This window comes from Numenius arquata, chromosome 9 (assembly GCF_964106895.1).
Source record: "Numenius arquata chromosome 9, bNumArq3.hap1.1, whole genome shotgun sequence".
Classification (NCBI taxonomy): Eukaryota; Metazoa; Chordata; class Aves; order Charadriiformes; family Scolopacidae; genus Numenius; species Numenius arquata.
In genome coordinates this window covers 39,822,273-39,944,168 of record NC_133584.1, presented here as the reverse complement: position 1 = coordinate 39,944,168, position 121,896 = coordinate 39,822,273, and the positions used below count along the sequence as shown (strand labels likewise).

General features: G+C 40.2%; 1 protein-coding gene across 1 annotated transcript; it reads left to right on the top strand.

Moving 5' to 3' along the window:
• Positions 1 to 645: 645 nt before the first annotated feature.
• ARHGEF10 (Rho guanine nucleotide exchange factor 10) lies at positions 646 to 103,178 on the top strand. Its single transcript, XM_074153000.1, has 28 exons — positions 646 to 721; positions 18,692 to 18,862; positions 19,993 to 20,283; positions 21,515 to 21,581; positions 22,770 to 22,849; positions 23,983 to 24,039; positions 26,200 to 26,363; positions 29,547 to 29,663; positions 30,869 to 30,983; positions 32,949 to 33,061; positions 36,853 to 36,930; positions 37,167 to 37,346; positions 38,612 to 38,728; positions 40,733 to 40,825; positions 42,310 to 42,480; positions 43,192 to 43,337; positions 46,304 to 46,479; positions 61,485 to 61,600; positions 63,216 to 63,343; positions 63,826 to 63,926; positions 65,120 to 65,241; positions 68,666 to 68,752; positions 70,106 to 70,329; positions 71,478 to 71,635; positions 83,531 to 83,673; positions 90,249 to 90,423; positions 97,146 to 97,268; positions 99,218 to 103,178. The coding sequence occupies exons 1-28, from the start codon at positions 685 to 687 to the stop codon at positions 99,730 to 99,732; spliced, it is 4,065 nt and encodes a 1,354-aa protein (XP_074009101.1). The 5' UTR covers positions 646 to 684; the 3' UTR covers positions 99,733 to 103,178.
• Positions 103,179 to 121,896: the final 18,718 nt, after the last annotated feature.

Sequence of the window (121,896 nt, the reverse complement as noted above, 5' to 3'; positions counted from 1 at the left end):
CAGGACCAAAGTAAGGGAATACTTTCTAGGTTTATTCTTTCCCTTAAAACATGAGACCAATGACATTTGGGAAAAGAGGAAAGAGATGGTGCTCAGGAGACTGCTTCCTGGTACTTCACTATACTCAGGAGAGGTGGAAGCAAAGGGCCTCAAGCAGAGTTTTTAAGGTTGTCAAAGAAAAGAAAAGAAGAAACTGTATATAAAGTGTATAGTTATAACTTGGATTTCTGATTGCCAAATGGAGAAAAGCACCATCAAGACTGATGCGCTTCCTAGAATTTTTATCCCCCTCCCCTTCATGAAGATTTTGAAACAGAATGTATACTGCAAACAGGCATTGAAATAACATGTTTTAATAATCAGCTTATGATTGTCACAGTGGGAGCTGCAGAGTACCAAATAGTTTGAAAACTTCATCTTTCTTCAGCTGCCTTATTGAGATCATTACAAAAATTGGCTCCAATACTGAGGGCTGTGTACATAAAAGTTTGGACTAGATGTGTTTTGAAGCAAGAAGCCAGGCACATCTCTTCTCTTCCACAATCGTATTAGCTAATAGGTATGACCTTGGCCAAATTGAAAAGGAGTGTCTCACTATTTGGAAATTATGTTCATCTGCAAAACATGTTCCCTTCGTTTTTTCAGGGTTTTCCAGTCTGCTAAAGGCGCGGTGGATACACTAGGATGGACACAGAGGAATTCCCTCCCCCACCACCAGAAGGTATTTGAAATAATTTGGGTTTTAAGCCAATTTTGTTGTAACAATTTGATTATATTTCCAAAAGTGTTTTTACCTCCCCAACACTCCCTTTCCCCATATCACCTTATGACTTGGTCCCAGTGGTATTTTGCTGAAACATGATCTCCTGCCATCTACCCTGTCTTGTTCTTGGACCTTGCTTGCTGGCGTTACGAGAGCATGATAGGAAGAAACCTGGGGAGCAACTGATCCTTACAGTCCAAAACTGCAAATATGCATTTTCTAAGGCAACATTATGTGGGCTGTATCATCACACCTTTGTCATGTGCTTTGGCAGCCTCAAGTGTTCATGCACATGGTGCCCTGTAGAGAAAAGAACAAGTGAAGCCTGTGGCACAGGCAGGATGTTTGGACAAGTGCCTCAAATGTCTGGACAGATTTGGAGTCTGAATTGAGAGGACAGAGAGGGGAGTGAGTTGTTTTCTGTTAGGGCATGTGCTGCTTCCACCAAGCATACTTAATCTGGGCAGTGTCAGCTGAGGGCTGTGGCTGAAGGACCACCTTCTGATGCTGCAGTTCTCTAGCCAGCATGCATTCCCATGGGAAGCAGAGGTTCATGCACAGCTGAACCTCTGTGTGGTCAGAGCACAGAGATTTATGGAAGAGTGTGATATATGCTGGGCTATGGAGCTGGTTCTGTAAAGTTAGCTCTCAGTGCCCCTTGCCTGCTGTATCCTGCTAGCTCTATGGCCACTTTTATAGCCCAGGTTTCAGAGGGCATAAAAGTAGGACGTAGAAAGGCACTGTGTCACTGCCTTCTGCATTTATGTTCTCCATAGGAGAATATGGCTATTTTTTTTCCCTATTTTCCTGTTTGATTTCCTGTAAAAGCACCTTTTTGTAGTGTTTGGTATTACGTATTTTAAGTCTTAAAGGATTTGGCTTTTGGTAGTTAGATGCTGGGAGATTTCTTAGAAGAGCGTTACGCTTGTTCTGATCATCCTGAAGTACAAGTTTATGGAGACACGGGTTATGGAGACCTATGGTTGAACCCAGTGCAGCTGTTCTTATTTTGGTAAAGTCACTAGTGTAGTTTGTATAGATACTGACTTTCTTTCCCATAAATGTTTGATCTTTCCCTCATATAGAGCATTATTACTTACAGATTTGCACTCTGTTATATACATTGATATATGTATATATTAATATGTATATTATTAATATTTATGGCCTCAAGGTGTGCCAGGGGAGGTTCAGATTGGATATTAGGAACAATTTTTACATCAAAAGGGTTATTAAGCATTGGAATGGGCTGCCCAGGGAAGGGGTTGAGGCACCATCCCTGGAGGTATTTAAAAGCCGGGTTGACGTAGTGCTTAGTGACATGGTTTAGTGATGGTTTTTTATCAGAGTTAAGTTGATGGTTGGACTAGATGATCTTAAAGGTCCTTCCAACCTAGACAATCCTATGATTCTACATTATTGCTTATAGGACATCTTACTTACCGTTCACACAGAATTTATAACTATATAAAGCCATTTAAGTATGAAAGAGGATTTATCTTAGTTTTGTTCAGCCATTTAGGAATTTGCAAATTGTCATCCTGGATCAAAACTACTTTCTCTCTAATTTAGACACTGCCACAGATAGATGTCTGTTACTAGATACTACCTAGGAAACTGGGAATGTGAAAGAAGCAGAAAGTTGTGAAATCAGCTTTTAATGGGTTAGATTTCTGGCCAGCCTTGTTGACAGTTTTATTTATGCTCCGAGATATCACTGAGGTTATTGTTGGCAAAAATGCTTTTCCTGTCTTTGTCCTAATCCATGTCCTAATCCTGAATTTAGCTCTGTTTTGTTTAGTGACAGTTACTGTGAAACTGTCTCTATCGGATAATGCATTTCCAAAGCAATGCCATGCTGCAGGGCAAGAGTCATCCCTAAGGAATTAGTATTTCCACTTGAGCAGGGCTGCCGTTGTTCAAAGACAGCTAATAATTGCGGCAACAGCTCCAACTTTGTGCAGTGTATCAGTGTGTGGGATACTCTGACAGAAATTCAGGGTGATGGAGTTCAGTACGGTTCCAGAATTCAGGTTCTTTTTTTGCAAAGCTCTTTGTGATATGTAGAACTGTGTATTGTGTCCTTATTTTCAGACGTGTCCCTCTTTAATAGGCTGGGATTAGACTTATTTAACATAAATTGAGATTCTGCTCTCCATGATCTTGCATCAGTGGATGCTTTGCACGTCACCTCAAAAAGCTTTGTCTGAAACTATTGGAACTTGTATTTTATTTTATTTTTTACTTTACCATTGCTAACTCTCTTGAAAAAGCTTATTAACAAAAGGAATATCAGTGAAGACAAATTTTGATAATTACACTAAAATACACTTCAGTTCACTTCCTAGATAATTCTGATGAGCCGTTTTGCAGGTCTTCTACCTATTTGTTGTCCTAACAAATATAGCTGTAGTATTGAAAGTCGCATGGCTTCCTTTGCATTTACAGGTGTATACCTTGCACTATAAATCTCAATTTTAATCTCGTCAAGTAGGTTTTCTACAGTTTTGACAAGTAACTTCCACGAATTTATTTGTATCAATCCTGAACCGTCATCTTTATCATGGGGATGTTGTGAGAATGTGTATGGAAGCTATGCAATTAAATTAATCTTAAATAGTGTCTTTCCATTAGCAGTAACTGTCTGTATCTCTGATGTTGAATCTGAAGTGAAGGTACAGTTAAGGTCAATAGTAGAGCTTTTTCTGCCACTTCTTGATAGCAAAAAACTCCACGCGATAAAAGAATAGAAGATAACATATTTTGGCTTTATTTCATTTATTATGCTTATGCAACATATCTGCTCGTAGCTGTTTGGACATTCCATTCATGCATTGTTAATTAGGCAGTGACAAGTTTGTGCTAGTTAATTCCCTTACCCCAGAGCAAATTCAGGTACTGAGGAACTTGAGAAAAATTAATGTCCGTATGCTCCGTCCTTCAGACTGCTTTAGGAAGAGATTTTTCTTCTAGCTGTGATTAAAAATTCCCTAAAGTTTTTTTCTCTATACATTTTCAATGAATTTGTGTTTTAGCAGTTAGGGAGCATTTGAAGAGGGGTGGATGCATATGTTTCCTTGGCTAAGAGCATAATCCCAAAAACTGCTTCTGAAATTGATTCTTGAAATGATAGTACTAGCTCATGTTCCCTTCTTTAGTGTGTCTGCGCACATGAATTTATATGCAGAGTGCTGCTATTTAAGCTTTTATACATAAAAAATTTCTGTTTTGTGGAATAAAATAGAGGATGATTCTTGTTCTCTCTATCAAAAAAAAAAAATTGCCATTTTCATTTAGCTTTTTAAAAAAACTAATTTTATCATGACTGTAAGTTATGTTTTTAATTGGTTGCTGTAATGGAGTGTCTGTAACCGAGCACATTTAGACAAGAGAAGGCTATGCCGTGGACTGCAGACTGTGCAGCAAGGAATTAAAAGGGTGGTAATTCTGAGTATCAGGAATCACATCGTGCTTCTCCTGTAGAGGAGTCATCTTCACATTGTCCAGTTAGGATGGGATGTTTAACGCTAGGATCATGTCTACAGGTGGTGGCCTGTGCTTGTGCTATTACTACTTTATTGGAAGATATGATTTCCGGCTGTTTTTTTATTTCTTTAATTGAAAAATTTCTTATGATCTTGCAAAATGGAAATCCATTTCTTTAAGTGAAGACTTAAGAGGTGTTTATCGGAGCCTGTTTCAAAAGGAAAACCAACTTTGTTTGCTCAGCAGGACGGATACCTGACAAACAGCTTCTTGCCCAAGGGAAGCTGGGGGGTGTGGGGTGTGTGTGTGCTCTCTGTGTCAAACAGGCCTCCGGTTTTGCATTTTCATCTCTGACTGTGTCTGTCTCTCACTATTTCTGTGAGAGAGTACAGTGTGCTAGTACATGGCACTACGCCTCATACGACTTCTCTGTGAAAACTATCAGAAAACATTGGGTGTATTTCCTCATACTGACTGTACTTGCAAACAACTCATCCCAGTTGTCCTATGCTGAATTGCCATTTACAACAATAGTCGGACCTAAAATAAGCTTTAAGCTCCGTTTTATAAGTGAGTCTACCAAGGTAGGTTAACGTATAGTGATGAGATTTGGAGTATGGCTGCGTTGCAATACAGTTCTTGAATTGTAAATAGACAATATATATTTTGTTTCCTGTTTACAGAAAATTAACATTATTTATATTAAAATTTTAAAGTGAAATACTGACATTTCAGTGTTTGTACAAGGACATAGTGAGAATGAATTTGATAGCATAGTCTTCGTATTGCTTCCAAATGCTCTCTCTACCTGAGAGAGAATCACTTGTAACTCTTCCTCATTCGGGAAGCATGAGGTGCCCTTGAAGACCAGGTGTAGTGGAGAGCTGGGTGCTCACTCACCTATACCACTGTCCCCGGCACCGTGGGTAAAACTAGGTGAGAAACCTTATTCTGCTGAAGTTTGGGATCAAAGATGTTCTTCAGTGGGATGAATTTTGTTTGTTTTTTTTTTTAAACTGAAAACAGACTAAGGATATCTCCTAGACACCAATTGTAAAAGCATTTTATACACCTTTTTATACAAGTCATCAACTCTCAAGGGCTGTCAGTGGGATATTTCCTTGTTCCTGATACAGAGAGACATAGATAAAGGAGGCCAAGGACTTAAATCTGGATATCCTGTATATGATCGAGTGCTGTGATTGTGTCCTTCCATGGTTCTTTTTTTTTTTTTTTTTTTTGTCGTTTGCCTGCTGGTGCCGGAACACTAAAATAGCTGTAGTTCCTCTGTCCTTGAGAAGGAAGTCTGGCTTGAGTCTGTGGGTAAGAGTGAAGTAAGAACATTTTACTCTCATAAAAGTTCCCATTGGGAATGACTTTACATGTTCTAACAAAAAAAAACTTAGAAATTTTTTTTAACCCTAGTAGGGAGCTACTGGATGGCTGCTGTCTTTCACTGCAGGGATGACTGTTTCTCTAAGGGAGGTGCTTTTTTTTTTTGTGTGCTATATCTATTTCTTTCAGATTATTTAGTTACCTTTTGTGCTGTTTAGTGAATGTTTTCATAGCTTATTTAGGTTTTAACTGTTTTAACAAGCTAATTTTGTGACTGACACAAGAGGCAGTTAAATTTGGGCTTTTATAATATTGACAAGAAAAACACTTGTATGTTTTGTGGTTTAGTCTATGGAAGTGAAGAACACTGGAGGGGCATAAGCTTGTATTTCAGACTAAAGTAAAATAAAAAGATGTTGCTTACTGTGATTGGGGGATTGGAACAAGAACACTGCTTAAATTAAACTGCGGCTATAAAGGGAGTTGGTCTTGGTCTAAACGGCATTGTTTGTTAGATATCTATTTTCAGCATACAGACAGTTACAAATGATGGTAAAAGGGGAGCCAGGATTTCAGAAGAATGAGAACAGAATATGAATTGTAGTTATGAATGGTCCCTTGTTTTTGAAGCTGGCAGTAGCTTGCTGCTGACATCCCATCTGTAACAGAACAATTTATTTATTTCTAAAGATCACATTTCTCTCAGTACATAAAGCAAAATGCATTGTTTGAGGTAAGGATCAATTATTTTGTGTGACAATCCAGACAAGCTGTCTAACAAAGGGTAACAAGAGGATTCCCACTGCAAAAATGCAGCTACGGTGTCACATGTCGCTCCTAATTTTGTGGCTTTTTCTTCTAGTCAAGTGTCTTTGAGTATTGGGAAAAACAAGAAATAGAAAGAAAATAAATAGATTAATTAAAAACTTGCTTCTGTTTTTAGCATGTACAAAAAACCCACAGTTTACGTAGGTTTAACTATATCTTGTTTTGAAGTAATCCAGTAAAATATTTGCTAGATGTTTATAAAGTGTTAAGTGATCAAATGTGATTCACTGTCACAGATTTCTGAGAGGTTGACCTCATCCTTTTGATATTATTTAATGTTTGCTCTCTGAATAATAAGTCGTAGTTGTTTTTTCTATTCCCTCAGCTGTTTTGTGAGGTGACTTTACTGCTGGACTGGGCTTGCTAGCTGTGTGCAGGGACAAGGCCCAGGCATGTTAATTGAGAAGAGCGATTGATGATGAGATAAAGGGCTTCCAGGGGATGGCAGCAAAATTTCATCTTCTGTTGGGGGTAACTAGTATTGTTTGCCTAAAAGACAAACAAATTATAAAGGAATTTGTACTGATTTTTGGGTATTCCTGCATTAGATATTTGTGTAAGCTAAGTTCTGAAGCTTTAATTTCAAACAGCTAACATATAAGGAGAGGTGTGAATTATTATTTTTTTGTTGCTGCTTTTGCCTTTTTAGGACTTGTATCTAGCATTAACTGGCCAGGATAAATTGCTGCCAAATAACTTAGGGATTTTTTGGTTTTGAGGTTCTTCTTAATTCCATTTCACTGATCCCAGTAAATATTCACTAACCATGCCTAAAGCCTCTGTAATGATTCTACTCTAGAGTTTATGGAGAGATTAATTTTGTTTATACGTTGTTATAATTCTTTTATCTTACGCAAGAGCACAGGTTAAAACTTGTTTGCATTACGATAAATAAAGTGCCTGAATTATTGAATGAAACATTTATTAGGTGCTGCTTGCTTTTACTGTGGAGAGGAACTGAAACTATGCCTAGCAATCTGAGGAAGAGATACACGATAAACATTTTTTTGGGAAAAATCCTCCAATCCTCTATTTAGATTTTCTTTTTTCTTCCTCATTGAATTAATCTTTCCAGGAAATGTGACCTTGTCATAGTTTCATTAAAATGAAAACTGAAGATGATTTGGTCTGTCAAAGAAGGGTTGTTGCAGGAATAGATCTCATTGTTAAATAGTCTGTTGTTGAGCCAAATAACTTTGGTTAGGTAAAAACATTTTTCCTGAAAAATCTTCTGTTATGCCAATAACAAGTTTCTCCAGGGACTGGAAGAAGGACGTGTGTGCTCCAGTGCCACGGGGATGCCCACAGTAGTGGGAGAATTCCCAGTCTCTCTATTTCCCAGTTCTGCACGCTGCAGGGAGAGAGAAAGGGAAATCCGGGTGCCAATGCAAAAAGTTGCCCTGGAGGCAGTGAAATGGTTCAGTGTAACATGTCCAGGGAATCTTAGCAGTCTTTCGTATTGCAAAGGAATACAGGAAAATATTGTATTTTCTTGTATCAGAAAGGAATACAGGAATACAGTAAATTTAACTTTGACTGGGATTGCTCTTTCCCACTCGTGTATCTGATGGTGACCTTTTCATGTTTGCAGATGAAGAGCACTTGCCAGCTAAATGCTTAAGAAGACTCTTCCTGTTGGAAGTCATTCCTTCCTGACTTCCCATGTGGACTGACTGAAGCTCTGAGTCCGATTATGGTGGTTGTCTTCGGCCAGTGTTGGGGCCAAGGCAGGGCTTCCTTTCCCTTCCGTGGCTCACAAAAGGAGGCAATGAGAAGGACTCTGAGGCTGGTGGAATGAAAAGTACCAAGGAAACAACATTGTAGTCCAGCTCAAGCCAGTGTCCACTGAGGTGGTAGGATTTCTGGTAGAAGGTATGGTAGAAGAGTATTGTAAAACAGGATTTTGGAGAGTTCAGTTTGTGAGTCTTGATGTAAGAATTACTGTTTTTGTGAGTGTGCTTGAATTCCTCAGGTATACTTTTTTAAGCTATAACAGGACCGTGGTGTGTTAGGGCAAAGAAGAGCAAGATGCGTTAAAACAATAATTAAAATAAATCCTAAGAAAGGGGATGCTATAAAACTCTGTCCCTGTTAGCTGCTGGGATAATGGATTTGTCAAACTTTGCATATATCAAACCTTATTTACAGATCAATCTATCTGTGTAGATGTTCTCTAGGCTGCACAAAGGGCTAAAAACAGAAATGAGTAGGTGAGAAGCCAACTGAAATCCAAAATATTTTCAGTATCATCCTGGATTTGCAGGACATAACCATTCTGTTCTAGTGAATACATTTTTCTGTAGTAAAAGAATCAGTAAATTGCTGTAAAAGTTTATTTCTAGATTATTTTCTTGTTCAGAATACATTGAGGAGAAAGTGCAAATAGTTAAATCTAAGTTATTTTTAAGCATGTGAACAGGTGGCATGTCCTGCTCTGGGAGTGTTAGATGAAATTACTGGTGGGGGAAAAAGGAACCTGTGGCAATGTATCCAAAAAGACAAATTGATCCCTGAACCCATGTGTGTCTTTTGAGCCCTGTCTGAGCTGTTACCATGGAAGAAAGCTGGGCATATGAACGCCTCTGATGCAAGTCAGGTGCTTTTTAGGTGTTCAAAGTGCTGCTTTTGGGAATGCCAGTAAGTGACTCAGTTTTGACATTGCTAGATAATGACCAATGGCTCAGAACTTAGGCGTTCTGTCACCTAAGTCATCTGAAGGTTTGATCTTGAAGTATCCAAAATGTATTATTCTTTATGAATTTTTTTTTGTGATATGGATCTGTAGGAGCAAGTCCAGAGGAGGGCTGTGAAGATGATCAGGGGGCTGAAGCACCTCTCCTGTGAAGACAGGCTGAGAGGGTTGTGTTCAGCCTGGAGAAGGCTTTGGGGAGACCTTATTGTGGCCTTCCAGTACTTGAAGGGGGCCTACAGGAGAGATGGGGAGGGACTCTTTATCAGGGAGTGCAGCAATAGGAAGAGGGTAACGGTTTTAAACTGAAAGAGGGGAGATTTAGATTAGGTATCAGGAAGAAATTCTTTACTCTGAGGGTGGTGAGACAGCAAAACAGGTTGCCCAGAGAAGTTGTGGCTGCCCCAACCCTGGAGGTGTTCAAGGCCAGGTTGGATGGGGCTTTGAGCAACCTGCTCTAGTGGGAGGTGTCCCTGCCCATGGCAGGGGGGTTGGAACTTGATGGAAGGGTCCCTTCTAACCTAAACCATTCTATGATTCATATCCAAAATGTGTCAGCCTGGTGGAAAGATACTGCTAGACATGATCCAAGACCTGAGGTACTTGAAGCTTTTGTTTTAGGTGGATTTCAGCTCTTTTTGGTAAGATATACAGTTGATCTACTCGAATTGTATGTTTTCTTTCTGTAGAAGTGGGTTCTTCTGGTCCACCACTTTTAGGCCCCCGCGGTCTATTTCTGCTTCACGGGACTCCCAATTACTCTTAAAGTCCTTTCGGTCCAAGGTATTATCAGATGATACAGCGGTTTCATGTTGCTAATTAGAATTTAACAGACTGTATTAGAGAAATGCATGTTCCTCAAACAGTTAAACAGTAATTGCTTCAACATAAAAAGTAATTATTTGGAAAACTAGGTATTAATAGATGGTATCTGCTAGGAAAAAAAATGTGAAGACATAAAGCACATGCCAGACTGCTCACACTAGTGGAAATTTTCTTTAAAATGGTTATTTTCTCACAGATGTACTAACTACATGGTCAAAACTACATTTCCTAGAAAATTTTCCTTTTTTTTCTTTTTTCCTCACATGAGACCTGTATCCTATGATTAGCCAACATGTTCCATCCTTGCACTGCCAGAGCTGGATACTTCATTTTCCTAATGACTTTGTAGTCCTTCTGCTGTTTGATTTATTAAAGCTCTCTGGTTTTCCCATTCCCTGCATTGACTGTCCATTTGGCAGCATGCTATAGGTGAGTTCAACAGTTGGCATGCACAGTAGTTGAGCCTGAGCTCGGCTCTGCAGCCATCGTCAGAGCCTGTCTCTACCAACAGATGCGTCAGGCAGCAAGGCAGCTTTTGGTTTTCACTGCTGTACCTGGTGGCATTTATACTAATTCAGACTGTAAACCTTGGTCCTTGGTACTATTAAGTGTTAACTGTATTGGTAATCATAGAATCATTAGGTTGGAAGGGAGCTCTCAGATCATCGAGACCAACCATCAAATTAACATTGCGAAAACCACCACTACACCATGTCCCTCAGCACCATGTCTACCCGTCTTAAATACCTCCAGGGATGGCAATTCCTCCACTTCCCCTCGGCAGGCTGTTCCAGTGTTTGATAACCCTTTCTGTGTAGAAATTTTTCCTAATACCCAATCTGAACCTCCCCTGGCGCAATTTGAGGCAGTTTCCTTTTGTCCTATCACCTGTGACTTGGCAGAAGAGACCGACCCCCACCTCTCTACACCCTCCTTTCAGGTAGTTGTAGAGAGCGATAAAGTCTCCCCTCAGCCTCCTTTTCTCCAGGCTGAACAACCCCAGCTCCCTCAGCCACTCCTCATTAGGCTTCTTCTCTAGACCCCTCACCGGCTCTGTTGCCCTTCTCTGGACCCGCTCCAGCACCTCAGTCTCCCTCCTGTAGTGAGGGAGGACACGGTGTTTGAGGTGCAACCTCACCCGTGCTCATTACCCACTCATTACAGGGGGATGTACTGTTCCTTTAATACTGATGGAAAGCTAATACCCTTTATTATGGATAGATGTTTTTCAGCGTAGATATGGATCTATCATGTAGTTATGCATTTTCCAAATACTTTCCTTACAGCATCTCCTTTTAAGGACTCCACTTGCTGCACATCAGCAGCATTTCTTAGTGAAAATTTAATGACAGAATCTACTAATATGGTGCTGAGGTGGAAAAGACCTGCTGGGGACCAGACTTGGTCTACATTTCTGGCCACGGCAGGCAATACCAGTGTCACCAGTGTGCTGAGTATGAAGGCGGTTGAAGTAAATGGTCACAAAATTGCTGATTTTATGTAGCAGCGTTTCTGATTATAGCGTAACCAGCACTGAAAAGCATCTTGTGGACTTACAAGGGATACAGGTCTGTTGGTGTTGCTGCTGCTACTCTCTGGCCAGTCTAATTCATGTCTAATGTTTTTATTTAGACCTTTGATTTTTTTTTTTTTTTTCTTTTGGGATTCTTTTAATTTTTAGCTAACTTTAAGCTTAAATTTTTTAGCATTGTGAGTAGTTTGTATGGTTCAATGGTTTTGGTGTTTGTAAATCTTTCCTAATATCCACAGATCTGGACTGTATTTCAAGAAATAAAATTCTTTGCTGTTAGGCATGCAGTTGTTAGCAGTCTGTCTCTGAAACTTGAGTCTCTAAGCAGGCAGATTCATCAGTCTTTCGACGTCAATTTTGAGTTTGTTTTTTATCCAGAAGAATAATACCTGTTGTGCATGCTTGACAACATAATTAGTATGTAACGAGTGTATCTATTAAAACTTAAAGAAGCATTTTTACTCATTTCTTTGTTGTTTATTTGCAGGGAGAGCCTGTTAATTCATGTGGTTTTGCTTTTATTTCCATCACTGGAAACACTTTTTGCCTGAATGTGCACTGTTTAGTTTTGTTGGTTGTTTCTTCTTTTGTAACTGTTTTCCGCAGAGACTTGTGAGGCTGATGTTGTGGTTGTGCTTGGATGCGTGCAGGAGCCGTGGGTAATTAGCAGCATGCCCATACCGCAGGGACCTGGGTTCCCTGCCTCGCCAGCTTAGCACAACTGCCAGCGAAAGGGGAATGAAAATCCGTGGCTCTGACCTGCTTCCCATGGGAAAGAGTGCTCACCCGTGCGTTTTTGCATACACGGTTTTGCTTTAGGCTTTTTTTCTTTCCCCCAGGAAAATAGACATTTTCCACCTGCGTGACCGTATGAGGGGCGGATTTACGGATGCCAGTGGCGTGCTGACAAATGTCACCCTGTGACTTGGAAGCGTCAGTGAAGGGCAGCATTTGCAGGAGCGCTTGCTCCTCAAAGTCAGCCTTCCCCTTACGGGGTCCCTCCTGCCCTGCCTGGTCACTATGCACATCTCGCCCCTCTCCCTGCGTGACTGACAGTAGAGGAATCATTTGGGGAAGGCAGGAGAGAGATGCGTAAGCTGGGTACCAGAGAGAAGGAGTATTTAACTTCAATTTTCTCGCCTGATAGCGAAGAAGTGGTGGTCACAAATGGGAGATCTGAGTAGGTAGAAAATACCGTGTTTCTGTCTAGCTGTGGGAATGCAGCCTCAGTGCTAAAAAGCTGGGAGAAACTAGAGGCTATCCAGTGATGACCAAGTCTCTTAAAACCTTTTTGCAAGTTCCCACTGAATATGAATCAACTGTCATTTTCCGAAGGTTTACAAGTTGGACAGCTTGTTGGCCAACAACTTGGGGAATTTTGCAGGCACAAGTGTTTTCTAGCATAAGGTTCACCTTCCTGACAAACGCCAAGTGTCTTCTACAAAATTCCACCTGAAGTAAAAAGCAAACGGATCAAGAGCCTGTTCGTCGTGGAGCACAGTCAGTGTGGTATGTTTAGGCCCAAATGGTTAGTTTTACAAAACTAATGATAGCTTTAAAAATTCGCTAATTTCCTGGTATCTGCGCACTTCCATTTCATATTTCTATCTAGTGCTTTGTACACTTACATAAGGAGATGGGCAAATTTTAACTCTTCAGAAATAAGACTCTGAAAAGGCAAGTGTATCTCAGCTGAGAAATCTTTGGAGTGTATCAAAGTTAAATAATAAGTACTTAAATTGCTATGCCCGGCTGTTTGCTTTGATTTGTAACCTTTGTAAGTTATCAAATTTTATAATACCTTAAAAATATTCTGAGATAGTAAACTACTTTAATAATTTTAGTGGAAAGTTTTGCATATTTCAAGATACTCAAGAATTTGTAGAAAGTTGAAGCATTTGGGGAGTTCAGTTTGAAGGAAGAGGGGTCTATGCAGTCCCGAGTGTCTTGTTGCAATCCAAAATACATGAGTATAAAAGATAAATGTTTTAAAACTGCACATTGAAATAAGAACAAGCAGCTCCTGCAAGTCTGCTTTAGGTTCAATTAATTTTTTTTTTTAATTAAATAATAATTAGATATATTCCATCTGAAGCGTTGTACACTTATTACTGGTCAGTGTAAGGTAGTGATATGGTAAAAGTGGCTAAAAATGTTTATTGTTTAGAGGAAAAAAAAAGAAAACTTGGCAATCAGTGAATGTACAAGAGAGATTACACTCTAGGGCTTCATCCCTCTCCCTCCCCTCCGCCCCAAAAAACCAATGTGTTGAAAGAAAATTGACTGTAAGAGGGAGAGAAGAAAAATAGTTTTCCTTTCTGAAAAAGTGCATATTTGCCACGTCCTGCAGTCTTTGGAAAATTTTTTATCATGGAGTCTTTAAAATAGATAAGTTTCCTCTTTTTATTCCATATTTTCCTGCTAACTTTTAATTAAAAAAAAAAAAAAGCCTACAACTGATTGCAAGGATGACATTCCAAATTATACAGAAGCCTTCAATTTCTAAATATATTTTTCAAACCTTAAAACATAACATAAAATATACATATTTGTTGATGGCACCGTGCTTGTTTATATCCAGGGCTTTCAGGTTTGTTGTTACTGTGCTCCAGACTGTTGAAGTCTTCCTGCTCGGGGTTCTGTTTCTTTCTTCCTTTGTTGTGGTTTTCCATGGAAGAAACTCAGTTGACTTCCTCAGGATCATCTCTGATTTACACAATTGCAAGGGAGGACAGAGTTTTGGTGTGCTTTTTTTTTTTCTGTGTGTTTGCATTGTATTCAAAGTGCATTTGATAGTAAGCGCAGAGCTATTTTGTCTTACTTCTGTATCTCTAAAATGAACTGTTGAAGGAAACTATTCATGAAGCTTCACTAGCTTAATCTCAGCTTTAAAATTAACGTCACTCTCAAACTTGTAACTCTTTAGCTGTATTACAATGAACTGTAAATAGTTTAAAGAAAATGAATGGGAAAGCAGATGGTGCCAAGAATGCTTTGCAATTGGCAGAGCAACCAAAAATTGTTTAAATTTGTTTATGCCCCAGCAGGTCTTTGTAAACACAGCCTAAGTTAGCTTGTTTTTGAAGTAAGCTTAAGAAAAAGTCATTTCACTGAATAACATGCCACAAAAAAAAAGTTGTGCTAACAATTACGAGAGTATGTATTCTTTTTTCTAATCCTAAATTTGCACTTTCACACTTAATTTAAGTGTAGTTTTTTCATTATATCAGATTTATTCTTTTTCATGCTTTAAAACTCCAAGTAGAAAATTTTAGAAATGCAAGAATTTCCCTGATGCATTTGCAAAGCAAATGCTGCAGAATGGTATTGGCAGGACATGAAAAAGTTTAATCAGTTACTGTATTCTCATTGCTCTGGTTGGCACGTGTAAAATTAAGGATGCGAGTAGTGGTGAAAGGGCAAATTGGATTTTTAGTAATTAATTAAATTATTCGAAGTAATTCCAGGCAGACTCTGTAACGCTAAGCAGTCTGTGATGATTACTTTGGGGGGAGAGGGGAAGAAAAAAGTAGTTGTCCTCTATGAGATTTTGGGGGCAGGGAGTGCCTTTGGAAATAGTCCCCTCAACACCACAGTTTTTCTCTGCAAGCACAATTGCCTGGAGATGCACTTTTTTTGTTTGATCCGTTTGATTTATAATTAAAGTGCTGAAAGAACTGGTTTTTGGTTTTTTTTTTCACAAGCATGAAATTTTGCAAGATCTGTGGTTGTTTTTTTGTAGTCGGATTCAGCCCAAGTGTGACTATGATGTGTGTCTTCCTGATTTATTGTAGCACTTCCCAAGTGCTTTCATGTGCATTTCGTGTTTTGGCATAAGACAAACAACTGCCGAAAAAGTACATATTTTCAGAACTGTAGTTATTCAAGATGTCTTTTCTGGTGTGACATAATCTAAAGTTATGTACAGTGCTGAGCAGCTCTTCAGTTCAAGCAAAAATCCCCTCACCTTCTCTTTGTTTTTGTTATTAAAGTACTTTTTTTCCATCAAATGAAATAGTATGCCCTTGAGATTAAAAGCTTAATGGAGAATATTTTTATTAAGTATGAGACTGAAGGGGACAGTAAATTTAAAGGGTTAAAGTTTATCTTTATACCTACAGGGTTAAACAAATGCAGAAGTGGTGCAAAGCTGAAATACAGTTATAAAAATTTCTGAAGTTTTTTCTACGATCTGTCCTTTTGAAAGGACGTGTAATCTGAGAAAGGAATTTCTTTTTTTTTTTTTTGCATCTGTTTTGTAATTTTAACCCCCTGTGCCATCAGTGATGTGATTTAGGGCATCTTTCCAGGGTGTAGTGCCCAATTAATAGGGTTCTGTGCCTTCTTTATTTGTGATGCAAAGTAAATGTTTCTGAGTAAACAAAATGGGGCAGCATTAACAGCCATAACAGAAAAAAAAAATTAGGTGGCACTTTCCATTTTATTTTTTTTTTTAATTCAGTTGAGAAAATCAATTCCTGTGTTAGGATTTTTTCCCACAATCAAAATAAGAGTTGGTTGCTTTTTTAGGGGGAATGGGGAGGCCTGTTCAAGGGGAATTGTGCATCAGTTGAACAGGTTTTGCTCCTGGGTCCTGAGTCATTCCTTTTGCTTTTAGTATCTCAAATTACCATTTTTTTTTTTTTTTTTTTTTTTGCCAGTGGCAGGTCTTGTCTGTCTCTGACAAATGGCACTGCGCTGGACTTGAGAGCCTGGGGAACTGCATCAGTGTAAAAGTGCTGGAGTAGAGAGTTATCAGGCATCTGATACCTGAGTTAACCTTTATATGTCCTAAGGAAGTATTTGGATCCAGAAGCTCCATAACCTAGCAGCCACAAAAAAACTCAGAGGTGCCTGCTGCTCCTGTGACACTTCCCTGCGTGGTTTGGAAATTTCGTAAGCATACACGATTTTTCTTTTGCCCATGTCTAGAGCTGACCCCCAGTGAGCAGGTGGGTTCACGGCTCTTGGCTCCAGCAATGCCCCCGTTTCCTGACTGGCCTAATCCTGCAGAAATGCTCAACTCCTTCCAGTAACCTCATCTTCCTCCTCCTCCCACCATGCAAAGTGCAGACAGAGCTGGTTTATGTACTTGAAGTGGTTGCAGCTGTGGTTCACTTGTATAGTGCAGCAAGAGGAGTGGTGGGCAGCAGTGCATGTACGTGAAAAGTTGTGGTTTTGTGGCTGTTACCTGCTTGTGAGTGCCATCTGCTTGCTCACCTGCCTTGCCTGCGTGACTAACCATTTCCCACGCTGGTAATCACAAAAAACAGTTGCCTTAGTATTTCACGGGTTTGGGTTTTCCAAATTTGAAGTACGCAGGCATACTGAAAACATAAGAAACTGAAAAATAAAACAGCCATCCCCACCCCCCTTTTCTTTCTTTTCCCATTACTGTCAAGCAGCACAGTCTAGTCAGATGGATGCTGAATCAGGAAGAATGCTGTGATTGTCTTGAATCACTTGAAAGAGCTCTGCAGGATTTTTTGCACTGTTCAGAGAAAAAAATATTACTAATGGTCAAAAGCAAAAATGAGAAACCTTAATCCAAAGGATGACTGTGTACAGAAGGATTTTTAAAAACCGTCAAAATTAAATTAAATGTCCTGCTGTCTCAGCGAGAAACCACGACAATAAATGCAGGATAACCCCTTTTTTTGTTCCTTACTATTTTTGCAATTAGTTCACTTTTTCTCCTACAGAGAGGCTGCATGAAAGATCTTGTTATTTGTGGCTGTGATAAAATATGCTGGCTCAGCCTGCCTGAAGAAACAGAAGCCTTGGCAGGAATGCTGATTACCATGACAATCTAAGCAGTCTAGAGCTGTGGTTTGTGTGGGTTTTATCATAAAGATACAAAAAGTGCCCTGGATGGTAGAAAAGCTGATAATACCATCATGACTCAGGAGATCTGATCGTCCTTGCAAGACTTTGTTTTTCATATTATGTTACCTGAAGAGGGGCAGGGGGAACCCTATCAACTTCATGCATATTTTTATAAACATACTGGTGTATTTACGTATTTATCTATTTTAATATTTATTTTTAAGCTATAGTTATGTGGTTTCTTTTATAACACGTTAAATATGTTGATGAACACCTGTATGAAAGTCAGGTATCCATCATAAGTTTGAGGAAGAGCTTGGGAGGAAGGTCAGCTGGGACAGAAAATTTCCACAAATTACATTTCTGCCTCCAGGGGACCTCTGGTAAGAGTTTCTCCTCCAGAAGGTGGAGAACCGCTAAAACAGGTCTAGGGAGGCGGGGAATGAAGCCCTTCTGTTTCAGAGAGCTGCAGTGAAGGCTTCTGGAAGCAGGGAGGAGGCTGGTGGGTTTGGGCATCCCTCCCTGCAGCTGCTCTGGCTATGCCTCCTCTGCGGTGTCTCCGACAGAAGCTTTGGATGCTGCGGGCAGCCTTCTCGCAATGCGAGCGCACAGCAAAACCAGTGGTAGATAAGGCAGTGAAGGGTTTAAATCTTTCTGGGCTCTTGAGACTCCTGCGGGTAGGAACAATAGCACGAAGGGAAACTGCCCGGCACTTCTTCCTGCTCCCCTTCCCCAACCCCACGGACAGTGCCAAATCTGTGCTGCAGGGTCTTTGCAGGCAGAGACAAAAAGAAAAACCTACGCTCCCACTTCCTATCTGTGTTATGGTGCAATTATTTCAGCCATGACTTCTTCAAAGGTAAGAACTGAACCTCCACCAAAGTGTACCTTGTGTGTGGTACTAGCGTGTTGCATAAGGTCGTTGGTTTAAAACTATCTCAGATTGGAGTAGGAAAACCAATCTACTGGACTCATAAGTGTGAAGAACGTTACTGTCACTGGCATTTTGATACTGTTAAGAAAGAATAGACTTGGAAGTTTGAGTTAGGAAAAATGACTTGAAGTTATAAAGTCCCAAAGTCCCTGTGCAAATAAATTAATCTGTGACCTTTTCTTGTTTAAAGAATCAGATATTTAAGAGTTTTCCTAAAACTGTTTTGGTTCATTATAACAAAAGCAAGGGTATTTGCATTATCACTTCTTAATTGCTTTCCAAGTAATTTCATTGTTTGCACTGAAGGATTTATTGAAAACTGCATGACATATCAACATGTCAAGGAGCCTCTGTTCCAGTAACATAAGAATCTAAGGGTTCGTTGTATAAGCTTCGTTTGTAAAGTGGAACACTTGCTGGTCCCATGAAATCATTATTAAGAGCAAATAACCAAAACCGTGTTTTTCTGCCCAGTTTTAGAGCATGAACCAAAAGCCACGGGTACGAACAATGAAGAGGAGGACGAGGGAGAACAGTTTGACTTTGACAGTGGAGATGAAATACCAGAAGCAGACAGGCAAGCCGTTGTGCCGCCTCCTCCCGATCCTGGAAACAACATGGAGCACCAAGAGGCTAATGCTGCAGGTGAGTCAGCCTGTTGGGCTGTGCCTCCACTAGGCTAAATTGTCCAGACTGATTATATGATGCCTTTTCTTGACAATGCAATAAAAATACTTGTAAAAAGAGGTTTCTGTGGAAATACTGTACACATTTTGAATATTCCTGCTAGTTACATTCATGGGAGATTTGACAGGGCAAATGACCGTCACATGTAATTCCTGTGAGGTTTCTCATCCAATTGTGGCATCCAGACCAATGGACTGGTCTCAGTCACAGTGCCACGCTACAGGAAAGCTTTATGCCCTTTCAGCTCTAATGGCATGTGGGTGACTCAAGATAAGCTGTTTTCACAGCTAAGCTTGCTGGCTGCTGATCTTAAGATGACTTGCATAAAAATAAATGGAGTCTGAATGTAGGAATTTTGTTCGTAAACGGAAGTCTTACTTTATTGAACATTAAAATGTTTGTTACAACACACGCAGATGTTACCAATGCCGATGTGTTGTCTGGAAATAGCTATATTCTGCTCAAAAATACAACAGCTGATTTTGCTGACTTTGATCCAGTTTCCTTTTGTAAGTGGAGTCATTGTGCTCGTGGCAATTAGATAGGTATCTCTGAAACAGAAAATAATTTATTTTCAAAGAGGAGAACTTTGAAACTTATTTTCTTTCTGCTTTTCTTAACAGAGCTTTTTCAGGACTGTTTTTTGAGGAGTGTCCCTCCAGCGAACTCTTTCTCTCCTCATGGCTATTCCTAAAATGTTTCTTGTATTTGTGTTCATAAGATCCAAATTCATCTAGAATCCAGATTTTAACCTTCTGAGTTTAAGGCTGTTTTGAGCCGTGTGCTTATGACAAGCAAAAGAGGACCTTGGCTACTTGTCAGAAATCCTCCTATTCAGGATTTAGAATCCAGTTACTGTTGTTCCATAGGCATCCTTGTAACCCAGCTTGTTTTGGTGCTGTTGGATTCCTTGTCTGTAAAATGGGAGGACAGCACTACTGTGTGGGAATTTTGTGAGTCATAGATTGTAAGTAACTTGTATAGTAAGGATTGTATCAGTATTTAGGATATTTTCAAAGACCAGTATTAAGCAGCTTGAACAGATATGACAAATAAAACTTTGTTGTTGTTTAATTTTTCAACTAAAGGGGCTGATAATTTAGAAAACAGCGATAAGCTACAAACATCAGAACCTGCTGTGAAAGGCACTCCAGCCAAAGTAAACCCCTACTCAGTCATCAATATTTCACCAATCCAAGACAAGGATCCATCCTCATCACCAGAACCAAGTCCTCAAGATGAATGTGCAAGCCCAAACTTGTCTGGTGGATATTCTGTTCCTGTCCCCTGTGGCTATGCTGTGCCATCTAATTTACCTTTGATACTTCCAGCATACTCCAGTCCTGTCATAATACGCAGTGTTTCTGTAGATGAAGAAGGTACTGTATTTATGCATCTTACTTTATTTGAAGGGGAATCCTTGTTTAATTTCAGGTACCTGTGCTGTTTTGTAGATGCTTGTGTAGCACCAGCCTGGGTGTGTGTGGGAGATTTTCTGTCCAAATAAAAAAAGAACTTTGAATAAAAATGTCAGTTTATTAAAAAAAAAATAAAATATTCCCACAGGACTCTGCTTGCCATACTGGGATTGAGATACCTAAGTAAAGATGCATAAGAAAAAACACATGTACACAGTCAGTTCTTTCTCAACCCTTCTGGAAGTTGGTGATGCTTGACCTTTGTTTTGCTGGCCCCGTGTTACAACATATAGTGCGAGGGAGGACTCCTGTCTGATTTTGCCATTAAGAATGATTGATGCCAATTCCCTTTTAATGTCATGAAATAATTTCCAGAGCCATAGTTCAGTGTTCAGGCTAAATGGTTTCTTCTTATACCTTATCATGCTTTATCTAGGTCCTGGCAGAGTTCCTGTCCCTTTTACCTTTTCTATATGCACTTCTGTGTGCTTGTTTATATTCCAATCCTTGTGGATTTGAGTTGCTGTGGCATTTTTTCCTTGATGATTTGATGAATTCTCTTTGTCCTTTAGTACAATTTTAAGACAGAAGAGGAAACATGAAAGGGAAATAACTATGGATTATTACAGAAACAGGAACACTCCCCCATTTTATAACCAGAATTAGTAAATTCTGACAGCTTAATGTCAAGAGAGTGGGAGAAACAGAAAGCTCCCCATATCCTGCCTTTTTTTTTTTTTTTCTTGTATTTTGAATATACTATTCTTTAGCTAGGCAGCAATTCTACTGTAATTCCATGTACAGTGGTACTTTTTGGTTTTGCAGCCTTTGCTGTCTACCGCCATTAGGAATATTGACAAGTAAAAACAAATGTGTTTGTGTGATTGTTACTACCTGTAGAGGAATATATGTTTGAGAGATTAGAATTAAATGCATCGGACATTGTAATTTCCTCTTAATAGCTCTCATGCCAAATTACTGTCTCTGAATTCTTTCATTTGCAAAAATGGATAGACTGAAGAAACTTCTAAATATTTTTAGATGTGTTTAAGATAAAAATATTGTATAGAAGTAGATTATTAATTAACAATGAACCAGTAAAATCAGTTTCTTGTGCTAAAACGTACCATTTGAACCACACTGATGTTTTATTCCAAACATTTTGGTGATTATATTTTTTTTTTCTACTTAGTAGGTACACAGTCAGCAACTGAAGAATGCCATTGTAATTCTGTAAACCCAGAGGAGCCTCAAAATAGGTGATTGCCAGTTCAGCGTGTTTTCTTAGGAGTTAAAGTTTTACAGATCACTAAAGCTTACATTTGATAAATATTTTATTTTTCTTGTGTGATGCTTCCATGTTTGTTCTCATTTTCTTAACTCTGTATCTCTGGTTGTGTAGCAAAATCAGCATTGATTGAGGTCTTGTATATGTAACTGTGCATGACATTTTTGAAGGAGCCAGGTTTAATTCGTATGGAGTCATAGCAATGTCAGCTGCAACAGGCAGCTGGAGATCTTGTAGTATAGCCTACTGCTTTCAGCAGGGCCACTGCCAACATGCCATTAGATCAGCCATGGCTTTGGTGACTGAGCCCTGAAAACCTCCAAGGATGGAGGTGCTGCAGCTTTCCTGGGCAGTCTTCCCTGCTGTACTACACTTCGGTGAATTCTTTTTGTTTTTCCCCTGATGTCCAAACAAAATCTTCCAATGTTGACCATTCCCCCTTGTGTATCATCTGGCACTGAAAAAAACCAGACCCCAAGCCCCCAAAACAAACCCAAACACAAAAAAACCCCCAACCAACCCCAAATCCATCACTTCTGTAGCTCTCTTTCAGATAGTTATAGTTGCTGTTGGATCACCCCATAGAATCCTTTTTCCCCAGACTAAATAAGCTTGATGTCTCCCACCTCTTTCATTGTAGTCCATGTGCTTCAGTCCCCAACTTCAGTTTCTCCATGTCTCTAGAGGTAGCTTGAGTTTCTCCACAGCTCTTTAGAAAGTGGGGTGTTGGGAATCCAAAACTGGACCTGCTGCTGCAGGTTTAGCCTCACCAGCACCAACCAGAGGAGGATAACGGCCTCATCAAGCCCGATGGCTTCTGATGTATCCCAGAAAATCTTTTGTCTTACTTACAGTGAAAGAGGAGCTCTCGCTTTACTGCTTTCTAAGAGAGAGTTTCCTGTGTTCTGGTAGGAGAACTCAAAAGCAAAATACTTCTTGAGATTGGAAGGGAGGTGTTTTCAATTTCTTGACTAAAATTGTCCAACTGTTAAATAGAGTAGATCTCCTAATTACATACTGAAGTAGCTTTTTTGAGTAATCAGCAGTCTCGGGGTAGGAGCTGGAAGGCAGCAAGGTATTTATTGTCTTGTCTTCACAGTTGTTGGAAAACATTGTGGTGCAGCTTTTAATGCTTTTGTTTTGTGGCCTTTTTTTCAAGTGAAGATAATGAGGCCAAGAGAGAAGATGATGCTCTGGCCAAGTGGGTTGCAGATCCTGCAAATACAGCATGGATGGAAAGTAAGTATCAGTGGGCACTGAAGTACAATTGTAGAAGGAGGTTAATTTTAAGTTGTGATCAACAGTATGTGTGTATCTATATGCAATTATATGTTTTACAGGAATGTCCATGTTCACTTTTATTGTATTTTTTCAGATACGTTCCAGAACCAATTTCTACTAGTTAAAACATTCAGCAGTGTAATGAAATTGTGGATTTTAAAATAAAGTTAACATTGACTTTTCCATCGAGTGCTTTTTGGAGTCTATGGAGTTGTTTGTCACTGTCCTAATGAAATTGTTTGCCTCCATCAATACGTCTACAGTAGAAACTTGCTCAAGTTCAGAGTCTGCCCTGTGGATGTATATGAAATTGTTCTTCTCATGCAGTAATTGGCAAATAAGTTCTTGGAGAAGGTGGAAGGGAAAGAATTGCCACTGTTTCTTAGTGTGTGCCCTTGGCTGGCAGCTGCATTTTAAGTCAGAACAGGGGCTGTGTGGTTTGAGGATAGGTTAATCCTGGCTATTCTCAGCTGTTCCCACTGGGCTGGAAGTTCATCTTGCACGTCACTTGAAGTGGCTGAAGAATTTGCATCCTTGTTCTGCCTCTTAATGTACTACAATGAAGGTTACTTAGTTGTGGTTCTCTTTAAAAAACATCTATTACAGCTTCTCTACAGCTATTTAGTAAGGTGATGAACAGCCCTCGACAAGCACAGAAGATGTTATAGTGCTGTAAAAAGGAGGGAGAAATGTTTGCAATTGAAGTGGTTTTCTGTTTTCAGGCTACCAAAGGTCATCACAAACAATGCACATAAAACTGTGTGAAATTTCATGAATACCTGATGCTGTTTTCATGCATTATTTGAATGATGGTCAGATGTACCAGCAAAATGCTCGTGGAGAATGAGTCATATCTCCATTGTATTCATATATGCCAATATAACCAAAATTCTTTAGAATACAATAGAATATTGTCAGTTGGAAGGGACCTACAATGATCATCTGGTCCAACTGCCTGACCAGTTCAGGGCTGACTAAAAGCTAAAGCATGTTACTAATTATTGTCCAAATGCCTCTTAAACACTATTTATTGGTCCCATTCAAATTTTAGGGGCTTTCTAATTTGTTGGTTTTTTCTGTTTTGCTTTTAGACCCGGATGAAGTAATTTACGATGATGTGCCAAGAGAAAATTCAGACTCTGAACCAGGTTTGAGGTCTTTGTAATACAGACCACGTTGAAAGCAATGTAATATGGAATTATGTTCATGTATACTGAATAGATACATTCATTAAGTACCTAAAATATACATAAATGGAATTAACACTGTGCCAATAATTGGTAGGTCTTACCAAGTTCAGAATTCAACTAACTCTTGAAAGACATTATCTCAGTAGATCTCCTACACCACTCTTCTCAGAAGAATAATTCTGTTTTATTCTATAGATAGTGCCCCAAATGCTTGAGTATGCTGTATATTAGAGCCTTGAATGTTGTAGCTATAGTAACCTAAACAAGGCAAGGTAGGTAGGAAAAGGGTGTTTTAAATAGCTTAGTAATGTACGATAATGCGTTATTGTCACAGTTATACAGAAAACTGTTCGATTCTTGGAAGTCCCCCTTCAACATAAAAATACCCAATAGATGGAAGAGGAGATTCAGAGCAGCTGCTTACCATCTTGAGTGTGACTCTACAGGCATGTTTTATTTCAGCTTTGGAGTGGTCCAGCTCCTTATGGTGTGTGCATGTCTGGAAGGGACAGACAGATCTTAAAGTCATTGCTGGAGCCAAGATTTTATGTTTACTGAGAACAGTGGAGCTAGGGCTCAAGAAGTTTTCAAGGCCAGGTTGGATGGAGCTTTGAGCAAGCTACTCCAGTGGGAGGTGTCCCTGCCCATGGTAGGGGGGGTGGAACTAGACAATCTTTAAGGTCCCTTCCAACTCTAACCATTCTGTGATTCTAAGCAGCTTATTTCAAGGGGCTCTCTCTCATTTGTTTTGCAGTTTTTGCAAGACTGTGCTTAAAGCTTGGTTGCTACTAATTGATTTTTTGCCTGAGTGGATTGGCCTATTAGGAACTTGGCATCTGCTTGTCGTGGCTTTCAGAGGGTGTAGGTGTTTGATACTGAAGTTGTTAATGATTTAAGAAAACACTTAAGCTTTCTTGTGTGAAAACCAAATTTATCTTAAAAGCTGTAACATTTTCATTTCTTGTCCTTAGTGGTGTTCAGGCAAGGTGCTTTACAAATTATTACTGAAATTTATTTATTATTTGAAAGTATGATGTTACGTTTGTGACTTGAGTGCTTTTATTACTGGAAGCTCCCTTGGTGGCTTGTGCTGCTCTGGGCAGGGACATCTTTGCGTTGTTGCTGCTTAGTCGGGAAACACATACGCCAAGGCCAGGAGGCTGAGCAGGGGAGGGATATGGGACATGGAGGAAAACTCTGCTGAGCATCTCGGTCAGAATTGACCCAGAAGACTTCATTTAAAAGTTTGGCTTTCTGTTTGTCGCCAAAGAAAGTTTTAAATGCTGTATTATAACCTCTGACAACAGAGATCCCTTGCAGAAGTGTCCACAGTTCTGTACTTGTAATGACAAATGATGCTGCATGTAGAGTGCATACCTGTTTCCTGATAGGTAATTGGCACTAAAAATTTTCCATTGTGTTTTGAGTCAGTTTGTCGTACTGGGCATTTGTGCCAACAAAAAGATCCATGTTTTTAACAGGTGGTACTTTGCTCAGCCTTTGCAGTATATCTTTCTATATCTTGAAAAGGTTAATACTTCAAGGTCTTAGACTAGATTCTGGGCAAGGTAACAGGTAACCTGCAGATTTGGGAAACTGCTAGTGACTGGTGGAGTTGCAAATATGACGAGTTATAAAATATCATAACGTAACATGTTTCTTGATCTGATCTTTTGTGCTTGGAGTAGCATTTTCGTTTGAGTCTTGCAGTGTTTTAACATTTGTCATTGAGCTAATGATGCAGATATTTCTAGAGACAAATGACAAGCTTGCAAATGGAAGGATGCTTCTCAGTGCAGGCGTGTGTTCACAGCTACAGTTTGAACTTCCTTTGAATTTTTTCTAAAATATGTTGTGGGATTTGAACGTAACAGTGTAGTTTGAGTAGGGCATGTTTGTAAAAGGATCATGGTGTGTACCCATAACACTGTCCTCTTTTAGTACTCTGTTTCAACAAAGACAACCCACTTTGGCTGTTTGAATATTGAATTTAATCTACATTTTTAAATGTGCATACAAAAGTGTAGTTCTTTATAGTACATCCTAAACAATTTTTTTGATGTTTAAACAAACAGAAAATTCAGTGTAGCTTTTTTTATTTTGGTTTAATTCTTGCAGAGGAAATGATTTATGATGATGTTGAAAATGGTGATGATGGTGGAAACAGCTCGCTGGAATATGGGTGGAGTTCAAGTGAGTTTGAAAGCTATGAAGAACAGAGTGATTCTGAATGTAAAAATGGAATTCCCAGCTCCTTTTTGCGAGGCAACCACAAGAGACATGTATGTATCCTGCAGTGCTGCTCAGTCATTGAGGTTATCCTGATTTCCAACACTTGCCAACACGCACCTGTATTTCCCTTCTCCAGTTTCAAATGCCAAGAGCATCTTTTTAAAGGGACATGAATCAGTGTGGGAGTGACAGTCCACAACAAAATGTAACAGGGAAAAGAAAAAATGAAAATATTAAACAGGAACTCCTTAAAAAAAAAGAAAAAACTCAAATTGGATAAAAGTGAAATTAAAAATGAGATTATTTTTGCTCGTGGGAAGTTCCTCATCTTTTTTTCTTTTGTAGCTGCTGGATTAGTGTAAGTGGTTAATGAGTGTGGAAAGTGATGTGAAGAATAAATGGGGGTAAGCCTGACAAGGTGCTCAAAAGTCTCAAAACTGTTCACCAATGTTCCCTACCTTTGTGTTTTAGATCTATATCCCTTTGGTTGTTTGAAGGTGACTGAGCTTAAAAAAAAACCAAACCACCCTGAAAGTAAAAGGCTTTTGTGATCAAAGAGAACTCTGTACCATTTATTGAGGAGAGAAGAGAGGTGGCGTGATTAAAACGATCCATCTGTGACACATCTCTGCTCTAGTATCTTTGGCTACATCCATGCTGCGGGATGCAGGATGCTGATGGCATGGGTGCCTGCTCTTGCTGCATCTTTCTGATTGCACGTGGGGAGGAATCCTGTGCTCTCAGAGCTGCTTCAGCTCCTCTCCTTCTGCCCTCTTGTCCTTTCTGTGAGAGCGAAGTCTCTTGCCTGGGACCTGGGCAGCTTCCTGCTGCAAGTTCCCTGCTCTGAGCTCTTGGAGGACGGGAGTGCAGGGCACGGTGGGGACAGGCAGGGCTGGGCTCAGTGTCTGGAGTCACTGCAACATCCTCTGGGCTCCCCAGTGTCTGCTGGCCGGGGATAGACACCCACGAGCCCCTTCACAGCTGTGTACTGTTAGCTGCTGGAGGGTGTAGGGGTTGTAGGGGTAGCAGCCAGGGTGTTCTTCCATGGGACCCTTATTTTCTTATCTTGATGAAATAAAAGCAGCACTGTCTGTGTTCCCCTCCATTACATGTTATCTGCTCTCCCCGCACCTCCATCCTTGCTGCCTGCCCTTTGGAAATCAGGGAGGGAGCAATTAACTGCAAGACTTGAGCCCACCGAAATCAGCACTTTGCAAGCTGGGTGCTCATCCTCTAGTTTTGTTTTGGTTTTGTCCTGAGTTGAACAAGTTTAGGCTATTGTAGCTGTTTCTTTCTGGGGAGGTTTTTTTTTTTTAACTAGACTGAAGAAAACTGAGTTTGTTGTTGTTTTTTTTATTATTATTATTTTATTTTAAATACCTTTGGAAGAGACTAGGAAATGACTTTGCATGTGCATGTGTAAGTCTTAACACGGCTGCTGGTTTGTTCTTTTTTAAGTGTTTTCCAGTTATCTGTAGCTTCAGTTTCGGTCATAGTCATAGCAATATATTTACACGTGCACAAAGCAAGGTTTAAAGCCATTTTTTAAACACTGATAAGTATACTTTGATCTGTCACAGGAAACTGGTGGTGGTGGGTTGAGAGCGATGGTGGCAGGATCAGGCACAGAGTGTCTGAGCAAGAGACGGAGGAGTAGTGGGAGGAGAAGCATGCTCTGGGGTGCTGCCCTGCTGCTGGCATTTCCAGGCCTGCAACAAAAGCTTTCAGGGATTTCCTTGCGAGGACAGGGATGAAGAGCCTAGGAACACGTTAGTTGGTGGATGGAGAAGTCAGAGGGGCTGCTGCACCTGGATGGGTTACTGGGAGGTAAGGAAGTCAGGAAATGAGAGAAGGGATTTGGTGGAGAATGAGAAAAGACAGAAACTTTAGAATTGCTGAAATTAAAGAAAAAAGAAAACACAAACCCAAAACAAAAAAACCCAACCCAATCCTCCCTGTGCCAGCACTTCAATGCAGGCAAAAACCGCTCTACTTTATACCTTTTCTCTGAATCCATTCCTTGCACTAACTCTCACTTCTCCTCAGGTCTTATGGTGGATGTTACAGTATTTTCCCAGCACATCTCCTTCTATAGCCTTTCAGAGCCTATGAGGGACTTGCCTTGCTTATTATATTTAGTGTCCCTTGAAAAGTGTGGGAAGGTTGGAAGTGGGATTTTTAATTTTAAGTGCTGGTATGACTTCCCTCAAAGTCACTTTTTTGTTATGACTCCAGATGATTATTTATTTGAAGGTGGGAAAGTTTTTGTGCTATTAAATATTTCTAGTCTGTGAACCACATACTGTTCTTAATTTTACTGCTGTAACGCCAGAATCGTCACTTTTGGAAGTAATTGCACCCTGACCTAGCCTAGTGGAGCTAAATGCTGACCTCTTTGTTTTCAACTCAGTAGGCCTTTTCTTTCCTGGTGCTTTCATCTCTTGCCAAATATCTGTGTTAACATCAAGGTGAGGGTTTTTCCATTGGACTTCTATTATAGGGTTCATCAAATATTTTCTTTTTTTTTTTTTTTTTTCTAGTAACATTTTAACCTTTTTATCTGGCTTTGTCAAAATGTTTAGCAAGTGTTAATTGGTATTCCAGAGCGTTTCTCTGCGATAGTTTCCTTACCTTGCAAATGGATAAATTCACGTATGAGATGGTTACACCCATCGTCATACAATGAAGCCATGATAGACGAATGTGGAAATTACAAGACACTGCATCCTCCCCTGTTAGTGTCTCCTTACCTGGCTCCCTGGCACTGTTGATCTCCATCTTCTCAGGTGCCAGCAAGCTCCGCAGGTTCTTCAGCCTTTGAGAATTCTTCTGATTCACTGTTTTGAAGGATAGTTAGAAATATTACTCCCTGGGGTTTGTGCTCCAACAAATTGTGCTTGTGGTTAAAGCTGCTGCGTTAATTCCATATGGTTTATAAAAGATGTACACTATGTAGTCACCACACAGTTCGCTTAGCCCAAGTGACTTTCCCCTGCTCTTAACGTAGTTGCCGGCGTAGCAGAAAGGCGCCTGGCTGAGCTTCTGAAAGTTCAGCGATGCAGGGGAGTGACGGTCCGTTCACCAGGTTGGAGCTTCCCTAAATGATAATTTCCCCTCAGCTGTTTATGTATCGGTAGGCAGATGGGGCAACTTGCATGATATACGTGAGTACTTTAGCATAAAGTTTGCACTACAGGCTTTTTGAAAAGATTGTGTCTTTTTATACACTGTAGCTTTCTCATGACCTAACGCGTTTAAAGGAGCATTATGAAAAAAAGATGAAAGATTTGATGGCAAACACTGTGGGAGCAGTAGAGATTCAGCAACTAAAGCAAAAACATGACCTGAAGGTAGTGTAGTGAATTTTTGTAACTAGCTTACGTTTAAATGATTGCTTTTCCAACACAGACAACGTTGTCTTTTCTTAACAGTAACTTGAAAAAGCAGACAATGATTTGTATGAAATTAATTCTAAATGTGCTGGATTGTTATTATGCAGTTTGTCTTAAAAGTGCTTTGTCAAGGACCTTTTCTCGTGTTTATTTTGAATGGTATCAGTTTCAGAAGATGAGATAGGGCATTGTCCTTCCCTGCTGACTGGTGCCCTTATCCCGGAGTGTAAGCCAGGCGGGCAGCCCCCGGCGCCTCCCCAGGGCCAGCCTGACCCTGGCTCTCCAGCCACGCCGGATCAAACCGGGGGAGTCAGAATCCCCCCTGCTCTGAATGGAGCCAGTGTGAAAAGGCTGGGTTTCTGCTAAAAGCTTCGGCTCAAACCGAGAAATTGCCCAATTTGCAGCAAGACAGCTTTGTTTGTGTTCTGATGTCGCTGATGATGTCAGCACAGCTTTGGCAGTAGTGGGGATTTTTTGCCATGGTGGCATTTCGGGAAAGCAAAAGTACAAAGCAGGTTTTTTAATAAACATTTCCTAGCAAAGCAACACTGCTTTTTTTAATTAAATTTCTTTCTGCTGTAGTAGTAGCGTACTCTAAAATTATGCAGTTCTTAATTAAATCAACTTATTTCTTCAATTAATTAAATTATTAATTGTAACATTTTTTGCAAAACAGTTTATTTAAGAGTGTAGTTAATATGGAATTGAGTCTAGGGGATTATCTTTAGGTGAGAAATACTTTGGCAGAGTTGGTGGGACTTTGGGAGATGGACAAGAACCCTGGCCATTAATGAGCTGTTTGTAGTATTTATTTGTTATATAATGTAAAGCTGAGCATTTGAGACTATTTTGAGGTCAGATGTTTGATGCAGAAGTGTTCTTAAGCGTTCCTGCTATTTTAGGCTTGCATACAATATGGCCATGAAGTAAGTCCCTTTCTTCAGGTTTGATTTTTATTAAGAAAAAGCACAGGTGCTCAGATCTGAGCTTTGATGGATCTGTGTACTTACTATATATTCCTTTGACTTTGGGCTATATTTATAGCCTAAACTACTTGACAGTGTTCTTTTTAAAGATATTTTGATCAAAAGTATTCTGCATGGTATGCTCAAATGTGTTCCTATTATTCACTGAACATGTAGACTGCATTTTTTATCTTACAGATGCAAAAACTTATGAGAGCTGCTAGAGAAGGTACCAAAGATGGACTCGAAAAGACAAAAGCAGCGGTGAAAAAGGGTCGTTCTTTCATTAGAACAAAATCTTTCATTTCTCAAGGTACGTGCCAAGTATAGTATGTTTGTTACTCTCTCTAGTCATTTCTGAGAAGGGAAATGAGTGGCCTAGCAGGTTTTTGTACTGGGAGCTGAGTTACCCCATGCATGAAATCAGCTTTAGATCAATGAATTGTGGTATAACATTAAGTTCAGATGACAGTATGGTCTATACCTCTTGAATAGTTTTAAGTTTGGAGCAAGAACCTGAGTCATCTGAGAAACCTGAGGATCACAGAGAAGGGTCCACTTAAAAACAACAACAAAAAATCCCACCAAACAGTGTCATAGATGCTATCTAGGTATTGGCATAAAAGAGTATGGAAATTACGTTAAGGTACTAAGTCTGTCCGGTTCCCTCCATCAGGTAACTCCTGAAGGTCAGGAAAGTCTGTCGTTATGACGTGGTTTTCAGTGGAGTGATTGTCAACTATTTTAAAGTTGTTTGTGTCCAAGGGATAATGAACGCTTTCCATGCTTAAGAGTGGAAGTGGAATCACAGAATGGTCTGGGTTGAAAGGGAAGTAGGGGAAGAAGGGGAAGATAACTGCTTTATCGCAGTTTGGTGATGAAAGTTTTTTGATGAAAGCTGACCTTGAATTGGGAAAACAGAAAATTGTCTGAAATCAAAAAGCTAAAAGTATTTGTATTCTTTCTCTAGTTAAGAGCAAACATCAGCTCTCTGTCACGAGGACATGCAGCAACAGCAGCAGCAGTTAATTTTTAAGTTAATTTTTTCAAGGGGCAGGGGGTAGTAATTGAATACAAACATTTCTTCTTCAGAATAAGTCTGAGAGGTAGTATGTCTTTCTGCTCAAGTGTCTGTCCAACAGATTGAATGGTTGTAACTTCTGAGGTTATAAAACTACAATTTTAGGAAGCTGAAACCACAAGACTGTAGCAAGACATTTTTAGTAAGCGAGCTAACGAAAAGCTGCATCCTGTCTGTAAGGACCAGGACACATCTTGCATCCCTGACATGGCCTCTGTGTCTGAACTTACAGACAGAAAACAGAAAATTTCTATTTGCACAGACTTTAGTGAACAAAAATGCATCCTCAACTTCCTGCTGTTGCATGGGAGAAAATCACCTGCTTCAGCAGGGCTGTGTTACCCTGGGCCTGGTGTTGCTCCTTACATTTCTAGAGGTTAGGTAGCAGGCACAGGATATCTGTGGAGGGTTTAATCCCTTAGCCCCTTACCAAATCAGCAGGGAGCTAGTGACAAATTTGACAAACTCATTAATTCCTCCCAGCCAACAGATCTGCTTCCCTTACTTTCCGTTTTGTTCTAAGACACAGTTTCTCATACTGTTCTTTTTTTATCTCTCCTTTGCTCGTGTCTGCTTGTTTGGCTGGCAATGTACTGCCACCTATCACTGCAATTTGGTGGTGCTTTTTGCATAAAATTAGTAGGTAGGGAGCAGTGCAGAATCCCTTATTCTTATTTCTGATGAAGGCCAACATTTTGGTACATTTGGCTACTTCTTTTAGTTCAGTTATGGAAGGGCGTATGGAATTTTTAAAGCTGGATCATATTATGGGTGTGTTTAATTTCTTCCCAAAGGTCATTTATTTCAAAAGTGCCAGCCTTGGAGCTGCAGGGATTTAACCCTAGTTGTCTGGGTCTGGACAGCCCAGTTCTTCTGGCTGTGAAGAGGCAGTAGAGGTCAAGCAAAAGGTGCATAGGCTGTCTTCTGCTGTGTGCATTTTAGGATTTTGAGATAACTTTGAAAGATGTTCTGTATTAGAGCGCCTGTCAGTGGTGGTATTTATGTGATTTCTCAGGTGATACAGAAGTGCTGAGAAATTTCTTTTGTTTGGTAAGTGAAAATGAGACGGCTGTGTAATTGTTGTGCTTGGATGATAGGATCTTTGCTTGTTTTTTGGCTTTTGTGTAGGTTTTTTTTTCCCTTCATTCAATCTACATGTTGTAAAAGTTGACATTTTGGTTATTCAATTATTTGTAGATCATAGATCATCATGCCTGGAAGAAGAGGAGCTAAATTTATTTATTGATGTGGACTGTATGCATACAGAAGCAATTATGACTCCTATGCCTGAAGGATTATCACAGCAGCAGGTAGTAGGCTTTTGGAAATACGGTCTTCTGCCTCTTCCCCCCCCTCCCCCCGGCCCCTCTTCTGCTCTACATCAATGGCTCCCGGGTGCCTTGGTCTTCAAACTTATTGGTCTTTAACATAAATTAAGTGGGCATCAAGTTCAGAATTGAATAAGTATTTTTTTGAAAATTGGTATGTGTGCATATAGTTGTATAGTCCTGAATTCAGCCGGAGATGCAAAATGCTTTTGCATTGTAAAATTATCTATAATAATTATATTGCTTCACTACCTGAACACTTAAACTAAATGTGATGGGTTTGAGTGAAAAAGAAGAGTTTAATCATTTTTATTGATTTAGAAGACATTGCTCAGGTGCTTCAGTATTTCTATTGTAACTGTAGAGAATATCCTATATGCTTTCTGAATCTTAAGGTTTCTCCTGATTAAAAAAAAAAAAACTTGTTCCCAATAAAGTCATGTCTACAGAAGAGTATATTTTGCTGTTCTCCACCTCAAACTCTACAGTTGCTGTGGAAACCACTTCAAAAAACACTGAAATCAGCTTCAGTTAGGAATTTTGGCTGAAAATAAATCCTGTGGGTTCATGTTACTGTGTTGTTATGACCACGACACAAGTAATAACTATATGAGAGTTTTTAGCTTCTTGTGTTGTCAAGTCATGAGTTGGTCGGTACCTTCAGAAAATGAGCAAAAAACTAAATTAAGGGGCAATTGAGAAGAGTGGTGTGCATTTTTTGGTGTACTTGATGAGGTTTCTTTTTCTAATGCGTTTAGCACAGTGAAGCACTAATTTTTTAACAATGTAGTTGCCAAACTGTGTTACATTATTGTAAGATTTCATTATAATGTAAGATCTGAGCATCAGTCCTAATGCTGTCATTTCCTGTTTGAGAGTTTCACTGGGGTTTTGCTTTGTAGGTAATTAAAAATAAACATACCCTCTTTTGGAAAAATTTGCTCTTTGGAGCAAACTGGTAGTTGTTGTGTAGGTCATGATGTACGTTGCCTGTTTGCCCAGGAGGAGCTGCCCAAGCAGGCAGGAATGGACTTAGGAAAGCTAAAGCTCAGCTGGAGCTAGGGAGGTGTGAAAGGCAGCAATGAAAGGTTTCCCATGTATACATTGGCAGCAAAAGGAAGGCTAAGAAAAATATGGGTCTGCTGCTTGATGGGGCAGAGACCTAGTGACAAAGGGCACTGAAAAGACCAAGGTACTCAGTGCCACCTTTGCCTCAGCTTTTACTGGTAAGGAATGTTCTCAAGAGACCTCCGAAGCCTAAAGGCAGGTCCTGCTGGAGTGAAGCATTGCCTGCAGTTAGGGGGTGCTGAGGCCAGTAGGACATAGAGGTGTCCATGAGACCAGATGGGATGTATTTAAGGGTGCTGAGAGTAAGGCATTTCTCTGTCATCTAAGATCAGTGATCAGAAGACTGAGAAAAAGTAAATGTCACACTTTCAGCCTCAAGAAGAGCAAGAAGGAGGATCCAGACTAGCCTCAAGTCAGTGCCTGCAAAGGTGGTGCAAATGCTCCTGGGAGCTATTTCTCGGTTCAAAAGGACAGGAGTGCGATTGGGAACAGTCAGCATAGATGGACCAGAGTCCATTTGTGCCTGACCAGCTGGAGTCCCTTTGAGATGACTGACTTGTGGACAGAGGAGAGCAGAGGATGTCATTTACCTCTGCTTTAGCAAGGCTTTCAGCAGTCTCCTGAAGTAGCTGTATAGATGAGATACAGTTTGTACAGGTGGACTAGAAGGTGGGTGGAAAACAGGTGAGTATACCATGTTCAGAAGGTTGTAACCCACGGTACAAAGTCCAGCGGGTGGTCAGTGTTAGTGGTGTCCCTCAGGAGCGGATAAAGGGTCTGTATTGTTTAATGCCTTTATTAATGATCCTGATACCAGCTGTGGTGCACATTTGGAGGGGATACCAAATTGGAGGGGTGCAGCAGGCTGTGCGTGGGAGGATGTGGCTGCTGGTCTGTGTGGCTTCGGTGTGCCGAGGCTGATGGAAAAACTCGAGCCACTCAACAGAGGCCAACAGAAGTCCTGGCCGTGGGACGGGGTAGCCCTGTGCCATGGCTGGCAGATGGCCCGGCAGCCCTGGGCATCCCAGCTGGAGAGGGTGAAGGCTGGAAGCCCCTTCCAACCTGGACTGCTCTCCCAAGGAGCTGACTTTATGAATGTGCTTGTTTTAAACAGCAGGTGGCACGATAGCTTTTGTTTAAAAGCTGGTGCCTGTTCAAATGCCCTGTCCTGTGTTGCGTCTCAGTCGTGATGGCTTTTGCTTTGTTTTAATACCAGGACCTGGATTCTTACCAGAAGTTGTTTATGTTTGTATACTACTGTTAGTAGCAAAAATGTGAATATAAATGTGAGACTTGCATGGAAGCCTCTTGTAAGTTGTGCGTATCTATTGCAATAACCTGTAAGCACTATAAAGTATCTATGTATTACAGAGCCTGAACAAAACATTTTCTACCGATGTTTACTCATTTGAGAAGAACGAACTGTGACTAAAAGTAGAGTTAGTATCCTTTACCAGAGCAGCTGATACCTTATAGCAAATAAGACTCTGCTAAATCCATTCTAAACACAAATTGGACACAACTAATTTTACTGTTGGTATCTTTAAGCAAGGCCTCGGATAATTCTGAAGTCTTCCTTTGAAATGCTAGTACTTGAAAGAAAATCCTTGCATAACCTGCACTTAACTTAATAATGCAAAATACAAGCCTGGAGAATTAAAGGTGCCCGTGGCAGAGAAGGAAGGAGGCTGCGGGGATCTGGAGCAGAGAGAAGCAAGTCTGAGATTTGAGTTTCATGGTCATTTAGGCTAGCTTAAAATAGAATAAAAAGCAGTTTTGCCTTCCCTTGTAGTTGTGGGAAGTGGTTTGAGCCTGCCCTTGTGCTGTCTTCTCCCTCAGACTCCTGCTTTTGAAAGCCCTGGGATGAGCTGGATTAGGAAATAGATTGGGGTGAAAACAAATTCTTAAAGCTAGCAAGAAATCTAATCGATAACAGTAAGAAGTTTACATTTTAAACCAAGGTCAGTTCCCCAGTCCTTCCTGTCATGTCACCTGCATGGGCATACAATGTGTGTTTGCAATGAATTGCAGAAGCAGGAGGTGGAGAAGGAAGGGTGATAAATAGCCTGTAATTTGTAAACATGAAACATGGTAGTGTTTCCTGAAGCTCTTGCAACTCTATCAATGGGTAGGAATATAGATGAGATGGGGTTTTCACTTACACATGGCAATGCCCAAAAAAGAATGCTGACTTAGATACTTCCTCAGTAGTACAGTTTATATAGCCTTACCTTAGAAAGGCAGTTAATGTTTGCTTGTTTGTCCTTCAGGTTACTCCTAAGAAATTTCTAAAACATATTAAAAAAAAAAAAAAGAAAATTCATATTGAAGGTTAATTTTTGAAAACTGGTTACGTGGTTTGTTGCAGCAATACACCAAAGTAGCCAACGTCATCTTAAATCTGTTGTTATTTATGTTAATGCCTAAATTTATACACCTAAAATTAAAAGTCATGTTTCAGAAGTAAAACTTGGAATTGCAACAGTCAGCAAAGATTATAAATTTAGATATAATAACTGTTGTGTTCTTTAAATAATTTTAGAGTGATAGTAAACATAATTACTTTTGAAGGTGTTATTTTATTGCAGTTCCACTATTGAAATTGTGTTGTTTTATTAATGTGAGAGTTTTTTCATCAGAATTCCCAACTATAATGAGCATGTTACCTGATTAGAGCTTCAGACAGAACTTTGTTTCTTCAACAGGTTGTGAGAAGGTATATTTTGGGCTCTGTAGTTGACAGTGAGAAGAATTACGTGGATGCTCTCAAAAGAATCCTGGAGGTACCTTAATATATTTTGTGTTTTATAGTTTGGAAGTTTGAAAAGTAATCAAATCCTTAAAGAATCTGTAGTATGACTCACATAGATTTTGCTACAGATACTTCATGCCAAATGTTCATAGACATTTCATGTGTGTATACTTTTACATAAGTCAGGGGTTTTTTTCTGCTCGTGGAAGACCCTTCTTTTTGTTGTTGTTTAAATCTATTTATGGTTTGTTTTTTTTTTCTCCACAGCAATATGAGAAGCCCCTTTCAGATATGGAACCAAAATTACTGAGTGAAAGAAAACTCAAAATGGTCTTTTATCGAATTAAGGAAATTCTTCAGTGCCATTCGATGTTTCAGATTGCGCTGGCGAGTCGTGTTTCTGAGTGGGACTCTGTTGAAATGATCGGTGATGTCTTTGTTGCTTCAGTAAGCAAATGCGTCTGAACAGATAATCTGTTTTTCTTTTAGGCTTGTTATTCCATCCCCATATCTTTCTGTCTAACTTGGCCACTTCATTCCCATACTCTCCAGTGCCTGTGGCAACTGTCAGATTATATATGTGCCGTCCTGGTATGGAAACTGGCACCAACACGTCTCCAGCTTGGTTGGCAGATGTGAAAGGATTGTGGGCAAAATTTTCAGGCTTTGATCAAGCTTTCAGACATTTAAGTAAACAGTTTCTTTTTCTGAGAGGATAGAAATTCGTGAACCCACCAAAATTAAGCTGAGATTGAGGTTCAGCATGCCTTAAAAAGCGGGTAGTCATATGTAGTATGTTTGGTGGGAGTAGAAAAAACACAGCGAGTGATGTCCTGAATTCCTGGGTTTTGGCTGAGCCTAGGACACAGGTAAAGAGTATTTGTGAAACAGTATCCCACCCTTAATGGAAGTCCATCCGGCAAAGGACTGACCTAGTCACTGCTTTAAATTAGGAAAAACACAAGTAGCTTTGGTTGATAGAAAGATATTGTTCCCACCACGAGTGTGTGGATGGAAAAGGCTGCCTACCTGCTTGTTTGAGTGCTTTGTTTTGTTGCCACCCAGTTGCTGGAAATTGCCACCTTTTCATGCCTGCTCTAAAAGATCTGTGATCTGTGTCTCTGGTTGCTTTGACCCCATTCCAGTCAAAATGAAATGGTTACTAAAGATTTGCTGTTTAAAGCAAACCTGTCTTGTTTTGGCTGAAGCAAGTTAGGCGGTGTTAATGAGACCAGCTCTGCAGAAGAGAGAGAGAAAATTAGGCCGGCAGCAATCTTGCCTCTCACATGGCTGTTTGCAGGCCACACAATCTGTCTGCTTTCTTGGTAAAACCTTACCAGCTGAAGATGGTGCATGAAGGTCCTGGACTTTGCTGGTTCACCAAATCTGGAAGACAGTGAGATGATCAGGGGATCTCAGTGGGTGCCCTTCGATCGCTCACAGTCTTCAGGCTCTGCACTGGTGTTGTAGCCCAGGTGAAGCTATTTCTGTAAATTTACAGTTTGTAATTCACGGCTGTTACATCTTTAGGTTTCCAGCCTGTCTTCTACAGAAAGATTATTTTGGGCACTACCAGTGTTTCTGTAGAACCAGCACTAGGCCAAGCAAAGCCCTTAGCTCCAAGCAGGGCAAGTCCTTAACGGTCAGAGGTCTAGATAGCTTTCAGGGATCTTTTATATTTATAGTTAAGGTTTACCCTTTTATCTTTTCAGTTTTCTAAATCTATGGTACTGGATGCGTACAGTGAATATGTAAACAACTTCAGTACAGCAGTAGGGATTCTCAAGAAAACATGTGCCACCAAACCTGCCTTTTTAGACTTCTTAAAGGTAAGTTCATTCAATCTTAAAACAACTGGGCATATGATACAAATAAGACGGTATAAATTGTAAGTTAGGAGGAAATTTGACTGCTGATACTGCTTATTATGTGACTCTTTTTATAGACTTTGGTTTTATGGGTTTGGCACAAAAAATGCCCAGAGAATTCACTTCTACTACTGTATTTTCAAAATAATAACATGATGTTAGATCTAGGATGTATTTTGAAGTGCAGAGCAGTTCTGTTATTGTTCAGATCAGTTTATTGGTGTTTGCATGACTGCTTGGCAAAACATCGGGATTCTTTCACATCAGGTGAGCTTCAAGTAATAGTTCAACATCTGAGACCTCTTCTTATTTGGCTTTTTTTTTTTTACTTTTAACTTCTTTATTGTATTGTGCGGAGTAGTGTAACTAGATTTCTGTTGTGCAACAATTTCCTAGTATTTTGAATATCATGTTTCCAATTTGGGGTTGAAATTGCAAATTTCTGTGCCACGTGCATAGTAACCCTGATGAATGCGATGCTTCTGATGATGTGCATGGGGAGTCTGGTACATGCAGTAGAAATGCTGCGAATCCCTGGGAACGATGCCTTACAGAAGGTGCACAAAATCTGTTGCAAGGCTTTTAGGCTGTTTGTGACACCGCTGAGAGCCTGCTGGAAGCTCTGCTTGTCTCGTTTCCTGAGAGTCCTGGATTGACTTGTGCCTCTCGGAGCTGTCGGGTCTGTTGCAGTGGTCCACTGAACACTGAAATTGGGTGCCCTAGGCCAACTAAATAGTGAATTCACATCTTTAAAATAACTAACAACTTTTCGGAGTGTGGCCAGCGCTACACAGGATGATGTTCTGGAAGCCTAAGGCACCACAAAGATCAGACTCTCTAGCGAGCTACCTCATACCTCTCTCGCTGTTAAAAGCCCATTGTTCCAACAGAGGCATAACTTACACCTCGTGTCGCTGCTTGTCAGTGCCGGCACTGGAGCTGCCCGGAGCTGGGGACTCACAACCGGATTCTGAGGCCAGAAGACATTTCTGTACCTTCTTTTTTTGTTTGCCCATCAGCAAAAAGACCAGAATCTTCACTGCTGCTGTTTGGGGAAAAAAAACATATGTTTGTGGGGTATACTTATCTGCACAAGTATGGAAAAGTTGTTGTGAAGCTGATAGTTGTAGCAATAAGCAGCAATTTAAGCCCAACACTGGTTTAATATTGTTTGGGTTTGCTTTGTTTTTAGTATTGAGTATTTCCTCTACTCTCCTTGTTTTTGCTTAGCTTATTTTGGCCAAACTATTTCTAAATGCTGAAATGTCTTATACAAACAGGGCTTTTCTGCACATGCAAGTGAAATTTGCCTGGTTTTATCTGCCAGTCCCAATAACCAAAATAATGGATTTTTATGGTTTTCTTTCCAAACCTAAATCAGTGTTCTTTTCCTCAGTTTCTTTTAATAAAGAAAATGAAAATGTCTATTTGTTTTCATAGCACTGAGATTATGACGTTTTCCTTAGATTTCCTCTTAAAAAAACGTAGGTAGTTAGAGATTTATAGTCTCTTAGCTCCAAGAAACAAAGCAGCAATAGTAAATTACGGACTATAAATCAACAGATCACTTACATTTTTCAGATTTAAGACCTTGAACAAGTGTGTTGCCTTCGTTGTGCTTGAAGTTAAGCAGGCGTTTCAGTGCACTGCTTACGGAAAAAGCGAGAATGTGCTGTATCGATATATACATAGGTGCTGCATTGCTCATGCGGCTTTAACCCAGCTGTATTTATTTAAGGAGGAGATTTCAGTTCAGTGGCATGCTGCTGTTTTAATAGTGATTTTTTTTTTTTAAGATTTAATGTTTTTAAATGAAATCTTTATAATAAATGGAACCTTTACAGTATCACTGTTACCGTTAATGTAAATGATGTAGAAGAATTTTCAGGAAGTGTTTTCCTTTCATTCTGTAACTGATGAAAATAGGCTGATGGTAGTGACCAGTGTGGCTTTCTTGCATTGCAGCAGTGCCAGGAGTCAAGCCCCGACCGAATTACGCTGTATGGTTTAATGATGAAACCTATCCAGCGCTTTCCACAGTTCATTCTACTATTGCAGGTAAATAATGGTTACCAAAGGGATGATGCTCTTGTTGCATTCTTATGTGGTTTGCTCGTGGGATTGCGTGGCAGCTGTCTTCTGCTGGAGGAGCACGCTTCGGTGGAAGTGACCACTGGGTCATGAGGAAATAACAAAGAAAAAATTTCAGTGCTTCATAACGTGCTGATTTCGTAGCCTGATTGCAGGAACAGGCAGTAAATACACCGCAGGAAAATCTTAGTAAACTAGATTTACTCTAGATTACTTAGTAGGTTAGATTTAGCTTGTAAGTCACTTTCCAGTAAACCTGTTGTTCAAATGTGCTTCTTGCTCATACCAGTTTGTGAGCTAGTAACACTTCACCACTAGGAACTTTGTGGCATTACTTTCCATTTAAGAAAAATACAAGAGGATGTAACTCATGCCTTAGATAGTTTAGAATATGTGTGGGATGTGGAACAAAAGCGCGCTCTCTCCCTCACTGCTTGGCTCACAGGACCTGCTGGAGTGTGTTACAGCTCCCTTCTGACCTGCAGCATCTTGTTTTCCTTCCCGTGGGAACTGGGAATTTGACAGGGAGTCCTTGGGTCTCTACTTAACAGGGAGTCGAGCTGTAGGAAGAGCACAGCTCCACAGCGCAGACCTGCTCCAGACCAATGTATGCTGTTTGTAGTTCCTTCCAGATTGTGGCAGGTCTATACCAGCGAGCGCTACGAGTTAGCTGTGGTTTGCAGGTGCCACAGAGGAGGACAGGCTTTGGGATGCAAGTCCAGGAATTACTGTGGGAGAAGGAGCAGAGATAGTCATAGGGGGAGCATGCGGGTAGCTAGTGGTGGTGAGAGTTTTTGAGTTAGTAGAAGAAGTGGAGTTTATGGTGGCAGGAAGCTGGAGTGAGTGCGTAGGGATTTTTAAGCATTGTGGGAAAGAAGCAAAAATTTCATTCAAATTGTTCCACTGCATGTCTGCAAGAGGGAGAGATTTTTAGAGGCTCTTGCAACCTCCATGAAGTAATGTCTCCAACTTTGGGATGAGCATGCTGTCAGTGTTTTAGTGAGGAATGATAGCAGTAATAAAGATAATAAAATATTATTATTATACTTAATATCAGAAAAGTTTAATTTTAAATCATTTACAGCTGCCTACATATTATACTGTGATACTGATTTTCAAATTGTGCTTAATATTGTGTGCATTTTTTAATTTACCTTTATATTTGCATTTTTTGCACTTATTTTCAAGTTTCTTTGTTGTACTTTCTTCCTGTAAATAAGCAATATGTGACCCCGTTCAGTTATCTTATTTAAGAACTATTAAGGCATTCAGGAAAATAAGCCATGTGCTATCTGAATATTCATTAGGTGTTCATTGGTTTTGCTTTTTAGTAGTACTTGGGTAAAGAGTGTAGCAATAACATTACAGTCTGTAATCTTTTTAACTTGACTTTGAAATTAAATCTGATTTTTTTAAAATATTTTTTTGTTTGTTTTATCACTTCCCCTCAGGATATGTTGAAGAACACTAATAAAGGACATCCCGACAGGTTACCTCTACAGATGGCTCTTACAGAACTTGAAACGCTGGCAGAGAAGTTAAATGAAAGGAAAAGGGATGCAGATCAGCGCTGTGAAATAAAACAAATAGCAAAAGCAATGAACGAACGTTATCTGAACAAGGTTAGGAAGTAAGAACATGTGATGGAAGAGTTAGTACATTATTGGTTTCTGAGCCTTGAGCAATCTTTAGAACAGACACCAAAGAGACGCCTGAGATTTTTTTTGTGAGGTCATTCTAGTGGTAGGTGTGAGATGTGAGCTACCTCCAGGGCTGGATAGGCTCCCTGGATAAACCCGTGTGCTGGATGGAGCGGGCAACCTGCTGAAACAGCAGCAGCAGCAGTGTTAGTGTTCTGTGGCAGTGGGTAGATAAAGGTGTTTCCTCATCCTGTAGTAAAGTCTCATGCACATCTTCTGATAAATTCAAAATTGAATTTTGAATTTATCTTGGAACTGAGAAATTATTCCTGTATGAAGGAAAGAACCAGTTCCTTCATACTGCAGTGCTTCTGACTGTGGAGCAGTTCAAGATACGCTATTGAATGTGTCCAGTATCTTCCTTGTTTTAAAGAACATCCCAGTCTTTTTCATTCGTGTATTCGGATCATTGAATAGAAATGTCTTTAAAGAACTCTAGAAGACATTCAGTAGGAAGGAAGGAACGATCTTCAAACTACAGATCAGTAAAAGGCTTAATTCACTTGGCAAATCCACCTGCAAACACTGGTACTAGGATGGCAAGTGATAGCTGTTGTATTTTCATTTATTCTTTGCACCAGTTTTTAGATGTACCATGTATAACATATAGGGTCGATTGTTTTTAAAATCTAGCTACTCAGCAGTGGAAACAGATACCTCATCCGGACTGATGATATGGTTGAGACGGTTTACAATGACAAAGGAGAAATTATCAAAACCAAAGAAAGACGACTTTTCATGTTAAATGATGTACTGATGTGTGCAACAGTAAATATTCGGTAAGACTTCGTTCATATTTTTTTAAATGATCAGTCAAGCTTCAGCTGAAAAAAATGACAATTACAGAATTATTTTTTTATTGCTGTTTTTACTATAGCTAATGATTTCTAGGAGTATTCATAATAAATGGATAACTAGCTTTTGTACAGTCCTCTAAATTTTCCTGCTGATGTTCTGAAGTTCCAGAGTAAATTTGTAAGGAAATTTTATCAGTTGGAGATTACAGATAGAAATGCTCTGTAGTGTCTAGTTATTGCTGTGTGTTGGTGTTTAGTGGAGTGCAGACACGCTAGGGCAGGATTTTTTCTCTTCTTCCTTAAATTCATATTGTCACACACACACACAAATCTGTAACTTGGCACAGTTTGCAAATTCTAAAAAAACAAAACATGAAGCTTATGCATGTAGCCAGAACAAACCTGGAGCTCACTAAGAAAGTTCCAGCTGGGGAAGGGTTTTCATCTCTGAGACCAAACATTGAAGAATTAAAGGTGAGGTGCTTTGAATAAAGCATTTTTTCGTAGTGCCTTCTGTGTTTTAGTTGGCTGTAATTATTACTGTTACTGTAACTCTGTGTATGCCAAGGTCACATTCACATTCAAATGTTGCTTGTATCATAAATTGCTTTATGTGATGGTACGTTCTGGCAGAGAAAATGTGGACCGTTAAAATCTTCCAAGAACAGCTTTTCTTAAGCACAATGTGAGTCCATATCTTGGTTTATTACCGAAGTGTGAACGCGGTACATATTTTTGTGATCGTGTGAATGCTTGGTCTCATGTTAGTGAGTGAGAAGTGCCATTTAATAACTGCGCTTCAGAAAATGAACAAGCTTATGTCAATAATTGTGTGATTTTTTCCTTTACAAAATTCTTCAGTTCCTTAGTAACACCTGGATATTTTCTCATGGCTGTTAGCAAGAAAATTGCTTTTAACCGCTTATATTTTATCTTCTCCCATACCGTCATTGTCTTGCATGTTCTGTATTGGTCCCTGAAGTGGCAATGTGCAGTCTGCTTTCTTTTTCCATGTGAAAAGTTCATGATTATGCCAATTCTCTGGGTTCCTTATTAAGTCAAGAGTGCTGGTTGTCACAGCACTGTTGTTCCCATGGGCATTGACTGGTTCTGAGCAACCTCCTTTGGGATGGTAATTGGGCATGCATGTGTCATGGGGATTTGCTGTCTCTGAAAAAGTTTAATTATGGTTTTCTTTAGCAGTTAAGGTTTGCTTTCTAACCCATTTATTTATATAGCAGTGGGTTTTAAGAATAGTTGAATGCACTTTCAGTTGTATTCACTAGCAAAAAAAGGGTTTGTGACTTTCTTGAGGTGTTCAGTTGCACATGGGTTCACCTGCAAGCTGTGTGTGGATTTAGGATTCCTCCATGATTTCATGGACCCTCTTAGATTTTTACTGCAGAAGGACCTTGCTCATGCAAAATATGGTTGGCGACTGAAGGAAATGATTGGCCTGATTTCACATCTGACACCTGTATCCAGTCTGGAAGTTTTTGTTCAAAATATATTCAAAGTATGCTGTAGAATGTAGCACTTGCCTGTTTGGCTCGTGCAGGATGAGCTTTATTTCTCTTCATTTTAGCTGCACAGAAGTTAGACATCTTCCCTAAGCTAGGTTTCTATTATAGCAGTGGTTTTCGTGGCACATGCCTGCAGATTTACCCTGGAGCTGTAGACTTCTTCAGAAGCTTTACACATACATGGAGCTGTGCAGTATATATCGGCTCGCTTTTCTTAACCACCTTTTGTTCAACCTGTTCCTGTAAAACAGTCAGATGTCCCAGGAGCCTGGGGACCAATTTTCTGTAGCTGGCAAGAGACTTTTATTTTTACAGAATACATGATCCCTCAGAAGGTCTTCTTCACATGTAGTCTAAATGACCGGCTCAAACCGGAGACCTAACTTTTAAGTAGCAGGAGTTGGACGGGGTGGATGCTATCCCTAGTGACCGAACAGCTGTGTCCTGCCTATTCATGTTTTCTTCTGAACTAGATCAAGAGCTGATAAATATTTACTTAAGCTGTGGCACTTGTTTTTTGTTCATCCTTGCCTCTTCATTGAAACAAAAGTATGACTGTGTTGCAAATAGGTAGCTGGCGAGCTGAACATCAGCATTTAGGTACTGTTCTCAATAAATGCATTTTGCTGATTTCTCCCAAGCATTTAATTTCTCTATTTCGGTCATGCTTTCTGTGAAGTAAATCTTTTTGGTTCACTTTAACCTCTCTTTTTTTCCTTTATAATAAATGTTTCTTATATGTACTTGAATGTGAATAAGGGAATGAAGGAAACAAAGGAAAAGGAGCACTAATGCCATTTCTACTGCAAGTGAGCTTCCTCAGTGTGCTCTTTCCTCTGAAATGCCTGTTGTGATACACGCTTCCTTTAGCAGCAGCTGATGCGGGATTGCTCTTGGAAGCCACAGCAGTTGCAAAGGTTTGCTGTAAAGAATGTCCTGGGCTGTGGGGCTCAGCAGAAGTGTTAGCTCCTCAGCCCCTGGGATGTTACGCTGCCCTTCCTGCTGCTGGTGGTCATTCAAAGGTCCCATCCTCCTTACCTCCCTAAACGTAGAAGTTACTACTTTTCAGCACCGTTTCAAAAGAATTAGGAAAATACGGAGCCAAAGTGTCATCCTAAGTACGTGTATTAGGATGTCAAGACACGTGTTGATCTTAAAAGATGGTCATTTATGTTTTGTTATAGAAATGTAGGGACTGTTGTTGGCAGTCCTATGCTGTTTGTAAACGAGATTATCTGCACCTGCGTAGCTGCTCTTTGCACTCCGGGAAAGGTCAGTCACAGAAGTCAGCCTGATGCATGTGTTTGTTTCAAGTTGTGCACAATACTCAGACTGATAAACAGCAGATTTTAGCAGCTAAAATAATAAAATAGTGTGCCGTGAAACATAGTTGCTTGTCACAGCAATAATTTATGCATCTTCCAGCTCTTCCTATGAAAGCAGTGGCACCGTGACAACTGGCCAGAGGTATTTACTGAAGTGGAGTGTGCCGCTGGGACAAGTGGAAGTCATAGAGTATGGCAGCAGTGAGGGCCAAGGAGAGAACTGCAGGTTTCCACCCCAGCACTCTGCTGAGAACGTCGTCATTAACTCTAAGCCAAGTAAGTGACAGGAATTCTTGACTTTTACAGACTTTTTTTTCTGTTAAAATCCATATTTGAATTTCAATGGGCTACTGAAGACAAAGGAAAGCATTTTGTGTGTGAAGACTTCTGTATCATGAACAGAAGTATAATCTCTTTCTTTGGAAAGTGAGAATCCAGAAAGTGATGGCTAGTCTCCGCCTTGCAACATGAATTACTTGTTTTTTTCCTAGTTTAGAATTTTATGCATGAATGCATAAAGTTTTAAAGCGTGAATGTGTGTGGGCATGCAAAAAGGTTGTTTTGGTCTGGTGTGCCAGCTGTCCCGTGGCAGCTGGTCATGCATATGTTCTTTCTCCCATAGTTAAAGCAAGGAAGTTTTTCTTAATAAAAATGACCAACCACCCCATTGCTGTGGAATAAGAATCTGGACACAACTGGTTAGTGCAGGGTAGAAGTTACTTCTCTCAAGCCCATAGTATCCCATCGTTCAAATGTAGTAACATGTGCTACAGAAAAAAACTTCAATTTTAATTTTAAATAATGTTTTTGAAACAATATGCCAACAGGTAATTTCTTCCTAACCTCTGTCCAAAAATGACCTCAAGCTCTGAAGTTTGCAAGTTCTTTCTGTGCTTGTTAATCCCTCTTACAAGCCTGCCAACTACCCTCAAGAGATGTATGAATTTCAAGAGTTTACTCAGTAGCTAGCCTTTCATATGTAATGACTTACTTTTATATCCTTTGTTTTGCCTAAATATTGTATTTTTAAGTGCATTTAATATATTTAGATTGTGATCCCTGTTAATGGACTATAATTTACATGGGTTTCAGTGCTAGCTCTGGGCATTATTTCACACTACATTTATTTAATATTGCACCCTTGGTCTCATACATTTTCCCACAGCTGTGTTGTAAGGAGGCATAAATGTTACACTTCAGAATGATTTGAGGTACAGCTGCAACATTTGATAAAACCCATACTCTGCAGGATGGTTATTGTCACGTCTTCTTGCTCCTCCCTTTGTAGATAGCCACAGAAGATTTTTATAGGTACTTATGTCTCTATTTCAAGGATGACTTCATTCTTGTAACTCCTTTTTAGCATTAATGGGCTACTTAGACAATGAGATTAAAACTCTTACATTATTTACCAGCTGCTGTATGCATGACCCTGAGAGGACTGTATGTAAGGGAGCATATTACTTAGAACTGGGGGTCCCTCTTGTAGGTGAGTGTGGGAGGAACAGCCCTTTGAATATAGAATCATTGTATAGTTTGGGTTGGAAGGTACCTTAAAAGCTCATCTAGTCCAATCCCCCTGTGATGAGCACAGACACCTTCAACTAGATCAGGTTGCTCAGAGCCCTGTCCAACCTGACCTTGAACGTTTCCAGGGATGAAGCATCTACCACCTCTCTGGGCAACCTGTGCCAGTGTCTCACCATGATCATTGCAAAAAATGTCTTCCTTCTATCTAGTCTAAATCTGCCCTCTTTTAGTTTAAAACCATTGCCCCTTGTGTTGTCGCAACAGGTCCTGCTAAAAAGTTTGTCCCCATCTTTCCTGTAGGCTCCATTAAAGTACTAAAAGGCGCAATAAGGTCTCCCCGGAACCTTCTTTTCTACAGGCTGAACAACCCCAGGTCTCTCAGCCTGTCTTCATAGGAGAGGTGCTCCAGCCCTCTGATCATCTTCACAGCCCCCTCTAGACCCATTCCAACAGTTCCATGTCTCTCCTGTGCTGAGGACTCCAGAGCTGGACACAGTGCTTCAGGTGGGGTCTCACCAGAGCGGAGTGGAGGGGCAGAATCACCTCCCTTGACCTGCTGGCCACGCTTCTTTTGGTGCAGCCTGGGATATGGTTGGCTTTCTGGGCTGTGAGCGCACATTGTCATCTCTTGTCCAGCTTTTCATCCACCAGTACCCCTAAGTCCTTCTCGGCAGGGCTGCTCTCTGAATATTCCTGCTGTAACTTTGTGCAACAGCTTCACAGTGGATTAGACCAAATCTGTGCCTGTCAGCAAGATCAGATGGGGAAGTGGAGCACGAGAGGAGAAAGAAAAACTCTCACCCAAACAGTCCTGTAGAACCTATTTGAAATTCTTGACTTTGAGGTTGCTCAGCTTCATTATGTTTGGTGACAGTATAAAAAAAAAAAAAAAAATTACTTTGTGCATCATTTGTAGTCTCAACTTTCAGGTTAAATGCTACTCCACAGGTAAAAGATGAGCTGAACTATTTGTTCTCTTGGTAAGCTCTGATCATTGTATAAATTCAGTGTTCTCCTTATAAAAGAGATCAAAAGATAAGAATTTAAACAGATATGAAGGATACTTCTTATAGTTATACAAATGAATAAATTTTCCCTCAGCTTTAATGAAACATTTCTATCAAATGATCCAATTAAATTGAATATAACCAATCATGAAAGAGGAAGAGCCATAGCCTTGCTATTTGCATGAACTGCTGTGTCTACACTCCTACTCTGATTGCAGACTTGTCCGAATTGGCCTGTATAGACAAGTTTGAATACACACCTAATTGTGTTAGTTATTCTGTAGAGTTGCCCCCTTAGTTCCAGTCTTCTCGGCTGCTGAAGATTACAGAAGCTCAGAAAGTACAGCCTTCCTGTAGAGGCGAAGGACTGGTAAGACTTTGTGTAATGGCTCACTGTGGTTGTTTATTTGCACCCACCAAGATGTTGCATTTTATAGTTGATGATGTCTCAATCTTTACCATGGTAGTATTGTGTGTTGGTGATACTATTGGATATTTACCACAAATTGCAAAGTTCTACCAGCAAAATATTGTGTTTCTCTGCCTGAAACTGCATGACTTCGTGATTGTCATAAAGTTATGTTTCCCTCTGTTTTCAAGGAACTGCTGTGGTAAAATCCCAGTGGCCTCACAGAATGAGGTTTTAATAACATTTAATGATCAAGAACAATCTGGGATGCTGCAGGCAAAATCCTGCTACCATGACGTAGTACCATGTCTCAGACTTTATATTCAGCTCTTATTTCCAGTTTGTGGGAACTGGAGAGATACAGAATAATGATGATCCTGTGTAAAAGCATTAGGTAGTAGGGGAGTCACCTCTTCCATTTCTGGAGGACTGAAGGAAGTTGGACTGTATCGGCAGCACACCATGTTAAGTACTTGACCCCTATAAGGTTGATATTCTTATGTTACTGCTGTGATTAGCAAGGATTCTCAATGGATTCTGGTTGTGTCCTTGTGAGGATTACTTGTTATTAGTTACATTTCTCTTATCATGGCACTTTTTTCTCCACCAAAGTCCTTTTTATGAGGATGCAACCATCGTAAGCGTATCTCACTATTTATTATTGGCTAAATTCAGTTGGTTCTTTCAGCTTCCTACCATACTGCAGGAAAGGATAGTATAGTTTAAAGATACAAACTTTACTGTGGGTGCTACAGTGAAATTAATAGCTGAATTTTAATTCATCTCATACAGGCAACTGCTGAAAGGTTGGAAGGTTTTATGAGGATGTGTAAATCAAGGGCATGCTTTAGTACTGTTCTAAGGTGGAAAGCAAAGGCTGCCTGAAATTGGTTTTCACTTGGCAAAATCATAAATTTGCAGTTTTCTACCCAGTTCTGTTTTGCTTGCCAGTCTTTTGTCTCTGAATTCTAGAGGAGAACACATTGAGGGGTTGTTAAGTTCATGTCTGTTTTTTTAAGCCTTTTTTCTTTTGGCAGCAGAAACTGTGTGGCCTGAGGGCGTGGAGGGAAAAGCCGGGAAATCTCCTGGATTGTTATTCTGCTGGGCTGCTCCTGTCCTTGATGTGCTTTTGCCTTATTCCTATTTTTTTCCCCTGGCACCAGAAGCAGACTATGAGTTCTTTCAGTTAGGAACATGGAGAAGGACTGAAGTCTCAGCTGTTTCCAGAGTCCTTTATTTGTATGGTTCTAATACTGTTTCTTAATGGAGTGCAATTATAATTTGTGTTTGCTTCCTGTAACGATGTTTAAAGCAGAAAGCATTTCGCATTCTCAGTCTTCAGGAAAAAAATAGCATGTTTATCAGATGGCATTTCTCTGAGCAAATCAGGCAAGGTCATGTTTTATGTATTGGAGTTAGTCTTGCTCGAAAGTCTGTGAGTATGAGTCTCTGGCATCCCAGTGGGACGGTTCCTGTGGAAGCAGTTATCCTAACTCCGTGTACCAAAGAGGCCTGATGTGTAACCTTCTTCTGTGGAAACATTTGCGGAAAGATGCAAGATGAAGTTCTTCCCTAGTAAATCCACACACTGTTTATGGTAGGCTATTGCTGTTTTCTCCTCATTCCCAACTGGTCCATGTGCAGAAGCACGTGTGTTCCCTAGAGACATTGAAGGTCAGGCTGGACGGGGCTCCGAGCAACCTGGTCTAGTTGAATATGTCCCTGCTCATTGCAGGGGGGTTGGACTAGGTGACCTTTAAAGTTCACTTCCAACCCAAACTATTCTGTGATTCTATGGGTGAAACAGCAATAAATATATCTTGGGCATATGTTGTATTAATATGACATATTTTAAATATGCCTTCCAAAAAATATAAAAAGTATAGTCAAAGGCAAATTTGTAACTCTTTATCAAAATGTACTATATTCCCCTCTAGAAGAATCAGAAGTCGACCTTCACTTTCAAGTCATCTATCTATACATAAAATCACTGAAAATACATGTTTCACTGCCCTATAAAGGGAAATATAGGAGCAGAAGTCAAATATACTGCCCAGAGTTTCAGTTTCTCAGACTCCTGGCACATGTTGTTAGGAGTTTGCAGCACTTCACACAAACTGTTGATGGGTCGTGAAATGCGGTTTCTGTGCTGAGGCGGATGCCTGTTTGGTGCCGCAGCGACGGTGACCACCCTGAGTTGTCTGTTCTCTGGTTCCCAAGAGTAAAAAGGGTGAGCTGTAAAAGTTTTTGCAGCTATTTAAGAAGACTAGGCCACAGAGACTCATGAGAAGCAAAGAAAGAGAGCTAAGCATCCTGCCATTCCTGGGTGGTAAACCAGTGCCTGTCAGCGATGTTCTGCTGCTGATCATGTTGATTAGGAGACATGCAGAGCATAGCCTATTACTTAAGGAAAGAACCATTTAATTTGAGCCATATGGCTAAAGGCTGAAAGAGAAAATGAGCAAGACCCATCTGTACTATATATCATGCAGTGATGAACGCAGGAGATAACAGTAAGATGAAAAAAATATGTTAGCACGTTTATGTCTGTGACTGCATTTTAGTGTTGTTTTTGGTTTCACAAGTTACAGTTGATAAATGAGATCAAACCTCAGCACTGCTAACCCATGGCTTCTCTCCTTTCCTGGTCAGACTTCCAGGGATACTTTTATACCCTGTTTCCACTCGCCTATGGTTTTGATCTCAGTGGGTTTTGTGTATTGTTGAATGTAGTAGTGACACGACACTGAAGTGCAGGCACGATTCCTCTCTTCAGAGTTCCCTTCTGCTTGATGCAGTCACTTTGTGTAGGTGTTGCCAGGGAAACAGGTAGGGATGTTTGATGAGCTACAGTGTGCACTTGTGTTTGTTTCTGTCAACGTCTCGCTCAGTGAAAGAACAACACTTCTCAAAAACAGTGATAGTGCTGCTGTGATAGCCATTGTCATTAAAGCTGGTTTTTTTTACTGCTTTGTCTAATGAGAAACATAGAATTGGGTAAGGAAAAAATAATTCAGCTTAATCATCACTTTAAAGCTGGACAATCGTAATACGATATCCAGACTAAACAAGACTAAATAGTCAGTGGCATATCAACTCTAGCATTGGATAAGGTTTTAAAAAGGATGTGGTATAAATTGTTAGTTGACCTAACTTTCATCTCTGTGAAATATGTATAGAGTAATAATGTAAATCTTTTTTTTAAAACTATTGAAAATAGTGCTGTACACTAAAGGAGATGTATTATGTTCATAAATGTAAACTATCATTAATATATGTGAACAAAAGACCAGAGATTTTAAATAAATCTAACTCTAAACAGCCTGTTTAGCTGAGCAAGCCATTAAATAGTACACTCGTTAAGCGGATATATGTTTCTAGCGGGTGGATTAGGCATAGAATAAATTAGGTGCTACATGTTTGTCTCACCCACTTAGGATGAAATTCTTCTCTGCCTTTTGTATTCTTTTTAGTGGTTATAGGGCTTGACAGTCATCTCCTGTAAACCTTTTTCTGTGTTACCAGGGGTCTCGTCCACATCTTGACACAGTGTGTTAAAATGAGTAGAAAACTAGCTATAAGCAAGTGAGTATGAAAGAGGGAGGTAAGCTCGTACAATATGATTTTCACATAAGCTGTTATAGGTAGTCTGGTGGGAACTCCAGTGTAAACCTCTGGCAGCTTTGCCAGTTTGCAATCACCTGCAGATCCCTGCAGTACTTCCGTCGTTTAAATGCCTTCACGCATGTACTTTCACTGCCTGTTTATGTCAGTGTTTATCTTGTGGCATCCAGTTCCTCTCTGGCCCTTTATACCCATGCAGGCGCAGCCCCTCTCCCTTCCAGGTCTGTGCTGCCTTCAGCCTTTTCTTTTGGTACCTCTGAGAGGAAAGGGCCATGGCACTTCTTTTCTTTCACTCTAAAGTCTCTTTGCGTCCATGATTTTCCTTCCTCATGGAACAAAGCCAGGAACTGGAGTTCCTCTGACCCGTACCTGCAGTAAGTACGTAGTCCAGGAGGACACCCGGCTAGCGTGATGCTGAGGAGCTGGGCTGTGGGGTCCACACTTGTCAGTATATTGAGGCTCCCATGTTTCTCCCTCCTGTTCCCTACTGCTTTTGTTGCCTTCCTCATCTCTGGCACAGCACAGCTGCTTCTGTCAGCAGGAAAAATATTTATGGCATTTTATCTCTAAAATTCCCTGCGCGGTCAGGATTAGCTGGAGTTTAATATAATCCTGAAGCCATGCTCTCAATGTGTGAGCTACTTCTCACCCTCTCCAGAGGCTGTGCGTTTCCTTGGTGTTCTTGCATAATTTTACTCGCAAATGGTATGGTATTATGAATTTAATACCTTACTCAGTATTCGCAGTTGCAAGCTGTTGATTTTATCTTCTCATTGCTCAAGCTGTGTGAATAAACAGTTCTGTGGTTGGGCTGTAGTTTTTGTGAAACTTGTTTCTTTGGTGTTCAGATCTGATACCATGAGCATATAGTAAGGCAGGTCTCGGCATTCCTGCAATTACCAGCTGAGAGCAAGGTATTAATAGCTGACAGGGAGGTGAAGCATGTTAAAAATACTTTGTCGGAGTTGAGACTTGGGAGGTTTGTTTCCCAGCTCTGCCCTATGTGTACTGGGTGGTATGTGGTACTTGGTTCTTTACGTTTAGGACTTGAAGAACTCCCCTGTCTTGCAATGAGAATAAATACATTAAAGAGTTTTAGAGGCTCAGATTATCAGATTCAATAATTAAGCTCATAAAGATTACCTTTAGGTGCTTACATGATTAAAGTATGATTAGACTAGATAATGTCATTTCGTGTTTATGATAATGCTCTTCATGTTGCTGGATGATGATGATACATTCTGACAGTATTGGTAATTAGGCTTGTTTACTCCATGTCTCAATTTAATAGTTTGTGTTCTGGTAATCTCAGGGGTTTATTGCTTATCACTTCATATCATGTGTGTGTTTGTGCTGTTTCTGCACTAGGCTACTAGACCTAATTTAGGGTTCTGATTTAAAGCTGCATGTGAGTAGCTGCTGAGCTTTTTATCGGTGGCTGCCAACTAAGCTCTTGTTTTCTGAGATCATTCCTGACTTCCCGTTTGCTTCAATTTCCCAACAGGGCATACTGATGCCACCCTGTAAATATTTGTGTAGTTTGGACTTGAGAGTATGTTATAATCTCAGGTGAGCTGCAGTTGAGCTCTGGTGGCTCGTTTTTCAGGAGCATGCAACTGTGGAGATCATGGCTTGGATTTGGCGTGAAAGAATAAACAGGGGTAATGCAGAAAGTCTGCTTTTCTCTTATGATCTTTAAATTGACCTATGGACTTGTTTAGGTCTTAAACCAGGATTTTGGATTTACAAGAGTACTTTTTTTTTAATTTTACTGATGTTCTAATTGGCTATTAAAATACTCTCGTAAAGGAGGAACAAGAAAACATATCCCACCCACGTGCGTCTCTGAGGTGTCTATGGAAACAGGAGCAGCATGAGTGAGCAAGTGGAAGGACACAAATAGGAGGAGGGTGGTGCTGGGGGGGCTGTCGAGGGCTTTGCTTACATAAGACAATGTGCAGGAAGCTTGTAGTTCAGCATCTAAAAATAAAATCTCATCTGCTTTGTCACTGGCTTTAACACTCGTACAGAATTCCCAGGCAGAAGGGATCAGAGGCGCGGAGGCGCCTCCCTTGTGTGTAGCTGGTGCTTGGGTTTGTCAAGTTCTGTGCAAGAGAAGGTTTCCGTGCAGCAGGGCATCCTCGTCACCCGCCTTCCAGCGAAAACTGCGTGTTCTGGTGCAAAAGCTTTTGTAAAGGGAAACGGAATAACACTTAACAATGGGCTTCAGTATGAATTGCTAAATGAATGACAACGTTCCTGGTATTCCCAAAATTCATAATCTTTTTGCCAGCTCTGTTTGTCAATTGCTGAAATAGGTTGCTTGTATATGAAAATGTCACATAAAGGTCTCTTTCTCTACTTGCACTGAGAAAATTAGTTCCACTAGACCTCCTTAGGGAGAATGTTTTTCCACTGTTCAACAAGATCTCTTCGCCAGAGCAGCTGTAAGGCATTTGTCCTGTGTGTTTTGTGTACCGCTGTATCTGTAGGAGCAGGATCTAGTACTAACAAAATCCCGTTTAAAACAAAACAATTGAACAGTTCTGACTGCACTTCAGTAGTTTTAAATATATTACTGCTACATCATCATAGTTTAACCTAAACATGTTAACGATCTCATGAAATCTGTCCAGTTTATTACAAACTGATGAAGAATTCATCTGGTGTCATGATGCTTTGCTTTCTCAGGTTTAAATGTAGACTTAAATGTTGTGGAAGGGGCCCATTTTTTTTATTATTTGTTCTGAGTACGTAATTCTAGAAAAGTACCAGTTTGTTATGCCATCCTCAGACACGATGACTTTTAAAGTTACCTCCCACATATATAACTTCTCCACCCATCCCAGGTGACTTTTATGCTCAAGATGGGGATTGAATCTTTTCCAGATCTCTTCCCTTCATAACACTTGATGTTTCAGTACGCTGCCTGGATGCGCACAGATGGCTCAGTGGGAGGAAGCAATACAAACGCACTCTGCCTTGAAGACCAGATTGCAAATGGCAAGTCAAATTTGGGATCTACCAGCCTTTCAGAGTAGTCTTCAAATCTGGCATGTTCTTCAAGCGGATCATTAATTTCATGTTACCCCTCAGTAATGTTGGAACTATAGTCAGGAACATCTCCTTTCCCCGTTTTGGTTGCGTTTTTCACGTGTGAGTATTCGTGAGCTGCTGTTTCGTGTAACACCTAGTCTGACTTCAGGGCTTTTTGTCTCTCAGAAGCAAATAATCTTTCTAAGGACCTTGAATTTCCATGATGCATCAGTTCTCACTTCATGTCAATATGGCTTTTTCCAAAGCAATTTATATTGATGTACTGTGGTTTTGAACCGTGTAGGGGAAAGGGTCATTACTATAATGATACTCAAGGTGGATCTTGTCAAGATTAGTTACTTTGGAGTAAAAGAGATACCCAGGAACGTATCTATTAACAGTTTTCGGCTTTAACATGTTACACAGTATAGAGATGTTCGCAAGAATAGTTGCGATATTGAGGGTATGCTGAATGCGGCTTTTATTATATTTGCGTGCCATTTGGATTTATGTGATAATATTACTTGAAAAAATCCTCCTAATTGGGAATAAACAGGAGGTTAGTATGGGAAGGGACCACCTGAGCCATGGTATTTGCTTACCCAGGAATAGATGTGTAAACTATGGGTGACTGCATCTACTCTAGGCATTGCATCACTTTCTTTTTCCTCTACAGTAGCATAAATCTGTGATAAATTAGTAATTCAGAAGTGAGAACCGGAGCACCAGCAAAAGCTACTGAAAAGTGTGTACAAGTGGCAAATCACCACGGTGAATAAATGTGTCCCTGAGTAATTGTTTGAGAGGAAGAATAGGGCGTGATCAGTTCAGGATTACAATATCCAATATGCTTGTGATGCCCACAAGAACTGAAAATTTAGAGGAACCAGATAGAGGGCGATCCCAAGGGAGCGGCTGCTCTGCCAGCTCCCATTAAAGCAGCTGCTGCTGTGCTGGCCGTGCTGGGGAAGAGCTGTGGCTGCCGGCGGTGCTCCCGGCCAAAGCAGCCTGATGCCGGAGCTGGAAATTCTCCCCCGCTGCCCACCCCCAAGTGCTAGGATGCAGACGCTGCCCTTTCCACGTGTATATTCATGCACAACCTGCCAAATCCTGATTTTGCCTGAGCCAAGTTAAACTGACTTTCACCACACCCAGGGAGTTTCCTGCAGGCTTTGAAAGTGGATGGATGTAAACGGGCTAAAATTACCTCTGTTTCAATTGGAAGAGTTATTTCGAACCAAGCAAAAATGGTGAGTTTAAAGCTGTGGTGCTGAGAGTAAGACTGGGAAATGAGCAGGTAAAAGGTGTTTAGTATTACACTCAAATATATCTTGACTAAGGAGCAATTGTTACAAAAAGCAGAATCTTCCCACCCCAATTTTACATAGCAGCAAGGATCGGTTTAAACTTCAACCTCTTTTCCTCCCTCTAAAGCAAGTGGCAATTTTGTGAGGTTTGGGCTTGGGTTTTTTTGGTGGTGTTTTTGTTTGTTTGTTTGTTTGTTTGTTTTTTAACCTTGAGTATATTTCATAATAATGCTGAGCAAGGAATTAGGTATGTTGCATGAATTACTGGTTGTTGGCAATAAACTTGCCTGTTGCAGGGCGGCACGAATTCCTCTGGTAAAATCTTAGCAACAAAGGAGCTGATGAAAAAAAATTTCTGCTAACTTCTTTGTGGCCAAGATTTCACCCTTGATCTGCAGGTGGAATGCAAAAAACGTTGCCTCCAAAGCCACAGATGTGGTTGTTGGTTACAGCATGCTGCCTTCTCTCCTGCCCAGGCACACCTCTAACTCGTGGGATGCGTAGAGCTGGAGAGGACCTTCTCTAAACTCATGGAGGGTTTTTGTCACGTTGGAAAAAGAAGTTGTTTTGCAGCTTGATAGCAAGAGTGGCTTAGAAATGGGAAGGAAATGGCTTTATCATTTGTGAAACATTTCAAAGTACAGAAAGAAACCAAACGTGTCTGTTTTGGAGTGAAGCCAAGAGTTTTTCAGTGCTTTCTATGGAAAAGAGTGAACGCCCACCCCAAAATAGCCAGCAATCAAATGGTCAGGGAACATGTGTGGGCTGAAGCAGCCAGTCTTTGGCTCTGAACTGAGAAACACATCTGATGAACAGACTAGCGCCCCCCCCACACACACACCTCCTTCACCCGGGAAAATCCTCCCTCAGACAGTTCTCAGCCAAATCAGCCAGCAGTCAACGTTTTGTTAACCACTGAGAAGCTAATGCTATTTTAAAAGACATTGTGAGTGGCACTTACAGGACCCAGTTCAGAGGTGAAGTTGCTGTAACTTATAACTCATTATCCAGACGCAAAACCAAGTGGGAAGCTCTCAGAGAATTCTCTTCTGATGAGTCCACCAGTTCTGATCTCTGAAACCCAGTTATTTTATTGTGTTCCAGTTTGTGCCCGCTAAAAACCTTCGTGAAAGAATATTAACTGTGTCTATTGATCTAGTCCTCCACTGACTGTTAAAATTTCTTCTTAATTGGGATGTTTGTCTCTTCTAGAACATCAGAGGATGGAAGCAGGCTCTCTTTAATTATTTATTGATTTGCTTGCTAGCTTCCTTTCCTGTGCCAAGAACGTGGTCTTTAATGAATGAGCCTAAAATGACTTTCATTTGGTTTTTCTGTGTGACAGAATTTCAGATGCCAGATTAGTTTATTTGCTTTGACACTCTTACTGCATCCTTTTTATCTTGACTTATTAAAAGCTTATAAAATATGCATGGTGCAGACATAATAGAGTCAGGTGACAATTACTGAATGAAATTCAAGATTTATGCCTTATTTCCAAGGCCGATACAGATATTTGTAAGAGCATTTGAAGCTCCAGGAAGAGGATTGTAGAGGACAGCTCTTTTCAGGCACGGTACATTTCGTAATGCACAGGGCAAGTCCATCTGTGTAAGAAGTTAAAGCTTTCTCTGTGGCCTCAGTTGAAGACTGTGGCATAAAGTTCTACAGCATCTAAGAGCTGCCTCAATGCTTGCTGTTCTATGTTGCAGCTTAGTGTCCATTCTCCGACCTGCTTTCAATAACAACGTGAAATGTCCGGTAACTCTGTGTTTATGAGGCTGCAAAGAGTGATCCTGGTTTTTAAAACTTAGAATTAATGTAATGTAATATCCATCCTATACAAGGGAATCCTCACAAACTTTCTGCTTTTCACAGCCTGGTAGTTGTAAATTTTCTCTTGGTTCAAACCCACAAGGCTGAATTTCAGATATATTTGTTGCAAGTTTTTCACTGCAGCAGTTTGGTTTGTTTAGTAGTGGAGTTTATAAATGACAGATAACTGAATAGACTTCTGCCAAAAACTCAACTAAACTGCCAATTACTTCTAATCAGTCTAAATTTTGTTTTGCATAACTTACCTTTTTGTTCTAGAAATTTGGGGCAAGAATGATTTCATTCGTGTTCTTTACAGTGCCAAGCACATTATCAATCTAGCTTTTGGCTAGATTTCACCAGACCTCTGTTAACACTGACCCACCCCTTCTTTGCAAGTACCCCCATCAAAATCAACAATTTGCTGTGTCTAGGAACTAGTGATGCTGGTGCTTAACAAATTACAATTCTTGTAGATGTCAGTGAGAAAAAAGGTGTAAGCTAGCAGAAGAGGGATACAAGGAGAGAAGTGTTCACAACTTTCAGATGTTGAGTTTTTTTTAAGGATTTGGATTGAAGAAAGAATGCAGCTTAATGAAAGTATCTAATCTGTAGTTCCAGAAAAGCGTTTTTTTTTTTTTTAAACAAATCTGCAAACGTACTCTACTGACCATAATCTCAAAACTCTTTCTCTTAGGTCTACTTTGCAGTCATTTCTCTTCATTGTGTACAATAAATGTAATGATCTTTTCTTATGGACTGATTTGTTTTTAAGAGTAATAAAGGCTAGATTGTTCTTTTAATTAACATTCAGAACAGGCAGAGAAGGGTGGATGAAAGTTGCATCTATTCTCTGGCTGGGTAAATAGTAGTAAGTGTGGTCATTGCCTATTCAAGGGCGATGCACAGAAATCCTTTCACTGATTCAATTTACCAGAAGATTTAAAGGCAAGAGAATAATGTGAAATTTTATGGGAATGTGTAATATCTCAGGCTTATGTTGCATTTCCTGCAGTGGAGAATTCAGACATAAAATAACCCTTAACATTTTCCTTGAGCCTTGAAATTTTATACGCTTCAATGTTTAAGGCAGACTTCTAGCTTAATATAGTGAATTACATTAAAATAAAAAAAAAGAAAAAAATTATCCAGTGATGGCCTCGATCCATATGATGCCTCAAAACAGGAAAATGTCTTCAGAATATACAGTTATTTTGATACATAAATGAGAATATATTTAAGAAGGATTTAAGAAGGATTGTCTTGTGCGTGTTTATTTTTCACGTTTCTCCTGGACTGTGCTGTTCCGATAGCATTGTGTTTGGTGTGTTGTGGGGCAGACTCGGGGTCGGAGGTGGTGGCGGTGTCTCGGCTGGCAGCTGCGCTGTGGCAGCCGGACCCGGTGGCACGACCTGTGGCCCTGCTCCCCAGCCCCTCTGCGGAGCGGGCAGCTAGCACTGCATTTAGATCACGTTCTTGCCACCGCAGGGCTGGAAATCCACCTGCTCCAGGGGAGTTTTGCTGCCCGCAGACTGGCTTCCAAAGCTGTGGTAAGGGTGAGGGATGCCTACTTCGGATACTGCACTGAGTGAGCTCAATATTCTGCAGGGATTTCCTGGAATGATAATCCATCCCAGTCCCTGTCATTCAGCCAGAGGGAAACATGCTGACTCCGTACGAGTCGGGCTGGGGCTTTTTGGGGAGAGGGAGAGTGTTTTTTCTGCAAGAGCTCCATAGCCATCCTGTCCTAACATTGTGTCTGGGAGTCAGAGTGTATTATCAGGGCTTTGCAAGCTTTGGGCATTTAAACAGAATGCTTATCCTACCAATCAGAATATTTTTCTGAACTAGTGTTACCTTATAAACACGTTTATTTATTGACAGTTAGGCCAAAATATTTCTGCTGCTATTTGTTGCTGATCTCAACGCAGGTCCTTTTTTCACATAACCATGGTTGCAATAAAATATAAAAGTGGTTTGGTGAAATGTTCAGGCTCGTATTAGAGTTAGGATGTAGATATATATAATCCAGAACTGTCTTGTGAAGCTTTGGTACTTGTCACAGTTCTAGGATGTGCTTATTCGAACTACACATAATGGTCTCCATCATACCTGATGAACAAACTTGAATCTTAATTGTAACTATAAAAGGCAATGATAAGGTAAGCTAAAAGGAAATGCTTATGGCAACGCCTGTACATGCAAAGCTAATATGTCGTAACATACTACTGCCTATAATTTGCCAGGATGCATTTCACAATTATCTGTCTGCAGGGACATCAAAAGCACCTGGAGCAGCAAAGTGAAATATCAATGATATATGTCTAAATAAACCACTCTGATTTTCAGAAGTAATGAAGACGCTAGTTGCACATCAGGACATTAGTTGTTCTTACACTCTAGAGATTGCATCACCAATTTTGATAAGCTTAATTTTCATAGTCTTAAGAAATAGCGATATATGTTAATAATATTATCTTTGTCATGCTTTCTCCTTCAACTGAGAATTACATTTTCTTATTATATATAACCTTATGTTTTTATTCATTTTAGACAAGCTCTATATGGGACCAGGTCAACTGTACCATGATCTGCAGAACCTTTTACATGACTTGAATGTAGTTGGTCAAATTAGTCAATTAATAGGCAGCCTTAAAGGAAACTATCAGGTAATAAACAAAGCTGGATTTGTTTTTCGAATATGTTCCTGTTTTAAAGTAGCATAATTGCCTCTCCGTAGGATCTGTGCAAGACATTCTTTAGTTCTCTCTGTAAAGAGTGTAATAATTTTTACCTTGAGTAATTAATTTATTGTTAACTGTTTAGCATTATAAGTGGATTACAGCTGTCTGTAAAAAACAGAGTCTTGTTTTTCTTTATTGTTTTTAAGCGTAGGTGGATACTACACGTGTCTGCATTTGCTCAGTAGCCGATCAGCTTATATGGAAACAATTACAGTTTGATCTTAAGAAATTGGATTCTTGCAGTAAGACAAGGTAGTAGGAGGATGGTTGTTTGGAGGAAGCTCTTGATGCCCATTCGAGCTCATATTTTTGAGATCAGAGTTTTGAGGGATTTTGAAAGTAATTTGCTTTGGCTTTGTTCACATCCCTTTTATTTCACTTATATTCTGGCAAACAGATATAGTACTTTAACACTGAATTTCACAAAGGGTTCTCCACAGTCTTAAGACTTAAAAGGCAAAAAAGCAATTTTTTTTAATATTCCTTATGTATGTCTAGGCACAATTTTTAACTCCTAGCTGCCACCATAGGGATATGTGTGTGTGAATATATATATATATATGAAAACTGAGTTTCTCTTGGGATATCTTGCCTTCAGAGTCAAGGACATTAAGCAAAACATAACGTTTTGTGAAAATATGAACTGTGAAGGAAGTTTATGAAAACAGTACTGTTGGACAATATTTCACACGTATTTGAAGGTGAATTTCAGCTGAATTATTGGGAATGTGTGTAGTACAGATACCGTAAGACATTCACCTGTTAACATATTCAAAACCTTCCTTCCTGTACTGCCAGTCAGAGCCAACTACGTTTTGAAAACTTAAAATTCAGTCAACGTTTCCAGGTAGAGGTTTGTAAGATAATTAGAACAGTTTAGTGGGCAGTGAGGTCAGCTTGTCTATTTTTGAAAAAGACTTCAGTTTTCATGGAATTCTGACTGTGGAAAATGAGTTTACTTTTGTGTATGAATACGCATTATTGTTGTTTCTGTAAGTGTCACTCAGGGGTGCTTTCACCCTCTGTGACCCAACACTCAGCTTGCAGAGAGTTAATTTTTCAGCATCCTGCTTAAACAGATTCCAGCCACACAGACAGCTTTCATGATGGCCCTGGAAACATTTTGGCTCAAAGATTTGAATAAAAACATATGGGCAGTATGATCTGTAGGCATTTTAATGAGATTTTCTTTAATAATGGAATTTGTGGGTTCTACTCATTGAAATGAAGTAAAAGGGTTATGCATACACCTGATGCGAATTTACATTTTGTAATCTGACAGGCACTTGGGAATGTTGTTTGTGTATCATCAAACTGAGCAATGTGAGATTAAATCATCAGAGAAAGTATGTTAGCAAATTTTTTACAGATACTTTTGAAACATGTTTACAAATATGACTAAATTATCCATGATTAAAGTGTGGACTAAATGAGGCCCAGGTGCCAGGAATTGTTTGTTACATGCAGAGATCAACTTAGTTAGTCTGTTGGAAATAGGCCAGTAGGCTGGCATTGAATATTAGCTTTTTTAATTTTTCAGAACTTAAACCAATCTGTAGCCCATGACTGGACCTCAGGTTTACAAAAACTGATTTTGAAAAAAGAAGATGAAATCAGAGCGGCAGATCGCTGTAGAATTCAGCTGCAACTCCCAGGAAAACAGGACAAGTCAGTAGTAATCTTGATTACAAAACTTTCTAAGTGGGCTTATGTATTAGGCATAGATGTACCAGGGAGGATTTGGGATTCTGTAGTTCTTCCCCCTCTTTGGTCTCCGCAGTTAGCCTCTGACTTCTGCTCTTATGCCACAGCTTGCATGTTCCAGGGCAGCACTGTAGCTTTTCTCCCATTCCTCAGCCCTGTGTTCCAGATGCAAGAAGCAAGAGAGGAACCGTGGCAGGGACCGCTAATAGGGAACAGCCACTGTTTTATTCCCTCGCCGAGGAGGGTGTTCTTCTCATACCGTTTCATGTAAAGTGTAGGAAGATGGGCGTATGGCATATCATAGCCTGCATGCTTAAATCGGAGCTGTGTGTTTGTCTAAGTATTAGAAAATAATGAAATTTCATCTTGCTCAACGTTTCTAGCTTTGACTATATCTCATACTCGATGTATTTAGAGTGGCTTTTTGGGTGTTTTTTGTCTTGCAGGTCTGGACGGCCCACTTTCTTTACAGCTGTGTTCAACACATTTACCCCTGCCATCAAACAGTCTTGGATCAACAATTTACAAATGGCTAAACTGGCCCTTGGTAATTCTTAGTTACTTAAATTTCTGATCAAGTTAAGATAGCTCTCAATGTACTGTGTAATTTTATTTTTATTTTTGAGAAAATGATTTTTTTGGTAAAAATCTATCAGCAGATGTTAAAATCACAATACAGCAGATAGCAATGATTGTGTATCACTACAAAGTGATGATGTATAGATAGGCTGGAGGTATCATTATGAAGGAAAATCATTTCTACGGTATTTTAATGAAGTCTGTGGTAATCATTACTAATTGTTATATCTAAATCAACAAGAATGAGATACACTACAGGACAGACAGGTGAGGAAGTTATTCCATTATAAACTTACTTCTTCAGATCTTATGAACCTCTTAAACATTGAACTTCAAGTTCAAATTTCTCAGTTTTAGCTCAGAATGATTTTAGCTAGGAAATATCAGTAAAGCTGTTGAGTTCATTTGTTTAGCTTTCTAAGCATGAAATAAATTCATGGGCATAGTTTTTTGGGGAAGGTTTTTTTAACATAAATCTGTAGTCTTCACTGGAAGGATTATTGCAAACGAACCTGATCTAAGTGGGAGCAATAAGGAATGTGCTGTGGTGTGATACTGTTAGTTTCCTGGGTTTGTGCAGGGGGTGTAGGTTTCTAAAGATATCTGGGATTTTGAATGCCTAAGCTGAGAAACGTTGAGGATATGCACTTGCACTTGCAGATCCTCAAGCAAGTTTCACCAGCACATCCTCAAAATACAGCAGTTTTATGGGTTATCACTGAAGGGAGGCAAAATAACAAAAACAAGACAGAATGGATGTCTCCATCGTTCCAGGAGGAGGATCCATATAATGATAAGGAGAAGTTGGTAGTGATGTCAGTTATACAGGCAGAGAAATGCTATTTGAAAAGCAGATTTCCTGGAGTCTGCAGAGAGGTTTGATGTGTCTTTTCCTCTTTTAATAATCTACTGACAAGATCACTAAGAGAACACCCTTAACATTTTGCTAGTGTAAGAGGTTTCTTTGCATTATCAGTATGTATGTAATCTACTATATTGAATTTTTGCTTATAGTTTTAAATTGTCATTTATGCATATATGGCATAAGAACAGCCTGATCAGTATTAATTAATCCTAGCAGAATTCTCTTCTATTCTTGTAGAGAGGTGTAAGAGACTATTCAGTGAATGTGGGATGTTTGTTTTGTTCTTTCCATTACAGCGGAGGATAACCTGTTAGGTTGGTTCTGTGTAGAAGATGATGGGAATCAAATCAAAAAGGAGAAGCATCCTCTCCTTGTTAGACATGTGCCAGTGATGATGGCCAAGCAGCAGGAGTTTAAGGTGAACAGAATTTAAATTGCTTTTCTTGTGTGATACAACTGCTAAAGAATACCGTATTGTAAATACATCTATTAGTTCTCTTGAGTTACTGTCTTGGTGTAAGACCAGTAGCAATGGAAGGTCCAAGAGGGTCACAGGAAAGCAAAATACTGCAATCTTTGAGGCTCTAAGGCACATAGTGTTTATATAGTATGACGTTCACTTTCAGCGGTAAGCTCATTACTCAGTGAAAACAGAACTGCTGGGAATTTTGAATTGGCCTTGAGGTTTCCAAGTGTTTGTTTGAGGCTCCAAAGAAACCTGCAGCTTACAAAGCGCAGGAATCTGATCTCCATGATAGCTGTCCTGTACTGGTGCAATTATGTTGAGTCCTCCTCAAATTTCTGATTTTCATTTGTGCACAGAGAGCCATATTTTCAAACTGATTTTTAAAATTCAGTTTTAGGGGGTCTTATATAAAATATACTTCTGTTCTAAACAGTGATACAGAAGTTGTCTTAACGGTTCATTTCCTAAAGTAACCTGTCCGTTTGAAGTCATACTGACCACTGGTTTTAATAATGAAAATGAGTACAGCATGTCCTTACCAACAGACAGAAGGGAAGGGTGCTGGATGCGATTTTCTCCTGTGCATCAACAGGGTTTCTTATTGGCCATCAGTCAGCTAGGCGTGGAAATAAAATTGTATACGTATGGCCAGAATCCCAATGTTAAATTAACATCATTGCATGGATACTGCTTAGAGCAGTAAGCCTGCAGACCCTCATTTCTAGGACAGCCTTCACTTCAGGTGTGAGTATAGAGGCCTGGGTGTTGGGGGAAAATAATTGCTCTCTGGAAATGCATTTGAAATGTGTAACAGTGTTGAATCAAGCCATTCCTGTGATACTGGTTTTCAGAGTAGAGCTGTGGTTTACAGCAGCCAAGGTCTACTGAAAGTGTCTGGTCTCACATACAACCATAGTCATTCTTGTCTTATTAAACAGTCAGCTCTTTCTGTATTGGATACTTTTTAAAGTCACCAGTGGTGACTTTAAATAACCAAGCTAATTTAATTTTTTTGCGGAAAATTAAAATATTTGTGTTTCCTTAGAGCCTATGCGTATGTAAGTCCTATAAGTCCATGCCAGGAGCCTTGAAGGTCTGGGCTCAATTTCTGTAATCAGGTTTTACAACAGGATCCGCTTATTTTGAAAGGAAAGAAAAGTCCATTGCCCATACAGTTGGGTGATGATCTTTGCCTTGGTCACCTCAGGAGAATACAGTGTGTGCCAGTATTTGCCTGAGCTCTGGGTTAGGTTTTGCAGCTCCTGAAGAGAACACGGGTATGTCAGGCTGTCACGCCTGATGCTTCTAAATCCTTAGTATTACTGGAAAAGATGATCTAAGTAATATTAGTGGTTTTCTGCAGCCTCAGCTGCAGTTTGGGTATCAGGCCACAGCTCGGGGTGGGAAGAGACCCTTTGCTTGGCTGATCCTGCTTGTTATCCCTCTGCGTGCTGCTTCAGGTGGTGTAGGGAGCCTGTAACGACTCCTTCCATCAGAGCCAGTTTACGCCCCAGGCAAAGGGCTTCTGTCAAGATTGAGAGCTAAACAACTGGGGTTTAACTATGGAAAAACATCATCAGGGTTGACTAAGATGCAAAGAAACACAGAGATGTAACAAGCAGCCCCAGAAGTATCCAGCCTGCAGGCTGTCTTTGCTTTCACTAGTGAAGCATTCAGCTGTTGCAGCCCCTGTAAATCACCACTACAAGTAGATAGCTTCAGCATGTGTTAAGTGAGACGTAAGACTGGCGTGGATAGCTCTTTTTTTCTCATCTATTGGTTTCCATCTTTTATCCTTGTAGAGAATTGCTTTGGTGAGTATAGAAGATGATTTTTATTACTGCTAATCACTTGGTGATGCCTGTTGATGTCAGGGAGATTTGTGAAGTTCTTTGCACTTTTGAAAATTAAGAAAAGTGGGAATTTAGAACTCTAACTTACGCTTGCTCATTTCCTTTTTTTTTTTTTTAAATTTTTCATTGTTGGGAGGTGGTGTTGCCAGGTTATGGTGAAGTTGTCTAAGTTAATACTAACCAAATCATCTCTAATACTAATACTGCAATATAATTGCAATGACATTGATGTGTGAGACAAGAACATTAGCGTGAATTATAGAGAATCTTGTCTAAAAATGTAGTATCGCACCTCATCAGAAACCTTTTTATTCTCTACATGGTTATGAATTGCTTGTATATATTTTAAAGTGTTTACATGAGCTTCAGAGAGCTCTGCCATGGATATTAGGGAAATTAGGGAAAATAGAAGTTCATAACTGCTCATAAAAATACCTGTTTTCAGAGCCTTGGTGCTTGAATGATTGTCAGAGTTGGGATGGACTTAAATATAGATCTTGAGTCTGGTGTAGCTTTCAGATTTTTCTTAAATGACCTGCATGATAAAATCATGAGTATGGTTATTAATTTACTGACAGTAACGTGATGACATGAAGTTGGGAGGGAGTAGGAGTATTATGGGTGATGGCATTAGCATTCAAAATGAGCAAAGCACCTGGAGAAATAATTTGATGGGGGAAAAAAAAGGGCATGACAGTGAGTAGGACAGACACATGGTATGCTCAGGCAGAAATAAAGAGGAGATTGGCAAGTACAGGTTGAGGAAGTGGTTGAGTAGAAAGTCTCTAGAAGTAGTTTTTAATAGACCAGCAAGCTAAGGATTGGTTAAGAATACAATATTGTTACAAAGAGCAAATAATCAATGGGATGTGTACAAAAAGGCTTCTGAAAAGGTTATCATGGTGTAGTGCTGATAAAAGCTCTGCTATAATAGCATGTTCAGGTGAGAAAGTTCTGCAATCTCAAATATGTGGAGCTGGTATATCTGCTGGAGAGATGCTAGTTTGAGAAGTGATAGTAATAAAGAATTTTTTAAAAAGGAATTAAAAAAACCCCACAATTATTTTAAAGATTTTTAAATTTTATTAATTGTGATAATATTAATTTAGACTAATGAAGAGGAGACTCAGGCAGGGTCACAGCATATATCAGCCTTACATGTAAAAGGACACTACAGAAGGAGGTACCCGGTGGCTGAGATGAGAAGTAACAGGCTCACGATTACAGCAAGGATGAGGTGAGGTTGGGTATTCGGAAAAACTCAAAGGCCATGAAGCATCTGGGCAGATCAGGTAGAGAATTTGTAGCCTTTGGCTTCTGGTGTCTGTAAGAGTCGATAAGGAACGTGTCAGGAACAACACACGTGCAGCTGACCCTGCCCACGGGAAGCTGGACGGACTAAACTGACTTCTTGCCTTCTGTGAGTCTTTGATAACCTTAAATGCCTTAGCTAATTACAGACAAAATTAGACAGAAACAGACATATCTCTTTAATGCGGTAACTGCTCTCTTTTTCTTTGAAGATTGAATGTGCTGCTTATAATCCTGAGCCATACCTCCCTGGTGAAACAGAGTCAGATTCCTGCACCGTGGAACATGGTTTTCTTTGGGTAAGTGTGAGCTTTAAAAGCTAAAAAGGGGGTTGTCTCCTATTTCTTTGCATTGTTTTTTGTGACTGTCAGCAACATACGGATTTGAAATACATTTTGTTTGGGTTTTTTTTGTTTGTTTGTTTTAAGATGGATTTCTACAAAGGATAGCTAGTAATTTTGTCCGTGTGATTTCGCTGTTCTCAGTAGCGTGTCACTTAGCTGTGTGTGATTTGTTAGTGTGACACAAAACAAATTCCAAAGCGCTGAGCAAATTCAGAAGTGAGTTATGTGCTAATTTATAATGAGGGCTGCTAAAACCCACGTGAGCTCACACTGTCCTATTGTCTCTTTCCATATTTTAAAAATATTTTAGCTGTAAATAATCTGTTTAAGTCTGTACATAGAAAAAAAAAAAAAAACCAGACTGTTCTGGCATGTTGCTGCGACCTCAAATATTCAGATATTCTAGCAGAAAAAGTGAGATAGCTAACACTTAAAAGAAAAAAGCTAATGATTTCAGAAGCTTGTTACTACAATACTGAAATTTTAAGGGAATCCTTGTGAACTAAATGTAAAATTTAGGAATAACTTTTGTCAGTGCTCTTTTTCAAGGTGCCCCATATAATTTGTTTTAGTCTTTGCTATGAGTAAACAGTCATCACAAGTATACGCCAATAAAATCTTTCTACTGCCACAGAATGTTCTTTTTGTCTCTTTGCTACGCTTTTTTTTGTTACATTTAAACATAGAGTCACTGTATAAAAACACTTATTACTATTTCGACACACTTTTTTTTCCTTTTCCCAGATCCCTAAAGCACACAGATTTGTGGACATATTGATGATGATTAGTTCTGGATCAGGGAAAAGTTTAGGATCCTGTATCAACAAGTTTACAAAAGGGACTATATATTAATAATCCATCTTTCTGTTGGGTCAGAGCATTTATTTGTAGACCTGTTACTGTGCAAAGGAGAGGCCTCGGCTATAGTAACTGTTCTAAAGAGTCTGAAATAACGTTATTTTAATAACCAGTGGTCTAAGCTATTATACGGGTACTTACTGTAATTGTATTACAGTATGTTTATACATACGAGTCAGATGTCACAATAGACCATAATATTCCTCCTTTCAAAAAGAACGGTTTTTGTGAGTATACAAGGGAATTTTGAGTATATGTCTTGTAATCGCTTGTATTTGTGCTGACTTATTTTCTTGTTTATGTCTTATTGCATGAAAACTCATATTCACGTATATAACTTGACACTCGCTTTCCAGTCATTCCTCCTTGTTAATGCTGGTCTTCCTGGAGATACGCGTCAGTCTTGGTCTTTTTTTTTTTTTGTTTGTTTCTTTCCCTTTTCCAATTCAGATTGGCAGTTGTACTAATCAGATGGGCCAGATTGCAATAGTCTCATTTCAAAGCTCCGGCCCCAAGGTTATTGAGTGCTTCAACGTGGAATCGCGGATTCTCTGCATGGTCTACATACCAGAGGAGGAGAAACAGAAAGAGCAAAATAAGGCTCTCGACTCTGCAAATGTTCTTGCAAAAGCTTCCAATGTGCCTACTATTTGCCTTGGCATGGAAGAAGGAAGGTGATTCTTATTTTTAATGTACTCTGTATGATTTATTCATCAGGTTTACTATTCTATAGCAAAACTGTGTGATACTTCCAAGAAAATGTTTTCTTATAAAAAAGTATCCCTGAATACCCAGTGACCTCACCTTACCCTTTCTACCTAAATCAAGGAAAAAACCCACTCTGCATGATATTAAAATATACTATATAGTATTTGAAATTAAAATAATATGTATTTTTGATGAAAGGATTAATTCATCATACATCATGTCTGAAAAATATAAGTATTACTTTTGTAATGTTACAACATAATCTCTAGGCATTGGAAAATTTTCAGAATGATGAAGTGTTAAATGAGGAACCCATTAACCTTCTACACTATGATATTGTGCAGGATTTGTCATGCAAATAGATAATATTCCTGTTTACTATTAACATGAATTATTTTGCTTTGTTTGAACTGATGACCTTACTGAGTCATCACTTGGTTTAGATTGAAGAACAAAGCTACGTTTATGAACTTACAGGTCAGAAAGCAAACAAATCTTGTTATAGCTGGTGAGGCATAAGTATGTCACCACCTGTGATTTTTGAAGGGGTTTCTAACCAGTATAAATGAAGGAGAAAGTATTTTCCTTGTAAAATTTTTGTTTCCAAAAATTCCAACACCTGATTGTCCTGATTATCTTCGCTTGTGAAGTGCCATTAATTACAAATTTAATTATTCAATATTCCTAACATACCCATGGTAATACTCTGTAGGAATGGTGGGAATTTCAAGTGAGTTTTTCTTCTCTTTTCGTAGTTCTCTAGGTAATACTTAATCCTTCTATTTATTTATTTTACTAATAGAAAGTTTTGGATAGACTTATAATAAGGATGTTGAGCAGAATTTTTTATTATGTCTCTGTTGAAAAAATGTTTCTCTAGACAAGGTAATATGAAAAGTGTTGTCATATGTCAATATTAAGTAATTGCAAAATAGCTACATAGACATTTTGAAGGGTCAAGGTACTCCTTTCTGTAATTGTCTTCCTATGAATGGAATGATAAAAATCCCTCCCCCTCCCAATATTTTGTTCGAAGCCTCTTTTGTGCATATTCTAATAAGAACTTAATAAAATATATTTTTACAGGATTATTTTTTCTTGCTTCTTTTCATAGTATTTCTGTTTACAAAAGTTGCCAAGGCTCAAAGAAAATTCGACTTCAACACTTCTTCACTCCTGAAAAATCAACTGTTATGAGCTTAACGTATATGTCTCAATACTTGTTTGCTGGCTTGGTAAATGGAAACATCTCAATCTACACAAAAGCAGAAGGTAATGTAGTGATATGATATGATAACATCCTGAGGAACTTGCATGTCAGTGTATTTTGGCAGAAATAGTTTTCCATTACTACATTTTTCCGAAAATCCTCTGTAAAACTGCTGAACTAATGTTACTACACTTTTCAATACTTGTGAAAAAACTTTTCACACTTTGTTTTCTCTTTTTGAAGGACAGTAGATAATTTGATACTCTTCCCTCTTTTACCATACAATACATATGAAAATTGATTTGTGCCCCTTAGCTTAAAGCCTAAGGTCTTTAGTGCTACAAGAGTCCAGAAGTTTATGTGATAACAGGCAGTATCCTGCGTTTGGCACAGCACAGTGCCAATTCCACACAACTACCTGGTATTGGAGTTTATGAAAGACAAAAATCCCCCACTGGTAGAGATTTCTGTGTATCTCATTTGAAATGACAACTCCATTTTTATTGTGCAGATACGAGGTCTTTCCTATGTATTTCACAATAGGGTTCCTTTTTCCATTAGCATCACAGTTGGTTGTTTTGTATCTAGTGAAGTAATTGGCTAAAATAATTTGAGTAAATGAGAATCCCAGGTAATACTTCCCAACCAGAACAGTCTTCTCCAGAGCTGGTTTGGGTGCTTCTCTGTGTACTTCCAGGACGTCTCACTACCTTCCCTGCAGTATTACATATATATATAGTAAATGTAGTTCAAAATCGGTGAGGCTTTACTCAAAGTTTGAAGCCTGAGTTTTTAAGTGAGATGTTAGCACAGAGACATCTAATCAGCAGAGATCTGGCATACCTTATTAGTGTGAGCTGCATAATGATGGTTATCATACTTCTCTAATGAGACGGGCCCTGTAAGCAGTGCAGTTGCGTTTGTGTGGCACTATACCTCAGCTACTAAATCCTGCCGGCCTCTAACTAAGGAGCCAAGCTCAGTGTCTTGAATCTTGGAACAAATTCTGTGTGCAGTGTTAGATCATACAAAGACTTAGTTTGGGAAAGGTACAGGATGCATTTTTTTTTCCAAGCAACAAAGACTCTGAAAAAAAAGTGATGGGAAAGAGATTTCCTTTCACCAATTGTCATCTTCAGCCCAGTGGGTTTCCTGTTGAGCTGTCCTCTCTGATCTGAAGCCAGACATTGGATTTCAGTTCCCTTTTGAAAGAAGTTGAGTGTTTTTTTTAAAGAGACCACTTCAAAAACATGAGTGGCACCCTTGGCAGTATAGGTAAGAAAGGATGCATGGGTTGCATGTCAGCACAGGGTATTAAGGACAGGGCAGAGCTGTTAACCAAACTGAATTATGTTAAGAGCTGGAGGTTGTGTTGTATTGACCAGCATCACAGTGTCCCCTGTTTGTCTTCCTCTGAAGACACCAGTTCCGTGCAGTTATAGAATCGTAGAATTGTCCAGGTTGGAAGGGACCGTTAAGATCATCTAGTCCAACCATCAACCTAACTCTGATAAAAAAAACTCCATCACTAAACCATGTCTCTAAGCTCTATGTCAACCCATCTTTTAAATACCTCCAGGGATGGTGCCTCAACCCCTTCCCTGGGAAGCCCATTCCAATGCTTAATAACCCTTTCAGTGTAAAAATTATTCCTAATATCCAATCTGAACCTCCCCTGGTGCAACTTGAGGCCACTTCCTCTTGTCCTATCGCCTGTGACTTGGGAGAAGAGACCGACCCCCACCTCTCTACACCCTCCTTTCAGGTAGCTGTAGAGAGCGATAAGGTCTCCCCTCAGCCTCCTTTTCTCCAGGCTGAACAACCCCAGCTCCCTCAGCCTCTCCTCATAAGACTTACTCGTAAGACCCCTCTTAGATATTCATAGAGCCTGTTGCAGTCTCTTTCAGGGCTGCTGAAGCTTTGAGATGGGGAATACGCTTTTTTTTTTTTTACTTTTTTTTTTTCTGACTCATCTTATAGTCCTTTCCCTTACAGTTTGGTCTGTGTGTGTTATTTCAGTTCTCCATCTCTCATGAAAGTTGTGCAAATCAGCTGCTCCCACGTTAGCGTTCGTATTCCTTATAGTTGGCTGCCGTGGTCATGTGAGGCAGTCAGCCCTGGAGGGAGGTTTTTATGAGCACTGACCTATTTTAACAAACAAAGGAATCCCAGTGGTGAAACAGGAGGGAGGGGGAATGCAGCCTCCCAAGAGCTTTGTGCAGTTCATCAGGGTCGCGGTCTGTTCTACAGAGGGGGTTACTTTCCAGCCGTGCACTTCAACTTGGGTTGACATAGACTTTTGGTCTATGGGCATAAAGGAGATTAAGGAAAGATTTAAAAATGAAGATGAAATATGGTCACTGCATTACGAGGCATCTTGATTTGAAACCTGAGAAGGACAAATGCCGAGGGATGCACAGGTGCAGCCTGTTGTGGGACTCCATGAATGAAAAGGGGTATCTTTCTTCTAGTATGAAAATCCACCTTGCCCTCTCTACTAGAGTTGGGATCCTTGTTTCTTCCTCTATGGTCAGAAGTGCAGTGGATCAGTTCCGTCGCTGAAGCTCAATGCCTTTATGCATGTAGCCAAAGAACCATGACTTCTGTTGCTCAGTGTTCAGTGCTTGTCGCGGACGGAGTGATTAACTTCACCAGTTAGAGTGAAGCAGTGAAATATTTATTAAGGTGAAACAGTGACTTAACAAAATCAGTAGTAAGTGTGATAAAACCAGTAGTGAATGCGATAGTGTTTTACGAGATTCGATGCCAAGGTACACTCTATTATTTACTGCATAGAGGACAGGGTCAGACAAGCTGTCAGGGAGACCCTCCCGTTGAGTCACGAGGTTCAGAAAGGACTCCCTTGCTTCTAAACTCCTTCTCAGAGAGGAGTCTGGGGGCGGCTGGATCCAATCCTAGTCTCAGACTTGGTCAACAGTTTATGTCTAAAGGATTATATATGCACAATCAACCCTTTACATTACTTAGCTAAGATTTCAAAGTTTAGCATGCTATTAGTCACTTGCCGAGAATCTGTTGCGGCAAGGAATCTCTCAGCCTCGAGGAGTAGAACCTTAAGCGAGCGTCCTTACGGAAGGTGAGATCCTGGCATGCAGCCGTTGCCATGCAGGAGAGCTCCAAGGGCTCTTGGGCTGTCTGCTATTTATACAGTAAGATAATTGACGTATAGTCATATTCTCATGGCAACAAAATTTCTAGGTCCCCACTCCAGACAGTGTTTTGGCTATGTTGCCAGCCATCCCCCAAAGTCCAGGTGCAAGTTATCGCAAGTGATGTTGTGATGGCCATGATGGCCAAGGCCCCAGCAGGAGCTGGGGCCGGGGGGGGGCGTGGAAACAGGGGAAGCACACCACCACAGTGCCAAAATAGCTCTCATTTCTCATGGTGTTTTCAGATGGCTTAATGCATGTAAATATTCAGCTATTTTAGAAGCAGCAAGTAGTCCCTTCTGATTTTCTTCGCAAGATAACGTTGTCAGATTGACAGCACCCTGTCTTGAAGTAACTTAAAATGGAAACTAAGTGTGTATAGTAAACTGAGGAACACACGCCATGTTAGTGGCAGAGTTGAAGGTGCATAGTTAGACTTTATGGAGGGTAGTCATGTTTTACTGCAGTACTTCTGTATCTGTGTATTTTTGCTTATGATTTAAAAAGTACTTGAGCTTGAATGTATTTGAACATAAATTAAAAGCAAAGTCAATGAGGCGCTGATATCGTAAAGTCTACCCAGTTCTTAAATGTGAGCTAACATGGCGCTCTGTGAAAATGTCACAGAAAGACTAGTATGTAGGTCAGCTAACTTAACAATCCTAAAAATAGGAGCCCTAATAATTATCCTTGATAATCCTTAATTTTACGTGGGTGAGAAGACTAGTTTGGGGAACTGTGAAATAGCTAATAAGTTAAATGCTGTTATATATAGGAATGCTAGTGATGCAGATTGTAAAGTTTTTGACGCCTCGTGTGTTGGGAACTTGTTTACAGTGCTATTCTGCACAGTTATCAGTCTGAAATACTGCGTATTTAGTGTTTGCTTCAGGCCAAATTATTAGGAATATTTCCAGGCAAAACATTTCTAGATGAGGTTAAGGAAAAAGTACATTCTATTGTCTTTGTGTAAAAAACGTAACAAAACCCCTTTGTGATGATTGCAGACGGCCCAGCAGATGTGTTTTCTGAGTGACGTAATAGCAAAAAAGGTCAGCGCGTGTTTGACTTCCATTCACAAAAGCATCTTAGGAAAGGGAAATCACAATCTTTATATAATATAGGTGTATTGTTCCTAATATACTGTAGTCAGCTCCAGCTACTTCCTTTCTTCTTGACACTGATGTACATTTCCTTTCCATAAAGCCCTGTAAAGAGTATGGAGAGAAACAGGAAAAAGAAAATAAAAACTCAGAATGATTGTGGCAAAGACCAGAAGAGTTAATATATTAGTAGTTTCAGAAAGAGTTCGGTTAAGATGGGAGAATAGATGCACAAAAAAGACTCGCTGCTTCGGTTGCAATGCCTGTCTTCTCAGCACGATTGGTATGTGTAGCCTCTCACGCGTGTACGGCACCACAGCCAGCCCTCGCACGCTCACCACAAGAATTAAATTCACAGCCCTTGGCATGCTTGGTGACGCTTCCCCTCTGCTCAGCACTGGTGAGGCCACAGCTGGAGTGCTGGGTCCAGTTCTGAGCTCCCCGGTACAAGAGGGACGTGGTCATGCTGGAGAGAGTCCAGTGAAGGGTCATGGGGATGATAAAGAGACTGGAGCATCTCTCCTGTGAGGAAAGGCTGAGAGAGCTGGGACCATTCTGCCAAGGGAAGAAAAGGCTCAAGGGGGATCTCATCAGTATCTTTGAATACCTTAAGTTGGGGGTGGGGTGGAAAGGGGACAGAGCCAGGCTTTTCTCAGTGGTGCCCAGTGACAGGAGCGGGGCAATGGGCACTAACTGAAACACAGGAGATTCTCTCTGAACATCAAGAAACACTTTTTTACTGTGGGGGTGACTGAGCACTGGCACAGGTTGCCCAGAGAGGCTGTGTGGAGTCTCCTTGGAGATACTCAAAAGCCATGTGGACAAAGTCCTGGGTAGCCAGCACTAGATGACTCTGAGCAGTGGGATTTGACCAGATGACCTCCAACGGTCCTTTCCACCCTCAACCATTCTGTGACCCTGTGAGTGGAGAAATGTCCAAACAAACCACTAACAAATTGAAAAAAAGCATTTCTTAATGTCATCCTACTTCGAGGTGCCGCTGAGCTAGAGAAGGGCCACTTGAGATTCACAGCGCAGAGTATCCTAATGGCTGAGGCTCTAGGCTCTCAGCTGAAGACATCTCTGTCTTATCAAATGATTATTTAATACATAAACTTTTGCTCTGCTGCCTCTCACCCAGTCTTTAACTCTTTTTTTCCAAGGGTGGCTAGCTTTAACAAGAAGAAGGGATGGGGAATGCCGCTGTTGCCACTCTGAATGGCCCTCACCTGGGTGGCTAAAGGGCTTTTCTGGAAGCCCAAAGATGTGAACCTTCTTTTGCCATAGAGAAAACTGAGCCCACACACCCATAAGAGGAAGCTTCTTGCATGTTTTAATGAAAGCTTTGTTTTTTAGTAGATTTTTGTAGAGCCTGTTCCTTTAGGTGTACACTGCTAGGTTCTGACCCGGAGGTTTACAAAAAGAAGGTCAGGTCAGCTTTGAGGATTGCAGTTGAATGTGAAACAAGAACAACAGCTGAGGCAATTCTGGCCCTGCACAGAACAGAAGTTTACATTCTTCACAGAGACTTCACTGGTAAAAACATAGACAGCTCTGAAGTTGGTCAAGAGTTTTGATGATTTACCTGCCCAAAGAGGCCTCATGACACTAATTAGTGATCATTTTCAGAGAATTAATCTCAAGGAAAAGGAGCAAAACTGAAAGAAAGCGTAAGAGAAAGGGGAAAGGTCAGTTCATTTGTAAGATACCTTGATCAATTTGGCAAGACAATAGTCTACTTTGACCAATGCAGGAAAGGAGGAATATGTGAGGTGTAAAGCACTGATGTCAAACTTCAGAGCCTGGGTGGCTCCACGCGCTGCTCCAGTGTGTTTGAAGAGTGTGGTTCTGGCATGTGATCACCACTTGAAGTAGACGTGGTGAGAGATATTGCTGTGAAAAGTAAGGAATGGCATTAAGCTGTTAGGGAGAGGACTAGAGCAGTGATACTGAAAAAGAAATAAGTATTGTTGTCTTGACTACGTTATCACTGTTAGCAGTATCACCTAATATTTCTTACCAAAAGTATGTTGACATTGCTATCAGTCTTATTTACGTGTCTCATGCTGGGACTTCCAGCAGCATCCCTCTCTATAATTTTAGGTAGAGCTCTGTCAGCTATTTAGCATGAAGAATTTGTTGCATATGTAGGAAAATATGACTGTACGCACAGGACATTCCTAGTTACACCTTGTTTAAAAGAGCAGACCTGAGTCTCTCAGCTTATTTCCCAGTGATAAGAAATGTGCTAAATTTTTTAGTCCTGTAGCTACCATCTTACTCCTCGACAGTGCTGGTTTATGTACCATGTGATGGAAAAAATGTTTGTGCTCCACTGCACAGATTAAGCAACAACCGCTGTTCCCAGGGCTGTGCTGGCAGCCCTGTTGAAATCATCAATAGTGCTGCTAAGCAAGAGAGGAAGCTACCAACAAAAAAGCATGTTCAGTTCAGCTCGACTGAAAGCCTAAAGGAAGGGAAAACTACTACACACTTTAAATAAAGACTTTCTGAGGAGATAAATTATATTTTATTAGGTTATCTCATATGAAGGCTTGAGAGCACCAAGAGATTACAATTATTAAAAACCCTAAATATTAATAAATTATTTATAAATTTAATAAACTTATTTTTATAAAATTTTATAAAATAATATTACTTTTCTTCATTGGGTTTTGTGGAAACAAACCACAGAAGGATAAAATAGGCAACATTCTGTCCTATAAAAAGAACATTGTTTTAAAATTTGTCCTTTCTGATTAAATTTGAGTGAATAGAAGGATAGCTGATTTTCTAAAATTCATAAAAATCACAAGACTAATAACAAAATGCACTGATGGGAATAATTTCCTTATACATTAAATTCTTATGAGCTTATTTTACGAGCATAAGGTGCCTTGCTTTGATGCAGCTAAACAGCCTGATAGAAGCATCGCAAGATACTGTTCAACGCTGGGGTATAAACTATGGCATGTAACTGTTGGAGAAATATAACTTACAGAGGGTACTAAAAATAGTGGCATAACGCAGATCTATTAGTGCATAGACACAATAGTGCTTAAAACCTGTGTTCTCATGTTTTAAATGTTCACATAATATGCAAACATCAGAAGTTAGAACACTTTATTTCTCAAAGCCCCTAGATTTGTATTTATATTTCACTCTGTTCTCAGGTTTTGTAGATGCATTTCATTCCTGCAAACAGGTGTATCTGCAATTAGTATAGATGCCTATATTCATTACAGTAATGTTACAGAGACCACCAGAGGATGTCATGTGCTGTTCACTAGGGATCTAGTCTATCTATAATAAGAGTCTGTACCTGCTTTGATGTGCTCAGTTTAAGATCTGAGCCAACTGCAACTTGCAACTACAGTAATTTTTACATGTCGTTAATACGTGCATGGACTTCTCTCACAGAGAGAAGCAGAAGGAAACTCCCTATCTCTTCTCCCACTGTTTCTTTCCTGTTTCCACATATTTCAGGCTTCAATCTTGTATTTGCTCAGGGTGCAGATAACCGATTTTTCCACATATAGACTCGCCTCTGGATATAGGATACATATACTGCATATTGCATCTTATTTGGTATCAATGTACTTACCGCATAGGTAGAAGAAGAATTTATTGTCTGTGGCTCTTCAGCATTTTAGAGACAACAATGACCATAAAATCGTCCTAAAACTAAACCAATGCTTATTTAGAGAGCAGAAACAAGGCATCGATTGAACAGAACTTTTAGACAGGCACTTCTGTGGGCGCTCCTGGAGCAGGTATTCTTCAGCCAGGTCTCCGGGAGCTGCATTATATATATCTCCATGGCTTATTTTTCTTTTGCTCAATTCCTGCTTTTCAGAAAATAGTTTGCTGGGCTCCTTGCACTGCCTTTGTCCTATTGTATGCCTTGAGATTTTGTTGGTGAAAGTTTTATCTCGGCTGCTATTTCTTGCTTCTTTTCTTTTGTCTGAGGATTATATCAATTTATTAAATCAGTAACTAACCAAGGATTTATAACATCAAATGAAGCCGTTCCATATCTTTTGCAAGTGCTGTGCCTAATTTTAAATACATGGATAATGCCAGTTGTTGGACCTGCTTACATAAGTACGTCTTGAATCTGCAGGTGTTTACACAAGTAGAACAGAGATACTACTTCTTTTCACTTAGATTTTGGAAGCAGTGAACTTTGGATCAGACAGGTAACGTGAAATAGCCAGTGTCAAACAGGAAATCTGTGCAGGCGGGTATTGAATAGGATCTGCTGAGATTGGGGGAGAGAGGCAGAGAGAGTATTCTGTTTTCTTAAAAGTGTGATTTTGATAGTCTTGAAACAACTTGTGAACTAGACGGACTTGCTAAGTAATTTTGGCGATGGGTGATAAAAGTCTTGGTCAGCAAAATGAAGCCGTGATCTTGCTTTTAGGCAGCAGCCTGTGGTTAAAGCATTCACAGAAGCATGTTGGATTACTGGGCTTTAATCCCTTGCCTTGCTTGAGAGGATTTGTACCCCTGCTTCCATCTCTCAAGAGATTTCCCTGGCTGCCACAAAATAAGAGGAGAGAGATGCATAGTGCTTAATTTCTCCTCCTGGTGCCATTCCACTTTGTAGAATTAATTAAGCATTCATTGAGGCAGGGACCAGAACACGGCTGACCTGTCGTTTAAATACTGCCCTAATTACCAGACTAGAGAGTCTCCCCCTGCCCTTTTTTTCCCCTCATGTGTCTCAGATGCTGTCTGATCGGGAAGACAGCAGTGTTTGCAGGAAGAAATAAAAGAGCACTACCGAATAGCCTTATCACATGGCTAGGGTGTCTGAGTAGAGCTTTGGATTTTTCCTGGGCCGGTATATCAAGCAGGGTTGCAGTTTCTTTGCATGAAGGACATCAGGTCTCTAGCTCACCTTTTTTATATGTCCAATCCCACTGAACTCTTAAAGCTAACTGGATTGTTAAGGGCTGTTCTAACAGCACCAACAGGAAACGGTTTTGAAATGCATATTTGTTGAATCAAATATTCATAACACTGGTAGTGTTCATAATGTGGTTAGCCATCTGAGGACCTGCAGGGAAGTTGAAGGCATAAAGATCCAGATTTTTAAAAAGAAAAACCGCCTTAGATGCTTGAAATGAAATTTAAGCAAAATTTAAATCTGAGTCCGTAGTTGAGATCCTGAAAATCCCCATTCAACTGTCACTTAAGTATCAGCTATGCTTTTGTCGTGGCTTTGACTGGGTTGACCGATCAGAACGACAGATGGCCCCTCCCTCCCCCTCTAAGGAAAAGAGAGGGGAGGAAGAGATAAAAGAGATTTATGAGTTTAGAAAAAACTAAACTACTTTAATGAAAATATTAATAAATAATAATGAGAAAAGAAAAAAAAGATACAGTATATACAAAACTGTATCAAGCTCCGGGATGATGATCAGGTCACCAGCAGGCACAGGGGAAAGTCCCAGGCTGGACTCGGTGATGGACAGGGGCTGGATTCCAGTTCTGGAGTCAGGAATGCTCAGATTGGGATCAAAGGCAGATGACCAGACAGGGTCCTCCTCTGATGTCGGAGGACCCTGTCCATCGGCCATCGCAGGAAGGGAGCTGACCCTTTGATCCCTCAGCTTTTATACTAAGCATGATGCAGATGGGATGGAATACCCTGTTGGTCAGTTTTGGGTCACCTGTCCTGTCCACTCCTCCCCATAGATGTGACCCGTCTACACTTTTCCGCTTCCGACCCTCCAATGGGGCAAATAACAAATTTACCTGACCTTGGTTGTTATAGCAATCGGTATAAGCAAGGGCCTTTCTGCTCACCATTCCTTGGTATAATCAGGTCTTATCACTGTGAGTGTGAACAGTTTCTGAACAATATGCCATTAATTTCAGAGTTTAGTTAGATAGAAGAGGCCCAGCTAAAAAGGTAAAATTACTGAACAGAAAATTAGTTCTGTTTTACCTCAAACCAGGACAGCTTTATATATAGATCAATGTATAGCTTGAATGTATTTACTAGAAGGAGCTGCTGTTGAATTCAGTGAATGGTTTTGTCTGTGCATTAATGTGTTGTTCAGTGTGAAAATATAGCTAGAGAAGAAAAGATAGCTTCTTCCTCAGCATAGCTGCTCTTTGCCTAAATTCTCAGTCTTGATCCTTCAGAAGAGACAGGAAGAATATCCTAGAATTATGCTGGTTTTATCCCTAAAAAGGAAAGAGGAGGGTTTTACGTATTGGATGCTGTTACGACTCCACAGCCAGCGTAACTTAGGCAGTGGAAGTCGGGATACGCACACGCGCAGCTCTGCTCCCTGAAGGCTTTGCACTGAAGTGCCTGCAGTGGTTAAACATTCACAGGGTACGGGCAGCCTCCACTTAGGAACTTAATTTGAGGGTAATGTGGTTGCTAGCAAATGAAAACTTTTTCCAGAAGTTTCTTTATTACTAATGGTACATATGAGTCATGAAGAACACAGAGTGACTTTGACATCGCTGGGAGAGTTTGCAGCCTAATAACTAGAAACGTTCTTCTCACTTGCAAACTAAAATAATGAAAATTGTTTTGACGGCCTGAAACTAAATGTCAGTTTTACAAAGATGCTTTCGGAAGAGAGCCGCGTCCTGAGAATGACTCAGCGAAGGTTGTATCATGCAGATGGCAGAAGCAATGAGAAGTGCTCCAGAGCTGAGGCTTCTTATTGTTGTTGTTGCTGCTGTTATTGTCAAGGAGGAAAATTCGTACCACTTTACCTAAGCAGATGATAAAAGATGCACTTGTTATTGGGGGAGAAAGAAAAAAAAGTTATACTTAAGTCCTTGCCTAAAGATATGTTTACCTTGGTCTCATCAATCAAAATGTAAGCGGTTACGGAATTGAAACCAGTGTCAGTAAAGTAGACAACTTTTCTGCAGCTTTTGCAGGCAGAATGCTTTAAAGTCAGGAAATGGGGCCTTTTGGACATATTTTATCTCAATGTAAAACCAGGTACTTTAATAGATGCTGATATTATTACTTAAGCATAATGGCTAGAAATGCGATCTTTGAGATTTTATGTTCAATGAGTGCTTAAAATGGAAATAAACTAATATAAAAGTATTAAAATTAGTATTGACATATTTAGTGTGTCAAATTGTATGTATAAAAGACACAGCTACAACTATTTCCAGAAGCCCATGTTGCTAGCTCTTAAGTTTGGAGAGAAAGAATCTGCTAATCCTTGTTTCAAAGAGATGGCAAGTGAGCATGATCAGAGCAGTAAGTGGCGGCATGCAGTTTTTATCGGGAGGTCTCTGAATAATTGATTGTGCCACGTAGACATGCATAATGTAATTTGGATCTGCTAAATGCAGTCCACAGAAAACACTATGGATTATAGTTGGGGGGGGGGGGGGGGGAAGGAAAAGTGACAATATGGCACAAAATTAATTTTTAATTTCTTTTTAAAAAATATTCTTTCCTAAATGAAGCATCACATCTAGTAACAGAAAGCCCATTCCATCGGTGTGCTCTTAGAGAGTCATCTGAGCTCATCAGAATGTACAGTAAAAATCTTGCTGACTGCTTTTCACATGAAGGATGATTCTGCAGAGATTCAAGCAGTAGGATTGAGAGACAGTGTTTTCAAAACTGTTTTAAAACAAAGATTGCCATTTTGTTGTGTATAACCTTTCTTCTTCTTTTTTATTGAAGATGGGACGTGGAACACGGAACCCCAAAAAATAGTTAAACTGGGGGTTCTGCCTGTCAGAAGTCTGCTTGTGATGGAAGACACCATTTGGGCTGCGTGTGGTGGACAAATTTTTATCATCAGCACTGTGACACATTCCATAGAGGTAAACGCTTTTAAAAGCATTGCTCACATATTGTGCTACAGGGTAGAAATGGTGAAATTTTAAACATTAAAATCTGTTTAAGGAGCTTCACAATTCAGGAAGCTTTTCATAAAATTTGGTTTCAGTTCTGTTAAATTCCACTCCCCACAGTTTGAAATTCTGCCGCGATGTTCTGTGCTGATGTCTCACCTACGTGTGCTTCGGTTTCCCCCCAGATTTCCATAAGGTGCTTGGAACTCATAGGGCAAGAGGTGTGCTTAAATATGAAATCTGAGGGAAGGCAGCAAAGAAGTGGGTGCCTATAGGAATTGCCTGTTAATCCTAGAAAAAGGTTTAATTAAGAGACTGTCCCTACATGGTTAGATGTTGGGGAGACCTTATCGCTCTCTACAGCTACCTGAAAGGAGGGTGTAGAGAGGTGGGGGTCAGTTCCTTCCCCCAAGTCACAGGCGATAGGACAAGAGGAAATGGCCTCAAGTTGCACCAGGGGAGGTTCAGATTGGATATTAGGAACAATTTTTACACTGAAAGGGTTATTAAGCATTGGAATGGGCTGCCCAGGGAAGGGGTTGAGTCACCATCCCTGGAGGTATTTAAAAGACAGGTTGACATAGAGCTTAAAGGAATGGTTTAGTGATGGTTTTTTTTTATCAGAGTTAGGTTGATGGTTGGACTAGATGATCTTAACGGTCCCTTCCAACCTGGACAATTCTATGGTTCTATGTTACTTGTACCTTGTGATGATTTCATAATGTATATCTTCAGGGTTTTGCTTCTCATTGGCCTACAAAAATTTGCTTTGCATAAGGACATTTTCCAATCAAATAGTCAGACAAAAGTGAGCTTTTCTGGAAGAAGAGAAGAGTGTTAAGGATTCCAGCTCATATTTGTGACCACATTTTCCAGAAAGCATTAAGCTCTCATTTTTGTCAAAATTGCAGCCTCCACCGAAAGAATGCCTCAGTGGTCGAAAGTTTAGAGTTGATGAAGCGTTAGTAATTAAGCGTCTCCTTCAACCTACAATACAGTTACACTGAGTTGCATGATGTTTACAGCCATGAGGTTCTTTCAAACAGGAGTTGTGATGAGCTCACAGCCTCCTTCTTTGTGTCCTTTGTTGCTGCTTTTTTGTTTCATTGATGATCGTGTTTTCTCTCAACAATCGTCTGTTTGGTACAATTGATTCTGTGAGTCATTGTCATGGGTTTGCAGGGAAATAGCTAACATCCTAATTTCCTCTGCCTTTATCTGTGCTTTCTGGGTGATTTGTTTCATCCAAGTAAATACTTGGATCGTGTATTTTCCTACTTCATTTTTCTTTCAAAAGGCTGGTTTTGTTGATAGTTTGAATGGTATGATGAGGGGAAGATTTTGGAAGAGTGCTTGATAGCGGATAGGTGCTTGAAATGGACTTTTTTTTATAGCTTCATTGTGGGGGCAGGGTAGCTTCTGGGACAGTGGTTAGTGTCCTACAGACTTTGATGATGAATCTGATTCCTGCCAAGAAATGCAGCAACGGTAAGAGATCACAGCCTGATTTTTCCTGTGTGAGGCTGGTTACATAGAGCCATATCTCTGTTAAGAAGTTTGGCAATTCTGGCCTAATTCTATCAGGTGGTACAGCTGGCGTTTGGGCTTTGCTGTGTTGTTTTGGCACAGGAGAACAAAACCAGAGTTGGACAAGCTTTGAGGATTAAAGAATGTATAAACTCTGTCAAAATACAGCATAGCATAATGGATTGAAGTATTGAAAACAGAAGTTCAGAGAAATAAAATAACAAATGTTCTATCAATATCTCTCAGACATGGTAGTTTCATTCTTCAGCTGTTACTACAAGTTTTCCTACAAAAGCATCACAAGAGGTTTCTTTTCATTTCCAGAGTACTTTGCAGGCTAACCCATCCGTTGTATTCAGAGCTCAGATTATTACAGATCCAGTGACTTTTATAGCTACAATTAAGTTACAGGCAACGAATGCTGCAGCAAACAACATATTAAGAAACGGTGCAACTGGAAATAGTGCGTATGGGTTGAATAATATTTTCTTGGCACGGGGAATTTTATTCAGGAGTATGATGATTTTTTGTATGACTGGCTGAGGGTCATCTTTTTTATTCCACATGAATATCCACACCATAGTATGTTATCTTCCTCATAGAATTATGAACAAATTATGATTTTCTTTTGCCACGTTACTGGTCCTAAGATATAAGCAAGTACTGATCTTGTTTTCATCATCTCACGAGACTAAACAGCTCACTAGTGTTTTTGCTATTGCTCAGTTACCTGACTTGGTTTGATAACTTCTTGGGTTTCTGTTTCTCAAAGTGGTCTGCTGTGATATGTATACCATGTCCATTGGCAATATTGTTTCAATATTATATTATACATAAGGCCATTTAGACTTCATCTATAGGGAATATTTCAATAATATCAGTAGCTGACTACATCTGAGCTACCTCTTACTGTGCAGAGCAGAAGCTTTGCTGTATGAAGGGAAACAGCAGCAAGAAAATGTTCGCTCTCCCTCTGTGTCCTCTCTTGTTGAAAGTTAGTAGTAATGATTTGACTCAAGATTTTTTGCATAATATTAATCTTTGCTCTAGCACCAAGAATCCAGGTGGTGCATAGGGCTCAACTCTTATTCTTTCCTCTTTGCTGAACTCCTTTATATCTCCATATACTTCAAATTACAGCTGCTTGTTTGTTCATTGCTTTCTACTATCATGGATACATATTACATGCTTTGTCATATATATTATCTGTAAAGGCACCTGACTTGTTTTTAGAGCCATATTTATGCAAGCCTGTGAGCATATTCAAGATCATTTTGTAAACTTCATCCTTGTGGGGCACTCCCTGCTTCATAGCTACCTCATATTTAACGGTCTGTGCATTTCCTAAGTGCAAAGTACATTATCTTGAAAACAATCTCATTCCATGTCTCCTTGCTTTTCTAAGATTCTTATTTAAGCTTTTCTTTTTTAATAACTATTAGTAAATGAGTAGATTTGGCATCCTATATATTGGGTTGAATGTTATTCATTTTTCTTGCTTTTTTTTCCCTTCTGATGTGGATAAGACTCTCAATTTGCTTGTTTTAATGATATGTTACTGTAATAGAATGTTTTAGGAAATATCTTTTATTGGCACAGTGCCCCAACTTGGCACAGTGCCTCGAGCTCCTTGGCAAGGGGCATGCGAGAAACGCATCGATTGCTGTTATACATTAATTACATACTCTGATACTCGTTCTGTGAAGAATAAATTTATCCTTAGTCTTGACCCTAGATGTGAGTCGCGTTGCTGTTGGGTACAGACCTCAGTCCTGTGGTGGTCTCTGTGCATGTAGGCCCTTAGGCTCTGCAAAGGCAGTCTGTGTTTGTTTAAAAACAACAAAAAATGCCAGAGTATTTAACAGAATAATGTCACCAGCTGAATGGCATTCCATCCTGGTTTGTTTTGTCTTGTTTTTAAAACTTGGCTAACTGTACAGGAGGTACTCTCATTTTAATAATTCAAGTAGAACAAGCTGAAATGTTCAGCTGAATCAAGAAAACAAATGAAAATCCCTATACACCAGTGTATGTTGCCCGAGTACTGCAACTTCTTTAAAGCAGTAGAAGTCATTTGTTTTACCTTGCGGACAATGATACCCGTCATGTATCTCTCGTGAAGCTTGAGAAATGGTGGTTCAGTTCTTGGCGCAGCCGTTCGGTGCGAGTGGGCACCCCCTCCAACGCCGGACTCCAGCTGTGCCCGGCGCTGCTGGACAATAGCGAGCGATGTCGGGCTGCGCTGCTGGGCGGGCGGCTGCGGCATCCAGAAAGTCTTCTGCAGCTCTCCCGTTGCTATAGAGGAAGAGAGCCTGAGGGGAAAAAGCCTCTTTTAATAGAAAGGAATGTAGGTATGAAAACTAAAAGAGAAAAGTAAAATGAAGTTCAATTTTATTTATTTTTAATAACGGAGGGAATAAGACATTCTTGTCCCTTTGTATTTCTTGCTATGAGAAAAAACAAATATGAAGAAAAAGGCCAGGTATTGGTTTTCAGATAGACGTGTAATTGAAATAAACGTCAAAGTTCTGTACAAAACCCATGCATTTGTAAAAGAATGCACAGGTTTTGGGTACCTTCCTACTCTGTGTTAGAAGACCCTTTGAATGAGAAGAATAGTTCTTTTCATACGCTGCTTGTGGCGTTGACAATATGACAGTTTTTCTTTTAAATGTGTCTACGTGTTTCAGTGGACAGCTGTACGAACAGCAGGGCAGACTAAGTGGGAGAGTAATGAGTTGGCTGGTAAAAAAGGAATGTGACAAAAATGCATGTGCAAGTTGTTTACAGTGGCACCAACAGAATTGCCAGCTCTGGTCAGACCATTGCAGAGAAAATTCATTTTTTTTACAATCAGCTTCATTTTTCTTCTGATTCCGAACAGTGCAAGTTGCTGGCCAGGTTCACTTCAGTGGCCTTGGATCTGTCCCTGAGAAGTTTTCAAAAGTCAGTTGCTCATCAATGTGGCAATGTATGAGTCTGTAAACAGAATTTTTTATTTTAAAATCCTTTTTGCAATGAAACATGCATGATGAGAATATCAGGAAATTTAGTCATAAGAGCTGTTTTTGGCTTAGAAAGCTGTTGTTCATGGATGAATTCTTCTGTTGAATAAACTTTATGATTTTCAAATTGTGTATATCGTTTAGTAAAGAATGGAATGGAGGTTACTTGTGGACAACAGTGAATATAAATGTGCCTGCCAGAGGTGCTTGCCTTGCATTCTGCAGTATTGTTATTCAAAGAATCAAAAAGTAAGAAGTAACACTTTAAAAAACTGAACCACTGCTAATAGCTGAAGAGAAACTTCTCTGTTTATTTACTAAAAACCGAACATTTGAACAGTAGTGTTAGCAAATGAAAAGGGGGGGAAAAATCATTCCCCTTATTTTTAAACAGCCAATTTCTCAGTGGAAAGTACTAATTCATAGAGTAATAAAGTAGGAGAAGAAAATTAAGTGCCTACTAAGTATAATATCAAAAGTTATAGTTTGTGAAGCTCAAATGTCTATTCTTTATCTCTGATCTTATGCTGTTTGTTGAATTTAGACAGAGAATTTGAATAACTATAACACTAATATATTCAAAACATACCTGTTTTAGGCTAAGAGTTTAGCCTGAGAAACACATAATTTAGATTTTGACGCAAAATCATAAAAATGTATCTCTTAATTGTAATGCATGGAAAATTTAAGTGTGCCTTTACAAGGAGGAAGAGGGTACTTTTGCGTTTTATCTGCAAATATAACTAAGTGTATACAATATGTAGCGTGAATATTAGAACAGATATTTACTTCCATATCCCTCCAGAGACAGATTTGTATCCAAGGAACAGTTCGTCATTTATTTAGCCAAGGAAGTTTTATCTTTATCAGAATAGTTCTCTGTATTTGATAATAGCTGGCACAACATGAAAAGGCTGTTTCACTTCAGAGACAGTTTACTTACAAGACAAAACTAGAAAAAAAAATATCCCTACTTCTTGTTAATGATTAAAGAACCTTACTACAGCTTTATCTTGCATGTTAACAGGGGTGTGTAGAGAGGTTTTGACCTTCCCGGAGCCATGCAGAAGTTGTAACTGAAGGCAATAGATCAAGGAATAAGTCTTGATCTAGTGACCCTGAAAGTCTTGCATTATTTACCTTCAGAAGGAGGATTTCGTCCTTTCTGATGACAAGCATCAATATTTTGAAGGACAGAAAAACAAAATGGCTAATACTTGTGAAATTCAGAGTCAAAAAGCAAGCCACAGTATTAAGGCTCACAGTGTTATGTACATACTTGAGCAAATAATGGTGAATTTATGTTCATAAACACTCTACTTTCTAAAGCTGACTTTTTCTTTGATTCTGTTATCCTTGTTCTGGAAAGACCCCCGAACAGAACAGAAGAAAAATATTTTTGTTATTGTTTAAAGAGGAGTTTTGCCGTAGATAAAGTAACATATTAGGAAAAAATCTGCCTGCTCCCAGGAACCTTATCTGTGATAGTTTTCCCAAAGGGGTATCAATAAAGAAATACAAAATTCTTTTAAATCCCAGCTTTTAAGCTCTTACCAGCCCCTACCATGCAGTATTTTTAATAAATACAACATCTAAGTTACTGTGAAGTTACTTTATCATTAGCTAGAACTTTGGTTCAAGAGCTGAGAATCCTTCCATACTAATAATGATGATGTATTTTCAAAAAAAGGTAACAGGACAATGATCAGATCGTACACAGCAGTCAGGACATAGCCTGAGCAAAGCAGAAGCAGCTAACTTTGTCCTTGACACGGAGGACAAAGATACAATACCTACACGGAAGAGCCGATAAGGAAGGTTGAATGATGTTCGTGGAATCATAAAACACCAGGTTGGAAGGGACCTCAAGGATTGTCTGGTCCAACCTTTCTTGGCAAAAGCACAGTCTAGACAAGGTGGCCCAGCACACTGCCCAGCTGAATCTTAGAAGTGTCCAGTGCTGTGAGTGCTGTTCAGTTGCATCTCCCTACGGAGTCCTTGATTTTCTTACAGAGCCATTTTGAAGCCCATCAAGAGGAAGGGATGGTTATCTCTCACATGGCTGTTGCTGGAGTGGGAATCTGGATTGCCTTCACATCTGGATCTACGCTTCGCCTGTTCCACACTGAGACACTGAAGCACCTCCAGGATATTAACGTCGCCACGCCTGTTCACAATATGTTGCCAGGTACCTGAATTGCATCGTTTGATAACATTTTTGTTTTCTCTTTATCACTGTCATTCTCCAGGGTGTTGTAGATTAGGCCAGAATCAGAAGGTCTGTCTCGGACTTTGAGCCTGATGACTGACTCACGACTGTTTGCTTTAGTAAATCACAGTCTGTCGCCTGCCCAGAAGAACAATGTGTGCAGGGAGCAGGCTGAATATCAGCTCTCCTCCTTAGAGGAGAATATAAATGTAATTGTATAGATAAGCAGGTGGATTCTTCTGTTCAGTCATTTTTTTGGTGGTTGTGGAGCAGTAGGACAGAGCAGTCTGCCATGAAAATGTGTTTGCTTTGCAGAGGTTTGCATTTGCTTCTGGAACTTAGTATCAAAGTACGATGGAGTCAATTTGCCTAGGATCCAGACCAAAAAACCACTTGCTTAATTTTAGTTACATCAGTAGTCCCAGTGAACCCAGCTGAACCACTCACACCCTCCCATTTTGGAGTGCGCTCAGTGTTTTGCTGTTTGGAACTTCAATTTGTTGAATTAAAAGGTTTGTCTTATAAGTGGAGATGGAACCTTTGGTTGTTTGGATAAAGTTTAACAGATCTTTTGAGTCTTTTGAGACAGAAGCTGTTCAGTCATCCCCAAATCATCAGTGTCACGGAGAGTTGCGCTTGGCCTGTATCCGTTTTGCCAGTGGCTAGCACTTCAGCATCAGTGACCACATCGGGTGGGAGCTGTGGCAGTGCTAGGAGAAGGGACAGACAGAAAAGTGATACTGGCCTGGCTGAGCACGAGGTGTCCATGAGGGTGCCCATGTCTTTTTGTCTCTCCCTGTTTATAGACTACAATAGACCGAGCTTCTCCAGTTTTTATAGGCAATGTGTGCGCCAGCTTTATTGCTTCGTTTCTAGCAGAAGCCAGTTCTTCCAGCACTGAGATGTATTTATAGTCTTACAAGAGTTATACCTAACTCTTGCATCAAAACTGTTTCACTTCTTCAGTCTCTGTCATCTTACCACATTTTCTTTCAGACCCCATTAGTTTTGCAATAAAACTTTATTTTAAATTGTGGCCATTTATATCTCGTTCTAGACAGGGTGGTTTTTACACGTGGTGTTTGACTCTAGCTCCAACACTGAACGGCAGCAAATCGCCTGCCTTTAAATAGGTCATTTGATTAAATTCATCACAGTTATGCAAAGAAACCATGATCAGTTGTAAAAAGAAGATTAACTTATAATATGTTCTGCTGTTTATCGGGGGGTGGAATGGAAATAGGGCCTCCCTTATAAATATTTTCTGCATATAAAAATCTTCAAAAATTTAGCTTTAGTGTTCATTGCCATGGTAATAAAACTGCTGATGTAACACATAATTTTTTTAAAAAGAGTTTTGGCTAATTATATCTCCTCAGTGTCATTCTTACCCATTTTAGTTCCCTTTTTTTTTTTTCCTGGTATCTTCACGAAAAGCACTCCAGTGAATGGAAATGGAAATTTATTTCAGGAGTAGAACATTATTACATAAAATGTTCCAAGGGAGAATCCATTCTAAAAATGAAATGAATTTCAATTATTTAGCAACAGCTCTCGGGCTTGTTTATATGATCCCAATAATGCTGCTACAGCAAAGGCTAAAAGACAGAGGAGTAGGAGGTTTACATAATAAAGCAGCAGTAAGGACCTTTTGGAACCAAGAGCAGCCAAAGAATTAATCAAACTCTGTGTAGTACATACTACACAGAGATTTTTTTATAAGGAAAAAAAAAAGTAAAACAGAAAGGGAGTGAAATGGCTGCATATTTACAAAATTTGTATTGTGCCTTTACTGAGGATTTTTAAGGACTCTGATTAATGTTTAGAAGTGCTGTATGTGCTGCAGGACATCTTTTGGTTTTAAAGGAAACATCTCTGTTCCGTTCTCTGAAATCCAACAGGAGTTCCTTAATATGCAAAAATAACAGATAAGTAAAAATTCAAATTGTATTGAAATGAGAAGGAAGAAAATGGTGAAAAAATATTGCTGAGATTCTTAAGAAGAGAGAGTAAAAAGGCAAGATCTCAATATAACTTCCAAGAATTCTGCTGGACTACCTTTGCCAAGATTTTAGTAGGAACAACAATATGTAATATTGCCCTGATAGCCTATGTGAGATGTCACCTGTGTCTTGGTTTAAAGCAATGTAAATGAGAGGAGCATCACTCCATGAAGCTAAAAAAATTATTTTGTCATTATATAGTAAAAGTAAAGAAAATAATTACTGTCACTGTCAGGAATGGTCACCAAGAGTTACAGTGCTATATTTAAAGGACAGCTGTAGTAGCTAATTAAGATAGAGGAGTAGGAGGTTCTCAGAACCTTAGTAACTAGGCCTCATAGCATTAGATTTTCCCAGTTTTGTTCCTAGTCGAAGATGGCTTTAAATATCACTGCCTGCTCTCCTTGTTGTAAAGGATGTGCCTCCTTTGCAGACAACCCTGCAGCACAGCGGGCAGGGCAGAGTCACAGAGTGTAAGGGAAATGGCACAGGAGGTGATTGTCCTTATGCTTCGACAAATTTTAGTAACGTGAAAAAGCAGACTATGTCTGGCAGAAGCTTTTTTTCTGCTGGATGTAACTTTTTTAATCTGTGGCAGTCTGCTTATGAAAAATGGAGCTGGGGGGGGCTCTTGCTTTCTGGAGTTATGGGAAGTTTGTGTGTAGGAATGCAGGGCTGGAAATTAAACCAGGGTCACAGAGTGGTCCGCAGTACCCTTGCTTCATATATCATCCAAAATACTTCCTAATAATGTATAACAAGCCTGTGTTCCACAACAGAACACCAAAAAAGCACAAATGCCATATGAGAAAGGAAAATAATGGTTGAGAGGAAGAGCATCATCGTAGTTACAGGTTGAGGTAACTATTTATTTCACTATTTACTAAACCACAGTACGGCTGGATCGCTTTTCAGCGGCCCAAGCACAGCTCTGTTAGCTAAACAGAGGGCGTACTGAGCAGCAGGGGAAAAAAAAAATCTATTAACATTTGAAGACAAATATACACACTTCAGTAGTGCAGTGTACTTCATTTGTAGAGCAAGTTTGTGCTTTGCGTTTGTGATCTGCAGTTGAAACTCAACAAAGGCAGCTTTTCACCAGCCTTTATCATGGCTCGCGCCAAAAAAAAAATCATACTGTACATAAGCAGACAGCTCCCTTGTTTTTTTCATAGTCACATTCAATATTTCGTTATTCAAGAACATCCTTAAACATGTTTTTCCTCTCAGCTCTAAAAGAGTTTGTCCTTTTAAAGAGATTACTGTGACCTTGATACATATAATTTCGTTGCTTATATGGATGATGACAGGTTATCTGTTTAACAAAGATGTGATTTCTGCTTAAGTTGCTGGGTTCTGTTTATATCCATATATCCTCTAATGACATGTGTGTTTCCTGGAAACAGATGAGAAAAGCAAAGGAAAAAAAAAAGTATCATTTCCTCTCTGCGGAAAACAAACTATACTTTGAGGCTTCCAACTTTCTTTTGTGCCCACCCCACCAGGTGCCAGATCATAAAATGCAGTTGTTTTATGGCTTCACTGCTGGGAAATGATAAAAGGATTGGGGAAAATTTTAGGTCAGCCCAATAGATCTGTACAGTGGGGTTTTTTTATATGTAGTAAGAACAGCATGGTCGTATAAGAGGATATGCATCAGTGTGCCATTGCACCTACCTAGGGTTGACTTCAGAAGATCTATGTGGGAACACATGAGGATTTACCTGGGTCTGATGGTGGTTGTAGCTGAGACCTGAGAATGGTGAACATAGAGCAGAACATAGCCATAACCATTTATTCATGTATAAGCTTAATTGTCGGCTTCAGTTCTTCGTAAAGTCAAGATATTTGTCAGATTATCTTACAGGTTTTAAAAGTCCTTCGTTGCATTGTGACAGTGTGATCTAAAAGTCGTCATTTAATGATAAAAGTATTTGATTGATTTTGGCATTTACGTTTATCATTTTCCCTGCATGTTAATTTCTGTGATTACTGCATAACTCATTCTGGAGAATTGGGTTTACATTTTTTTTCTCTGAATTGAAGTATATCAAAATAAAAAAATCAAAAAATAGCAAAGAAAAGTATGATATCAAACCTTGGCTAGCAGATGACAAATAAGTATTTGAAGTGAATATTTTAATAGGGTTTTTTTAATTTAGATGTCTTTTTGTTTTTCAGTTGTTATATGCTATTTCAAAGTATATTTTCAGATGCAGATGTTTCCTGCTTTTCTAAGACTTCTAAGCAAGTGTTTTTCCTTTTGACCTCACGATAGATGACTCATGCTTAAGGTTGTGCTCAGTGTTTAAGATTCTAAGTTGCTGGCTGATAATTTGCTGGTTTCACCTATGGAAGCAGTAATGCATATTACCAGACTTCCCTGGTAGAAATTACTGGTTAGAAGTTGCTTCAGGGTTGGAGTACGAAATCATGCATATTATTTTATACTTTAAATGCTTTAAAAAAAACATTAAAGACCTTTTGTTTAAAAATGTGAGCATCTTGCTTCTGCAAGAGGTTTGAGAGGCAAACATACAAATGGAGGTTTTGATAATTTTAAAAGTTTTTTAAATTGTACTGAAGTATTTCTGTCTGTACTTTGTAAAACAAGCTTTAAGTGCAATGGAGTGAGGTTAAGCTAACCTGCAGTTACCTTGCGCTTGCTGTGGCACCGGTTGTGGGAGAGGGCTCACATGTCATACGTAATTTGAACAAACCTGAGCTCTAAATCACGGAATTCAAATACTGATTTTTGAAAACTGCAATACACAGAGGTGTTTGGGCATCACTGTTTGAACTTTTGTGCTGAAGGAGCGCCTTTGTGTGCTTTGTTTTGGAAACTAAATTAATCCCATTAATATCTCAAAAAAACAAACCAAAATAATAAAAAAAAACTAAACCACTAAAAAACCCCACCAGAACCAAATCACCCAAACAAACCCCATCCAAAAAAAAAAGCAAATTCAGATCTTCAAAAGGCTTGCAATTTAGCTTTAGGCATAGACCATCCATGTTTATCTAGCCAAAGAGAGATGAAGCCATCCTACCCGCACAAACAGCTACGGTTTATGGAAAACAACATAGGTGTCTCTGAAGGTCTGCATGAGTAGATGGAGCTGCTTCATCTTACTCGTGCTTGTTACACCTGCCGAGGATGACCTAATCGTCATGCCTGAAGGGTATTTTAGAATGTGGTTCTGGGTAGACAGAGCTGGGATTCTGGATCTGGCCCTGCAGCATACGTGTGTGCCTTTTACAACTCACCGTTGCTGGACTAATACTTTGTTTTTGTAAAGTTCTGGGAGGGAAGACTTGAACTGTGGTGTCTGCCTCCTGCTTTCCAGTTGAGCGCTTTGGGCTGCAGTCAAGCTGCTCCTTCCCTGCTTTCCCCATGGGTCTGTGGTTCATGTATTCTTGGATGTAGTTTGGCTTCAAGGGACAAGATGAAAAATGCATTCATTTGTGATACACCATAATTAAGGTTCTTTTCCAAAGTGTGGAACATGTGGGTTCATCCAAGTTATATCAGACATGGAATCCAGATTCTCTTACTCACTTACTGATAAGTGAGTGACAACTTGAGAGCTATGATAAAGAAGGGAATGACTGCTCTGGTAAAGTAAATAATAAATCCCAGAACATGTAGGCTTTGAACCTGGAGGGTTCCAGCAGAGCTTAAGTGCTCCTCCACATGAATTTCGGCCATGGCAGAAGTTTGGGCAAGTAGTAAATTCCATTTCTGAAACTTGGAAAGGCCCTTTTGAAAATCCATCTAAACTGAATCAAAGATATTTAGTGAGCATTGCAAGCAAAAATTACTTTGTTTTCATTAGAAAAATAGCAATCCCATAAATAATGAGTTGTAGAAAATCGCAGAACAATTTTGATTGGAAATTACTCTGGAAGTCATCTTGTCCACCCTTCTTGAAGCATGCCTGATTAGACCTTGTTGTTCAAGGACTTGTCCAGCCAAATTTTTAATATCTTTGGATAGGATGGAGATTCCACAACCTGTTTGAGCAGCTCATTGCAGTGTTTGACCACCCTTAAGATGAAGAAGCGTTTCCCTACTTATAATCCAAATTTCCCACGTTCCAAATTCGAGCTGTTGTGTCTTACCCTATCACTGGGCACGTCAGAATAGAGTCTGACTGTCTTCTCTGCGCCTTCCCATCAGATAGGTGCAGGCAGCACTTCTTTTAACCTCTCTTTGTACACTGTGCATTCCTGTCTCCTGATCATCTTGGTTGCCTTCCGTTGGACTTGTTCCAGTATGCCAATGCCATTCTTGTGCGGGGGAGCCAGTCTCCAACAGGGGGACACCGCTTCTGGTACAGTTTCACAGAATAAAAGCTAGGAGAAAAAAGTAATCGTGAACAAGTGTGTTATGGCAATATATTATTGAGTATTGTGAAATGAAATGCCTTTCAGTTTTATTATGGAGAATATATAAACATAGTCTATTTGTATAAAAGGTAATATATGTCTGCTTTTAGATACTGTGGGCTAGAGATTTAATAGTATTTAAATTGTCATGCATGTAGAGTTTAATACCACAATCCAGCAAAATACTTGCCTTGGCGGTGAGTGCTTTGCTGAATGAGACGGAACAGCTGATTGTATTTGCCTGAAACTCCTTTGATCTAGGCAGAGACCATCACTCTTAAGTAACGCAGCGCTTTCTAAACTTCGCAGGGCAGCAGCGTGTTTCTGTGACCAGCCTCCTGGTGTGCCATGGGTTATTGCTGGTTGGAACAAACCTGGGTATAATAGTAGCATTGCCAGTGCCGCGCTTGCAGGGGATTCCCAAAGTAACTGGTGAGTGAAATTTCTCAAACAGATCGTTTCTCTTCTGTCAGTAGTTTAAGTGAACCTGCCAAATGATACGTATTGTTTAAATATATGTCAGAGCTTTGTGATGAAATTTCATGTGTTCTTCTTCCTGAGCTTTAGAGTATATCCAGATACTTGTCTAGTTTGGTCTCAGTTGTTTGAGCCGGGGCAACTGTTTTTCTTTAGGGCATAAGACTAGGATAGGCATTAAGCCTGTCAGGATACAGGCAAATATATGGGGATGCGAAGAGAAAGCAAACAATCTTTCATCCAGATTTGGGGAAAATAGACGCATTAAGTTTAGAGACATAGGTCCTGGAAATTTAGTATGTTGTCTAACTGGTTATTCAGTCAATCGGTTTTGTGCCGAAAAATTTTCTCCCCAAAATGGGATACCAGGAATATATGAGAGCATATATTTAATTTTTTTGACAATTATCGAGATTTTTGCATTTTGGAGAGATGCATTTATTGAGTTACTTCCACATCGCCCCATGTGAAATACGGACGCATGAATGCTGCTGTATCACTTTGCAAATGTTTAAGCTACTAGCAGAAGCAAGATTGTAAAAGTGTGTTTAATAGAGACTTTGCCATGCTATGTTTTGGGTTCAGGATTCTGCTCGAGCTTCTGCGCTGTGTTAGGGAAGCTGGCAGATTTTCTGAGGCAAGCTGTTTGCAACTCCCTTCGGGGGAGGGGGGGGAGCTTATGTAACTTTGCAAAACGAAAACTAAATCCTCTGTGTTCAGCAAGATACGCAGCAATAATCTAGTATGACACAGGATAAAAGCTTCTTAAAAAATAGGGAACTTATGCTAGGTGAAAATAAACGCAATACAAGAAAATGCGTAGTTGCAGAATCAAAAAATCTCTCATTTTGTTCTTCTGGTTTCTGTTTTGATTATTGTGGTTTATGTCATCTGTATATTCTTGCCTATATTTTGGGTCAAGATTTGTCAGATTTCACAGATCCATTTAGAGATCTATTTTTATAGTCTTTGATACCATATTTGGAATTTGAACTGAAAAATTGTGACTCTTCCCAGTTGTGCTTCCAATAGTGATAATTCATCTTTATATCATTGCGCTTTCTGTAAAAGCAGGATATCTTTTATCGTTACCTGGAATGCATTAAGGAGTTGGGGATGGACAGAGTTGATTTGTAGGGTTGTGGCTTTTTCCCTTGATAGCCTAGCTTTTTTCCATGTTGTAGAAGGCTACTTTTTTCTTCTTTTTTGCTGTGAAAGACACATTTATTGATACTGTTACAGCTTCTGAATTTGGTCATGTACAATTTGTTTTTCATACATTCTAAAGACTTGCACTATGTAAATCTTTGTACTACCAAAATCCCACTGTTTTTAGCAGTATTTATACTTTTAAAAAAAGAAAAAAAATAATAATTGTTTGGTCATTTCCTTATGAATCTGCCATGGTAACTAGGCAGCCATTAAGAAGGATGGGGTTTAGTTCCTGCTGTACAGTGTGGAGGGGTCTGTCACAATGAAACCGATGTTCTTACGCTGTTCTGGAGAGGTACAGGGGTACAATGGGATTAATTGAAAACCACATATTTTGTTTGTGGATTACTGGAGAAAACTCACAGTGTTACATTTGTGTCGATGCCAACAAAAAAGTTAGCAGCATTTCTGTACTCATGCTGTTGTGAGAACAGAGCACAAAACTAAAATCCATAATGCCACGTTTCAGCTGATTTATTACTACAGTCCTAAAATGCCTGTGGTACAATAGATTATTTTTTGGTACATTTTTTTCTATAAATTGTGTGCACACAATGCAAAAGACAGGCTGGATGCATATAATAGGGTTTTAAGAGTTACGCTTTTCTGAGCAAATTTCAAGAACTAATTATGGTGGAACACTGTGGTAAAATAAATAATGTTCTCTAATTGTGTTTTTCTTCTGGCTCCAGGAAGAGGAATGGTGTCGTATCATGCACACAACGGCCCAGTCAAGTTTCTTGTAATGGCTACGTCTCTAAACAAGAAAAACAGAAACAAACTGAGGAACAGCCTGCCTTCTGGCTCAGAACCTAAAGATGATGACCAAAAGAACATTCTGCACAGTGACAGACCAGGCTCTTCCCTTAGTAACACCCCTGACACTGCAGTTTGGCTGGGGGGTTCAGCAGGATCCATTGCACAAAAGAGTGACTTGTCATCGTCTTCTGGATCCCTTACGTTGTCTCATGGATCAAGTTCCCTAGAACATAGGCCAGAAGACAGTAACATTTATGAGCTTTTGAAGGATCAAAGTATCTCATTTAAAAGTAAAAGACAGAGATCCAAGAAAATGAAGGCGAGTTCAGTGTTAGTCATTTCTGGTGGCCAAGGACACAGAAGAGTGAACAAGAAGACCAAGCAGCAGCGACAAGATGAACTAGTCTCTTCAGTGATGGTCTGGCAAATCCCACTATTAAATATCTAAGCAAACTAAATGCAAGACACTTTCTGCTATTAAGGAAAACCCTGATACCCTTTTACAGCAAATGCCAGCTTAGGACCCAAATGGATAGACTTAATACACCTGGGAACAATTTCATGAGGCTTTGATCACAGGATTAAGGGTTGCAAGACAGAGCCTTCACATACTTAGAAGATTCTGCAGTGTTAGGGTATTAGAGAACATTTAGCCGTTGATGCTGTCCTTGATACTTAGAGCAAAAAGGATCTGTTAGACACTTTTGAATGGTTTTAGAATCTCTACTTTATTTATATTCACATTTATAAATATCATAATTATGTTCTATAGCACTTAGGGAATCAAGGAACACATGCCATGTCTCATGCTGGTTTTTGCTTATATAAATCAGCTGTTGTTTCTTTTTCCAAAGAGACTATTGCATGGACTGTAGATCTTAACAAATTAGCAAATATTTTTAAGCAATAAATAGCCTAATGCAAGCTAGTATTAATTTGGTAATTACTATAATAGTGTTTAACATCATTCCACAAGCCAGAGTTTCGTCTGGACAAAAGCAGTTACATTAATTGACTGGTATTTGTTTATTTCAACATAGAAAATAGATTTTATTATTATTATTATTTCTAATGCTCAGTATTATTAAAAATGTTGCAGTACAAAAAGCGCACTAATTTTCTTGGTAGGTGCAATGTCTGTGACTCAGTTTTGTTATACAGGGAAAATTCTAAGGATGCCATGGCATAGGGCAAATAGAAAATACAGATACAGGACAGCTGTGCATTGCAGTGCTGCCAATGCATTCTTCCCCGGCAACTTGGTATCAAAGCTAGACATGGGCTATGCTGTTTGTAAGGAGGCATGCACATCCAGTAAATTAATAATGAGATTATTAATTAAATCATTAATGGGGGAGAAATACATTAATATTGGAATACCTATAGGAAGTGCAGGTAATCACTGTGGGTATAGGTCCTACATCAATTGATTTGTGCTATGTCCTCTGGCAAACACCTGTCAAATAATGACACAGAGCAACAGCAGAGATACGGTCACATCTGGGTGGCGGTCATCTCTTTTCACCCAGAGTTTCATCAAAGCAGTGTCTTGTAAATGGATATTGTGAAAATAGCGTGCACAGCTCGGTTCACTCAGTCGGGCAAGCGGTTGCTTTGGTCATGTTAGAGGGCCGAATTCTACAGAGACCTCATCGTTGTTTCTTAATGAATCAATGTATTTCCAAAGGAAACTTTGAATTTGGGATTCCTACTGAAATTGCTTTCTGTGCTAGTCTCTGCACATGTGGAATATAAGACAAAGCCTTCAGCTCACAAAGACGTTGCCAAAAATGGTGATGAGACAACATCCTTCAGTCAAAATATGTTTAATACAGATAAGATGTTGAATTGAGTCACTGGGAACATCCTTTTCCCTTGTCAATAGACTGAAAGATCCAGAGAAATTGGGAGGATTAAGTTTTGTTTGAATACATTAGGAACTCTAATACTGTCCATCAGTTCAGTAAAATGTAAATTAAATATATCTGAAGCAGAACGTGTGCCAGATGTATGCAGCGACTAGAATCAAGTAAAACTTCTGGCTACTTCGGTACCATTATTATTCCAGTAAGGGGATGGTTTGCCTTGAAATTATTTGTGCTACTTCTAATACAAACTCTTTGATTCCACCATGTTTTGTTTCAATCTGCCTAGTTTAAATCAACATCAACCATACATTTGCCCACGACATTTCAAGGTAAACAGTACTAGAGATGGAATTATTTTGTTCTATATAAGATAAAATTTTTTTTTTTTCAAAATAGCAGTAGTTTTTTGTTTATAAAATGTTGATGAAATTTATTTTCTTTTTTTTGCAGCAGATCTGTGCATCTCTCAGATTTTCAGTCTGTCTGCTCTAAAAAGCAAATCTCTATCAAGGTGACCCCAAAATCAGTGAGTGGCCTGACTTACAGGTTTGACAGAGCACTGGAGTAACGTCAGGTCTTCCCTGACACCAAGTACGTGGGACAGAGGGAATGCCAGTGCAGTCAGTCTTTGCCTGCTAGGTGGCACCAAAATAGGCATTTCAAAAATCAGATACACACCCCGATTTCTTTTCGGAGGTTTTGCCCACACCATACATCCTGATCAGAGCAGGATTCTTGAGCCATAATAGCATGGACTTCAATGAGTCACAAAGGACACCTGGTACAGATGGGATTGTAGGTTTATGATCTTCATTACTGTTTTGTGCTTTTATTCTGTGTCTTTCTCTGTGAATCTTACAACTTTATCTGGGTGTTGGCAGCATTGGTATGGGCTTAGTGTTGGCATGAGTCCTGGTGCAAAAAAAAAACCCCAAGAAAGCAGAGTGCCTCTAAGCCAGGCAGCTGGCAACATTTTCCCAAACTTTTCCTCTTCTCCCTGGCCTACTGCCTGGGCTTGCCCAGCTTGAGGGATCAAGGTCAGTTGAATTTTGTACACTCTTCCATAGCTATGGCCCTGGGAGCTGCTCTTTGCCCACTGTGTGGAAGTACTACATTGTACAGTTTAATGTATGTATATTGATAAACAAGTTAAAAGATTCTTCTGTGTATAAAGCATATATAATCTAGTATCCCTTTGCTGCACTGCAGTAAAAGGACCACAGGTCTTATTCTGCGTGCTCTTTGGGTGTGGGATTCCACGTCTGTGCCTTCAGGACAGAAGGATCATGTCCACTCTCTCGTGGATCTTCATCGCTAGGAGCAGTAAGCAGAGTTCACTACACATTCAACCGGAAATCCATGCATGGCGTTATTACAGGATCTGCTAGGAGTAATGCATGAGAGTTCTAAAGTGAAATTCATCCTATCTTCCAGCTGAAATATAATTTTCTTCAGTTTTATCGGTAAGACAGTAGAAACAAAGTACAAATCTGCTCTTCTGAAAGTACACTGGAGTTTTGCCAGTGACTTCAGTAAGAACGGAACCAGGTCCCTCATTTATATAATACTATTTTGAAAATACCTATCTATTTATCTTCCTAAGCTATAAAGCAAAAAAGAAGCTGTATGTCTGTCTGTAAAAATACACATCGTCATGAATCAGATTTTTAGTGACTAACCGAGCACAAGGTGCAACGTTTGTTTTCCGGTATGCAGCTAACTGGTATTACCTTACTGTGGAAACAGGCAGGAACCAAAGCTTCTCTTACAGCTGGCAAATAGTCTCTGTAGCTGTTGTAGACTGTGCTGCTAGGTAGGCTGGATTTTGCTTTCTGATACTGCTTTTCTAGATTAATAGAAGTTATGGAAAATATTAGGAAAAGAGGGGAGCAAGTGTAACCACTACAATATATTCTATATATGTTTTCTAACACATAGTAGTGTCTTTTATAACGTATGAGCCATAAAACTTGTGTATTTATGTTCAAAGTATAAACTGAGAAAAATGTTTAATAAAAAATGTGATAAAAATTAACTTCAGAAGTACATTTTGTCGTCATTTTAACTAGAAGGCTAGAATTTTTGGCATGCATTAATGAATAATATATATACTAATGGACTCATGAAAGGAAAAATAAGATATGTGACTAGAACAACAAAGATGTATATTTTTGAGTTTTATAGTTTCTGTAATTTAAACACCAGCAAATGCAATCTCTGAAAATGCTGTGGTCTCTTCTAAGTTTGCCCCCTGTATCAATGGACATAAACAGTGTCAAAGCAGTAGAATTTCTGCTGTGCTGTCTACATGGAGTGTGCATCAGCACCTGGGCAGCGTGCATGATGCCTAAAAATTAGAAGCATTAATATTCAAAATAAGTATTGCAGAGCAAAGGCATTAACAGACAAAATTAATTTTCAGTTGCTAACTGGCAATTTGTTCTAATTAATCTTGCCTAAAGGATATACACAAAATCCCATGATGGTGTTTTAAATACTGAGACTTGTATTCATCAGACTTGGCAATAGCCTTTATGTGTGTACCTGCACTATTATAAACAAACAAGAGGAGTTATTGAGAGCTGTTTGGTTGGTAAAACCTGCCTTTTTGTTCCTGTTTTTTTTTTACCACGTCTCTTTAATATATGATTCCGAAACACATCAAAATCAAATTGCACGAGTGCAGAATACTGTACATGCACATACCTGAAGACAGATTCTGTCCCAATGGGAATTTACAACTAATTTTTTATGGGTGGGAGGCTAAGTGCTAAAAATTGCTTACTGCCCCTTTGAGAGAGGATGGGATATCGGGAAGGGTTTCCTGAACTGTGCCTCCGTGCTTAAACAACACTGTTCCTCTCTCTTCTGTCCTATTTAATTTTCTGAATGCATAAAGACAAATTAGATTTTGTGAAATGCATTTGGGGGTGAGAAAAATCTGTGGTTTGGAAGGTGCAGCTATAATGGTGGGTTCAGTAAGAGTTAATCTGTATTTCAATGAGTGACACCATGGAGCTGATACAGTATATTTTTAGATTGTTTTACATGTCTTCATAGTAATAATACTTCACATAATGATAGTCCTGTTAAGAAGGCAGATTAGTATCATCCATAGCTAGGAAGAAACTGAGTTGAAAAGAGTTTGCCTGACTTGAAGCCATGTGATGAGTCTGTAAAAGCACACAGATTAAAGCCACGGCTGCTTTCTAAGCCCATGATTAGCCCTTTAAATTGCCTCCTCCTCGCAGGCATCCTGTACGTGTGGTTGCAACTGTCTGTGCTGGTAGATGGGTCGGGACTAGGGTGACAACCTGACCTGTGACTGTAGTTAGTGGCTGGTTGGCTGGGACGGAGCCTGAGCTGCTCCCATCAAACAGCATGGACATGGCCGCTTACCTGGGATGTTTTGGGGACTGATTACCTACATGGATGTAAACCCTGTGGTGCTACTTGCAGAATAGGCTCTTTGTCTCCGGTTTCTTGATTACTGATGTAGCTTAACATGGGATGGTTGCCTGGGAGTTTAGAACCCAAGACCAGTCTCTTACAGTCAGGAGATAGAAATATGTACTAGCATGGACCTGACACCTCCCATACAGGTCCCAGCGGTTGGTATGAGGTGTCTCGGTCTGTGATGGTTCATCAGTGGCTTGCACCACGCCACAGGTTAAAATTCTGAGTTACGGTCTTCATTAGGGGGTTTATAGCTATATGTAGAAGCTACACCCCATTTCCTCATAAATGCAGCACGCACACTGCTAGATCTATCCGCTATTATGATTTGAGAAAAAAATCTAGCTCAAGATTTTTCAGAATTAGTTGATTTGCTGCTGCCTCGTGCTTGTGCTTACTTGATTGTAGCATTAACCTTAAAGGCATGCCCAGCTACCAAACTGCCAGAAACACTCTTCACCTCCTAAGACAAAGAATCTAAATAGCAACACTGAAACAGCTTCAGATGAAAGGACCTGAAAATTTCCTAGGCAAATGAAGGTTTACTGTGTGACTCCATTTGAAATACAACAATGTCGACATCTGACCGAAAGCACTTCAAGTGCTTTGGCCAAGCTCCATAAACCACACTATAAAGGCAGTTAGTCTTTCACAGCACGACCTTCAAAGGTGTTCAAAGGGAAATTATTATTTTTTTTTTCCCCCAGCAAAACAGGCCTTGACAGCAGAACTGCAAGTTCTCCTGCTGTGCCTATTGTTATACTCCAGGGATAATCAGTTATCATTAATGTGTGTCCCAACCTGGAAGATGAGCCAGAACACCTAGAATTAAAATGACACACCCTGGAGGAGAAGAAATAATTGTAAGATCTCACTGAAAATCTGATTTAAGGAGTATTTTGACATCAGAAGGTTCAGGTGATCCTGCAGCAGAATTTTCTCAAGCACCGCAGTACCTAATTTCCACTAAAATCTGTATATTTACATGCCCAAATACGGTAACAAGAAAGGTTTAAATTCAAGAAACCAGTTACAGTTTAGCTATGGAGTTACAGAATTTTCATTTTTGCTCTCCGTTATTCCACATTGAGTTTCACCTTGAGCACCAGAGTTGCCTTGAATGTTGGCACAAAAAATGTATTAACTCATGCCTTCCAAAGCAAATTGTAAAAGTTGTTTCCTGTGGGCTTTTCTGGTTCGTTCTTTCTGTCTGCATTTCAAGTCGCAGAACATGCCTGCCAGACTTCTCTAAATGCTTTTTTAATGTTCCCTTTCTAAAGAGAGATTTTCTTTTCTGGAGAGTGCGGGGCAGCACAGACCGTGTGCATTAATGAGGAGGATTACCTCTAGTTCAGCCAAGATTTGTAAGTGCAACAACTTTTCTGCAGTGTTGCTCCGAGCAGTCTGTGATGCTCTTAATCCTGATCCCAAGCAACTGACACCATCAGTTAGCTTAAGCTGCATCCACGCCGCTGAACTCAAGAGCGCTTCAAATGTCGCTGACACACAGCCTGAGGCTGTATCCGGTGGGATCCGTGTGCCAGTCACTTCCCAGCACAAACCCTACTGTTTGGGCAAGCAAAGCAGTTACAGGCTATACCTATACATGATGACATTTCATTGATAGACCAGCATTTTGGGAAAAATGTACTGATTGCAAGCTATTTTGCTCCACAAGCCATGGTCATGTTGAAGCATGTCGTGTCAAGCATGTTGAAGAGACAGGTGGTGGGACAATCCGTGGCTGATTAGGACTGGGAAGAAATGTTGACCGGATAATCTCAGAGTACTGTAAAAAGCAAGAGTAGTCTTTCATTCTCATTTTCAAGTTCTTTGGGTTTTTATAATCTTTTTTAATGAATTAGGAAATGATGTGCACATTTTCTCAATTGTTCATCTAAGTAAATGCTGTGTGTTCCCCATCTTTTAACCTTATCAAATGCTTTCAACCTCATTTAAAAGCTGTTGTACCTGTTAAAAGGATTGTTTCAGGTGATAAAAGTCTGCACTAATACAGTCTCTTTTGTTATGCTGGGGTTTTATTTTTCTTAAATTAACACCAATATTGATCTGTTTCTGGTGCATAGAAGTATGCAACTTCACACTGAAGAGATCTTTATGATCTATTTTTCCTTATGACTACTACCACTCTAGCTGATAACCCTCCTGATGGAACTAGCCCTTTTATTTATTTTTTTTCAGTTCTAATGTTTGGGTGTATTACAGGGATGTGTGAAAACTAATATGCAAAGGCAGATCAGCTTGGGTCAGCATCAGACATATGCAGCGTGCCCTGTGTAGCATGCCTACAGCATGTATGGGTTTTGTATTCCAGATAGACAAAATGTAGTTTAGGCATCTTTGGCTGTTCAGCAGAAATACAATAAGCATTTTGTCTGTGCCAGCAATAGCATCAAACCAATCCTTGAGGCCATTGCGTTATAATACCAAGAAGCATTTCACACAGGAGGGTTCAGCTGTCAAACACAGGATGAGTAAAAAGGGCTCAGGTTTTCTTTTCTGTTTTTGTTTCAGTTTTACATTGTGGCTTCTGGCCATGAACCAGATCTCTGGGTACTGCAGGGACCACCAACATCAGCTACTGCTGCTGTGTATCTGATACTCTGGCACACAGAGGAGGAACGCTACTGAGGTTCACCTACGCTAGTTCCAGAATTTTGATGCTACAACGTTTATTTTTCCTTCTGCCAGTCTAAAATACAAAAGAATAGCCTACCAGCAGCTTTGCATCTGCATAGACACTGGTAGCAAGTCTAGACCGTGCAGGCATAGCAGTTCTACCTGGTGTGCTGGACATGTGCCTGCAGTGTAATGGACTTGGCGAGTGAAGGTTGTGCGGCTCACCTAATTAGCTGGGTAAGTAATTGAGCATGGACCTGTGCTCAGCTCCATGCTGCCATGGGTACACTACCTGCAGGATTCTACCTTGCTCACTTGTAAAAGCTTGCCTGCATACACCTGTGTGAGCTACGCACTGAGCCCGTTATCTAGGAAGGTTTAAAGCCTCTTGTTTCATAGAATATGGATTGGGTATTTCATCTGGGTGAAATAATAACTTTGTTAAATGATTCCTAACCTCCTTAGATGAGAAAATCTGTAGCTTCACTGGCCAAGAATCAAACTCCCTAGGATTGATTAATTTTTGATGTGATCTGCTGGTTAATTTTACTGGGGAACAGTCCATTTGCCCCAGGGTAGTCCAGTCCTGCAACACCAGCCTGAGGGCTGGCAATCGCAGCAATGCAGCCGCTACTGCAGCCAGCGGGAGAAGGATGAGAAATGCAGTACCTCTCCCAGGAAAAGCAGGGCCTCAATAAGCTCTGAGCAGATGTACATTTCTCTGGATTGGGATGCTGTTTGGTGACCCTACCCTGAGAATGGTCTTCAGCTCCGCAGCCCATTTCTGTACTGGAGACATCACAGTCTGATGTCTTCTAGGAAGAAGAAATTGAGAATCTTTTGTTTTGCCTGATGTGGATTAAACAGACAGAAAGGATGCCTATTTTGTGTCCAAGTTTAGGTGCATAAGGTGAAGAAACCTTCCTGTTCCTATTTATCTATCTGGATTGTTTTTTTTTTTTTTTTTTTTTTTGATGAGAGAAACATCTGATTAACTTCTTTTGTCACAAACTGTATTCCCTTTTCATTATCGAGCACTGCTGCTGGTATGTGAGAGGGAGAGGATGGGCCGTATGTCCAGGAGGAGGTTGCTGTATGCGACCAGGCAGGAACTAGCTGAGGTTTCTGGGCAGAGCAGAACAAACACTTAGCTCTTCTCTTTCTGCCTTTACTGACCTCACCGTGCTCACCACTCTGCCGTTGCTGCTCCAGGCCAGTCACCCCTTGCAGAACACCGGTATCTCAGCAAGTCCTGATGGCCGGTAGCAGGAGTTACAAGCAAACGGTTCCTCTGAATATTTGCCGTCTTGGCTGGGCTACAGAAGTGGATGACAGGCACCAAACCATGTATCATATAAGCTGTGTGATAACCGATTTCTTTAGGACAGGGCCTTCTCTGCACTGGGGCAATGATTCATCTAATGTAATTTAGGTGTTTAAAAATTAATTGTCTACAGCTGTACCAGTCTGACTTTACAGCTAATGGAGAGAAACAAGGAATGATTCACCTCAACCTAAGATAAGATGTCTAAGATAGATGAGAAAAATTGCCCTCCAGACATGGTTATTCCTGTGCATTAATTATAAATGGAGCCTCAGGGAACTCAAGTGAAGTAGGGAAATCAAACAGCTAGAACTGAGATGGTTTCCACAATGGGTGTCCCAGTTTTTAGCATCTTCTCCAGTTCCACTGAAAACTGAAAGGCTAGTCGATGAGCAGCCTTATTCTCCATGGGAAGTTTCCCAGCTGATGATCCACAGAGCAGCAGTATTTTGCAAAAAATTGTGCTAACAGGTCAGCAGATGTCCTTTATAGCAGTTTTCACATAAAGGTTTGATGACAAAGGTGCATGGGGGACCAGAAAGAAACTTTGAGGGAGGACAGTAGACTGAGGCTCACAAAGTTAGGGAATCACTGCCCAAAGCCAGACTTTCAAAAAGCAGAACTGAGGTCATTTGACCTGATCTGCTTCTGGCAACGTTCAGTGAGGGCAGAGGATAAAGTCTGTAACAGGCAAGTGCTACCTGACTTCTCAGGCTACGACCTCCATGGAGCTTGGATTTTGTATAGCTCTGTTGCTGGCTCTGGCCACAGGGGCAAGCGTGGCCCATAAACACACAATATGCTACTTCCTACCCACCACTGATTTTCAATCATCTCCAGAAACTGCAGCTCAGACATCTCTGTGTACACACAGACTGGAATGCAATGTGGCAGCTAAATGTGAAGAGGAGCTAAGCAAATCCAGTAGTGCTTAAAATTGTCATATATTCAGAAAGCATGAGTCAGAAAGGTCTCAAGTGATCTCAGATATGATACTGCTGCCACAGCCACATAACTCTCATCAGTGTGAACAGAAGTCAGACACCTCAACGGGAGACAGTCCTTCACATAGGAATAGAATAACGGGGATTTTAAAAGTGAAAATAATTTCACAGACCTGTATCAGTTGTCTAATTTCAGTGTCATCTTGAAATATATTGTATTTAAAGTAACATGAAACAGCAGGAAGATTAGTTCCTGACGTCAGGAGAGAAGAATTATTTCTGGCAGGCTTTAATGGATCTGCTGTATCACACAGAAACTTCTTCCAGCTAGAGAAGAATAAAACCATGTACAGAAAATAACAGCCCAATCATGTAATGGACCCAAATCAGGGAACAGTGGGACATTTGCAATTATTCTAAAGCCACATGTTGTGGTTACCAATTATTCTAATACCCCTGCAACATTGTATGATTATTACTTATTTATCTTATGGCACCAAAAAACACACTGGCCTCTCTCAGTAGAGATGAGACATGACCTCAGCTTGAAAACCAGCCTTCGGTTAAGCACTGCACTTACTTAAGTGTACAACATGAGCGGAGCCAAGGGTTTCAAGTGGTTACACTTACCCAGCACTGCATGCAAGCACTTTAGTGTATTAAGGGCTAACTCAACACATAAGAGTTTAAGCAAAACCAAAGTCAAAAAGTAGGAGCAATGGGACAAAATGAATGAGAAGACACCCAACCACACTTACGTTTAACCATCACCACCACGAAGCTGGAAGAACATGCTGCTACAAAGGTTACCCTGCCAGCACGGAAACAATGAATCCTCAGGTTAATTGGAGAGAGGAGACGGGAGTAGCTTTGCAAGTCTGCTCAGGAGCATCTCCCAGAGCCAGGAGCCACTTGCTGGGTGGCTGCTGGAGAACCAGTCTGACAGGACCCTGGAGTCAGTGGAAAGAGGGGAAAAGAGAAAAGCTGCAGATAAGTAGTGTTTGAGACAGCACTATCATAGCAAAACTATATGTTGCAACGGCAATATGATATATCCAGGTACCAGCAGTGGTTTAGAAAAGCTTGGATAGTGCAGTGTCAGTGTCTGCTGTCCTGGTACAAGTCAGGTTGCAGTCAGCGATGGGATGTGAGCTTGGTAAGTACCAACAGCATCAAGAGTAGACCCAGGATACAACTAACATAACATGAGGGTTTTTTGTTTGGGTTTTGGTTTGTTTGGTTTTTTTTCCACAAAACTGGGAAATGGGTCTAATTCTGGGAATCCTCATGAGAGTCTCAGCTTCTGGAGCGAGTCCAGAGAAGGGCAATGAAGCTGGTGAGGGGTCTGGAGCACAAGTCTTATGAGGAGAGGCTGAGGCAGCTGGGGTTTTTCAGCCTGGAGAAAAGGAGAATGAGGGGAGACCTTATCGCTCTCTACAACTACCTGAAAGGAGGTTGTGGCGAGGTGGGGGTCGGTCTCTTCTCCCAAGTAAGAGGCCAACAGGAAACATCCTGAAGTTGTGCCAGGGGACGTTTAGATTGGGTATTAGGAACAATTTCTATACAGAAAGGGTTATCAAACACTGGAACAGGCTGCCGAGGGGAAGTGGAGTAATCACCATCGCTGGAGGTATTTAAGACAGGTAGATGTGGTGCTGAGGGACATGGTTTAGTGCTGGTTTTGGCAGTGTTGATGGTTGGACTCGATGATCTTAAAGGTCCCTTCTCGCGTAGGCAATTCCCTATAAAAAGGGAACCAGACCCAAACAGAAACCACCGGGCCTCCGCCCCCTTGCTTCTCCGTTGGCAGAAACCCGAATAACCCAGAGGGTCCGGCTGGATACCCTCCCCGTGGCTTCGTGCCGAGGCGAAGGACAGGCCGTGGTCAGTCAGGGCTCCGCGCCTACCGCGCTGGGGCCGGGGCTGCTGCAGCAAACCCCACCGGCCCTACCTCAGGGCGGCGCGGCCCCCCCCCTCCGGTTACCTCAGGGATGGTTCCCCCCCACTTCGCCGGGACGTGAGGTCCCGCCGTTTCCCCGCCCGGCGCCGCCAGGAGGGAGTTTCTCCTCAGGGCGGGCAGGTGGGGCCGATCCCATCCGCCGCCGCCTCCCTCCAACGGGGCGGGGGGGGTGGGAGCGCGGACAGCCGTCCCCGGAGCGGAGTCGCCGCTTCCCGCCTCAGCGGCTGCCCCTGCAACAGGTCTGCGCCCCCTCCTCCTCCCTTCCCTCCCTGTACGTGTGCGTGTCTCTGTCAGGCGAACAAAGGGGTTGAGCGCCCCTTCCACGCAGCAACCGCCCGGCCCCCTCCGCCAGCCCGCCCCCCCCTTCGCTTCAGCCATTTGCGTCGCCTGGCATCGCCCCGCCGCTCCCCCCTTCTCCTTCCCGGCTTCTTTCCGCCCCCCGCCTCCCTCCGCCGGCTCCTGCTCCGGCGCTGCCGGCAGCGAGGTGGGGCGGAGAGCTTCAGCCGTCGCCGAAAGGTAAGCCCTGAAGGGAGGGGAGCGAGGAGGCTCCGCGGCGGCGGGCCGGGAGGGGGGGGGGTCGGGCAAGTCCGGGCCCCGGGACTTGCCCGATCCCCCCCCCCCCTCCCGGCCCGCCGCCGCGGAGCCTCCGGGGGGGGATTGGTGCCGGTATCTGCCCATAACTGAGGTAAAAACCTCGATGCGAAGCCACGGTAGCCGTGTGTGTTTGGGGGGGGGCGGGGAACGGGACGGGACGGGACGGAATTTGGGGTACCGTCAGGTTTAATCGTGCTTTTCTCTTCCCTTAATCCACCTTCCCTGAGGCAGGAGGGAGGCCGGGCATATCCCCGTATCCCTTCTCCGTATGTCGCATAGGAGCCAAACCTGATGCCTGCGTATTATTATTATTATTTATTTCTTTTTTTTTTTTTCCTGCTGACCTATTAAAAAAAATAAATAAATCTAAATTACTCTTTACACTAGGGATGTGTAACAGCAGCAGATTGCTTCCCGCTATAAATTCTTCATGGCATGCTTCCCCATCCTACTAAAAGCCCACAAGAGTGGTGCAAGCCATGGGTGTACACAGGGGTGCACGATTTTCTCAGGGTGGAAAGATGCCTGAAGTAAAGTCCTGCTGAATTTTGATGGTCCGAAGCTGGTAGGCTTGTATGTCTGGTCCTTTATAAAGCAACCAAAAGCCGGCTCCCAAACCCAAACTTAAGACGCAGCGCAGAAAATGATAGTGTTAAATCCTATAACTGACTTTTTTTTCACCCATCAAGGAAAAATAAAACCCCTGTAGAAATAATGTTCTGTAAAGCTTTTCCACAGCGACTAAATCGAACAATAGTAAACTAGAACAAAAAGCTAGAAAAAAGTAGGGCAATAAAAAATAGAATAGCAATAAAATAGAACAATCCTTTTATAAGATCTGAGAGGCTAAAGAGCTCCTCCGTTTTTCAGAGGCTTAACCATCTGGCTCCCAAAAAGGAATTAAATGGGATGTTTATGGAAAATAATTAAATTGTCACTAGTATTGACAAAGCTGTATTTGCTCCCAGGTTTAACTCTCTGGCCCATCCTCCCTGTTCAGCATTCTCCTCTTCCCAAGGCCCATTGCACGGCATTTATTCATTCTTTAATTCTTCCAGTGCATGCCAGTGGGGTCCTCTGGTCATCCAGTGCTCACGGCACTGTCTGATGAGATCCTGCCAAAGAGCCGAGGACTGGTCCCTTGCCTGCCTCAGCTCCCCCCAACTCTGCAGGGACTCACTGGTAGATAGTAGTGGCACTGAAGGCAATGGTGATGCTCTTAGAAGCTGGAGTTTGCAGGACTGTGCCTTGCCAATATCAAAAGACTGAAATGCTTTATGGCTTTCTTCTACGAATGCTTTGCTTGCATCACTTTTCAGTGTAACAGTCCAAATAGATGGACAGATTTGAAATGTCAATAAATATTAGAGCACTGTTATTTGGCAGGAGCATTCAATGAAAGCCATTAACTGGCTTTACTATAGTAAAGCAGGATTATAGTATTTAGGGCTGGCCTAGGTTACCGTAGAGACAGTGATGTGGTTAGATGACTGGATCCAGATCCTACTTGCTAGGGGTTTCGGCGTCCTGTAGTATCCTGTTGCAAGAGGATATTAGGGGCAGCTGGCTGCTAAAGAAAGGTATAATAAAACATGAAAGGAAGTCCCGCACTTTCTTTTAAACTAGAATTAAACTCTTTTTTTCTTTTTTTTTTGTCTTGTGAGATCCTGTATGGGTTTTGCAGGGATTTTGCTGTTTATCCCTACTGAGATTCTGCAGCATTGCAGTTAGAAGGCTGGTTTTTTTCCTGAGAACAGAAGCTGAAAAGCTTGGAAGTACCCTTTTAAAAAATGAGCTCGTTTTCATTGTGTTTGATCTCATTGGCTTTCTCGAGACATGACATTTTTATGTCTGCTGTTTTACTTTTCAGTGGTATTGTCATCATCTGTTCTTTCTGCTTCATTTTTGGTCTCAGTGTTGTTTTGTCAGGGAACAGGCATGATTAGTTCCTTTCATTGAAGAAGAATTACTTTATAGCAGTTCGGGGTTTGACAACCAGTTTAACCTGATCTATGACTGAGCTGTCACTGAGCGGGAAGGGACCCTGCTCCTTCCTGAGCCTGGGCCATACGTTCCTGCCCACGTCCTTGTGCCAGCACTCGTAACCACGTGACAATACAGTGAATGGATGGAGATTTTGCCTCTCTTCTGCAGTTAATTAAGCAAACACTCAGTTTACATATGTAGATGTTGGGACTGGTCCTGTGACACACAGCATTTAAATCTGCACGTAACTCTCAGCAGGATCTGGACCATACATGTTGTGTTTTCCTTAGACAGCGTCTACAATTCTGGAGCCTTTTCTCTGTCCTCATCCTAAAACACTCCTTGGATGCTAACTGGCAGTTTTGGCTTTGAAAGAATTACAAGGCTGGGTCAGTATTGTATATGGATGATTGAGTGTTAATGAAAAAAAAAAAGAGTTGGCTAGGTCCTTTGTTCTGCACTGCACATTTGGTACTTTCCAGTTTCTTATAGCTCATCAGTGAGGATGGCAGGAATTCCCGATCGGTTAAGTCAGTTTATTTAATGCAAAACAAGCTGAAAAAACCCATCCAGTAGTTCTACAGATTTTTGCACTGTGTGTCAGAGGGAGAAGAAAGATGTGTCACATAAATGCTTTTCAGGTGCGATGTTTCATGAGCTGCCATTGCTATGCCTCTGGCTAAAACAGACGGGTTGACAGCCTTTTTTAATTCATTCGGAAATATGCCAGAAACCGCAACCTTTCTATACAAATCCACATAAGTTGGACAAGCAGTTTCCATGCTGTTATGTTGTCTGTCACAACATGATTTGCATTAATTAATAGTATTGAAGTTATTTTACACTTATACATTCACAGATTAGCACAAGCTGTTTGTTGTTGTTCTGGACGCTGATTCATGCAGGAGTATTTAAGGAGCAGAGTAAGCTTTGCATGTGGATTTCTAACTGCTGGAAGGCTCCTGGACTTCTGAATCATTTCAGACTGTCAACGTGTCAGAGATCTGCAATAACTTTTATATTTTTTTTTCTTGGAAGCAGTTCTGCTTTCCTCTTTCCCTCTTTTGTAAGCAGATTGGAAGAACAGGCCCTAAGCTGTGGAGATAAACTATTATTCCTGCGACCCATATTTTAAAGTGTTAGACAGTAAGAAGGAAAATCCAACCCTTTGCTACAAGAATGGCATGCTACAGGAACAACAAACGTTCCGATTCCGTCAGTCAAAGACAAATCTCTTCATGGGAGAGCTCTCCTCTTATCCTGTAGCTTTCTTTCATCTCTTCTTTCCTGCAGCTTCCCACATTGCCTCAGTTCATTTGTATGTACAGTGTAAGAAATCCAGACGCTCATGAAGTTAATGGGAATTTTCTCTTGATTACAATGGGGATGGGATTTAAAGTGATGTCAGACTCTGGCCTTATCAAAAAGCTCTGTGAAACTTAGGTGGAAACTTACTAGTACAAGCTTCGTTCTGTCCAAAGCAGTGGAAATACACAGACGATGTATTTCTTGTTTAATAACAACTGATAACAGTGTCCTGTAGGACTTCTGTAGGTTTTCACAGCAGATGCAGAAACAGTAAAGTAAATTTCATTTCAGCGTATTGCTCTGTGACCTTTGGAGTTAGTACCATGCATCCCAAGAAGTTTTACATAGGAAAAGAAGGGCAAAGTCTGTTCATGTTGCATTCATATGATAAAATTCACTGGTGCTGCTTCTTGTTGGTCAGGATGAGGCCTATACCACTCATTCTCTGTGACAGAAGACCAGAAGGCCTCTATGATGGGCAACAGAGTTGCAAGGTTCTATTAGATTGTTAGCCCAATCCCTGACAAGACATTTTGCATCCATATGGGGAAATAAATACTTCTATTGCACCCCCAAAATCAGGCAGCTTTGCAGACTACAGTGGCTGAAAAGCCTCAATATCTGCTTTGAAAAGATGTTGTTGATGTGTATCTAAAAATCCCTCCCGAGTCAGGAGAAACCAAACTTTAGATTTACAAGTGAAATCGCAAAATCTCAAAATGGTCAAGAACCACAAACCAGGACCTCTGAATCTGTGTTTCTTCTCACACCTCCCAAATTATAACCATAAAATCAGACACCTTTCTGCCTCACATCCTGATTTGAAGATCTTAGTTCTTATGTCTAGGTCCTGACTCTCTTCAGCTCTACCCAGATTGCTACCTAGCAAATGCAAGAATAGCACCATGGCTGTCACACGTGATGCAAATATAACTGCATGCATTAACAAGATTTTATCCTGTAGCACTCGAAAAGGACATTTCAATCATAGGTTAGTCAGCCATACTACAATCTTTACTTCTCCTCTGTGACAGGAAGTCCAAAAGCAGATGGGACAGTCCTGAGACACCCTTCAGGATTATGTTGCCAGTCTGTATAGCTCCTCAGAAAAAGCATGGATCATTTTGGAAAACTGGAGTGCTGCCAAGTCAGCAGATATAAAAGTGTAGAAGACAAAAAACTGAAGTCCAAAGTGAAAAGCAGCATGCATATTTCTTCAAGGTATCCAAGATGATCCGTTTGACACCTGATTTTCCATCAAGGTCATTGGCCAAAACAGAGAAGCCATATAGATAGGAGATGGATGATTTGAGCAGAACAATGCTCTGACCTAATTCAGCCAGAAGTTATTGGCTTGGTACAGGACTAAAATTCTTTGGCTTGTTCTTGCGGGAATAAAAGTAGATAACCAGGCAGTCTTTTCTGTCCCTTAAATTCAGGCATCTTAACTGTTGCCTATCTGTCCTGTTACATGCAAAAAAAAAAAAAAAATTGTGAGAGCTATTTAATTGTTTGCAGTAAATGATAAATGTAAAAGTTGAGTGTAGTCAGAGAAATCAGTGCAGCCAGAAAGCCTTTGTCTGAACACCCAGGCTCAGCATATGAAATTTACATTACAGTAAAAAATGTTATGCATCCAATGCAGAAAGTGTCAGGCCATGGAAATAAGAGTTTTTTAGTAGAAACCTATTTTATTTCTGTCTCTGACTGGCCAGGAACTGTTACCTTCTAGTAATGTAAACAGCATGTATTACACTCAGTTTTCTCTTCTTCCCCTGTTTAGATCTGATGACCTCATAGAGTAGCCTCATATTTTGTGAAGCCCTCAGTTACATAGTTGCTGCTAAAAACATTGCCATTGCATGGTGAGATCTGTGCTGACAGCCTACGGGTATTTCTGATAGTAAAGTCTTGCCACAGAAGTACCTATGACTCTAGCATGTGTTTCTGCTTTGAGATCGGCAAAAGTGTTTTTCAATCCTAGCAGAAGCCGGGATGGCTCGGATCTCCAGGCTGAGAGAGCCCTGGCTGAGGCTCCAGACTGAGCCCTGCCACACCAAAGGCAATAGGAAGAAGTATGGAAAGTTCCCTTTCACGAGGGAACAGAACCCAGGATTCTTGTTTCTCTCCCTCAGTAAAATTTTTTATTGTTTCTGTGAAAAATAATACAGCTTCAGTCTGAAGGAGAATAACCCTCTTCTCGTAGTCTTCATGATTTGGGCACTCAGTTGACGTTTGGGGGTTTTAATCTTGTCAGACAAAGGAAGGAGCACTGGCAAGTTTCCCATGGGGCTTGGTCAGAGCTCTAACCATTGTAGAGAAAGGCCTAGTAGCAGCAAGAGTCAGTACTGTTATATTTTAAAATAATTTAGGTTTATTTTGAAGAGGATTCTGGACTGAGGCACCCAAAGCAAGAACTAACACCTCCTGATTGCACAAGATAAGCACTTTATTACCATAGTCTTTGGTATTTTTCTACGGGCTAGCCCTTGGTAGCTCTTGTATGCTGATTTTTGAGGATCCCAATGAATTGACATGTGACTATACCCACATGATGCGTATGGGTACAGAACCTGTCCGTGTGTTCCAGATCCCATTCCAGGAGCTGGTTACGGGTAGATCAGCAGTACTGTACAGCTCAGAGACACAACATCCATCTCTGCCCTTGCAGGAGAACTGGGAGGTGCATCCCACACACAGATCAATTCTGTGTAGGAATATAGCCTCAGGCCTGCCCTGTATCTCTCCACCTTGGCCCGGTTTCCATGAAATAATAAATAAAAGAAGTCAGACTCCCATGAGTCACCTAGTTCACAGTTATAGGCCCAACAGCAAACTTTACCAGCAGCACTTCTGCCATGGCAGAGAGAAGTCTGTGCAAGCTAATTCTTTTCCTCCTTTCAGATTAGGGCTGTCATTCTGGAGGGTTATTTTGCTATCTGATATGGCTGTCTTAGGTCTTCTCTGTTGCATTGCCATCTGCCAGATAAAACTGCCCTCAAAGTCAGCCTTTGCCATGTTTAGCATTGCAGCATGTCTCTCCATCTTTGAATCCAGTCCAAAGTCTGTGTAGAGATAATGTCTGCAGAAACCTGGAACTATTTTGCAAATCTTAATTAGATGTAATTTCATTTTTAGCTGTGACTGTAAACCTTAAGTTTGAAAAAGTGTCTGGGCAAAGAAACAATATATGATCTCCAACAATGAGAAGGGTGCCATTCACAATGTATCTGAAGGACCTCTGCCTTTTTAAGCATCACTTTCTTAATTTGTCAAGAAATCTTAATTTGTCAAGTGAGCCTGTTCAGTCTTTAAAAGCAGGGCTTTTTTCTCTTAAGTCCCTGATTTAGAGTTTGCCTGGAAAAAGAAGTGTTTTCATTGTTCCCTGGTCTAGAAGTTTTCCTTTTACTTCCTTTTCCTAGGCATAAGTCTCAGAAGAATGGGACTTTGTTGGCTTTCCTTCGAAGTCTATTGTTACTTCTCAAATTCTGTCTTTCTCAAGCACAATGATGACATACTTTGGCAGATTTCTGGTGCTTTGAGCTCTTTAATCTGTATGTCCTTTCCATAATGATATTAAAAGCAAAATCAAGTATCTTAAGCAAGGAGTTTTATTTCCTCCAATTATATTGGCCCGTCTTCTGTATTAAATGCAATGCATAGCAGGTGTGTTGCAAGAATGCAGTACATTCATGGGGATCAAATGCTCTTCTGGAACACAAACCCAAGCCTGACTCTTCTTTTACTTTCAAAAATCTATCTGAAGAAATCTGCTGGTTTGCTTGACTTGGCTTCTCAGTGGATATTCTCCCCCTCCTTTCTTAGTACTAACATTGCCAAAGTGTTGTCAGAGACTTTGAACATGTTTGCAATTATTTATTTGTTGACAACACAGTTTAATGCTGGCTGAAAAGCAGTTCTGCAATCAACATTACGGTAGTTAACCACACTAATGCTCAGATGAAGCTTTTCATCATCACAGGCCGATGCTTTGTTTGATGTTAGTACTGCTGGTGTATAGCAATTTCCAGAACTTAAGGTCAGAAAGGATTACTAGATCAACTAGTCTGCTTCTGTCAAATTTCATTCCCCATGGGAGCTGGAAGGCTCCCAAGTCCCTTCCAGCAACGTATGCGCTCCCAATCTCCTTCATCACATCAGAGTAAGGGTCTTCTCACATCAGATCAAATGCCCAGCTAGCTCAGCATGCTGCCTCCAACATGGACCATAATCCGGTATTGAAAGAAGTGTGTAGCAGGGTAAAAATGCGTATTTCCCCATGGGATACGACTGTACCTTTGAGTGTTAATACTTCAACCATTTTCCAACTCTTGATCCTCCTAAGCTGGATGCAGTTTTAGTGTTCAGTATGTATTTGGTCACCTTCAATAGATTTCCCTTCCTTGACCCTATTCTTCGCTCTCCCTGTCAATTCATGTAAACTTTCAGTATCCACAGTACACTGTAGTAGTCTTCCCCCCACCCAGTAGTGTAAATTTTTTTCTTTGTTTACACTTCCACCCATTGGTTTGGTTAGGGCTTTTTCCACCAGCCTAAGGCGGCCATCAGTATGCAGAATTTTCGTGTGCCTACACTTGTGCACAATCATCAAGTCACAGAGCAAACATACCAAGCCCTGAAGAAGTGTCACTGCATTTCTCAGGTTGACTAAAGCTTGCTCTACCTGTTCTCCAAGCTGCTACCACAAGTCACCTTCTCTGCAAAGCCATGGAAGTGTGGCTGTAAAGTGGTGCCTAAACTAGGGACCTTTTTGCTTGGGAGTTGGCTCGAGACTGGCATACACTGCGTGAAGACAGAGTAAGCTCGTGTCTGGTTCCAGAATGCTGCTGCAAGCCTCTCACTGAAGTATTTTTCTATAGCTCTTAAATAATTTGGTACTTTTCTCTGGCGTCACAGATTTTTAAATACCATTTCCAAAATGTAAAGTCTGGAACATCCATCCGAACATCCAGCCAGCCAGCCAGCCACCCATCACAAACCTACTAATGTTATTGATGAAAGGCAACCTTCTCCCTATTGTTACTCCTTATTTCCCAGTATAAGCGTTCAAGGACTGTACTCACCCTTACAGCTGTAGCACTATGCTGGTATGTTATGTACAGCTGTTCACCTGATGTAGTGTTAGCTGTGTCCAGATAAACTGAAGTTTGGTTACTTTCATTGTATCACAGACACAACCACATGCTCTCGCCTTATGTCTAGAACTGTAATTATGAGGCCATGTCTAGAAGTAGCAGCAGTTCTCCATGAAAAGTTTTGTTACGTTCAGTATGGTATTGCCATGCCATTATCTCCTGATCTGTAGTGCATTAGTGATAAAGACATCACATCAGCCCTGGAGTTTTCCCCAAAGGTGTTGTAATCACTCAAAACCTTGTTTCCAACTGTTCTGTTTCAGTTTGACTTTCTTCTAAGAGATATTGGAGAGGACTTGCACTTAACCTTTGCTAGATTTTGCATTTGTGGGAGTGTTACTTCCTTTTTGGTGTGAGAACTCCTGAGAGACACAGCTCCTCCCTAACTACTTCTGAAGACTCTAAGCTGGAAGGAACTCAACAAGTTAGTTTCCTTTTTTAGAGAATGGTTGTCTCAATGGATATCACTGTTAGGAAACCTTTTCTCTGGTCACGACAACTGTTTAGAACTTGTATATTTTTAGTTTAGATTTGCTAGCTATAATATCAATTTCATCAGGCTTTTGATAATATTTTTATTATGACTTACTTCCTTGCTCTCTTCCTCCCTGCCCAAACACACACAGCCTTTTCTGCTGCCCACTTGTTTCTTGTGTGGTCTGTAATCATAAGCTACATTTCTTAATTTTTTATTTTTCTTTATGGTTGTATGAAAACTTTGCAGCTATGAGTTAAAAACATTCATACCTCCATTACATGTTACGAGAAAATGACAACACCCTGAGAGGTCACAAGAAAGCTACATAGGCCAATTGAGTGTGGATGCAATACTACAAAATCTAGTAGGCAGAGCAAGACATGAGGATTGCATTGTAACCCCAATTTTGAGCACTCCTAATTTTTAAAAAAGGAAAGAAAAAAGTTATTCTTCCTGAAATTTTTCTTGAGGTGAGACATTGAAAGACTTTTTTTTTTTTTTTTTCTTACAAGCAGGAGGTTAATCAAGTGGCTAAGACCTAGAGTTTAAATGCGTAACAGGATGTAAAAATTCAAGTGCTGCAAGTCTTTTCAGAGAAATGGCATGTCTATGTTCCAGATGTTTTTCCCCAGCTATGAAGAGGCTTTTTTTTTCCCCCACAAATTTCACAGATCTGCTCAATGAGCAGGAGTGTAACAGATAATTTTTATAAATATGTGAACTTCTCTACACTTGGCTATGCCCTCCAGAAGACTTTGCTTTCTGGACTGAGCTGGGTGTCTTCACACTGGCCAGTTCTACTTTTAACAGTCATCTTTTCGTTTTTAAAATAAATAGAAGGGATGTTTTCTCTCTTTGATGATCTTTCCTCTTTGGACTCCTTAATCATCTCAATCAG

Coding starts and splice junctions, on each gene's coding strand:
- ARHGEF10 (XM_074153000.1), top strand. CDS start 685: ATGGACACAGAGGAATTCCCTCCCCCACCACCAGAAG. Junction 36,931..37,166: donor CTCTCAAAAGAATCCTGGAG/GTACCTTAATAT, acceptor TTTTCTCCACAG/CAATATGAGAAGCCCCTTTC. Junction 70,330..71,477: donor CTTGGCATGGAAGAAGGAAG/GTGATTCTTATT, acceptor TTCTTTTCATAG/TATTTCTGTTTACAAAAGTT.